Source organism: Pagrus major, chromosome 7 (assembly GCF_040436345.1).
Source record: "Pagrus major chromosome 7, Pma_NU_1.0".
NCBI lineage: Eukaryota > Metazoa > Chordata > Actinopteri > Spariformes > Sparidae > Pagrus > Pagrus major.
The window spans coordinates 6,398,638-6,542,816 of NC_133221.1; the positions used below are offsets into that span (position 1 = coordinate 6,398,638).

The 144,179-nt window shown below is 39.8% G+C and overlaps 5 protein-coding genes across 10 annotated transcripts; 3 read left to right on the plus strand and 2 right to left on the minus strand.

Moving 5' to 3' along the window:
• Positions 1–263: 263 nt before the first annotated feature.
• cbln4 (cerebellin 4 precursor) lies at positions 264–3,970 on the plus strand. The gene is made up of 3 exons (XM_073470844.1): positions 264–533; positions 1,771–1,887; positions 3,773–3,970. Exons 1-3 carry the CDS (start codon positions 267–269, stop codon positions 3,968–3,970), a joined length of 582 nt encoding a protein of 193 aa, XP_073326945.1. The 5' UTR covers positions 264–266.
• A 33,016-nt stretch (positions 3,971–36,986) lies between these two features.
• On the minus strand, positions 36,987–63,029 carry LOC141000340 (probable N-acetyltransferase camello). 2 transcript variants are annotated; one of them, XM_073471039.1, is made up of 3 exons: positions 62,672–63,029; positions 38,451–38,533; positions 36,987–37,923 (listed from the first exon to the last, which is right to left on the minus strand). In XM_073471039.1, exons 1-3 carry the CDS (start codon positions 62,716–62,718, stop codon positions 37,172–37,174), a joined length of 882 nt encoding a protein of 293 aa, XP_073327140.1. In that variant the 5' UTR covers positions 62,719–63,029; the 3' UTR covers positions 36,987–37,171. The 2 variants fall into 2 exon arrangements, with proteins under 2 accessions (XP_073327140.1, XP_073327141.1); XM_073471040.1 differs by lacking the exon at positions 38,451–38,533.
• A 3,129-nt stretch (positions 63,030–66,158) lies between these two features.
• Positions 66,159–69,834, minus strand: pfdn4 (prefoldin subunit 4). Its single transcript, XM_073470268.1, has 4 exons — positions 69,767–69,834; positions 69,189–69,296; positions 67,892–68,032; positions 66,159–66,548 (listed from the first exon to the last, which is right to left on the minus strand). Exons 1-4 carry the CDS (start codon positions 69,791–69,793, stop codon positions 66,417–66,419), a joined length of 408 nt encoding a protein of 135 aa, XP_073326369.1. The 5' UTR covers positions 69,794–69,834; the 3' UTR covers positions 66,159–66,416.
• A 3,817-nt stretch (positions 69,835–73,651) lies between these two features.
• bcas1 (brain enriched myelin associated protein 1) lies at positions 73,652–87,225 on the plus strand. The gene is made up of 11 exons (XM_073469675.1): positions 73,652–73,762; positions 81,341–81,520; positions 82,490–82,549; positions 82,956–82,991; positions 83,244–83,459; positions 84,416–84,460; positions 84,576–84,644; positions 84,795–84,851; positions 85,935–86,057; positions 86,583–86,795; positions 87,145–87,225. The coding sequence occupies exons 1-11, from the start codon at positions 73,652–73,654 to the stop codon at positions 87,223–87,225; spliced, it is 1,191 nt and encodes a 396-aa protein (XP_073325776.1).
• A 7,943-nt stretch (positions 87,226–95,168) lies between these two features.
• On the plus strand, positions 95,169–103,159 carry znf217 (zinc finger protein 217). Of its 5 annotated transcripts, none has more exons than XM_073469502.1 (6): positions 95,169–95,362; positions 98,295–99,656; positions 99,844–99,951; positions 100,038–101,426; positions 101,543–101,667; positions 101,805–103,159. In XM_073469502.1, exons 2-5 carry the CDS (start codon positions 98,333–98,335, stop codon positions 101,653–101,655), a joined length of 2,934 nt encoding a protein of 977 aa, XP_073325603.1. In that variant the 5' UTR covers positions 95,169–95,362; positions 98,295–98,332; the 3' UTR covers positions 101,656–101,667; positions 101,805–103,159. The 5 variants fall into 5 exon arrangements, with proteins under 5 accessions (XP_073325603.1, XP_073325604.1, XP_073325602.1 ...); XM_073469503.1 differs by lacking the exon at positions 95,169–95,362 and adding an exon at positions 95,558–95,888; XM_073469501.1 differs by lacking the exon at positions 95,169–95,362 and adding an exon at positions 95,575–95,641.
• Positions 103,160–144,179: the final 41,020 nt, after the last annotated feature.

Consider the following 144,179-nt stretch of genomic DNA (forward strand, 5'->3'; position numbering starts at 1 on the left):
GTTACATTTTGTTTAGAAGGTTTTGATTCTCTTTCTCTTTTTTTTTGGGTGTATGTCTCGCTCGGATATGGCACATTTCTGGACCCAGTAAGAGAATATCAGAGCGTCAGAGGGCGTCTGCGGCGGGGGAGACCAGTGGAAGGACTCGGAAACTTGGTGTGGTGCAGGAGACGGTCTCTCTTTTTTTTTTGCGAATCGGCGCTGCCACAGCTGTCACACAGAGGGACAGAGAGGGGAGAGAAGGAGAGAGAGAGGGGGAAAAAACCATGGTGAACTCCCTCATACTGATGCTCAGCTGGACTGTGATCTCTGAGGTGGCGAGAGCTCAGAATGACACGGAGCCCATCGTCCTGGAGGGGAAATGCCTCGTGGTGTGCGACTCGAACCCGACCACGGACTGGAAGGCTTCGTCCTCTCCGCTCGGCATCTCGGTGCGCGCCGCCAACTCCAAGGTGGCTTTCTCTGCAGTCCGGAGCAACAACCACGAGCCGTCGGAGATGAGCAACAAAACGAGAATAATCTACTTCGATCAGGTGAAGACGCTTTTTTATGAACTAATGAGGTCAAAAAGTGGGTAAATTCGCTCTTAATTGCACTTTTCTGGTTAATCTCCTCTTTCCCCCCCCAAACCTGTCAGTCTTTAAGTCAATCTTATCCTCTCTGTTTGTGTTAAACCTTCATCCCTGACGCTCAGTTGTGACTTGTTGTGGTGCAGAACATTAAAGTGCATCAGAGTTTTAGTCTGAGCCCTAGTTTGCAGTTGGCATGTGGAAGTCGGCACAAGCGCGCAATCTGGCACGTTTGGGGAAAGTGACTGGATCCTGCGGTGCCTGCACGCGCACTCATCTGTTTTCGCCTCGAGCCACCCCCTGCACGCGCGAGCACGGACACGCGCGCACCACCCTCACCTTCCACACACAAACAAATCAGAAAACAAGAAGAAGAAGAATGTGATTAGTCATACAGAGGTGGGCAGCGCAAGGTGTTCACAACAACACCACTCAGCTGATCCGCTGCCCTCTCATTTGAATTACATAACGTGATCTTTCGCAGTCATAACACAACTGCAACTGATCTGATTGGTGTGGGTCGTGTGCACGCTGTTGCTATATGAAAGCCAAATTTTGTCAAAGGTCCCGGCTCAGCTTCGGCTTTAACAGGTTGGGACTGAGGTGTTGGAGGCTCTGCAGGTGGTGAGAGGAGCCTCTGCTGCCTCCATCAATCAATCAGGACCCCCGAAGAAGAAGAAGTTCATGATCTGTGCTAATGTAAATACAGCATGTCTGACATCACAGGAGGGTGCTTAAAACCTTTTAGTGACACTCAGGAGACAGCGGTAAGTGCTGTGCTGGGCTCACATATTCAGGCTGGATGGAAAAGTAAGAAAAATGTATTTCATTTATTATTCTGACACTTTAATATTCATCAGGTGATTCTGTTAAAGAAGGCTCCTGGTTCTTTTATCAGTGGAGGTCTCACATGTGGAGAAAAAGTGAAGGTACTGTAGATTATAGCATCATGTTAGTCTCCTGTGATGGAGGAAGGTGTACTGCCGGGTTCAGGTCTGGTGTCGCACCCAGTTTGTGTGTGAGCAGGGACGAGTCTGGTCGACACAATGCTGACTCCTGTGTGTCTGTGGCTGATTTAAATATTTATATATTTAATCCCCATTGAAATGGAAGCCTTTGTTGAGGTGCCGGCTATATAAACACCTTTTCACAGTGTTTTTCTCTTCTTCTTCTTCTTCTTCCTTTTCCTCCTCTCTCGTAGATTCTTGTGAATATAGGAAACTACTTCACGTTTGAATCAGTTTTTTTGTCCCCGAGAAAAGGAGTCTACAGTTTTAACTTCCATGTCATTAAAGTGTACCAGAGCCAAACCATACAGGTAATCAGTTTGTTTGTTTGTTTGTTTGTTTGTTTGTTTGTTTCACAGCTGTGCAGTTGATTGAGTTGTGAACCTGTTTTAGTGGCAGATTGGAACAAAATGTCTCACTTAGGGACCGTATGGAAATTATTGGTGTGGGGAGGGGTGGGGATAAAAAAAACTAAAAAAAAGCTACACAGCATTATTTATATATCATTTAGACACTCCCATTAGAAAACAATCTGCAAAACCCTCCCCCCAGCAAAGTACTATTAAAGCATTGGTACAACTCAATTTCCTAAAAGAGGCTAAGGATAAACAATTTAAGATGTTGAACCACAGAGGTTCCCAAAGTGAGTGGGAGCGCCCCCTAGGGAAGGGAAAAACAAAAGACAAGGAAATACGATGAGGCATTTCTTGCCCTGAGCTTCAGCGTTCGTTACAACAGTCGTTATGAAGAGAGACTACAGTGAATCTACTGAAAGATGACTTGCGAGGGGCTGAGACAACCGACCTGGTGTTGGTGGCCCTGGTGACTTCCATTTTTACATTTACATTTAGGGCATTTAGCAGACGCTTTTGTCCAAAGCGACTTCAGTAATTCATACGGTGATTGCGGCTGCCATGCAAGGTGCTGATGAGCACATCGGGAGCAGTTTGGGGTTCAGTATCTTGCCCACCTTGCGACCTTCAAATAACAAGACGCTGACTCTACCCCTGAGCCACAGCCGCCCCTCGTTGAGTTTTTTAGTAAGACGTCACACAGACGTTCTGTATTAATTAGAGACAGTGTTTAAAAATAAATTCCATCAAGCAAAGAACGCGTTAGAAAGAATTATCTGCAAAAGAGGAGCCCTGCAGAGTTTGTGAACCACTGGTGTACTGTAACCTTCATGTTAATGTCAGTGGAATAACAGTTTTCATAATTTTTGTATTTGATCCCTCTTTATAATTAATAAGAAAGAGGAAATGAATTCTCAAAATCAATTTCTCAAAAAAGCCTTTTACAAATATAAGCACCAAGTTTTATTTTTCCAGCTTTGACTGTTCTATTTGTTCAGCTTACAGTTTTGATACTCTCGTTTTATTTTATTTCATTTTGTTCATCTCATTTTTTACATTTGTCTGTACTTTTACTTACCAACTTGTATTTAATAATAGTAATAAACTGATTTTGTTTTACATCAGTATATCTATTTGCACTAATAACAAGACACACAAAAACCCATAATGCATTAAAAGGACTAGATTTTAAAAAACAAAAAACAAAAGGGCATATAAAGACAAATCTCAGCGAAAAGAAAAATAAACCAAAGAGCTAAAACAGAAAAAATAAACAAAACTATAATTATATGTGTAAAAAATAAGATAAGATACATAAATGTCAGCTGTTAATAATGACAGACTGGGGAAAGACCGGCACACAAAGAAAATTTGACTACTTGGCTCACTAAGCACTTTGCCGAAATTTAAAGTTTGTAAAGGCTTAATGTAACGCTGTTTAGAAAAGTGCTGCCTGCATAAAGTTTATTTGTATTAATATTGATATAAAATATAAATCTGGGATGAGGAAAAAATCTAAATCCCCTCCCCCTGCTTTTCCAAAAAGTCAGCCAAGCCTCACTTAAGAACAAAAAAAAGAAATACACAAGTTCCCCCTCCCTAATAATTAGCGTACAGTCCCTTAATATGAACTCACTGACTGACGGATTTACTTGACGTCTTTTCTTCTGCTTGCTGAAAACGTTCATGAATGAGAATAAAAGCTTGATTGCTTGACTTTTGATTCATTCGTAGTTATTTTATCAAGGTCAAGTTACAAATAAGAGATAAACTCTGCTTCTATATCCTCAAAACGTATTATTTTTTCCTTTCCACGTTGCTAATTGTTATTTCTGTTGTCCAGGTGAACTTGATGTTGAATGGGAAACCCGTCATCTCTGCCTTTGCGGGTGACAAAGATGTAACTCGTGAGGCGGCCACCAACGGAGTTCTGCTCTATCTAGAAAAAGAGGACAAAGTCTACCTGAAGCTGGAGAAGGGAAACCTAGTTGGCGGATGGCAATATTCAACATTCTCTGGCTTTCTTGTGTTCCCTCTGTAAAAAAGAAAAGAAAAGAAAAAAAAGAAGATTGTAAGGCTCACTGACTTCTTCATAATGTGTTGTCACTGTATAATCAAAACATTGCTGCTGCGTCCGTTGGATCTTGCCAAGTGGTTGAAAAATGATAAATGGAAATGGATCAGAACGGAGAGAGGACATAAAGACTTCGCAAATCATTCTCATTCTCTGGAAGTGCCGAGTCCCCCGTCCGGATGAGAGAGACTTGAAAATGTTCCCTATCGCTACTGTATGTTCCTGTCACTCAAGCAGCCTCAGAGAGGAACACTAAAACATCCCAGAAGTACTTTTCAAACTTTGACTTGTCGGAATATATTTAGCATACTGATTTTTTTCATGGCAACTGTTGCATTCAAGTACATCTGCCTTCTGCGTGTAAACTGTATATGCTTGTGTTACTTGTGTGACTTGTCATCACCAAAGTATTCCCATTGTGAAGTATTGGGGAGGTAATGAGCTAATTGTACCAGGCCAAGTGTTGGTCGAATGAGAGGGATGATAGTGGCGAATTGTCTGTGGAAGTTACTTGATGGAAATTGATGGCAAATTACTTTGAACCTGATTTAAAAGGGCAATTACTGCAATTTGCAAAGTGTGTTAAGTGATCAGAGGCATGGATGTATTACTGAATAGGTCCTCTGGGTATATAGTTGCCCCCTGATCCCTTGGGCCTCTGGGCATATCCACTGATAGAGGTGCAAAACTAACCCCAAAAAGATGCAAAGTGACACCAAAACCATTATAAAGAGATTGAATGACTACAAAGAGATTAAAAATAACCTCAAAGTTGCTAAGCGAGCACCAAGAGCTGTCATACGTGGGCAGTTGCTCCAAGATGCGTCGCTAGAAATGCGTCGCCAGCAAAAACATTGTTTTCCCATCAGGCACGCCTGGTGTGCATCCCTCTCTTGCACCAAGGTTGCACTTTTTAGAAGTTGAAATATTCTCAACTCTTCAGCTCAAGGCCTGGAGACACACTGCTTTCTCCATTCTCCACTCATATCAAAAAGACTCAATAGGTAGATTGCCTGTGACATCCAGAATGAGATATTGTTCCCAAAATAACACGACCGCTGCAGTGCACCAGCAACAGCTGTACTGGACCTTCGTCATACGGTCGAACTTTGGTTAGGTTTCGGCACGTAAACTACATAATTTGGTTCGGGAAAACATCAGTTACAAACATACCTATGTTATGTAAGTAGCATTTCGTTATGTTTCTCGATGTTACTTCAATATATTAACGAGTTAAAATAACTAACTGTTAACTTCTGGTTTCACACTGGACATAAACAGCTGCCTCCTGGATGAAAGTCTTGTGCCTGTTTAACTCGACCATCTGTCCCTGACCTCCTCCCCCGTAAGGACTTTATATTACTTCTCCTCGCTTCCTCCTTTGCAGCTGTAACACTTACAACAGCCACTAGAGGTCGCTGCGTAACAAGAAACATAAATTCAGATCGTAATATCCTCCTTTCATACTCGACCTATCTGGTTGTTTTTTCTAATGAGGATGGGCTGTGTTTTGCCTGACGAGCTTTTCCTTGGTAGTGACGACAAATCCACCACAAACAGATGAAAATTGACATCAAGAGACGCAAATTGAACATGAAGAGACAAAGAATTGACCACAAAGGGACTCAAAGCGACTGATCGGTGTGATCTGATCTTTAAAGTCTTGCTCACATGTAGGAGGGATCTCACCTGTCTGTGCCCAGGGGCCCGTTGTGTCAAAACCCGTCCATGATGGTCGTATTTAATCTTCTTCATGCTGATATTTTGGCTTTTGTTGAATTATTGCAGAAAGTTTATTATACCTGTCAACCCTGTCTCCCAGAAATTACATTCATATCGCATCCATTTGTTTTGCCAAATATGTTTTGAGGGAAACTTGCCTGGATTGTTATTTTGCACTCTGGTACAAAACTGTGACTCCTGTGCCTCTGGAGACTGAAGTTAGCATCCTAAGTCCCGTGTCTGGTTGAGTTTAAGCAATAGAAGTGGCTAGAATCAATATTTCTATATTAATAATGAATCATTTGACTATTTGTATGTGACCGGTGTTGCTTGCAGTGATAGACACATACAGATTTATCTCCTGTCTCTGCAGTTCCCCGTCAGATCTATGGAGTGTGTTTTATTGTTACAGCCCACAACAGCTGTGTTTCGCTTCACTCTCACAGCTCTTATCACGTTGTTTTTAGCTGTAGCAGCAGCTGTTTTCAGCAAATGAGCTTGGATAAACCTATAGTACTGCTACCTTCCCAGCTACCAAGCGACAGACAGGCAATTTTAGGAAGTGGCAGGTGAGCATAATGGAGCAGTTAGCAGCTAAAGAGCCAGATATCTGCTTGAGGAATAAACAGGCTCATAGAAAACAAAATATTGAGTCACGTTCATCGGCTGGGCACAAAGATGCCTCCAAATAAATGCTAATGTTGCTTCTATCTGCTGGATGTGTAACGAGGCAACCGTTTCTTTCTAAATTAGCCATATTGAATTAAATCACAATAATATGTCAGAGTTTATAGCTTGTTTCTGCTAACACCAAGTGGCCAAAACAATCTGGTTTAAAGCTTTAAAGTTAGGGAAGTGTTATAGGTTTGGTTATTTGTGTTGCCTTTTTCAGTTTCAAACCAAAACCTTGATTTTTCCTGGACCTTCACTAAATGCTTTCTGGCTTAATCGTCACCACAAAAGTCTGCTACAGTTGGTATTTGGGTAAATTCATCACATTTTGTGACTTGTCAGATATGTTCATTAAAACCTTTGTGTCACAAAAAAAACAAAAAACTAAATCCAGGCAGTGTTTCTCCCAAAATGCATTCGCTGTTGAAAATTAGGAGTGTATAAATGTAATTTCTCCCTGTCTGTTTATTGACTTGCACGAGCCGACTTGTGGTTTATGGACCTTGATTAAGTTTAATGGACATCTGAGAACAATAATTGGTTAACATGCTGATAATAGACAGATTCCTGTCACAGTTGGTGAGCATAAACAGCTTCCACTGGGCAGCTGGGATAACTGATGAATTAATAAACTCCTTAATTGTTGCTCTCGAGCTCAGTGCGCTCTTACAGTATGTGATGGCTCTCCCCCTTCATGTCTTCAGCAGAGTTACTGTCCGCCTTACTGCAGTGTGTGCTGCTGGTGCAGTCTGCAGCTGCATTGTTAAAAATCAACCTAAAAGCTTACAGAGGCTTTTCTGCAGAGCTTATTTTAATCATTATTTCAGCCTGAAATAATAAATCTGCACACTCGTCAGGTTGAACCTCTCTGAAGTGTTGTGGGCGTTCACTTTCACTGATCAAATTTTTGGTGCTGTGTTGCTGTTTGTTGACATATTTTTGTCAGTGATTGATATGTTGCCCTTGGCACCGTTGGTATAATTTTTTGTAAACGGGAAATTGCTTGATGGAAGTGATTCTTTAGTTTTTCTGGTATTTGAAAAGAGGCAAATGTGGGAATGAAAGCACTGTGCAGCTTTAAAAGCCTCCTGAAGGTTTACAGCTACAGCTGTGTTTCAATTGAAACAGGGCTGAACATTTACTCACTTAGAATTAATACTGAAAACATTTTCATGGACAGAAAGCGGTACAGAAAATGGTGGCGTTTACTGAATCATCCTGCTATTTTTTTATGACACTATGCATATATTTTTTTGCTAAACTGAAACAATCGACATCTTTTGGGTTGACATTATTTTACATTTGGTTTTGCTTGGTTTGACACAATGATTGAGGAGGCTGGACTGTGTCACTGAAATGATTAAAGCCCCACTGGTTAACTACATCATTACATATTTTTTGTATTTAAATGATGCAATTGTTAATCAGAGGGTTAAGATGTTTTAATGCAACGAGATAGCCAGAATAAATGTTGGCAATGTCTGTTTATTCAAACCAGTAATATGGTAAAACTTGTCTAAAAATGTCTTTTTTATTATTTAGATTCAATTTTCAATTGTATCTCCTGACAACACTGTGCTTATGGTCTTGTGGGGTTTAGGCACAATACCCCACCTGGTTAGGTCTGGAAAAAGACCATGTTTTGGCTTAAAATACCTGGTTTTGTCGCCACAAACATGGCAACACATTTGTTTGTCCTTTCAAATGTTGAAACACAGTCTCAGACTGTGGTCACTGGCTTCCCAGCCTTCTCGGCTATCCTGTAACTCCACCTCCATCCCCTCCACCTTTGATATGACACGTTTTGTATGAATGTCAATATGGTTTGTAGCCTTTGACACAAACAAATGTGTACGTATCAGTGGTCTGCAGAAACGTTTTACCCTGGCAAGTGGGCTGTTTAATGTGATCATTAAATATTCTAATAAATTAATGTATTGAAGTCAGGCTATAAATGATGAATAAAATCGTGATATTTTAAAATGTATTCCCAAAGTAGGTTTTTTTTATATATGTCATCATAAGCTTGGGCAAATTTCTTTAGAGATACAAAACAAATATGTGCAAGTAAAGAAAAATTAATCCATACATCATTCATTAACTTCTTATGTGATTAATCTTTGCTTAACAATGCCTAGATAGTTATTTAATTGTGTAGTTTAATTGCAAATTGAATTAATAACTTCATAAATGGTTATTTAAATGTGTAAATTCATAAGTTGTGTAATCTTTCTAGCACACTCCAGCCTCCACATAGATGCCAGTATTTATTTAATATGTCAACATGATCTACAAGTCGCAGTTGTCTAATTCTGGGTCACTTATTTTACATCCTCATTTTCAATGCTCTTCAGTATGGTGTTTGTATATGCATAATTTATTTAGTCCATAACAGAAAGGGACTTCTGCAGTTTGAATTAGTGTCTGTGATGGTAGAACTCCAGATATTTTCCAGCATCATCAAAGAGTTGAAACAGAGCCAGTATCGTCAGTCTGTATTCGCTGCAAATGAGGCTTTTTTTGGTTGTTTTTTCTTCCTTTCTACCTCTTCTTCCTTGTGTGTTTAATATTTCATGTTTGGAATATGTTGTATGTTTGTCCTTCTTTTTTAAATGCTGCTACAGACCATAAGTGGACACAACGTTATGGTTTATCATGTATATTCTACATTGTTGTTTACCTTAAAGAGTTCATCTTTCCTTTCCACCTCTTTCAGTAGGTAAGGAAATATGTGCCAGTTGAGTGACAGGATGTCTTTTCTTTTACTGGAATTATCTAAAGAATCACCCAAACACTTTTTTACAATGTTTGCAGAAACAAATCAAGACAAAAAAGTAAAAGATGATTTTATGTACTCCAAATATTTTCAGTTTGGGATGTTGTGGAAGATAACTGAGAAGCCGTAATAACTAATCAGAATAGTTGAGGATTGAGAAGATTATTGACAATACTTTGCTGTAAGATACACAAAAATCGAGTAGTGACTAAGGAGAAGGTGAAGAATGAATTAGGAATGACTTGATAATTAATTACTAATGAGTAACTACTAACTGTGATTCAACGACTATACAGTAGATAATGATTAATGAGTTAGATCAGACTGGGAGATACTACAGTAATGAATCATTAGGTAATGATTAGTTCATAAATATCTGTGATTCGACATACTGACCTCGTTCTTTATCAGTTTTTTTGTGGTTCTTTATGTTCCTGATTAACTATGAACCAGCTGCTAAGTAGCACAAACTACTGACGACTCATTATATATTAATTACTTAATCATACGTTACTCTTTATATGCCCTCTTAGGTAAAGTGATACATAATACTGAGTAGTTACCACGTACACCCTTTAATTACTTATTAATGAATCATTAGTTACTTTTAGTGACGCCTCAAGTAAAGTGAGACATAATACCGAGTAGTTAATAAAAAGCCCCTCATTACTTCATGATTATGACAACTCGCTACATAAACAGTAACTAATGATTAAATAATTAGTAATTAATTGAGAAGTCAGTATCTGATGCCACTCATAGTTAATCAGGAACAGGTCATGAAGAAAAGGTCAGTTTGTCAATTCACAGATATTTATGAACTAATTATTACCTAATGATTCATTAATATAGGTCCCCCAGTCTGTTCTGTACTAACTCATCATTATCTACTTTATAGTTCTCGATATACAGTCATTCAGTCATCACTCATGAACGATTCGTTCCTGATTCATGCCTCACAATATTGTGTACCTTGTTATAAAGAGTTACCGGATTATCTCCAAAGTATCACTGTCATGAAACAAGATGTCTGATGCTAAAAACTTTCATTTAAACAAGTTGGTTTACGTTTGCATGAACTTTTTTTTAAATACATTTTAACACCATAACATTTCTTCTCTCATTATATGTTAAGAAGATCAAACTCAAGCCTTTTTGCATTCATACCAAACTATTACATTATCTTGTCTTGTTTTTGTGTTTTCAGTTTGGATATCAGCACTCTAACACAAGAAATCAAATTTCATTTATTTTCTTTTTTGCCTCTTTGATTTCTGTCTCCTTCCACATCAACCGAGGATGAGTAAGGGTGGGGCTCTGTGAAAAATTTCCTAAAATTGAATCAGACTTTACTGTGTGAGATCTCAGCCTTTGTGGAATTTAAAACAGTGCACTTATCTGATTTCATCATCGTACGAAAGGCCTTAAAACAGGAGCCTAAAGTTGTTTATGACTTTTTCTTTTGTGCAGTTTTCCTCATTGTCTCGGGAGATACATTTCATGTCATATTTGAAATGCACAGAATGGTGTAAATATAAAGTAAACATGAAATGTTTACTGTTGTATGTTGTGATTCCCAAATGATGTGGACATCAACTTATTGAAAGTACAATCATCTATTTTCAATGAAAATCATCTAAAACATATTTGGGGAATTGTAAGCAAATACACACACACAAAAAAAGCTTAAAACCATTAAAAGCCAGATGGCAAGTTCAGAGCAAACAGGCTGAACTGATGGTGTTTAACACAGCTGACTGCTGGTTATGCGTGAAATTGTATCACCACTTTAAATATTCCGCTTTTGGTTTGTAAAATGGTTCAGAAATGATAACTATATAGACAAATCTATCTATAATTATATCATAACACGGTCTTAACTCAATAACCAGTCATGTGGATTGGTGCAGGATATACTGTGGTGCTACATTTCCATGAATAACAAACATGTCGAACATTTTGAATAAAAAACACATGCAATACGTCTCATTAGTAACTGTTACATGGTATCATTAGTGGACGAACAGAGGTTTCCAATGGCCTTTTATCTAACATGTTGTATTCATTTGGAATTAAAAGTGGCGGTAACTGTGTTGAAGCCTGTTTTCTGATGTTTGTGTTACATCTTGAAAAAAAGCAGTAATACCCTCTGTTAATGAATCTGATCCTAAAATCATTTGCTGGGAGATTATCTGCCAGTGCAGCTTGATCTGTTCCCCGGGTGTGTTCATGCTGTCAGATTGACTGTTTACGAGATAAGAAAAGATCCAGCGAGAAAGTCATTTTAAGTAAACTGCATATCTCTCTACTTTACGTGAATTTCATTAGACAGCGAACAGAAGGTCATTCCGAGAACTTTTATGGTTTTATGGTCGTGTAGCTTTGGGAACAAACTCTGCTGCATAAAAGCTATATGGTGGCAGGTGTGCTGCGATGAATTTCAAACTTAATTCTGACCTTTCTACTGGCATTTCAGAGGAGAATATTGAGGTGTGATTGAATATATTTTCCTCTAAACAGTGTAGCACTTTACACGGACTGATTCCAGCGCTCGGTTTGAGATATGCAGAGCGCCGTTCACTTTGATTGCATCCGCTGGGACACATAACCCCTGAACTGAATTATAACTCAGCATTAATCCAAGTAAAACAAAACATGAGCCTTCTCTAAACAGAGAAAAACAACATTCATCCCAGGTGTGGTAAAAGGTGTCAACAATATCCACTTTCAACAAACACAAGCACAAGCATGTGTCGGATTACACTGTGGATTTTCACAGTTTGGTTTTTTAATTCTGTTGAAATGATACTACATGCTGTGTTGGTACTGTGCATTTCTGCTCTCATTGCTTTACAAAACATTGAAAATGTCATGTACATCTAAAAACATTCATGCAGGCAGCAAGAAAACCTTATTTCTTTAAAGAAAAGTTAAAGTAGAGACATTGTAAAGCCGTTTCTGTGCTTTACACTGGCACAGATGTTTGTCTTTATATCTAAATAAATAATGAGGGACAATTTCATAAACTCGGTCCCTAAAAGCATTTGTCCAATCGCGGCTCAGCAGCTGTAACTAGGCACGGCAGAGCTGTCACATACAGAAATGGTATGCACAAGGCTCTAACAAGAGCTACACACGTTATTTAAATGGCCAGTATGTAAAACATGGTCAGAATTTTAGTTTAAAACATTCAAAAAATGAATCAGCATTATCAACAGCATGTGAAGAAGCAACAGTGTTGACATTATGTCAAAGATGTTTATATACTGTGTTGCAGAGATGTCTGTACTGAAGTTAGCATGCTAACCAGCTAGCCCGAAATATGTCTTCTCGCGTAATACCGCTTTGTGCCACAAGAGTCGAGAGTCTGATAGCCCCTGTAGTTTCATCTGGTAGATGTATGCGAGTGGCAAGTTTGCTACGTTTTACAAGCTCTTTAGTTTTAAGTGTTATAAATCAACTCATAAAAGGTCAAGCTTAAATGCTTTGTTGAATCATTGTAAAACACACTTCATTTAAACATGACATAAATGAAATAAAACTCACCAAAACACACTTGGTTGCTTTCCACAATCACCTCTGGCTTGGTTGAAATTAAATCCTCCACTCACTGAGTAAGATGTGAAAATATTCAAGAACAATGCTGCTCCTAAACTTAAGGTTTTAGTCTTTGCATTAGCTTGCATTAGCCAGAGCTGATTAAATCTGGCAACACAATCTGCAGGTGTAGGCCAGAAATGAGGAGCCGGCTTCTGATCACTTATTTGTGAAACTTAAAACCCATTGTTTCAAGTGTTCGAGTGGAAAATGTGCCGGCATTGTCATTGTGCTGGAAAGCAAAGCTGACAGCCGTAGCAACAGTAAACGTGCAGGACAAGTCTGAGGAAATCATCAGTTAGCATTTTCATGGTCCACATGTAGTGACCCTCTCTCTGTCCTTCATCACTCTTCAACTTTGTTACGATAAAGCACGTTTTAATCTTTATACTGGGTGGGACGTTGGCCTTGAGATGTGTTCACTGATCACACGTTGGCATAGTGGCAGTTTCTTTCTGTCTAGATAACAACACAGCTAAGAACAACGACCGAATACAACAAGGACAATGCCGGCTGTGTTTTTTTTTAAAAGTCTTAATTCCTCATAATCTTCTCCTCTCTTGTATGACTGGAGGCATCAGTCAGTGCTTGAATAAGTAAACAACTTTTGCAGATAAGACAGCTACGTGCTTCAGGTAGCAAAAGATGAAGATGAGGGTTGCATGAGTCATGAACTGGATCCGAGTCTTTCCATCCACCCATTTTTGTAGGGAGATGGACACAATAGCAACATTTTCTATATGGGAAAATAGTGACAATACCTGTTCGGTTTAAGGCATAGAAATACGACAGCTCTGGAATAAACAACTGCTTTTGTGACACCAATTTTTGTTGAAACTGTGTGGGAAGTGTTGATTCAGTTCTATATTGATGCGTTTGAAGCGGTTTGTAATGGATTGCATTATATTTTGGAGGTGTTCCTGTCATTGTGTCAACCCTCTATACAGCCCGGTGTACTCAGAATTCACGCACCTATCTGTCTATCTCACTGCCCGTCTTAAAAGTAAAACTCGAAGCTTTTCGAGCACAACAGTCAGAAAATGGACCTGTTTTCAAATAAATAAGTGCCGAGTTTTTCTCTGTGATAAACATTCAGCCAGCCTTGCGGCATTCATTGTTAGAGAGGTTGCCAGGGACACCTGTGAGATTTGAAGCCTTTGATTTCCTCCTTAGTGGAGTAAGGACGTGCCGCCGCGCAGCTGCTGTTATGGCGTCAATTTGTAGGATACCTGACTGGAGTGAAGATGCTTCATTACACATGAGACAAACATAACATAAAAGGATGGGATGATAGAGGATAATCACTGTTTTAACCTCACTACCTGTTGACCTTTAATGCTAGCAGACTGTAAATTATTAGCCTCTTGTGACAAAGGAGATATAGTTCAATGCAACACAATTTTAGACGAAGAGTTTGTCCTCTTGATACTAGTAGGCCTATAGAAGATGGGTCAGCCAGATTTAAAGCAGCTATATTCAACATTTTTATGGACAATGGATCACATGACTACTTTTATATGAAAGGTGTCACTTGTACTGATGAGAGCACGGATGATTATAACCTGATTCTGCAACATATTATACACATTTTCAGGTTCATTCTGTTATTTTGAGTTACTACCGTAATATGTTTACACGCTCTAATGTCCAAAAATTGCATCACTTTTCTTATATTGTCCAGTACTGTCCAGTCTCTTTAAGGTCTCTCCTGAAAAGCCCAGTCTGCTCTGATTGGTCAGCTCACACAGGCCTGAGCCGGCAACACTTTTAGCTTGCACTTAGCAGGATTTCTACCATGAATATCACCATAGTGAACACCTCTAAACCAAAAGCTTCAACGCTGCACATTATAGAAAGAATATGAGGGAACTAAACGTGTCAGGGCATGTCTATCAAGTACATTTACACACACACACACACACACACACACACAAAACAACAAGCTTTGTTGTTTGTACCTCAGTACCTGAGCTAGCCCTGCAGTACAAACACAAAAAGCAACATATATCATGGCAAAACTTACAGTCTTCAAATTTGAAGTGAGATCATGGACAGCCAGAATCACTTTGTTCTTGAGCATGAACAGTTACTGGCCCTCGTTGATAATGTAGTCGGTAGGTAAAAATCCACTCATCCTTGAGCTTGTGAAGTTGCCGGAGCTGTCAGGGAGTAAAACACACACAATCAAACAGTTTACCAGTTAGGGTGAGGACAGTAAGACTTCTAGTGACTTCTAGGGAGTAAATGAAGACTTATGTGTTGATTCTTGCAGCCAACGACAGAGCAACTCTTGTGTTTAGCTCCTAGCTGGTCCTTATTTTGTTAAAATAGACTATTGTGCTGGTCGCTGCAGCTAGCAACAGAGCAGCTATGCTTAAATCTTGCGTTCAACACAATGCTAGTGCTACCGGAGGGTCTCTGCAAAGGTAGTTCTCAAGCCCTGGGCGGAGATACTCTGATTGGGTGGCAGTGTTATTCAAATGAGCCTCCACTTTATGTAAGAAGGGGCCTATTTGCTGGATATTGTTGGAGCTACAATGGATCCTCCAAGTAGATTAAAACATTCTGTGTATATCCTCGCTCATGTTTGATCGCTTTTCAAGCACATTTCTCTCGCACAAATTGCAAACAATATTATATATTTGCTCATGGCCGCGCTCTCTGGCATTTCTTCACGGCACCTATTACCTTAAAATGTGGCATTTTCAATCAAAGCCAGAAGTTAATGGTATATCATCTTTCAGACAGCTTTAATCATCTCTGCTAAACTTGGTCTTCAATGCCTGTGCATTATACATCAGCCAGATCAAAGCGTTGGCCATTAAATAATAACATGTTTTGCTTCACAAAAATCTGGGAAAAAAAATACGCATGACAGCATGTATTCAGCTAAAGCGAGTTCCAAACAATTTAATGAGCATCAAACAGGGCTGCTGTGAAATTTATACTTTCATGCCGTGCACATAGGCAGAATACGTAAGCACTGTATGCAAATAAGCTTGGAACAGAACTGCTGATTTGTTGGGCTCAAGGAGTGCAAAAAAAAAAAAAAAACACGTTTTGCATGCAGTGCGGTTCTTCAGAGCACCTCTGTGCCTGCAACATGCCTCATTCTCATTTCTGAATAGTAAATGAAAAGCTCATTTGGCGAGGCTCAGAGGCTGAGGCTAGGGTCAGAGGGGCTGCTCAGGGTAACTCAAAGTCGCTCCATATGATGAGATTTCAGTTGGTTCATTACTCACATTGCTACCTTTGTAATTCAGGCAGCTGTCGGTGTCTGGAGGGACCTGGTGCTGGGGAGAGGAAGCTGGGTATTTTTGGCAGGAAGAGAAAAACAAGAATAGAGGAACTAAACCACAATATGTCCATCATTTCCAGGTGGAATTTATAAAACGGCAGATCTTTGTGTCTGTAGGAGTGGAGCCTGTATGATAATAGTGTAATTTTACCTGGTCAGTGAGCGCAGCATATTGTAATATTGTATCATATACTGTTTTATTCTCCAGCGTTTTCTATATTTCAGTTTTACCCTGTTTCACAAAGGTACAGTACTAATACATTCCCGACGTGTGCTGCATTTATCTTAGTTGGATCCACTTTATCAAACATGCCCACTAAAACAGTGACAACTAAATGTTTAACACCTCCAAAAAATCCAATCTTTTAACTCTAACTACAAAGCAAGGAGTCTCTTCCTGTCCATCTGTATGTTATTCACTTATCTTGAGAATGGTTCATTGGATATACTTCGAACTTGGCAGGTGCTGAGGACCGAAGGAAGTGTAACCTTGAATTTGGTGCAAGACATACAATATAAATACATTTTGAATAATAAACTGCTGACCCTGCTCTGTGCAGAGGCGGGGGCATGGCTTCAGCGCTCTGGCTTTATTGGATCTGCAAAACTGAAGCTGGGCTCACACATGATCCCTCTCACGTGATCTAATGGGGAAGCAGACTTAAACAAAATGGAGAGTAGCGTGGTGGAACAAATTGCTGTAGTATCGCGTTGCAGTGAGAAAATTCAAAAGCAGAAGGTTAAACGAGTGTGGATGAGTGGGGAGGCACGGCCAATGCTGCTTTTCTATTCTTCAGCAAGAACTGGAAGTGAGGTTCAAAATTTCTGCCAATAGTTGTATGCTAGCTTATGTTAGCCTCAAGGGCTAAAATGTTTACTGTTGCTTGCTAGCACCGTCATCTCCTCTGGGACGCTTCTCTCTGATTATTGTGGTCCGACTCGGAAAGTATCAATGTAATCCTGCAGGTTTGTAATCGTAAATATTACATGTTCGACAATAAGCTTAAAGCCCCCCTCCAGTCAGTATTTCTTCCTGTCTAATGGATAACATTCCTTCTCAATCAGAGAATTGGTTAATAGTCATACGTAATGCATTACCATGGCAACCAGACTGCCGCATGGATAAACAATAGCTGTCACTCAAGCATAAGGTCTTCTTTGGTACTGAGGAGCTGAATAGTTTATTCATGGTTCAAACTTTAACCTGAACTGTACATTTAGAAAAAATACGAAAAATATCATCAAAATGACCAAATACACTGGAGGGGATCTTTAAAGATCGTTCTTTGACAAGAAATTCAAACTCAGAATTTTAATATTTACAATATTAATGAGGTAATAATACAAAACAAATATAATAAGGTCCCCCAGAACACAGTCTGAAGCTAGAAATGTGGCAGGGTCAGCCAAATATAAACAAAGTAAAACAGTATGAAATTGTGTTGTCCTTTAACGTCACTTTGTTTGTTATTCAGTCATGAAAACAAAAAGTTTTTTCAGTTTGTTTAGGCATAAAAAAAATTAGTCAATGAAGATCTTTCTCATCTGATTAAAATTTCTGACCCAAAACTGCACAGTGCACCTTGAAGAATGGATCTGTTCTGAACAGCGTGTCTTGGACGGGTACTGCACTGGTAAATATAAATTCCAGGTTTCTCATTTTGCGGGTGCACTGTAAGGCGTCTGAAATAGAGTGAAAGTGAAGCAGCCACAGAAGGCTTTCCGCAAAAAAATAAAATCAATATTCTATGTTGTATTATTACATTTTACACCTGAGAAATAAGCAGTGTATATACACTTCACCCCCGCATACAGCTTATTTCGAAATTATATTTCTAAATCTTTTTTTCGTTACATGATTTAGTAGCTATAGCTGTTAATTTGATATTAAACACACACGTGGAAAACCAGCTCTGCCATCTTCCACTCGACTCTTCCTCCTTGATGTCTTGATGATATTAACCACAAATGACGTGCCCGGCTCTCGGGATATTGTACTGCTCTTTTGAATGCACTCTTGAGTGAGTCGAGCTGCATTATGTAAGGAAAAGAGCTGCACGTTAATGGTAATGTGGACAGCGTGATGAAGATGAATTACCATTGTCTCGTCATCCGTCTCCTTTGAAACCCAGAAGCAAGGAAGGCAGTAGGAAGAGAGACTACTTACTGTTATGGCAGCTCAAGAATGACTCATATCAAAAGTGCATTAGTGGCCTTGATAGACAATCAGTATGTAAGTTGTGAGGGGGAGGGGGGGTGAATATATGTATAAAGCATCTCCCAGTTTGAAAAGACATACAGATGTATAGACAGTGACAATGGATATGTGAGCAATCAGAAATAACATCAACAAATCAAGCAATGACCTTTAAGACTTCCCTGAAGCTAAACAGGATGCGGCTGAGTAGAGTTTCATTTGTGTTCTTAAATAGCTCATTATATCGCTCTAAGCCCATATACGCAGGTGAAGGTCTAAATACTGATTCCTGCTGTTCTTCCTCCAAGTGAGGTGCAGTTCATCATCCATAAGTACCAAAGATGACTTGCACAAATGAGACATATTCACCCTTTGAAAACTAAATCTGCGTTTTTATTCTAAAGTGCGATTTCTTGGCCCGTAAGTGCGTTTTCAACATGGTGTCACAGACCTAATTGCAGTGTGTTGAATTGTGCCTGCAGGAGGTCCTTGACATGACGAGCTGAGAGTGTACAGACACATTCAGCTTGTCGACAAATACTTGTACGACTTCAGCTGATTGCAGTGATCAAATCTTAAGCAACTGTGTAATTTCATACATATCACATGATTCATTCTTCTGCTCTGATGGATTTCAGAGTGCGTCATTATGTTCAACTGAAATGGCCTCAAGAATTATAAGGAAAAAAAACGCTTGATCTTATTAGAGTCTTACATTATTAACTTTTGTGTAACCAGCCCAGTATCCAATGAATTACATTTTTGTCCAACACATGTTCAGTGCCAATGCAGAAAATAGTGAGTCCATGCAAGAAATCATAATATGTCTCTGAATACAGGCCTGCGTGAATACAGGTTGTGTTTTTTATTAACCATAATCGTTCCCTTATATTAACTGTAATGTAGTTGCCATGTGCAAGTACAGCCTGTTCTCACTCCCAACTGGTTAAATACTTCCACCTGGTCAGTGGCCCTATGCTTCTACATTTGACATTGTAGGTAACCCTCTAGCATCACTTCTTGGGGGTGGTCAGAGTAGTTGGATGGGTCGTACACTGGACATTTTGTCTGGAGACAGAGGTTTGTATCCCAATTGTGAAGTGTTGAGTGATTTGTTTTTGGCCTGAGTTCTGTCCCTTGCATAACTTACGTAAAGAAAGTTACAAGACTGAACGTAGTTATTTTAACCCATGGTATGATTTTCCTAAACCTAACCCAGCTGTGGGACGGGAGCTGATCATGTTTCCAAAGAGTCATAATAACTCATAATATGTGAAATGTTTGTCAGAGTGCTTAATTTTTGAAAGTCTCACCAGATGTTGTAGTTTGTGTATTATTGCTTTCTTGACTGCTGAGCCCTTCACGTGCAAAACTGGCATTAAAGGGGTCGGTAAAGCATGTAGTTTAAAGCTTAAGCTCATTGACCAAGCTGCCTTATTTGATGAACTGGGAGTGAGAAACGGTTGCAAATATTGTATAAAACGAGAATTTTATTAAAAACATTTTCTTTTATCAAAAATAGTCTGGGGTTTTACAGAATCATCCAATATTAACCTTCTTGACTATCGATGCAACCACAGGAGGCCACAGAGGACAAAGATGATCTCTGCAATGTTGTTTCCTCAAGGTCATGAGGCAGCCTTTCATGTGATCAAGATGTCAAGCTTATTCATCACATAAGAAAATGTTATATGGCAAACGCAACATAACACGTGTCAAAACAGTTTCATCGTGACCTTTTTCAGTCCTACCTGCTAGAATAAATGTAGACCCATTCTCTGTTCTGATTCCTAAATCAGTGGGGACATCAGTTGCTTTCAAAAACTGATGCTGCCATGTTCAAATAATGTAGAAAATGAGACTTTGACAAAGGAAAAACTACATAATTAAAAAATAACCTGTTTTCTGGTCTTGATTTTGTATTTAAATGTAAATAATAATTTAAAAAAATAAAAATACTAGTTTAAAAAATGTATGTTCTCCTAGTAATTTAGGATGGCCAGTGCACCTGTAGCAACATCACTTGACATCCTCCTTTGCCCCATGACAATTTCAAGAGCTAGAAGGCTTTGTCGCTTAAAAGTAAAGATGTCGTTTTGGGCCACTTGCTAAAAGCCTAATGTTGCGTTCTTCGTGCGTGGACAGTATCAGTCGTTTGTTTTGTTTTATATCATCATCACGATCACAAAGAACAACAAGATATGCTACATGTTGTCCTCTCTGACTGTAGAAAACACTGCATACCCCGTCTCATATCATATAAGACATGATATCACACTGACAGTGTAATGTTTGCCCTACAATATGAGCTCTTTAAATAAAGTATAGGTCTTTGTTAAATACTGGAAAAATCAACAGTGACTTGAAACATGAGACAAGTTCACATAGATAACACATAACTGAAGTCACAAGACATCCTGAGCCTTGGGCAAAGTGCTTTTGTATCTAACAGTGGACTCGGGATGTGAACTCTAGTGTTAAAGTCTCACCTCCAACTTCCATCTGGTAGAATAATGGAGCACTTTCCTGTAAAAATATAATAGGCAAAACATAAGTAGTGTTTTAAAACATAGTTGTTGAGTGGTAGCGTGTGTTTCTCAAAGTGAAACCATATTCACTGCAGTTTTGGCCGTGTAATGAAAATTTGTGAGTGAAATCTCACCTGCTGGATCTACAGATGAAGCGTAGCAGCTATTATGATGATATATTTGTTTGTTTGGTATAATTGCACTCTCTTTTTTAAATACAAACGTGGTGATGATTTTCAAAGGGAGGATTTCAAAGCCACAGTGGGGTTCTGGGAGTCCTACACAAAAATCGATCCAAAAAGGCGTTTCTTGCATTCTGGTTACATTTGAAAAATGAAAATAACAAGTCAAATGCAAAATGAATTTTGTATGCCAAATAACTTTAATTTTGCTTTTAATTCTCAGAGAACACCAGAGAATAATTTGCCCTCTAGTGTAAATCTGTGTTATAATATAACATTTATCAGTTTCATTCATCCATTCATTTCTGCCCCTGTCCTTTAGAGAGTCTGTGCCCCGTTTGTCAGCCTCTCAATGGGGATTAACTCGGTGTGATGCTTGTGACTGACAGAAAAAAAATGATGTGGCAGTTTTTGCAACCTCTTTCCTTTGAAACTAAACGTAAGAAACAGGAATTCTTCTCCCCTGGGCATCTGTTTGTTTAAATATTCTTTCTCCTCTCCATTTCTCTGTCTGTCTCTCACTCACTGAGGAGCACAAGGTGCGATAGTACAGCAGACTTCATGCTGTATGATAACTAAGAAGGGAAAAAAGTGTGAAAAATTGACAGAAATTGGGAGAAATACAAGAGAACTGTGACCCCAGGAGGATACCGGGAGAGGGGAATGAAAAACAGGAGTCTCCTGGGAAAATCAGTTTGGCAAGTATGGTCAGAAATCTTGAAAGTATCAGGTGTAGTGCAGTGATAGACTTAATTTCCTGGAGACTCTTCCTAATCCTAACCATCAACCACCAACAATTTGCCTAAATTTTTACCCTCACCTTGACCACTGACCCTAAAGTCAGCTATTTACCAATTGGTTACACAGCTTTGGTCCCCAGTTTGACAAGCCGTCCCCAGTTGACTGGTCTAAAGTCTGAAATGTGTCCTCAAAGTTTCCCAGAGTCAGAAATGAACACATAGTCGTGTTTTTCAATTTTGGGTACAGTACATAGACTTAGATTCATTTCCTGGAGCCTCATCCAAACCATACCCATAACCACTACTTGCCTAACCCTAACCCAAATCCAACTTTACCCCAAAACCGAGTATTTACCCTAAAATTCTATAATTTTCATTATGGGGACTTGCTTTTGTCCCCAAAACAGGAAGGTGGGTCCTCATGATGTGTAAACAGACTTATGTCCCCACAATGTGAGTATTACAAGACCACACTCACACACACACACACACACACACACACACACACACACACACACACACACACACACACACACACCCACACACACACACACACACCCACACACACACACACACACACACACACACACAAACAATCTCCTTTCAGGGTTATGCCTGGCAGAGATAATAAATGTCTTTGCCTTAATGAAAAGGGATTACTTAAAACTGAGTCCTTTGAGTGTACCTCTGCTGTACATGTACCTGCTGCAAAATGGGTTTGCCTTATTTTTCTGCCTCAAACGACAAAGCATCTTCAACCATCACTAAAATATGGTCTGGTCTACAGGAAAATACTCTTTGGATTTGAATAACAGATTGTCTCGTGTTTTTGCAATTACCCACACTTGAGTTTAAGAGCTCGAAGTGGCTCTTAATCCCTCTTAAAATCAATGGAAAAAAGTTCAAAAGCAGTCATACATGGTTTGTTATGATATATTTTTTTAAATCCAGCAATTAATCATTTTTTCCAGAGTTCAGTCAAGAACAATAAATGTGCTTTTGTTGTCAAACCTCTTTATGGGAATTCATACCTGTTTGATTTGTCAGTTTGTCAATCTCAATGACTCATTAACGAGATATTGTGCTCTGCCTCACAAGGCTTTGTTTAATCAGTGCAGTGTTCATGCTCTCACAGATATTCTCTTGCCTTATCAGTGTCTATTCTCTGACCTCAGCACACTGTAGCCAATTTTATATCGAAATCTAGTCAGTGACGTTGACAGGTTTTCAATATAATGAGTCCCTGGGACCCACGGCTGGTCATCTGAGTGGGTCCCCAACAAAAAGTGTGATTTCTGACATATGTACTGTTAAACTTGTGGTTGAAATTGTGGTTATGTGGTTGATGAAAATGTATCTGAACATTTAACAAATAAAAAACAAAACAATAATCCCAAGTTTGAAAATAAACATCTTTAATAAATGGTAAATTTAGAGTTAATTACACTGTAGTTAATAAAGTGTCAATAAACAATGAAATGCTTTCGAAACAATTTATCATGCAATTGTTTATTGTAAAGTTGCAACTGATGTTTATAATACTGTGTTAATGGTTAATAGATACTGTGTAGTTCATCTATAAGCATTATTTGAAAGTTACAGCTGATGTTTATAAACCATTGCAATTGCTCAATACATGTGTTATAAAATAATGTTTTATGTTTGGTAACAGTGACAGAAATACTAAAGCAACATTATGTAGAAACTGGCATTTTGTGTAATTCTAATCTAAAGTCTAATTAACTATAAATTTCCCATTTACCATTATTCAGTGTTACCAGTGTCATGTTTGTTTGAGAAAATGTCGCTGAGGATATGAATAATTATCTGGACCAACATAATCTTTTCTTAGCTGTCTCTGCAAACCTTTGCAGAGATGTTCGGCGGGCATGTCACAACGATTAATTCCCTTGACTGGGAGGGTTTATTCATCACGCCTACAGCAGTCCCACAAAAATACCTCCCTCCATTCATGACGGCATCTCGATCTAAAACACCTTTGGGATGACTATCTAAAGCCATCGCCGGGGTGACTTAAAATAGGCTAATATCCATTTGTAATTTGGTGAAGAGGTTTTGCCGTGTCTTTCCCTCACATGCTCAGGGGGGGAGAGCGTTTCTGTTGCTGCAGCACGCAAGTGTGAGTAAACAAATTCAGTTTTTTATCTCTCACAGTGCAGAAAAGGTTATGAAAACATTGTCCACCATCCTCTTTCTGTGTACCACATCAGAATCAGCAGGTTAGCATAGCCAGCATGGAGCTCTATCAAACTTGAGGATCTGCGTTCAGACTCCATTACATGCAATCATCTGCCCTGCTGAAGTGTCCTAAAGCAACACGCTGCATCCAAATACCACTTCCCTGTAGAATAGGCATTCAGTGAGGGAACCTCCCCACTGGGACCAGTAACAAATCATCAGGTCATTATTATTATGATCGACAACCCATATAATCTAATGTCAGTAAGACTTGGATTGTAAAGGTTAGTGGCTTCGCAGATAGAGCTGCAGCATAATGTTGTGACAAGAGTGCTGAATAGTTAATAAGAGAAGCTTTTCGGTCTGTATGTGTGTGTTTGCACTCGTCATTCTGTAACCACCATAATTGTGTTCTTGGTGAGATATCGTAACTTGCACAATAAAAGAACAATCTAAGAATATGACGGCTGGAAATTGACAATAGATGCACCTCAAGGTCTTGGCAAGCAGTGTGCACGCAGGTCTGCTTTCATACTTAACACTGTTATTTACTGTGCTGTTGAGAGTTCATTTCCCTGTGTCTCTCCACAGAGATATTTTATGACCCCAGATAAAAGTGTGTGTCGGTTTCACTCTGTGCCACAATGATTCTTCATGTATTTCCATTCTCGTTCTGTAACCCGACACGCTGATCAAGATCAATTCAAAACAGCTGAAAGGCTTTGAGTCAGTTCTTTCATCCATGAATGGGTTTGTAATGGTGTGTCTCTTACAGTTTTTACTCTCACATGGATATTTGAGGCTTTTTCCACAGTGTTTGCGACACAATGGTTTAATGACACGATGAACCTTGAGATATAGTATATATAATATACGTCTCACAAAATATTTGAAGGCTTTATTTTTTTAGATATATGAAATTTTGTACATGGTCCCCAGAGGATGAATCCAATTCACTTTGTTGATCACCTGACTTTTCATGTAAAGGTTTTATTTTTCACATAGAGAGTCATTAAGAGGCTGGTGTGTAAGTGACTCAGGAGAGAGGAGAAAGAAGAAAGAGTGGGCCACTTGTCTACACGATCACTCATTGGCTGTTTTAGGCTGTAGGTCGGGCGTAGCCGCTCCTATCTACTGCAATGACCTGCCATTTGTCACCATCTCATGATCTAGCAGGTGAAGAGGGATAATGGCGTCTGATGTGAAATGTATGAAAAGGCATCCGTGATCGCAGTTTTTCTTTTGCCATTTTGTCACCATTTAATACAACGTGTCCATAATATCTCGATTTTGCATCCCGATGATTTTTCCCACGAAGAGCTACAGCAGAAAAGCAAACATCTGTACTCCTACTTCATAAATTGGCACAAAATTTAAGGCAGGCATTCGTGGTCCCTGGGTGGTGTATTCTATTACTTGTGATCCCCTGATTGGTGCAGACATTCATGTTCCCAACAGGATAAAATGTAATTACATGGATTATCCCCTGGGTTTTCAATCTAGTGCCATCCTCAAGTCAAAACTTTAATTAGTTGAATACTTTTGCTCACGACTAAATGCCTGAAAATTAATGAGATCTCCATCATCCTCAGCTGTACATTATGTTCAGTGCATTGGCTGTGTAAAATTTGGAAAAGTGAAGCCAATGTGCCTTAAACCTGCATTCTCTTTAACGGCCTGCATTCTCTTTTTAGCTTATACAGTTTCCTAATGAGTTTATGGTCTCCTGACACAGCATGATGTTAATTTTGTAAATTATGATCCTGTAACTGAAGCTCGCGTCATATTAATATAATTCGGAGACTTTTAAACCTTAAAGGTAGAATCAGTAGGATTTGTCCGAGCTATTCGTAAACGCACAAGAAAGATAGTTGATTAGTTGACAGTTGAGTCGCATTCCCAGGATGCAAATACCAGCATTTTGGGTTGGTAAAGTGTCCGCAGCACAGCAAAAATTGAGAAAATAAGAAAATCCAGGCAGAGGGCTGCAGAGTCTCTGCAGATAGGAGATACTAACACATCTTTTCTACCCATTCCAGTCTGCCTCTCTGTCTGTTTCCATCTTCTTGCGCCTTGTTACGTCGTTGGATTTACACTTCAGTGCTAATTTTTAAAATGGTGAACAAAAATGTTAGCATTTTGGCATTAGCATTTTAGCTTAAAGCACTGCAGCTCCTATTTATTCTAATCTTTTTCACAGGAATGATTTAGTGACACCATGAACCTTTGAGATTATATTTGAAATATTTTTGTCTGATGTTGTTCTGACTAAGTCATTAAAAGCTTTAATTTTCAACTTCTTTCATCTAAAATTAATACTGAGGGTATTTTTCAACCTAGAAAAACAGTCTGATTATTTTCAAATCTTCAATAATACCCTGAAGAACAGCGACTTATGAAAAATAAAACATTTCATTAGACAGATCAGCAAAGTTTTGCCAGTGTACAAACTGTATAAAACATCAGTGAGATGGAAAAATGCAGAAAATCAGAGCGAGAAAATAAGATGCAAGCGTAGTTAGGACATTATGGTCTGTTTGTTTGACCCAGAGGAAGAAATGTGACTGATGATGCCCCTTAGATAGTGGCTAATTTGGTCTCATCAGCCTTTTCCATAGTCATGAATCTGATGATGACATGAGAATAACAGCACAGGGACCCTGCTGTGTGGGGTGGTTACAAAAAGATGCCGGAGAGAGAAACTTTCTGGCAACTTGGCAGGAATCACAAACAATGTCCAACAACAATTAAGCCTCCGGAGAAGGGAGCAGGAGGATGTGCTTATTCAGAGGGTCTCTGCTAGGACTGTGCTGCCAAACCCAGAGATGCTGCATGCCACGAGATACAAAGCAGACTGCTCAGTCAGTATGCAGCACACAGAATTAGTAAATATCCATCTGTCTATCCTATGTAGCTAGTATCCAAGCTGCTGGGATACAGCGTGTTTGCCTTTGGGTAATAATCATGTGTTTTCGCCTCAAAGCACCGGCTGAAGCAGCCTTGAAGTGCAGCTCCGTCAAATTTAGTGATATTGGTGTGGTGGCTCAGCTGTACAGTGAGACGCAGACGGGCACAGTGGCAGCAAATGAAGGATGAAGGTTTGTCTAGAAGTCTGTGTATGTGTGTGTGTGTGAGACAGTGGTGACAGTGAGTCTGTGTGTGGGTGGACGGATGGGTGGGCCTTCACCCAGTTGGTGAGGAAGACTTATTCCTGTGATTTGAAGACAATGTCTCCAGCATCCAGGATTGCTTCACTTGCATACTCCAGTGTTACATTTCTAACACTCATTGTATTTATTTTACTGTATCATGTATGCATATTGGTGTGTTGTGTGTGTAAACAGCCAAGTTACCACATAAATATTTATTTTTCTGATTTTCATTCAACAGAGTACAGCAGGAAACATCGAGCTGAGCGCTTCAAAATGCAAAAATATTTGAACTATAGAGGGTTATCAATGAGATGTGAATGGATGCGATTCTTATGCTATCAAGAATAATAATTACCTCGGTGTGATTGTGTCATTTAATTGTCTTACAAGTGTTTTTATTTGCTCATAGCCCTCTAAGTGGGGGCGGTAATCTCTGACGGGGCGAATAGAGAACAATCTGTCTCCTCATAAGCTTATTCAAATCTCCCAAGATCCATCACTGTCTATTGTTATTATTAGTTTTGGCATCAAAAACTAATTTAGAAATCAGAGTCGGATAATTAAAAATCCAAACTAAATCCATTCCCACAGGAGAGAGAGCATCGGATGGCTGAGACCGCTGCCAGCCGAGCCAGCAGAGAGATGCGAGTCTGCAGGCGGGATGCATTTCATTTTCTTTGACGGTAACCTTGTAAAAGCTTGGTTGATCTCTGTCTGTCTCTGGCAAGGTCTCAGACCACACTATCTTTCTCTATCTCTATAGAAATCACATAATAATTGAATAGAGATCACGTGTATAGAGAGATTTCAATCTGTGGTGAAATACAACAAAGAAAATTACTCAAGTACTGTGCTTAAAGATGCAGTGTGTAGGATTTAATCGTATCTAGCAGTGTGGTTACAGGCTGCAAACCAAATAAATACCCCTCGTCTCACCCTCCCTCTCTGGAGCCAGTGTTTGTTTGTCCTTTCTGGGCTACTGTACAAACGTACTTTGTGGAAGAGGACCCGCTCCCGCTATAGATGTAAAAGGCTCATTCTAATGAAGCTAAAACACAACAATCATTATTTTCAGGTGATTATACACTAATGAAAACATAATTATGAATATTATAATCAATTTCTGTGAATAGATCCACCGAAATCCAACAAAGTGGACCTTTAAAATCACATCTGATGTACCAGTGGTATACGTTTAACGCTACTTCATTTCAAGCTTCTCTAATGTGAGGATTTATTGCTTTAAATTATGTTATTTAACAACCCGAAAGTCTGCATTCCAATTTTCTATTGACCACTGATAGAAAAAGAGATTGTGACGCCGTATTCTGACAAGCAGCCAGCGTTTGGTTTGGACTGACCACCAACAGTTAGCTTCACGTTAGCCCCAGGGACCGCTCAAAGCAGCACTTTACAAGTCAAAGCTGTAAAATATGTTGAGCATTTTTCTATTAAATGCAGTAGCAACATTTTGCAACATGGCAAACACTTCAAATCAATGTTTTCTATTTATGCCTATATGCAAGTCAGGGTGGCAGAACACTTGCTGTTGCAAATTAGCGCTGAATAAATGTAATGTCTAGGTGAGAGTCTTGCCACTCGACCGGTCTATCCACTCAATGCAGGGAGACCAAACTGATATAAACCCTCCATCAAATTCTCAGCGAGACAGCAAACAAACCTGTCCCTGTTACACTGAAAACCAAAGCATCAGCGGTACTTCACTTCCCACTAATCGAGGCTGTCGAGCACAAGCAGTGTCAGCGGAGGGCGCGCAGCCTCGTCAGGGACACCTCTCACCCTGGCTCCAGACTGTGCGCCCTCCTCCTCTCTGGGAGTAATCTTTGTTCCAGGACCAGCAGGCTCAGGAACAGCTTCTTGGCCTCGGCTGTCACTTTGCTGAACTCTGCACCACAGAGATACCACTGCCTATACTGTATGTATCTATAGTATATACAGCGTATTCACATCAGACCTCCAGCTTATTCATCTGACATATTATTAGGATTTCTTATACTCACCCCTGCCCTATATATTAGATTTTAAGTTATACCTGCCCAGTGCAACTCCTCTACTCTTACTCCTTCACATATGTGCATTACTCTGCGGTTCATTGCTTTTTGCACTTGTACTTGGATGCATTTTCTTGTCTCAGTACTTTGACAAAGTTGAATCTAATCTAGTCAAAGCTAATTTATTCTCCTGGTGTATTAATTGCATCCTGTCTGAATTATACCGACCCTGCGATCTGCCTTTGAGTGCTCTTTATGATAAACTGTTAATGATGTTCAGGGAGAATTGATCTATATGAGTTGCACTGTTAAGGAGCAGTACTGTAGAGCCTATTTCCTCCAAGCAGAGCAGGTAAGTCTGTGTTTCATTTTGAGAGAAATCCATTTCGGCCCACCGCTGCAGAAGTAACAATCCAACCCAAAATGACCCGCAGAGACACTCGAGTTGTAGCGACCACAACACATTGTTTATAAAAATTCATGTAGGTTTGTCAGCTTGTCCAAACATGAATAAATACCCCTGAGAACCAATCCACATGAAAAATGTAAGTTGTTCTCTCTGCCTGGGCCTATTAAATCTCATATTAAGCTTCCAAAAAGCAGTCAATACCCAGAATCTGAACCATTTGATTCGCTTCTGGGATCAAATCTCACCTTGCACATTTCTTCAGTCACGGTGCATTTGGTCTCGTTGCTCGGTGTAGACAACAGACAGCTTTGAAGATTTATAAACATCCCACCGTGCTCTCGTCTAGCCCATAATTTACATAATGTCAACATCCCAGACAATAATAACTTTAATTTGACACTTTAATAGTCTTTTTGAAATATGCAGCAGGTGCAAGAACTGTTCACACATGTAAATTGACTAAAATGAGAACAAGAGGTTCAGTTGCGCCCTCGCAGACATAAAAATGTTGGAGCGATCTGGTGTTATAGTGCCTAATAACAAACAGCAGCGGCTAAAGAATACATAATCCATCTTGATGTGACATCTGGCGTGTCTGGAGTTATACAACAGATGGAGACAAGCGCTCTATAACTGTGAGACGGTCGTGTATCACCACAGTCGGAGAAATCGAAGTCCACACCAGGTCTATTTCTGTCGTCACCCCGGCCTGATGCTTTATCCTTTCCTCACCTCGATACTGTGACACGTGCCAGTTAATCCATGACTCATTGAATGCACGTGATAAAGCGGCGTCTCCCAACTTCATCGTCAAAAAAACTTCAGTATGACTTAAGTTAATAAATGGATCAATCAAAGCTGGATTTTAATGGTTTTCTGCCTGCCATTTGAGATAGGGATTATTTCCTTCACTTCCTTCAATACCTCTGGAAACTCGGAGATATGATGAAATTAGGCTGTATGTCATTAGATATTAATGAATTCCAAAATATACTGGATCATGACTTATGCTTGTCAAATCTTGTTAGTTAGGGAGTGTGTGAGAATTATTAGGGGTGCATGTGGGGGTGCAGATTTTTATTTTATTTCACATTTGCCTTGCGAGGTTAACTGCAAAAACAATAAGTCTTTTGTGTGCAGTGCTATGGGTGATAAACATGTGTTTCATTGTGTCCAATCTCTGTATCAGCGCTTTATTTTCACATCAAAATCAACCCTTAGAGCCACTACGTCAGTTTATAGTCACAATAAATGAACTTTACTGGTGGAACACATAACTTTTCACGATTGCCGACAGTGGCCTCCACCGTTATTATGTGCATCATAACAGAGAGAGGACCGACAGCGGTGGATCGTAACAAAGCACATTTACTCAAGTACTGTACATTAAAACCATGCATCACCAGATGATTTTGAATGTTTGTGAAAAACTTTTTAAATTTCCCTCCTGTTGTATTACTGTTGGCGTAAAGTTATCAACATGTCTGCCGCTAGCAGCCTGGCTACAGTTCAAAGCAAAAAAACAACCGTAAGAATCCCAATTTGACCCAAGAAACTTGATCTCAGAGCTCTGAAAAGAAGGAGTAAAATACCCGGTAACTTACTGATCTACTCGAAAGAATGAACCAGCTCGAGTCCCAGTGGGAAGGAGAAACACATACCAACCAGGGAACAGACTTTGACACTAGTGTGCTCTCCACTGAGGGAGGGTTTGTCTGTTTGCTCTTGTTTCACCTTGGTTTCTACAGCTCTTCTTCTTCTTCTTCGACTTCATTACCAGCTACCTGGGGAGCTTCCTGTTCTGTAGTTCATCCTTAATTTTTCCAGGGAAACAAACACGGACGGTGTCATTTCTCTACAGCCAATTACACTGTGCACTCAGTATTTACTTAATTAAAAAAAGGTTTCAACTGCCAGTTTAAGTAAGGTTTTGAATGCAGGATGTTCACATGTAGTGGTGTTCTTCTTTTACAGTTCTTAAGATCATAATTAATGTGTTTTAATATTTAAAGCTGCACTTTTTGGCTCGGCTGTCTCTAGAAAATGTCTCCAACTTGCCTGGCCATGTGACTCTGCATCATGTGATTGTTTTGATTATGACTCAAACATTTCAGACTACATCATCAACTAATTTCATTGATATTTATTTGAACTAATTGGAATCTGTAGGGGGAGAAATATTGCGACACTTGAGCCAATCAGCAGCCACGGAGCTGGCGCCCCTGTCCGGTTCACTCTTTGAGCGTAACAACTGTTTATTTAACATTAGAGTCGCTGTATTTTCACCAACTCTTGTTATGTTTGCCATAAATATGTGCTCTTGCTTGGAGATAATGGCGGTAGGTATTACAGATTTCAAGGGAAGAGTCCAAGAAAGATATTATTAACTCTGGGAAAAGTTTAGCTTTTAATAAAACAGAAGATTCAGTCCTCCTCCCTTCTCCAATAACTTTCATACAGAAAAAAAACTAATGACTACAGCCGTTTCAAATAGAATATATTGTATATAAAGGGATAATATACAGTATATTCTATTTGAAACGGCTATAGTCATTAGTTTTTTAAAAAACTCGTACTATAATTGAGATCAGAGTCTTTTGGTTCATTATCCAGAGATATTGCCTAATCATTTTAAACACAGTGTACCATTAGAGGATCACACTGTAATTAGCACACTTTACTATCCTTTACATTGGTACGCGGTTACTGTGGGTGACGAAGCATCGAGCCTGAAACATGAAAAAAATTGATTGCCCCCATATTTCTCCTAATTACAACAGCTGTGATCAATTTTTTGTTTGTTGTTGTGTCCAATTACTTCCTTGACCAAATCCCCACAGTCCCCTTGCACTGCGAGCTTGAGCTCAGCAAACGAGATGCTGCCTAATATTGTCCGGGACATTTGTCTTCAACATAGAGGTTCACTGTGGTGTAAATACATTTGACACCAACTCATTAGCAACATCTAATCTCACATTTATTCCCATGATTTGGCCTCCGATCTTGAATGATAAGGAGACACTAATTGTGCTTTCATGTATGATCCAGTGTTAATAGAAAGAATCCAGTGTTTCTCATACTTTACCTCTGAGTGGTACACTGTGGTCTAATATTCTGCTCTTATACAAAAACATATTTATCATCCAAAACCATGCAGCAAATAATAGACCAATTATTCAGTAAAAGAAAGTGCAGATTCTGCATAATGTCAGCTTCCTAAAATGCAGCGAGTTGACGGTGCAGGATAAACTATCTATTTTGTGTAAGTGCGTGACATGCCTTCGTTACTTGTGATTTAACATCTAAAGTAATTGCCCAGGTGTTGTTTTCTGCAGTTAAGTTCAGCGGCACGGCCAAAAAGTTACTTCCTGTGGTGCAGCAAAGAAGATAAAAAAAAGTGATTATGCGAGGCAGTGGTGAATAGCGTATGATGATGTATGATCCAAACAAATCTTCCTCTGGCTCTCAGACAACAGCACATAGGCGACTGGTATCCTGATGCAATTAATCTCCATAATCTTTGCCAGTTCAATAAGAGTGCTGGTATGGAAAAAGAGACAGACCTGTTTACACACAGGTGCAGTTTGTAATGTTAATTACCTTTTTTGTTATTACTTTGAAAGTGTCAAAGTTTGCTTTAAGATATATTAACTCTTTTCCCACAGTAAGCCAGATGACTTCGATCATGAGTCAGGTTATTAACACACCACGAGAAATACCTTATTGTGAGAGTGCACGAAGGCAGCCATGCTCAAAATAATCCCTGTGAGGTGTTTTCCAATTTCATGAGCTCATCCTTCAACGACAGTCTTGCCTATTTCATTGATCTCATATGTTATCTCAAATTAGGAAGACCTCTCGTCCAATAATGACTGACGGTTGAAGGGTCCTACCTTTAGATTCCCTCCTCAACAAAGAAACATAAACGAACAAACAAGAAAGGAAGGAAGAAAGAAAGACAAAAAGCAAACGTACAAAAAAGACAGAAAGAAGGAAACACGAACAAAACAGACAAGAAAGGAGGAAAAACACAAACAAACAAAGTAGGAAGGAAGGAAGGAAGTTGGAAGGAAGAAAGGAAGGAAAAGAAAGAAAGAAAACATTTTTTGTTAAATCAGACCACAAATCTATTAAGTTTCTCTGGAGTCAGTGCTGATGCTCATTAAGTCCGTCATTATGCTAATAAATCCAATTATCTGTCAGCTGTTGCATGCATGCGGCCATGAAAACAGAATTTCACACTCAGGTTTTAAAGTTTTACAACATTGTAATAAAAAAATACCGATCATTAAAAAACACTTTAATGGCAAAGTGAAAAAAGATCCAAATAAATTACAAAGGCAAAAGACAGGTTTTTCCCCTTCATTAGACACACCTGAATCATCACTGATGCAGCCATTTGGTTTTTCAGAACTCGCATAATGAAATAAATGGAGATCAGCTGTGAGTAATGGAAGGGTTTCAATCGATTGTGGTATAAATAAATCTGGGAAGTCCAATCTTTAAAGCCAAAGCGTTGCAGTAACAGCAATGGTTTATAAACAACTATGTTAATGTTCTGGAGGGACTGAGTCAGACCTGAGTCACATCTCAATCCAGTCGATAGTTTGTGGCTGGACTTGAGAAGTGCTGTTCACTTAAGATCCCCTATGCAACCTGACAGCTTGAGCAGTTTTTGAAGATGAGGAAAAACTGCAGCGCCATGATGTGCTGTATTTGCTGCCAAGGTACACTGAACTGACTTGGAGGGGCTGAATACTTATGCAAACATGTACTTTATATTTCAAATTCTGTTGGGGAGTGTCAGGGCTCAGCATCATCAGAGTAACTCACAACTGCTGCTCTTTGCAAGCTATCCTTGGCTGTAGCTAACTACCGTTGGCTAATTAGCTCATGGCTCAGTTAGATCTAGCGCCAGTGGCCCTGCAGTTTGCCTGGATCGATACCTCGGATCACCACGGGTGACAGGACCGAGCTCAACTGGATCTGGCAGCCTGATAGTGAACACGTCTGGACACTGAAATTGTGAACAGTCTCCAAGACTGCCAGATGTCAGTTTGAGGACAGGGGATACAGTATGGAGGTGATTTACTGTGGATCTGACCAGGACTATGACTTCAGGGACAAGAAGACACAGCAGACGGGGACAGAAGAAGCATTAGAGATGAGAGGGTTGGAGCGTAGAGCCGGAATACTTTCACATCTTACTCTTTGAATTAAGGATTTATTACGACCAAACCTGAGGTGACTGTGGAACGACAGACAAAGACTGTGTGCGAGAAACTAAGAAACGAATATTCAGAAGTTGTACGGTTGTATTTTTCTGTTTAGTAAGAAAAAAAGTAAGTAGTGTTTCATTTCTTGACATTATGTGAGTTTATTCAGTTCAGTAGTTACACTAAAAGCTGGCATTTATCTCCCAGCTGAAACCATGGGGTAATCGTCCATCGCCTCTTGCAGGGACAAAGTCAAATTAGAAGACAGGACGGGCTAACCTTGATAGGACATAGCAATAGCATGTCTTGCAGAGTGCTCCTTAAATCGAGTCATTTTTGAAAACATTTCTCACGGTATAAATTGCTTCAGTATACAGTACGTCATTCCTACAGGTAATACGTATTTCACATAGTCAAAATTAGCCAAGAGTGCTTCAGAGTAAATTGCACAAAAAGTCACCAGAAGATTACTTTGGAAGTTACCTTGGAAACTGGATGCTGTAGGCAAACTGCGTGCTTCTAGAGGGAACATAAGTGCCCATTTATGGAACTGTACTGTACTTTGACAAAGATTGTGAGAGAACGAGTACACAGTGATACTAGGAGACAGGACGGGCTGGGTTTAGCTGGTTAGCATGCTAACGTCAGTAGATATCTGTGCAACTGTAGATGTATTTGACATAACGTCAAAACTTTTGTTTCTTCAGACATGTTGATAATGTTCATTTTTTTACTCGTTACATCTTAAAAATGTTATGTGTTGTAAACATGTATGCAACGCTGTGATCCTACCCTCTTGCTGAGGTTATATAGTGCAGAAACAAGTGACGTGGGGCAGAGTGGCTGAGACAGAGACGCCATTAACACTATTACGAGACAGTAAAGCATGAAAACTTCCAACAAGGGTGAGTACTTTTTAAGCATCTGTAGCTACAGCAATGCTGACTTTTATGGAAGTAATTGTAAAGCTTTCTCATCCAACATGCCCCCAAAATGGCAACTGACTCATCTGTGGAGTATGTGTATGAGAGGAATTACAATCAAGCTGTCATTACCTTGTGGCCAATTGTACTGGTAATTGTGCGAGGATGACAACAGGTTGGCCAGCATTAAGGCTCATCTCCCTTTGGCTAGTTCAGCACCTGCCTGCTGGCCACCAGCCTAATTTTTTTCTGACAGCCTCAGCAGGAATGATTGATGCCCGAAGGCCTCTGATGGTGAGCGTGTCTGGGTGCCAAGCTGCTCTATCCATACAGTGCTTCCTCTTGAATTAACTAATTCAGGCCACACCTGTCATTGCACGCAGTGAAGTCCCTCATAGGCTCGCCGTGGACACAGTCTCTGGAGATAAGCAGGAACTGTGCAGTGCTGATAATAGTTTGGAAATTGTAATCACCTTCGGGGTACTTCTGAAGCAATGTAGGTTGAGAAATGTGTAGATCTGCATTGTTTAGCTGATGCTACACAATGCTTGTGGCTAACAAAAGGTTTATTAAGAAAGTATTCTGCTGGCATCCGGTAGTATAATGAATAGGAAGCTTCTTGTTTACCTTGATTCAGAAAAAGTGGCCACTATATATTTATTTTCTTTGCTGTGAAAGATTAAATTCCCATGGCCCTTTAACCTCCATTCTGTCCAGACCCTCCTCACACATATCATAAGACCACAAATATGGAAACACTTGAGCTTTTTCTCTATTGTTTGGCATCGATAATCTTCCTCTTTGCTTTGTGTACGATCACCTGAATGTATTGCGGTATACTGAACTCTTTATCCTCTTTTTATGCCACAGGCATACACACACACAGGGCTCTTTTAGCTCCAAAGAATTTTAAACCTCCCAATGTCCTGATACTATTGCATTTTTCATTGGTATTTTAAGCAAAGAGTTGTGAGGTCTTAGAAGTCAGCTGGCATTAATTCCTCTGAGGCAGAGGGATTCAACTTCTCCCTGGAAAGAGGCTTAAAAGAAAGTTCTCTTGCTTCCAAATGACTAAATTTCTCCTTTCTCACATTTATTTCATATTCCTTGGTGGACAGGGGAACAACAGGTAATTGAATGCAAATGTAGTTTACTCTGTTTAATCCCCAAAATTTGAATACAATAAAAGATCTTACTGAGATTTACCATTTGTCTGTATGTTAATTACAAATCAATTTGGCTAACCAGAGAAGTTGACCAAGTGCCGCATTGTTTTCCATGGTTGGGGGCTGTCAGGGGTGCAGGTGTATACATAATACATCAAGGCAAGACGAAAATACAGGGAAACTGAGATCATTAATGCTGCTTTGTGGAAAAAACATGAAATTTAATGTGTTTTGTTTTTCAAACTACAATGATAGTGAGCTGGAATATCACACTACATGAGAGATTTTATTGCATTAAGTGAGACGAGAAGCATAAAATAACTGAAATATTTTTCAATATGCTATACAGTTGAGGTTGTATCGGGTGCAGGCGTCTAAACTAAACGAACTTCTCCATTCGCGTCACATTTATTCTGGCCAGTTTGGAGAACCAGCGATTAGCATGTGTGCTACTGTGGGACGCAGTTTGAACAAAACCAAATTTCTGGCACAGGGAGACGGCTGCCGTCTGCGGCGAGCTGACGTCCAGAGCGAGGTGGGCGTAGCCTCGCTCTTTGCAGAAATCGAGGGCCTTCCTCGTCAGCTGTGAACCCAGGTTTTTGCGGCGCCACGGAAACACCACAGCCATGTGGGATATCTCGCCGTAACTCCCGTCTCCAGCTGCCTGTGCAAACTCTGAGCCTCCTGCCATCACGCCTCCGTTGCAGTCATCAAACCTTTCACCTTCCTCCCCTCCCCTTCTCCCCGTCACTGCCACCATCCCCACCACCTTGGACTGGCCGTTGACGTCCGCCTCCGCAACCCACAAACCGTTATCTGGGTTTTCCAGGTAGTTGGCTTGAATGTCAGCCATGTCTGTGCTCAGCCTCCTCGTCATGTAGCCTTCGTAGATCTCGTGACAGCAGTAATAAATGAGGCCAGCCCATGCACTGCCAAAGAGTAAAGCTTGGAAGTATGAGCTGCCTCCCAGCACATAACCAGCCATGGAAATGCTCAGAGCAATGCCAACGTGGTCCGGGTGGCTCATGGCCTTGAAGAAAGCCGGGTATACGTGTTCGAGTATCCCATCACGAAAGAGTGATTTGACCACGTGTTCATCTGAGGGGCTGTATTCCCTGATGGAGAACTGAACTGCATGAAAGAGAGAGGGGGGGAGAGAATGAGAGCTCAGTGAGGCTAATCTGCCTGTTGTTGCAATAAGAAATTCCTGCAGGGTTTCACAATGGGCTCAACACGCTCACGTAACTTGTTGTTACAATCGATGCACTTCTTTCAGAATCTCACACTTTTCATTTCTAATTTAACTTTATTCCACATGAAAATAAAACCATGCATTTGAGTATGACAACCTGAGGTGAAAGCCACAATTAATATGATTATAGCCTTGTCTCTCTGTAAGACTTCAAGAGCGAGAGTCACACTGAGATGCAATACAATTAGGTCTCAATAGTGGCAATGATGAAAATAAAAGCAAGGTGAGGCTTCCAGAGGCAACAAATAAAAAAGGTACTTAGTTTTGGTGAAATGTGTTACGTGTCATTTAGGTATGTTAGTACTGCCATTCATTTCCAACTGAGCTGTCTTATTAGTGCTCTTGTTCATAATCACTTGAAAAAAAAAGGTATAAAAGATTAAACATAATCAGAACATCAACTTACAGTTATTTTTCTGGGCCATGCCGACTCCTTCCCCTCGTCTTTCGCTCCACTCTGAAGGACTTAGCGCTGCTGCTCCCACTGAACTAAAGCGGCAGATTGTGATAATCAGCCATTCACAAAAGGGATTGAAATTAGTCTGAGCATGCTCACCTATGAGCACACACCACCCACCCACACACTCACACACACACACACACTGAAAAACTTGTGGACCTTAAATGACTTTGACGCACAACTGCTACTGATTATATAAAATATTGATTATACAAGAAGTTTTACAGTTGGACTGAGATGATGGCGATTTTGAGGAAGATCGCCTTAAGTTTAATTGAAACTAATCACAGTTTTGCTTTGATTTTGAAAAGTGGAGGATTTAAAAAAAAAAAAAAAAAAACTTAATTAGCTTAGTCAACAGAGTAAAGAACTCCATCATTGGATTTCTCAAGGAGGATGAGCACAGACCCTGAATATATTAAGTCAGAAAACAGCAGAATGAGAATTCAGCGCTTGTTCGAGCGCCTCATAGATATTTTTCCAAGAATAAAATGTTCTTATTAACCTCGTTTAGGGTGCTTCAGTTTGTTGGTGGTGTTCTCTCTGGAAGCTGCTGTGGATCTCCACACCGCTTCTTCCCCGGAATATAAGGTGAAAGTAAAATTAATATTGTCTCACCCCTTGACACTCGAGTGTCCTATGGTGTCAGTGACAGTGTCTTGAGCAATAACCTGGTGGCCCTCTGACATGATTAAATTTCCTCAGCAGGAGAAGGGCCTTTACACCTGTTTAAATCAATAGCGCTGCCTCATGAATCCGTGAGTGCCAGAAGGTCAAGCAACTCTGGAACTTTCTCAAACCATTTCACAACCAGCATGTGAATTCTGAAATTGTGCAGCCTGCAAGCGAAATCCCTTTCAAAACCACTGTATTCACATCTGGTTCTTTCTCTTGTTTATAATTAGACGGCTGTATGATAAGGAATCTTAAGTCCTCTTTCAAACGTGCACCTGGCTACGTAAATGGATGATGGAACATATTGGTCTCATATTTCAATAGGGAGTCCCTTTCACTTTAAAGTCACAATGGCAGCCTCACAAGGTCAGACCATGACTGTAAGTCGTTGAATGGCGTCAGATTAACATAAAAGCTTTCGCAGAACGAGGTTAAATACACAGTGAAATATAAAATATTGGACTGATTAAAATCAATGAAATACATTTCTCATGCAAGTAATCTCTAATGCAATCAGTTTAATAAACTCTAAGACACTGTGAATGAGCTTATTTTTCATAAAGACTTAGCCTTTAACATTGGAATTATTAATCAGTGCAACAAACGATAAATGTCTGGAAACACTGAGGTAATACAGTCGGGTCAAAGGCATTTTGTCATATCACGTCAGTTTATAAATATAGTCTAGACAGGCAACAAAAACTGGCAGTCAATAAAAACAGAACAAGCAGGCTGGGGAAAATCCAAAAAACTAAAGAAAAAAAAAAAACTGTATTTGATAACGTAACCCTTTAAAGTACCAAGTTTGGTACCCAACCCTACTTTTGGTCATCGTGACAGATGGTAAAAGTTTAACTATTGTATTTGATATTGTCTGGTACAATAGTTAAACTTTTACCATCTGTCACGATGACCAAAAGTAGGGTTGGGTACCAAACTCGGTACTTTAAAGGGTTACGTTGGCACTACTGAGTACCGATTAACGATAAAATCAATCCAAACATTGGTACCTGAGAGTGCATCTTTAGAGTAACGAGAGAAAGAGACGTTGCGTGCCAGGACAGGGTAGCACATATACAGTCTATGTTTTCTACCGTATTTAATGTCATAGCATACCTTGATGAGCAGGAACAACTAACAGTTTACTTAAAAAAGTGTTTTATTTGCCACTTTTATATGCAGTATAACAATAATGCAGTTTTCCCATGGTTAGAACTGAATTACATCGTTGTTATAATGGAGAGAACCATTTGAACCAGTATTGGTTCAAATGTGAACGGGAACCAACCCTAACTAAAAGTCATGACCAGTACTTGTAAATTAAATTGAGTCATTTTTGAAAACATCATTAATGTATGTTTCACGGTATAAATCTCTTCAGTACAGTTCATTTCAGGCACTTCATCACCACAGGCAATAACAATTTCACATGATTAGCCTTGAGTACTTCAGAGTTGATTGCACAAAAGTTACCGGAAGAAAAGTTAAAAGTTTCCCTGGAAACTAAACACCAACTACATGCTACATTTCTTAAGGGAACATGAATGCCCAATGAGTTGCATTTTTATTCATGGACATGGACTTGGGCAAGGATTGTAAGAGAACAAGCCTCTTTGGTATGCTTGTCATAGAGCCACCACATTAAGGGATTAAACCATAACATCATTGAGTTTTCCCCCTCAAATCCAGTGGCTAGTCATCATTCGAACACACCTCATACAACTTTATTTCAAACCCACTGCTTCTCCAGAAACTCTGAATTAAATCTGACTTTCCTTGTGGCTTCTTGTGCTGTAAAAGTGCCTTTATAGAGAGCTAAAAACACTCCTCAGAGATTTCCATTTAGTTCCAGTCATCTTTCATTATTATAGTAATGCGTTTGCTCTTCTATAGACTATATGTTCGGAAATGCTTCAGTTTTTATGATGTGGTAATGTCGAAAAGTGCCCCTGCCAAAGTAAAACATGGTTATTGAGTTGGACCTGTGATTTTCTCCAATGCAGTACATGAAAGTGGAAGCTTATTCAGTCCTGTGCATCAGTAATGGCACTTTCTCCCTGTGCATGGGCATACAGTATACCTGGCAAACACAAAAGAAACACAACTCTTGATGGAGATTCACTTAGGTTCTGTGTTTGGAGAGACAGCATTCACTTTTACATGATTAATGTCTCACTCTGACTGTACAAAAACATCAAATGAGAGCTGTCCAGATTAATGTGTCTCCAGTAAAAGGTGAAAACTACATAAAACTGAATGTACAAAACATGAATAATCTCAGTAAGACTTACATATTCTATCATCTATGGGAGGAAGATGTCTGTGTAGATTATTGTGTCTATCTTAACATCCTTTCTTAGGAATTCAAATCAAATTTATTATATTTATAAAGCCTTAAATCATAATCACACTGCCTCAGTGGGCTTTACAATCTGTTCAGTGAACGACATCCTGTCCTTCGACCCTCGATTGAGAAAGGCTAGCATGGCTCCCAATGATACCAGCAGCAGCACAAATCCCATGTAAAACTTTACACTTTGGTTATTTTTATTTGGATTAAACAAACACAAAGCTTTAGAGGTGCTCTTGGCTGAATTCGTTGTTTCCAGTCTTAATGCAAATTTAAGAAGCTGACTTTGTTTTTACAGAACAATCAGAGAAAATCTGCACAACAAAAAAATAAGATGGCACTGAGAAGTTTACACCTGCCTCAATTGCAAATTCTCACAGTTTGTGTTTTGCCCTTTTAGTCACAGATTGTAAAGTAATTGCACTGAGAATCCAAGGAGCACAGCATGCTTTGGTTATCTTGTAACACTGTTTTAGATTACGAGAGATAAGAAATCATAATGAAAGTCTGAATTCACAACAAACCCAGGAGCAGTGCCAGGTTGTCTTCTTTCAAAGCTTATTTTATGATAATCTTACTTTATCCCAACCCAAGTCACGCCTCCTTCTCTGGAACCGCTCAGACACTTCACCCACTGTAAGCAGACAAAAGTGATTGTCTCACCTGAAAGTGAGAATCCAAGGTAGCTCTCATATTGGAAATAACCGGATTTCAGAGAGGCAACACTCCCGTAAGATGCTGCGGTTCACTGTATTTTGATTTCGACGGAATAACAACACCAACGGTCTTGACACATATTGTATGGGAGAGAGATAATCGGGTCAGCTGCAAACAATGTGCGAATGAGGGATGCTAAGTACTCGACGTTACTGAGCTTCACTCTAAAGCTCAAGACATTTCAAGGCTTTATATGCAACATATGAGGATTTTATACTATAACAAAAGCTTTATAATAATCACAATAGCCCGCTGAGACTGTCTTTATATACATACACAAGACAGTTGGATGAATAAACAAGTGGTAAATCTTTCTCAGCCATCTCTGAGGCAATAATATTAAAGTTTGGCCTTGGAGTGGTGCCAGAGAAAAGTCTGTGCTGTTACCTTGATAAAAACGATTTATCCTCTGGTGAATATGAAAGTATTTAGAGATTCTGATGGCATCTAGGGTGTTTTGACAAGAAAGGTTATTGTGGCAGATCAGGGATCACTCTTGGTTTTTCTATGTTTTTTCTGATATCATGAGGTGGTGAGTTCACTGCGTTTCACAAGCACTCTTAAATGTTTTAGTCTAATAAATAAATAATAAGCAACTGTTAGCGGTGCACATTTCTGCAAACCACCAATACGTTGAAACTACATTTCTCTAGGTTCAATTTTCAATTTTATCTTGTGACACCACTTGACAGCTCAGCTCAGCATCCGGCGAGTTCGCCAAACAATACAAACAAAGCTAAGCAAATAGGCTAACGTCTCAGTTTAAGTGTGTGTTCATGCAATACATCATTAGAAAGCTTGGATTCTTGTGATTCTATTCATGCAAACAATTTCAAGATAAAACTACATGAGCAAGGTACTATCAAAAAACAAACAAGCTAACAAATTAGCATGTACAACGTTTCGCCAAATCACCAATTAAGTGTCTGAGTGTTTCAGCAGTGCATCAAACTCTGACAAAAACGGTCCTCTCTTTTTTACAAATGTCCACTAGATCCACTTAAGTAACATATTTAGTCCAAAATACATTAATCCGTGATTAAATGGTGACAAAATATTAAAAAAAAGATTCCTCTCATTTCACAGCAGACGCCATGATCCATCTTCACCAGAGATCCTGAGATGGCAGCCATTTGATTGGCAGCTAATTTGATTAGATAAGAGCTTCTATGCCCGCCCTAGAGCCTAACACAGCCAATGAGTGATTGTGTAGACAAGCGACCCACTCTCTCCTCTTTCTCCTCTCTCCTGAGTCACTTACACGCCAGCCTCTGGATGATTGATGCATCATGTAACCAATGACATTTCAAATCCAGCAATATATTGTTTATAATAGTTTTTAAGTTTAGGCACAAAAACCACTTGGTCAGGAAAATATAATGTTTTGACTTAAAAAATAAGTAACAAACACGGCTGGAGACGTTACAATGTATTGTTAGAAATTTCAGTTTTTGGTCACCACAAACACAGTTTAGAAATTGTCCTAATGTCTCCTTAAAAATATCCTATGGTGTCACACAAATGTTGAAACGCTGTCTCAAACTGTGTGGTCACTACCTCCATCACCATCCCCTCCATCTCCTGATATGAAAGGTCATAAACATGTAATGTGAACGTGACATGACACATTTCTTACAAATATCTATACGGGATGAACATTTACAAATGTGAAGGTATCAGTGGTTTGCATAAGTGTTAACTGCCAACATTTTATCCTGATGACTGGGCTGTAATTTTGAAGTCCTGTCTGTGACAGCACTAAAGTATTTTCTGGTCTAGACTGTCTGGTTTCTAGTTCTAGTTCTGGGTGCATTTCAAACCTGTATTTTTTTACCTGGTCTGAAAGATTTACAATACAAGCCACATGATGGTTTATTGGTCTGATCTTGGGAGTGTTCAGTGGGAGCCAGCACCAAAATACCCTTATCCTTGAAATTACTTTGCTTCGGTATCACTTGAAATTGCATGAGCAACACAGAAAGGGTTTATATTTAAAGGCATCTTTCTGAGATAAACTATTGATGTTGAATTTCTGCCCCGTTGTAAAATTCTTGTTAATTAAGTCTAAATAAACTCCACAAAGCCAACAAATTAAAAAAGAACCACCAGTAAAGGTGGTCCGTTTGCTCTCTCCTCCTGAATACAGAGTGAACGACAACAAAAGGCTTTTCAGCAGAACTATATTGTGGCTCAGGCTCATCCCAGGCTCTCTGGGGAGAGCTGGGTCAGACAAGGAAGCTGCAGCAGCAGCAGCAGCCTGAAACTAAACTTCATCTATCACACTTAAAAAGCTGCCCACCTGCACCTCGCCACCAATATGCCAGGAGATGTTGGTGGATTATAGAAGGATTTTGCAGGAAGATGAAGCTGTAAATAAAACATTGGCTTGTTTTTCATTAGGGGAAGCTGGTTCTGTTTAAGGTTAATTATTGACTTGGGGACATGGCTCAGAAGAATTTAAGTCCCTGCATGCCTGTGGGCTTTATTAAACAACTGATTTGTTTCAGACAAGGCACATCTGGAGGAGCAGCATCTTAAGGAAATCCTGATTAAACAAAAGATGCAGTATAACAAACAAAACATGACAATAAGGAGGTAATTAAGATAAATACTCTGTATTTTATTCACTGAATTGCAGTCACTGTGATGTGGTAGAACGAGCACAGAAACGGGCACAACTACTACTACACTTTTACGATATGACCTTGATAATGCTAAGATTATAAATACATTAATTGCTTGACAACACTGAAAACTGGCAAAGGTAGAAGCGAGAGGAATTAAACGCTTTGCAACATCTTTTCATCTTTTCTCTTTTGGTAACAGCTTCTAAGAAATCAACACAGATACGCTTCTGCGTGAATAAATTATAATTGGGGGACACATTCTGAATAAAAATAAGATACGCATTACAGGTATTTTTGACATATTTTGACTGTAGTGGATTAATATGACAACCATTTCAAAAAGGGACAGTTCACCACATATTTTTCCTCTTCCTGTGCTATTTATTCATCTAGATCAGGGCCTCACGATAAGATTTGTTCTGGCCCGGCAGTTTGTGTTTCTAGCAATTAAAAAAAACAAATAATGACAATAATCATCACAAATAATTTGTAATAAAAATAAATTGTAAAAGGAAAACAACTTTACACATTAAAGAATGTTCACAGGTCTTGGGGAATACTACTGCATATGTGAAAAAGTAGTATAAAGCCCTTTGTGGCTCCAGAGGGAGCTGCATGTAATCTGATATATTGCCTCCAGTGATGTCACTCTGTGGCTAAGTTGCATTGTAGGCAATGTATGCTCAAGGTTCTGAAAAGGAAGAAGAATCTGTGGACTAAGAAAAGGCCCACATTAATGCAGGAACTCTTTTCTATGACCGTGCAAATTGCCTTAAAGTAGGGACTCTTTTTCTTTATATAAAAATGCATTAGGAAGCATCCATCTATCCATGGATGAGAGGCTAGTTAAGCTAAGCTAACGATGCCACTCATTTTAGCAGGACGCCATTAATGTTTGCATCCCACTGTCGGGAGCACGAGCCTCTCGTCCATGAGTAGAGGCACACTTTCTTCTGCGTTCGGTGGAAAGAAAATACATCTGACATGAAACAGCTCACAACAAAGTCTGTGGATTATCTTGACTTACCAGGTCAGGAAACAGACACTCAAATGTATTTTTTTGGATCTTTGAGCACCACAAGCTGAGTGCAATCTAGTACCATCGTGTTCAGGAAAAGGCAGACACCTCTACGGCTGTTATCTCTAAAACTCAGTAACTCACACTAAATCGATCTAAATGGATAAATGGCACTGCAGGTGAGAGGAAAAACATGTATTTTTTAATTTTGGGGTGAACTGTCCCTTCAGACTTACTGACTGCAGCTCTACTCTCAGCTCTCTACTCATCGCATGCCTCTCCTCTGAAACTCTGTTTGTGAGAGTTTCAACCATTCACCCATTTAATCTCATTATTATTCATGTGTTCTTTCTACCCATAAAGTTAAATATTGTCATTTTTATTTCTGATGTTAATGCACGACAATCTGATGGAATGTCCTGTTTAATGTAGTTCTTAATTTTACACAGCCGTGCCAGCAGAGAAGTGGAGCCTATTATTGGCACTTTCAGCTATTTATTTTTCCATGACCTGGTAGTGCTCCGAGTTCATTTAAAAGTAAACAGCCTCCTATTCGACTGAGAGGATTTTTTAATGGAATCTGCCAAACTGTATCCCAAAATTGGATTAGATGAAGTTAGGATTGAGGCATAAAATGTTTCTATGCATCAACACATTTGCTTTGATATAACATATTACAAATGCAGATCCCATAATGCACTGTGCATAAAAGCACGGCTCTTTTGTCTTTTGACAAGGTGAAAGCACCGTTCAAGAATGCAAATTAAACTCTGCGATTGAAATGATGAATAAAAAAAAAAAAAAGCTATTTACTCCATCAATTTGCTGCATATTTGAGAATATTATTAACCATAGATGTTTGGGTGAGGCTCCGGTATAAGGCAGATATTCTAAACAGTAAACAAAACTAAAGCATCCTGCTACTCATCACGGCTGTACAGTAAAGATTGACCTCTGCCCCATCCAATTTCAACACTTTACCTCCACCTCTGAGTGGTATTATAATTAGTTACACAGATGCAACAGCCACTGCCACATCTTATTGTCGGATGGTTTGGATCATTGGGGTCATGTGGTCATAGTTACCTTTATACTGAGAAATTCAATTAAGTAGTTATTTTAAATCAAACCACTTTGTTTTCCTCAGCCTACCCAAGTAGTCTGCTTGCTGAAACCCAGCCAAAGTGTGAGCATATGGTTCACCTGATGCTGGTATGCTGCAATGGTCATGTTGCTTTGTGAGTCACTGGCAATTGACCTATTCAGTCATTTAGGTATGAGGATAATAATACATATGAATTAACTTCTTTTACCGTGTCTATGCAGCATTTTGATGTTGTAGTTAGTCAGTAAGGAGATGATTTTAATACAGTATATACTGTAAGTTCAATCTGACGTTATATTTGGACACAGCATGAATGTAATCAGGGGGAAATGGCTAACGTGGCTCCCTCCAAAGCACTTCGTGAGCTCTAAACCTCTAATCATATTACCCAAGTTCAAGTTCAGTAAAGGTTCAAGGTGATTTATTTCTCATTCAACAATGCAGGCTTGCGTAACGAGATGAAAGTTTGTAAACTCTCTCATGCAACGCCAACACAGAACACATATATGGTTATATGAAGTTATATGCTGAATATGCATTGGGGTTAATGTAAACAGCAGCAACAAGATGGTGATTATATCTACATCTTCATATTAAAAGTCCGACATCTGGTAAACACAGTCCATCAACTTCTTCTCATCCTGCTGTAGTTCTGCTCTCTGTTGGCTCAGAACACGGTCCTCCTGTCAAGTGTCATAGCTTGAAGTCCAACATTCATAGGTGATATGGCAATCTTTCAAATGAACTTCTGAGGAGAGCAGATCCAGGTGATGTTTGTCATCATTCTAACAAACATGTACCAACTGCAGTTTGGTTAGATTTATGCAACTAAACTTCTTGTTTAGGCTTAGGAAAAGATGACACTACGTATGTCAGTTTTAAGTGTACACACTTCATCTGTTAACTTGATGACTGAAGTTAAAACAAGTCAAAGGTGTCTTTTGGTTTCACATGGCACACCAGCACCGGTCTCCTGGTTGAAAGTTCTGTTTGGCCATCCATCAACCTCAACCTAAACCCTATTTGGACTTTCTTGGTCTTTACTCAGTCACTTGAAATTGTTCATGTGTGGTATTTGCACACTTCTGCTCTCCACAGATGTTAATGAAAAGGATTGGTGTGTCACCTGCATGCAAAATTAGATTTTGGTATATGTACTGCATGGAATTTCAAAGTCTCAAATCGTGCTATTTTCACACAGATTGAAGTGACTGGACTGCTTAAATCAGGGTAGCTTTCTCTGTAATGTTGGCAACGTATAAATCTGTCTTTTCAGAAAGTGCGAGTAAAAAAAAAATCTAGGTTGTCTTTCTTCAAAGACTTTGAAAGCATCACACTTACTAATACACAGACAGAGGCAGGCGCAGTGAAAGCAAAGGAGGTTAACCGCCACTCCCCACCTCAACAGTGAGAACTAATTAGGAAATGCATTGTTTTGACAAACATGTATGTGACAGTATCAGATGCACATTAATGTTGTTTTTAGGTAAGTCACAGCTTTCTTGTGATGGAATTTGATTACAAAACTAAACTATTTGATCCATACACTGTGAACAAACACTTGTGACTTAACACTGATCTCATGCAGTTTCTTCCGATCCATGATCTTAAATCCAAGAATATTTGTTTCATTTTTCTCCAAGCATGTAAACACTTATTAAAATATGAATTGACAACAATTCTTTTCATCTAACATCCAATCTGCCCCACAGGGATCTAGTTGTACTGCCAGTTCAAAGAGATTCAAAGTTAGATCACACAATGCGGTTTACAAACGCAATGACTGAAAGATGAAGATATGTGTCATGATGAAGGAGGTTGGAATTCCCAGGATGCAATGGTTTCTCATCCTTTTGTACTGGCCTCTGTAGGCAGGAAACGCTCTAACCCATATCCTCAAATGAGGCCAGTCTGTTAAATTTTCTCCACCATTGGCAACGCCCATTTCTAAACCCAGAGTTCACTTTTTCAAAACTTTTCACACAATCAGCACAGCAGAAGGTAATGTGGACTAAACTGTAGATCATTTTTCATGGCTTTGACGCAAAATTATTAAATGACCACATCTTACTCAAACACAATCACCAGTAAAATTCTAATTACATCCATTTTGCAAATTATTACACTATTGGAAAAACTGTTAAATGTTCAGAACCTAACATAGCATAACATTTCTGTAAATTAGACTGCAAGTTGCCAGTGGTGGAATGTAACAAAGTACATTCAGTTTACAAGTACTGTACTTAAAGTGGAAATGGACAACTTTAAACTTTCCCCCTTCCTCGTGTTTCCCTCTAGAATTATTAACAGCGTAAGCAACATGGCTACTGCTAGCAGCCTGGTTACTGTACAAAGCGAAAAATGAGTGGAGGAGTCCCGATATGACCTAGAAACCTCGATCTCAGTCCAATGAAAACAATCAGTTGTATTAACATATAGCCAGGTTCTTACTGATCTAGTAGAAAAAAGGCGAAGGAACAGGCATTGACGCATCACCTGAGTGCTCTCCAACGACTGAATGCCTGTCCGTTCACTCTTGTTTTACCTCGGTTTCTATCACTGTCCCTCTTCCACAGTTATTCCAGTTGTTCCATCGTTACCCCAGGATAACGACCAGGGAAGACAAGGCCTCTTTCTGTTTTGGTTGCTCAAACTTAAACCTCTACAGCCATAAAATACCACAAACACGTCAATATAACATTCACCTAAAAATGTCATATACTATTAAAACACTGACTTGTAAAACTTTGACTGAAACAAAGGATCTGACTACTCCTTCAACTACTGCATGTTGCTCTAATTTCATCTAAAAAGAAATAAAAGTTGAGTAGACCAACCACGGCTGAATTTTATTTCAGTGGAGCACCTATCTAGTTGGTGCGAGTATGCTTTTCAATTTCACCCCATTTAGTACTGTAAAAAAGTACAAATCTATGGAATGAGTCATTCTCAGTAAACATGGAAAAAGCTGACTCCACAGAGTGCACTCAATCCCACAGAGGAATTGTTTTCCTTATGGAGGTGGAAAGTTTACGACCCACTGTCCACATGATCAGATATCTATCTTGGGTGTAATGAATGCTGGATGGGTGCAGAAGATTGTGAATGATCATGCATGCTAAAAGATTCTTGCCTTGGTTTATTGCAGTAGAGAAAATGAGATGAGATGTGAATGAGGACATGTGGCCAAATGCAGACAATAGGATTGCTATACTGTATATCTATATCTGTAGCTGCCCTATATACAGGGAATCTATACATCGGTGTGCGTATAATGAGTTTTGTTTGGCAATACTGGAATTACCTTAGATTCAGAAAATTAAGCTGACGTATATTGCATTAGCATTTCTGATTCATATCTGTAACAAATACTTGCCTAATAGACAGGTGAGATTCTTTCTGTTGAAACAGAATTTCTGTTGCAAAAACATTAAGTCATTTTAGCTACTTCAAAGACAATGCTGGTACAATGCATGCTTCCTGTTGTTAGTGTTTTTAGGTCATCGTGTAATGAGTGACAAAGTTTTACTGTTGGGAGACAAGTGTTGTCAGTGTGCTACAAGAGTTGCTTCTGAGATGTTTCGGAAGTGTTTTGGTTGCATAACAGCATTTTGGATGTGAGGATAACTGTTGTGCTGAGCTTCCTGTTGGTAATGAGAACTGTCTGAGGAGCTTTAAATAAAAGGAGCTGACAGTGTGATATTGCATGAAGAATGTCTTTAGATCTGTGAGTAATTACACAGAGTTCCTGATCAGTTGAAATAACGATATTTTTTGTTGCAAATCATAATGTACTCATAATGCAACTTCTGATGACGCTTACTTAGGTCTTCCTTCAATTACTTGAATTCAATGTAGTTACTTTATACACCGATCAGCCACAACATTTAAACCACTGACAGGTGATGTAAATAACATTGATCTTGTTACAATTCAATGTTCTGCTGGGAAACCTTGGGCCCTGGTCTTCATGTGGGTGGCAATTGACGTACACACCTTCATGGCAACGGCACTCCCCGATGGCACTGCCCCCCCAGCAGGACAATGCGCCCTCACACACTAAAAAAATTGCCCAAGTGGTAACCTGGCCTCCAAATTCCCCAGATCCCAATCCGATCGAGCATGTGGGATGTGCTAGAACAAATCCGATCCATGGAGGCCGCACCCCCCAACATACAGGACCTGAGGATCCCGGTGCCAGACACCACAGGATACCGCCAGAGGTCTTATGACCATACCTCGACAGGTCAGAGCTGTTTTGGCTGCACAGGGGGAATCTGGACAATATAACGTAGGTTGTTTTAATGCTGTGGGTGATCACTGTCATGTTTAAAGTACAGTTTAAAACATACGAAAGCAGCCATCGAGTAAACCTAAAAACACACATCAAAAAGAGTCCTGCACCGGAGCTGTAATGCAATAGTTTACTGCAACAGTTGCAACTTTTGGTCAGATTAACCAGTGCATCAATTATGCTGTTCTCTACCTTATCCAATCTACACATACATTTATACATAAGGTTCCTTATCAGTGTCTTACCTGTGGGTGCATTTTTGTGGATAAATGACTTTCATTATACATCTTGTCATACAGAAAAACATCCTCACAGCGTCATTGTAAGCAGCTGTAAACATCTCTGCACACTGTTCCTTTTATACCAAAGATGAGGGGCTACAGAAATGTCAGAACCATTGAGCACATTTTGAATTTACGTGTGTAAAAAAATAAGTGTGTTGTTAAGTGCATGATTTTTGAATTTCCATGAATCGTCTATAAATGGTGACCGACATGATTGACCTCACTGCACCACTTTTCCAGGAAATACAAAATTTCTACAATTTTTGCATCTAATTGCCCATTCACTAAACCTCTCACCAGAACAGCCATACTTCAATCAAGTGATTATTCAGAAGGCTGAGAGCTCAGCATCCATAACCAGGCACACCAGGTCTGTCGAGCCATTTTCTCTACAAGCTAAAGTGAGCTCCGTATGGGCTCTCATAACATCGATATATGTGCTAAATCCAAGTATGTTTCCCTATAGGACACATCCAAACAGGGTTGTTTTACAGTGAATAACATTTCAATTTGCATTTATGTAATCCTGTAAACACAAGGCCTAACAGACTCTACCCTGCTATATGTGAACAAATCTGCTGCTTATTCATGTGTCGTCTGCATGGATCATCAGACGATGCTGACTTTCTGCCTGAACATGCAACTTTAGCCTCAGTCTTGTAGCATGATGTTATGTACTGTATGTTCCCATGAAACAGCTAGTGGAGTGCTATTTGCTTTGGCACAGTTTCCTGTGAAAACAGGCAGCTAGGGAGGAACTTGTTCAGGATATTGATTGGCGTTATAGCCAATAGCGCTGAATGTGCGTTGCGCCGCCCACCATGCAGTTAGCAGTCTACAGACACTGCCTGGACTGGCAGCTTCCAGTGAACTTGGTCGAACTGGGACGGCACAACACAGCCCTCTTCTTATCAGGTTTGGCTCTTGGCACCTAGCTTAGCCGTACTGCTAGCCAAGCGAACCACCTAATGGCAGCTACATTTGGCAGCAGGCAGATATTACTTTGGCAATAAAGCTACCAATATCTGTCCATCAGAAAACTCCATAAATCATTATCTCCTTCGTTCCTGTCTTCTGTGGTCAGAGGAGTTCATTGGTAGGCTGCTGGTCAGCGGTAGTTAGCAGCTACTTCAAGCCACAAATAGGCTTAACATATCCATCCAAAGTTGAGGGTAAATTAGAAAGTATTTTCTCAATAAAATATGGTCCAACTTCAGACAAATAAGTGAATAAAGTCAAAAAGTTTTTTGTTTTTCGGAGAGGAGATAAGGTTATGTTTTTGGCCAATAATCTGTGAGGCCCAGTACCCAGAAACACTCCGCTTTGGCAGCATCACTGAAATTAAGAAAGTGCTAATTAGACCAAAAATTAGCGTATGTGCCGAGTGCCCGATGTGTCATTAATATTTTTGTTGATTTTGTTGAAGACCCCTTTAACTGGGTTCTCACCTTAAATCAAGTCCCACATTATAAAAGAGTTACCATTAGCTAATTAGCTAAGGCTAGCCAGCTACATTTGATTAGGTCTGCTAGCAACAGTCCTCAATTTAGCCATTTGTTAGTTTGAATTTGAAGTCTGCTTTTACTTACTTTTGTGTCTTCTTGCGTACCAAAAACCTTGACACTAACCTAATTACTAACAAACTTCTAGTAATAAATTGGCAACCACCATCTGTTACTAACGAAGGCAACGCTTGGCAAAGAGTCAATAATCATTACTTTACTATTCTGGGCATCAGATCTGAACCATTTGGGAGTGTAAACAGCTGCTGAAGACCAGCACTGAAAATTTAAACAAAGCTGCATACATGCAATAATTAATTTTGAACTGACCTAGAAGAACATTTGTGTAGTTTCACTAGAAGGTAGATACAATCGTGTCTAATACCATGACAGAAATAAAAGGGCACAGCAGGAGAGAGGCGGGTAGACCTAGAGAGTAAAACAAGCTGACATTTAAAAAAAGCATAATTTGGATTAGATAAAGTGATCAGTTCCACATTCCTTTATAATATAATTTCCATGAAGCTTAAAGCTACATGACAGTTACAGCTTTAGATACTTCATTAGTGTCACTATCACGCCATCAGTGAAATTCAACACCATCAGTGCTGTTACTTCATAATTCTGACCCCTTTCCAAAATTCTCAGGAAGTTTCACTTTGCACCACTTTTCTGGCAGTCAAATCAGCTCTCGCAGTACTCTCATTTCATTTAATGAAGCTAGGATCATATTTAAATCTTGCACTGGCTCATTCTTTAAGCCCACAAAAGAGCTTTAGCTTAACTTTCCCAGTCTCAACCCAGAAAGTCCTCTTGTGTTGATCATTCAAGCCAGGATTTGCTTTTATATTTATAGAAAGATTCACCTGCCAGACAGTTCACAGAAGTGTCACAGAAATAGCCCTTTAGGCCAATGTTATGCATTTTACAACCAAAGTATCTGCTAATAGAATGTGCATGTATTGTATAAAAGCCTGCCAGATCGTTATATTTATTTATTTAAGGGTCAAACATGACCAAACAAATTTCTGCCATGGTTTTTCACGTTCTCACAGGTGTTACCAGGTTGGTGGGGATTATTTGGAAGAAGGTGATGTCATGAACCTCCATGCACCAATCAATGGCAAAAGAAGTACTCAGATCTTTCATTTAAGGAGCACTGCTAATAAAGTATTATCATAAAAATTATGCAGAATCGCCCATTTCAGAATTATGCAATTAGATTATTCAAGATTCAAGAAACACCCCTGGTTTATAATTATTGATGCATTAGAGTGTACTTGACTTTAATGTTGCAGATGGTAAATAAATCAAAAATATAAATTATATAAGATGTTATTTACACCCTCGATGCACTGTCGAGCTTGTGCAACCACTTTGGACGGGCTGCACGCAAACACTTTAAGCTTAGCAGCTACAGTGAGTATTTCAGCTATAAAAAGTGTGTAAATAGCATCTTTTCAAATCAATTTGGGATCTTGGGACTTCATTTTTGGGTGAACTTATCCTTTAAGTAAAGAGATTTGTTTATACATGATGTTGCTGAGGGAATGTGATTGAGATTTTGGGCTATATAAATAAAATTGATTTGATTTGATTTGCTTTGCTTTGCTGACTTTGTTGATTACACAAGATTTCACAACTCTCCTTCAGCCATCTTCAGCCACAAGAGCCGGATACATGCAGGACACTTTTGTGTGCTTAAATGACAATCAGGGTTTGCTTTTGTTTTCCTGAGCTTCATCTAATCAAACCACTTACGATCCGGCTAGACTTAATTGTGCTGCAATATTGTGTTTTCCTCCCCATCGCTTTTTGATGCTATTCTCCTCTGAGCTGGTCGAATGGCCTAATTGAAAGTATTCAATAGACAATTTGTTGGCAGGATGACACCTGCCTACTGGCTCACGTCAAAGTTACATTTGCCAGTTGGAGCCGCGTGATGCGTTGAAACCAAAACCAAAGTGAAAACAGCTCGGCACTCACTGAGGTGTTAATAGAAGAGATTGAGCAGCAGGATCAAGGTGAACAACACCCACAGACATCACAGTGTCAGGTTTTATAATGGGATTCATAAACCACATGAATGAGGATTTAAATGGAATTCAGTAACACAGATGAATGTGTTCGCTATGATTTGATGAACCTTTCACTGCTCATCCACAGTGCAGATGCTCATTGTGTTTGTGCTCAGGTTTGGACGGCTGTTGACCAGATAGATTTAATTAGGTGGAAAACAGACAAGTCATAATTCATTCTTGTTTTCCTCCTTCCTATTTCCCACCATTAATTAAGCTAAGAGTATGTTTTAAAGAAGGGGGGAGAACATGAATGCCAAGGTGATTCAAGAAATCGCTGAACAGCCTGGTATTGCACTGAAACACAGAAAAATGTCACCCTAAATGACGACTCTAGGAAACCATCTTTCGTGCTGTTATTTGCTGTTGTTAGACCATAAATTGAAGCTAATTGGGTGACAGTGGCGCTGAGTCGGTGCAACACTAATATGGCTGAAGGATCATTGGTTTAAACATCTACTTGGGGAAAATCCTGCCGCAGTTAATGTGAAGCATTCATCCTTCTTCAGTAAATGCCATCAGAGTAACTTCGTTGTGCAATACACAAAACTTTAGATTGGTCTGCTGAAGCTGCCCAGCGGTCATCGGCTCAGCAAATGTAGTGGGACTGGACCATGGAGGCTGCGGTGCCCTGTGGTGTGTGTGCTTACAAACAAGACTCCCTTACTGAGGTAAATTGAAATTTGACTCTAACACCTTATTAGCAACAAGACGAAGAGTCTACTAGCAGCTCTGTGAGGCTGTACTGAGGCACAAAGGTGATGTTAGGTTTTATTCTTCAGAATGCTTTTTAGCAGGTATAATGTTTGCCAGTGTCCACATGTTACTGTAGGTTTGCGTGCCAATGTTTGTTATTTAGCAACATGTACGGCTGATGGTAGTGTCATTAATTTGGAAGGTTCTGACAAATTTAAATGTTATAATTACCGCTGCCAAGCAAGTAATGTTATTGGTTCAGTGTAATTTGTCGATGAAGTCCTCTTGATGTAACGTTAGCTCGCGAGTTAAGTAGCGTTTTGCTAACATTAGCTAACCTAAGATGTGACTATACAATTTGAAATGTCTGTGAAGGTTCACCCATCCAATCCATGTTGACTGCAGCTAAGCACAGCCATATTTTGAAATAACTCGGCCTTGGAAATATATCATTTATAGTGGTTGTGCTCGGGGATTTTCATTGAAGAGTGGACTACTGGCCTCGGTGGAGGTCTGGGTCCTTCTAAGTGTCCTTCTAGTTGTAAAATTGTTACATTTATTTGTGTGTCCACCTGCCCAGGGACTGCAGATGGAAATTAGCTACTAGATAAATCAAGGACAAAGGATATCTATTCCTTGAGATTAAAAAACATTTTTGTACATGGTCTCTGACGAATTAGTGTAATAACCTAAACTGTTGACTGAAATCACTGGATAACCAAAGAAATTACAGTTATCCTGAGGGGGGCATGAATGTCTGGATAAAACGTCATGGCACTTGATCGAACAGTTGTCCAGACATTTAATTCAAGGACAAAAAATTTCCCCTCCATGGAGGAAAAGTCAAGGGATCACCAAAGTGACTGCGACTCACTGTTGGGATCATGAACGTCTGCACCTAATGTCTCGGCAATCCATCCAAGAGTTGTTGAAACATTTCAGTAAAAACTAAAAATGTCATTAGAGGTTGCATTAGAGGAAAAGTCAGAGGATCACTAACATCATTGGGCTTAATCCTCCTGGGAACATGAATGTCTGTACAAAATCACATGACAACTTATTCTTTAGCTCTTTTGGACCGTCATTACCCAGGGCCCGGGACAATTGACCTGCTGTTTCTCCTCTGTTGGCGGTCCTGTCAAGCGTTTAGATTGCAGAATGCAACCACATGAACACCCCTTTACTCACCCTCCCCTTCCAAGTGTGCAGAATAAGGGCGCCCTAGCCTTGCACAGCTCTGGCTGCACCAATTCTCTTACTGGTATAGGGGGAAATGCTCAGGCTTGTTCGGATGTCTTTAAACCAATCACAACCGTCTTGGGCAGCACTAAACTTGTTTTCCATGTGGGGAGGCAAGTCCTGGCATTAACTTTACTTTAGAGTAACTTGTCTTGCTAGCGACGATGATGATTTTGAAACAGTAATCGCAGGAAGTGGAAGGAAAGGGGAAACAGGCGCCCAATGATGGGCTTCATACCAACAGTCTACATCTGGTAAGCAAGACTAGGGGTGCCCAAACTTTTTCCCTAGAAGACCAAAACTAAAACTTAAAACGTGGTGGGACACAGGCCAAAAGAAAACACCCATTGTATTTTATTGTTAAGATACAAAAAGGTCCTAGGCTCTCTTAATTGATGCAATTCCTGCACAAAGTGTCACTCTGCCCACCATGCTCAGACTAGAAAAAAAAACTAAAAACATCTGTTGAGCCAAATCGAACACTATGACAGGCCAACTTTGGCCCGCACTTCCCACTTTGGGCAGCTCTGGTGAAGCAGAACCTAGGGTGGCTGCTAAAAATGCCCTCCCAAGAGCCATTGTTTGGTTTGTCTGTTCTGGGCTACTGTAGAAACATGGCAGGGCAACATAGCAGCAACATGTAGCTATAAAAGGCTGATTCTAAGGTAAGAAAAACACAACGATTCTTAGTTTCATGCGATTATACACAAATGAAAATGTATGAATATTAGATTCCATTAGATCCCTCTGAAAAATCCTACACACAGGACCTTTTGACCGCACATCTATTGTGTCTAATATGGTTTAGAAAAATTTCACCGAAGTTTGAAGTGTAAAGGTCGCATAAGATCCATATAAGAGCACTAATCAGAGACAAATATTTGGTGAGCTTTAGCTGTCCATCACTTCTCAAGAGCAATTGATTCAAACTGTCTCCCAGCAGTGTGGATGTGTCAGTTTCTTCAAGGTCTTTGCGATGTAACCCACATAAATTTAGGCTTTGGTAATGATATTCATTGAAATATTTGGACGCATTCTGCCATCTTTCATATGGTAAGTTATGTGGTCTATTGTTCCAAGGTGGATATGGAAATGCATTTCTGAAGTAATATTCTCTGCATATTAGAGGCCACTGATTAAAGCAGATAAGTGATGGAAACTTACAAGCCGAGACTCCCCCGCATTTTTGGGGAATTTAAGACGCAGACTTGATGATACATGAGTGAAGGTTTTAATTTCCAATTCAGCAAATCATAAATGAAAGATAAACAAATCTTTAAATAAACCACCGGATGTTGGCTCTGGGACACCAATTTGTTTTGAAAGCACTTAGAAGTCCTGATTGCTGCAGTGATGCTGCACACACACACACACACACACACATACATACACACGCACACAGATGCTCGCTGAGGGATTGGTCCACACAAAGATGTGTCTTCATCATTCAGATGATTCATACGCTGCCGCAGTGGAATACTGCCTTTATTGTCTTGGCTGATCAACTTGACAGACAGTAATGAAATGAATGACAGACGATATCCCTTCATACTGCTCAGCCTCCACAGATTCAGAGTCCCTGTCCACAAGAAGTGAGGGAGTGAAATTCATTACCAACAAATTCATTAGTCTTGAGAGATCAGTTTTTGGCACGTCTGCAGTTTTTGAGCCCTTTCGTAGCTTCTCTAAATGATCCACATTTGTACAGGTGCACCGCTGCGTTGTGCCACTCACAGCCCCTGACACATGCTCTTTTCACTGCACTCAATCTTGCTTTGTGCTTTTTAGGCGTCTCTTCTTACCCCCTCATGATACAGCTACTTGACATTCTCCTATAATGTGTTTCACAACATCTGTCAGGGCTAAAGATCCTCATATCCTGTCGCATCACTCAGATAGTCAGTAAGATTTTCAAGTGCAGTTGACAAGGGCTTACAGGCAGTCCTCTGGTCACAGACTACACAAACAACTAATATCACCATTGATCTATCTGCTGATAAACTGTTCATTAATCCATTTGTTTTTGTTTTTTTAAAATACTCATAAATACCACGACAACTTCATGTCAATAAATGTTTAGTCTTGCCAACGGTGCAAAACCAAAAGATATTAATTTTTTCAATTTCAAGAGAGATAATCTGCAATTTATTATCAGAATAGGTGCTGTTTATACGTCTCTGCTGATTAATTAGTTGCTAAATAGTTTAATCTCTATCGAAAGACACACACCACATAAATCGCTGTTCAAATCCTTTAAGTCTTTACTCCGAGCTGTTCAATGAAGATAGAAATATGGGAACACTGTATAATAGCCATCATTAATGAATGGTAAATTTGTAGGGAATTAAACTTAACTTAATAGTTATTTCACTGCTAACAAACAATGAAATGCTTATTTATTAACCAATTAATGTTTATAATGCTTGTGTAAATGTGTAAACATTATTCTGATTGGCGATCATTAAGTTGCAAATGATGTTTATAAATCTTTACAATTGCTTAATAAATGGTTTGCAAAGTAGTTTATTGTTTTTAACATAGAAATAGTTTTCACATAGCTTTATACTGCTTTTTCACATATTTAGTAATACTCCACAAGACCTGTAAACACTCTTTAATGTGTAAAATTGGTGGAGCTCCCCTTTAATGATGGTTATTATTAAGTGGCCTATGACAGGTGACGTGTTGCATTGTGCTTTTGTTGAGCAGTGAGATCCCTCCTCACTTGTAACGTCTGAAAGCTGGCTGCAGACAGAACAGCTGTAAGTGATGAAGAATGGCTGTAGCTACTATGGATTTTTCAAACCGTCTGGGTTGACTCTCCTGACATTTAAGCTAACGTGCAGAGACAGTGAGCAAACACAATTTTTCACTGTAGCCCCAGTGCTGAAAAATGATGAAGTGTGCACAAACTCTTTGGTGGAGACGTCGAATACCAGCGGATCCTGTCTACTACACTTGTACTTTATTGAGAAAGTGAAGGCGGACGTGATCAGAAGTTGGTCTTGGCATATCACACTTTAAACCCAGAGCCCAAATCATTATCTCTAAGTTAAGTGTGACACTTTGTTTAACAGCATCCTCCAGTCATGCATCTGCATATTTCTGTAATTTCCCCTATATCTCATTCATAATTCTTCTTCCGGAGCCTTGATTCCAACATGTTTGACGTATTTCTCGTATATTTACAATGTGCAGCTATATCCAATCAACTATAAGAGCTCATCTTGATGCTGGTTAAAGCTGTTTGATTTCACTGTGAAATTACTGGGGAGACAGAGACACCCTCTGGTGCGTTTCTGCTGCTACTGGCTTACAACAATCAAGAACATCACATACAAATGTACATCATTTTCTGACAAATTCAGATTGTGTTCCCGTCATTTTTTTAGCCTAATTTGGACAGTTTATCAGCCGTTATTGAAGTCAAACACTAATCAATAAATCATCAGACTCTGGCAGACTGCATCCCGCTGTTACAATTTGGCAACACTGGCTGCTTCAGTGTAAATCGTGCCAATTTCAAAAGAGTTAATAATGTTCAATACAACTGCACCGTTGATAAATATCAACATCTGTGTCATCAGAGAAGAAGCAGGGGAGTGAGAGGACAGATAGGAACGAACAGATAAAGAGACAGAGAAAGAGAGAGAGGGGGCAGAGAGTAAACAAGGCCATCTGGGAAATAAGGCCAGTCATTTCCATGTGCGCTCCTCTGAGCTGAGGTTTAACAAGCTGTGCATAAAGACAAGCCTGTGTGGGTGGAGTCCCTCTTAATCATAGCTATGAATGTTCAGCAGGAAACCAACCGGGAGGAGGAACTTGTTAATTGAGATCTTGATCCTCCAGAGGTGTCTGCTATAACTTCAAGCTCTCCATTTCTTTTTCTTTTTTTCCCCGATATTTTATTAGCTCATGCAGGCCACACTCGAGGGCACAGTTTAATGAGGTTTGTGCATTGTTGATATTTGTGAGAGCCACCAACCAGCCAGCATATATAGAGAATTATCAGGAAAATGGGAAGCAAAGATATTCACAGAACAAAATCTAGATCTTTTTACCTGAATTCATTAATCGTGTGCTTTAAGGGCACAGTTTTTGATTCATGGATTCATTTGCTGAATCGCTGCAACAGTATGTATGCTAATAAAATACACATATTTTAATCTATCTGGCACCGACATTGTTTATCTACACACTCAGTATTCCACACATGTAACACCAGAGGTGGAAATGATTTGCAGATTTTGACTCTGTCATTTGTATCAGATACAAAGATCCTGTTAATGATATAGGCACCATCATAGTGCAACAGCCTGCTACTAGCTCAAACTTTAAAGGGTAACTCCGCCAACTTTACACAATCAAGAGTGTTTGCAGGTCTTGCGGAGTACTACTGCATGTGTGAAAAAATTAGTTTAACGCATTTGTGGCTCCAGAAGAAGATGCATGTAATGTGATAAATTGCCTCCAGTGATTTCACCACTGATTGTATAAAATAGTGGACAGAGCCACCATGACACCACCAATAGGTTTCTGAAGAGCCAGAATAGAGAGCCGAAGTCATGCCCCGTCCGGTGGAACAGCATGGGACTTTATTTCAGAAATAATAAGTAGGGTAGTGAATGAAGAGACAAATCATTTTCTGCATTTTTTTTTTATGCAATAATCCAAAATCCAATGTTTGTTTCACAAAACGTGCAGTGATAGACCTTTATCAGAGCTGACGTTTTCAATGTCAAAGCAGGAAAAGCACAGGTGTGATCAATAATGTTAACGATGGCTCCATTCCTTTAAGTGTCCCAGTAAGTGAGCATGCACGATACTGGATACAATAGAAACAAGCTCAACTAAATGGAATAAAGCCATCATTAATGTAAGCAATTGCACCTGTGCTTTTCCTGTTTTGACAAGTCAAAATGTCCGCTGTGAAAAGAGTTTATTACGACTCTGTAGTTGTCACTTTCACTTTAAGTCAGTTGATCTTGGCTCACTAGAAATCCTTGCGAGTGTGTGTTAGGAGCCAACTCCTCCTGTCTTGTTTTAAGTGCCCTCAACTGTTAAATCAGCTGTTGTATTTGCTTTGTGAAGTAGAAAAATACCCAGATCTTCCTTTTCCTGAGGCCCATAGAGCATGCGCACCACTAGCTTCCGGTGTAGCGCCCGGCTAACTTGGTTAAAATAATTTAATCATGCAGCTCTTCTAGACTTCTAGCTCAAAAAAAATTATCCACCATTTTATAGAGGCTTCTTTCACAATGTAAGCTTATGGGAAAAAGTGTTACCTGGTGGTGTAATTACACAGTTTGGCCACTACAAAAACTGGCTTCAAAGCCTGGCGCTCCTTCTGGGGGCTTGATGCTAACTAACTCCAGGCTAATCGAAACCGGGTGAGGAGGTGGAGCACAGGTGGAGCTGAAGCAAGCCTAGTTACTTTTACAAGTTTACTGAGTGTGTTCACACATAAAGAGGAGCAAATTTCACCTCATGAGTTTGACTGCGGGTTAATTTGCCCCAAACAGCCACAATACTTAACCTTAACTGAACATTAGCTTCAAGCTAGCAGCAAAGTTAGCACTCACCACATACTCTGTTTCTCTCTGCTGTCCTGCAGTGTCTTCTTCTCCATCTCTCCTCTGTCCAGTCATTACGTATAATACATTTCCCCTCCATTCCGCAGTCACTTTCAGCACTTTTTAATCCCAAAAGTTTAAAAAACAAACTCTATGTCCGCTCTTCGCCTCCTGGTGTTTTCCTCCAGAAGCTCCGCGCTCTGCCCGCGACTGTCTGCCGGTTAAAGCTCGTTAACAAGAGTCGCTGGTTGATCCACAACACCTGTCTGTCTCTCCTCCGGTGTGTTAGTCCAGTTAATCACACACTCAGCCGTATTATTTGTCCGATATTTGCATTAAAAATTCTCCAAACGGCATCAACACCACAAATAAGTCCGAGGGATCAAGTTCAGTGGCTGTAATGAGAAGCGAGCAGACACCTGTCACTCAAAGCAGCCACGCCCCTAATCATGCATAACTTTAAACCTTTATTTATATATATATACACACACATATATATATATATATATATATATATATATATATATATACACACACACATATATATATATATATATATATATATATATATATATATATATATACACACACACATATATATATATATATATATATATATATATATATATATATATATATATATATATATATATATATATATATATATATATATATATATATACATACATATATATATACACATACCAAAACTGTATGTAAACATGTTTATTTTTGTTGTAAAGATGGGGCATTTTAACATTGACTCACTTTTGGAGCCTGTCTCAAGTGGCCATCCAAGGACCTGCAGAGCTAAGTTGCATTGTGGGTAATGTAGGCACCAGATTTGAAAAGGAAGAATAATGCGTGAAATAAAAGGTGATACCTCTGGTTCTGCTGTATTGATTTTAATCATTTGTTTTTAAACTCTCCATAAATGCTGCGTCCAAATGTCCTCACTTTACCACATTCGCAGACTTGCAGACTTTGCGGGCGCGTCCGCGGGAAGTCAGCTAGTCTTGAGGGCCGTCCAAATTCACATTTCATCCAGTCCACAAAGGCCCTTAAGAGGACTTTCTGCAGACTTCCACATCACGATACAGAAATATGTAGAAGTAAAGGTCATAGAGCTAAGCAAACTGAATTAATTTTTGTAGTCTTACAGACTGTCAATCAGCGGCCTATGTTTGCCGCACGCACTCGCAGACTTGATGTGATGAGCGTGAACGCGTCACAGTAAGTACGACTGTATGTTGGACCAGTGGACGCCTACATTACCCAAACACAGCCAGTGAGTGATATCACTGGAGGCAATTTATCAGATTACCTGCAGCTTCCTCTGGAGCCACAAAAGGCTTTACGCTACGTTTTCACATGTGCAGTAGTACTCCTCAAGACCTGTAAACACACTTTAATGTGTGAAATTGGTGGCGTTACCCTTTAAGTTTAGGCCTACAACTACTTCTCTCTGCTTGTGTCTATGTCTATCTATTCTAGCATATACATTGTATTCCTGTAAACAGTATTTGCACATAAACGTGAAAAACACTCTGTATATTTACTTTTTTTGAGTACTTATTGGTCTACTGTTGTTCTCCATATTTAAAATCTCAGCAGCGCAACTGTTTTTATCCATTAATCAGTTGCTTTATCTTTTGTTATGCTTGTGCAAATTAATCATGTACTACACGTTTTAACATTTTGTAAAGAATCACAAGTCCTGAGTCTAATTTGTGCACAGGAAGTCGTTTTCCTCCCTTTGCTCACGAGCTTTTGATCTGCCAACTCCTCTACTCATCAGTTTATCTGAGCCATGTGAGGTTTTGTTAGCTTGCTGAATAATCAGTTACAAAAATAACTGTGTGGGAAGTGAACTAATTTGTTTAGTTAAAAAAAAGCAAACATTTGGGAGGGCTAAAAGGCATTTGTTACAAACAGTACAATCAGATACATGTCAGAAAGATTTTAACTTGACTTAAGTATAATTGTGAGGTTCTTCACTTTAGTTCAGAGGTTATTATTGACATGTTTTTGACAGCTGCAGTTACAATCTACGTTTCAGTTTCATAGTTTAAACACACATGATAGGGTTATAAAATACAATGCATCCGACTTCTGTGACCCCTTAAAAACAGGTTGTGTCTAGTTTGGGCCCCTTATCATGTTTAAAATGATAGCAGTTCCAGCAAAGATACAGCTACATAGATGATTTCAACTGTCCAAGACACAAAGAGGTAAAATTAAAACAATATGTCTCGGCCTGACTCCAAGGTTGAGATCCACTGAGCTAAACCACCTGAGGGTGTGTTAAGTAACTTAAACAAGCTCTACTTTACGTTGATAAATAAGTATTGACAACTTATTAATGTATCTAATATTCCAGTCAATGCTCATTGTTCTATAGAACAAATACCTTTTGCTATGACTTGCACTTTTGTAGTGTAGCCTTTTAAATGCAGCACTTTCATTTTCATTATTGGTAGAAAGGATTTCAATACTTCTTCCACCACTGGTAAAATCAGTGTAGTAATATATTGGTTGAAATCTTAATTGAAAGTGTCCTGTCTGTATTCTAAAAGGAATAAAAACAAATTTTCAGTTTGAATTAAAATCTTCGGTCCAAACAAAAGCCCAGACTTGTTTGTCTCAGTCTGTCATAGTTTTTGTTTCTTTTTAGCTTTCCTAATTATAATACCTTTAGTCTGAGGCATGGCTGAAACAATATTTCCACAGATTAAGAAGACGACACGTAAACACTCTGAAAATCTTAGACACATGTAGCTCAGTCACTCCGTCTCTAATCAAAGATTCATTTTCTCTCTTTTTCATTTTGTTTGTTTGTTTGCAGTTTGTAAACATATTGATCAGTAACAGACGGTACAAATTTTACCAACATGGTTTGATGGGGTTAAGTTGGTAGAAATAATGAAGATATGGATGTATTGTACATATATTGACTTATCGATATATGGACATGACCTCGACCATTTTCACTGACCTTGATATTGCCTGTTGTGTTAACATGCAACTTTTGTTAACGGGAGTCGAGAGTGCATTTTATCCATTGTTTAGGTTGTGTGGTTGTCATGTTATATTTTGTTAGCACATTATGTTTGTTTCTTGTCTTTCATGTCTGAATACATTGAATAATTAAAAGCTCACTGCTCTTTGAAGTACTATGCCATTATATTATTATATCAGTGGCAGAAAATGGTCTTAAAATGATAAAAAATATTGTTACAGTCCTTGAAAGGGCAACCACAAAAGTCTGAATTAAGGTCACTGAATACTTGGAAAGACTTCATGCAAAGACAGCACAGTACACTGATGTGCCAAAGAGAGACATTTACTACATTTCATCCTACCTGAATGGTAGTCAGAGTGATTTCAGAGATGAGACAAGTTCTTGTAAAATACTACAGTTGTTTTGTTCCTCATTGTTTTTACTTCAGTTTGATCAACAGAGGGAGAAAAACATTAAATAACAGACCAATTGAAATATGTTGGGATTATGTGCATTTATTTAATCTCCACATCTTTACCTTTGTCGTCCTTGTGAATTTGTTTGTTTGCCGAGTCTAAACTGAAGACAGATACATCACGTGAGTGTAAAAAGAAGCCAAAAGCTGCAAATCTAAGCCATTCATGCCGTTCGTCCTACTTGATGTTTTGTTTGGCAAACGCTCTGTGGATCCGACACGAGAGCAGAAAGAAAAAAAGTCCACGTCGGGGCAGCTGTCAATGTCCATTTCACTGCTCAGCTTTCGTCTGCCTCCAGGTTTATGTTGTTACCAAACTTGGCGTAGAGCTGGACCTTCAGATCACCCAGCACTTGCTGTATCGCTGTCACTCGGTCCTCAAGGCCTTTGACCTCCTGCTCCAGTGCTTCCTGATCACAGAACATGGAAACTCAAATTACATATCAACCACTACAATATCTACACATGTAGCAGGACATTTCCTTCAACAGGTTTTAATACACTGCTCCTACTAGGCGACTCAGAAACTCACACTTTAATGGCAAGTTAAATCAGTATGCATATCAGTCTGCACTTAATTATAATCAGCAGTTATTTATGGGTTGAAAAGTGAGCCGTTCTCCACATATTTGTCATTCAGTGTGTGTAGCAGACTGCTCCACATCAATCAGTACCGGCCTGCGCAGGGTGCTTTGTTGGGTGATGAAACAGCAGCAAACACAAGGACAAATAGGAAGATCCTGAAGTGACAGACGGGAGGGACGAGATCTAATCTGAAGTCCCTCGTGGTCAGTGTCTGCCCTCGCTATGTTTTAGCGGCTATAAAGCCCTGATTCTACCTGGCTCGTTTCCCAAGGTGCACCAAGGAGGATCTCACCCGCCCCTTTTGTGTCACCTGCCATCTGGCCAAACAATGCCATCAGACTCAGAGGCCTGAGCTTGAACCAGCCTGGGGGGAGGAGTGGTGCTGTTGCCTTTCTGTACAATCCCGATGCACTGCTTTGGAAAGTTTCTCACTTCTACAGAGCTCTGGAACAACTATCATTGCACATTAACTTAAAGTCATAGTTCTCCATTTGCTGAGAGTTTGAGGAGAAGATCGATAGAACGCTCAGAGTCTTGTTGTTGTCACCCTGAGGTTGGCAGGCAACCAGTGGAGACTCCATGAAATCACTACGTCTGATCGAGTATAGTCCAACATCTAACACTGTGTAAAACCACAACTTCATTCGTCATTTTTACACTTGTTTTTTGTACAAATTAAACAAGATAAAACATGTTAAGGAGCTCTAAGCGCACTGGTAGGCTGATTTAGTTACCTTTAGACAACGCCAGGCTAGCTGTAGCGAGGCTAACAGGCTGTAGCTTTATAAGTACTGTACAGACATAAGAGAGGTATCAACCTTCTCATCTAACTCTTAGCAAGAAAGCAAATTTCCCAAAATGTTGGACAATTTCTTAAAACTATTTAAGAACACATTCTGCAGCATCAGTAAATATGGTCTGATAATCAGAATGAAAATATTTTTGATACATCTAAACTTTGTGATTCCTGCTGAACAAACACTTGGAAAGCTGCTGAACTTTCTCTTACAAATTTATATCTGTACGTCGATTGGAACAAATTTGGGCTTTGCGTTGATCATTATATGTTAAATTCTCCTCAACAGTCTTTTAACTCAGTGGGGTTCTCTCACTGATGATTACAAGTACAAATACTGAAGAGTATTTTAAGGTATTTCAGAAAACCTACCTTTGCAGCCTCCAGCATCTCTTGTGTTTCTTCCTGCGAGTGGCTGACGAAGACGTTGCCGATTTGATAGGGGATCAATAGAGCGTCGTCGTCTAACATCATAAGGTCATCGCTGGCATCCTGTAAGTTCTGCAGCGATTTCTGTATGGAGACATAGGCAGACCATTGAAAAGTCTCAATCAGGCCTGTTAACGAAATAGTTTTGATAATTTGGCAGCTGCACTGGTCTTTAGACAACATTCAACTACGACTCGTCTGAACAAATTAGGTTTCAGTGGAATCGGTCAGTGTCGATTCAACTTTGCCGCACAATTTTCAAAAGGTAGTAAATTGTGGCTCTGATGATTTATCACCATTTCCACTGCATTTAATCTTTACAACATTACAGAGTTTCCTTGATCCACTTTAAGTTATTTGTCCATTGTTTAACTCCCTTTCCAGTGGGAATTAGGAAAGGTGGTTGCAGAAAGACCGAATGTCTTTGTCAGTATTGCTTTTCCTAGAATTTTCATCTTTTAAGTCATTCATTTACAACAACACATGAACAACAGAACTGGGGAGCCTACTTCTTATGATCGTCCAGATGTAAATAGATGGAGAGGGCAGGTGGTCACAAATTACAAACAGGATCAAATAAAATCCGATCTCAGTGGTTTTAGATTCTCAGTCCATTTAGTCCAGATCCGATAAAACTTTTCTTTTTGCACTCTGAGGGAAAATGATAACTTTTCCATAATGTAGATCTCATGTACAATATCAAACCATTCCTCGGTGGTGGGTGGATCTACTTTTAACCATTTTCTTTTTTTTACGTGCTGTCAATAGCATACCGAGTCATTTTTTGTCATTAATATTCCAATTTTCAAACAATTTATTGCCCATGTACATAGTTTCACATCTGAAAGGAATGTTTACTCTTAATATATTATTTGTATGTTTATGGATCTCTTCCCAGTAAGCTCTAATAACCTGGCAACTCCAGAAAATATGAAAGTGACTGACTAGGAGTGCCAGCTGAACTCTTGCCATATGTTCGACCCCGGTGAGATCCACTGTGGATCCTCCAGCACTTCTTTGAAATCATTCAACAGAAGATCATTTGAATCCTCATGACAGTCAGACTGTTGTGACAGACTGCTAGCAACATTATCTTATGTAAGTCAGTTAGTAATCACAGTATCACAGCTGGAGTGAACACAGTTATTGCTCCCATCCACCATGATTGTCCACAACAGTTCTTGACCACACAGTGAACCTTGAGAGTGTGAGTGTGTGTGTGATGTGACTGCTTACTTACTTTCTTTGCCTCTATTTCATTCTTCAGCTCTGTCACCCGATTCGTGTTCCTGGCGAATTTATTGATCTTCTGCTGGTCCTCAAACGTCACATTCACATCTTCAACTGCCTGCAAACGGGAGGAAATCGATCAAAATGACATGTAGCTAACATCAGTTGAACCGAACATAGCAACAACAAAAAAAAGCCTGCTGATTAGCTAACATGAGCTAGGAAGCTATGGTCAGTTTGAGCAGCGTCTGTCAAACAGCACAGGCCCTCGTATTGCTAGTTATGATCCCCATCATCTGCTGCAGTCTCGGGTGTCTCTGTCATCTGGTGTCCGGATAAATCTGGCTAGCTAGCGCGTTAGCTAGCTAGCTAGCTAGCATGTAGCGGTAGCTTGCTGCCATCACTAACATGAGCTGCACGAGGGTGTGACCACGACTTTAAGCGTTAAATCTCACTAACACGAGAAGCAACTGTGAGTAATTTTCCCCCCCACGCATTTATCTCAGCCGGTTTTCACTGCAGCCCCACATGAAACAGCAACGAGGTGGCTCGAAGACGAAATATCATTTCTTGTGATTTTTAACTTACTACAGGTCCCTTCATGGTGGCGGCCATCTTGGCTTCCTCGACTGCACAAAGGCAGAGGGACTCAACGCGACGATATGACCACACTGCCACCTAGCGGGCAGGAAAGCCTCGAGTTTTTCCTTAAATACAGGTATTAAACCTAATTTAGTCAGTTTTTTTCCATTTAATAGTTCAATTTGAGTTTTGATCGATCCAACACATGCTTTAAAACCAAATCAGGTAATGTATCATGGCCTCAGATACGACCCTGAACGTGACTCTGCTTCATACACTCAGCTAACATGTTTTTATCCTTTTTCTCTCCATAAGTGAGAATTCAACCCTGTATAATTATTCATCTCAAGAAAAAAATGTGCAGCACTGCTCACAATATGTCAAACTAGTTGTTATATTAAACCGGAACTGCTGCTCTGTAAATATTTCTCCAGCAAACAGTGCTGCACCCAAGATCAAATATTTGCATAAATTCATCTGCAAAGCTGGAGTTACGTTTAATCTGATTCAGAGCGGCTGCAGAAGCTATAAATGGATCTAATGCCACAACACAGACAGGGGTATAACCTTGAGAGATCATTCTGACCTCAGTTTAACCGTCTGATCTGTTATTCCCTCCAACTCGTGGCCTTTTCGTGTTTTTGTCACTAATAAAACTAGTGGGCTGCCACGCGTTGGTACATCATAAAGAGTTTGCTTGAGGTCTCTCAGCTGCAGGCCCTTTGCATGAAGTCAGAAGTGCACAGTCCCAACCAGGGGGAATCCAACTCCCACCTCAATGTGCAGGCTATAGGCTACAATCGGGACATTGTGCCCGTGGATTCCAAGCCCTGTCATAATGCATTCGATAAGCGCTGCACATTTATAAACACAATTTTTATCTGCAGTCGTTTACGGTGAAACGCAATCAGATCAGTTTGTGCTTCGATTTGCACGAAGAAGCTTAGATTCTTAGAGGCTCCGAAGAATAAAACTAAATGAGTGTTGAGGAGCTTTTTGTCGGCTCACAAAAGGAACAAATTATCAATAAAGATGTGAGAAACAAAAGAGGGAAGAGATCAGCTGATGAACTAAAGTTAGCTTGCCTTTGATCCCTGAACGTCTCAAAGACAGCGTGGAAGTGTTTAAAGACAGCCAAATTGACACGACTCAGTGGGAGCCTTTAAAGACAGATGATTCAATTACAGAGCTCTTTGTTTGTCCTGATTAACTGTGATAATGGAGCAGATACTCATTCTTTGCAACACAAAAAACGCTTCTTCAATGAGATAATATCAAAGCAAAACAGCTGATATTACAAGTCATTATTATCAATAAACTCTGAATCTGAATCTTTAAAGGGACACTATGTTGTTATGGTGAAATTCAATCTGAGAATTTTAATATTTATAATATCAAGGAGGTAATAATACAAATAAGAAATATTTATTTTTTCCATAACTGAATAAACAAGCTGTTCTCAGAGGGAAATAAGGTCCCCAGAACACTGTTTGAGGCTGGAAAGGTGGCAGGGTCCGCCACATATAAACAAAGTAGAACAGCATGAAATTGTGTTGTTCTTTAAGGTCAGTTTGTTTATTCAGTTTATTCAGTCATGAAAACAGAGAGAGTTTGTTTATATAGTTTGTTTAGGCATAAAAAAAACTACATAGTGCTCCTTTAAAAAAATCCTTGATCAACATTGATATAAAAGCATCACCTAAATTAAAGTATTGCTGAAAGTTTTCCCTTCAAAACCAAAATAACCAGGTTACTAAGTGCTGACATATTTATTTTTGTTTTGACAGTGTGGAGGTGTGCCAGGCCAATATCCTTAATGCACATCCTGCTACATCCCAGCTACATCTGTCAACAAACACTGCACTGCACCGCCTTATCATAGTGTGACTGAGTGGAGTGTAACTTCATTCTGATGTCGTCGGGGCATTTTCAGACAAGAGAGATTACCATGAGCTAATCATGTGCCTTTGCTAAAGGGCACTAACACTGTGTTGGGCGGACGGCGGGCTGTGCACTGGAGGAAATCCAATTGATTACCTGAAAACAGTCCCACCCATTTTTAAAGCACACATAAAGTAGCCTGTTAACAATAGGCTATATACACAGTTGGGCAGGAGCAGCAAATCCATCTCACTGACAGAGTGACATTTTTTTTCTTAAGGAGGATATCACTCTCTTGACCTGCGGAGAAGTGTGACAAGGTAAGATATTTGAATGATATGTGAAGTTAAGACAGTTTTGTAATCACATAAAGCAGTTTGTGGTTATTTTCTGCTTTTAAAACACAGCTAAACAAAAGTATGTTTCTGTTTGATTTCTTTCAGTTGAACCGGAGCTGAACGCCTGTGTCTGTAGGGCTCAACTGGGAAAAATGGGAAATGAGAATTCCAAGAACAAAGAGGCTACCCAGGTAACATGACAGGAGTTACACAATACACCTGTAATGCCATACACGTAGCTTCTGAAGCAGGAGCAAGATGCATGTCGAAAAGTCTGTCTTGGACTAAAGGTTTGGATTGTTCAGGGCTATCTCTATTCAAATGTAGCCAACATGGAGCATTATTATCATTAGTGTTGTCATGATACTGACATTTCTAACCTTTACACAATACCTTGAAAAATATAAATATTCAATACCATTTTTGACACCACAGGAGAAGATTGACACGACTTTGGGGGGAAAACATAATAAGGCTTGTTTAAAGTGTGTTAAGAGCAACAGCATCTTAGTTAATTTACTTTCTGACAAGGTGAGACTAAGGAGAGCGTAAACTAAAGTATTGATACTCCAAAAAAGTGAAAAAATATTGATATGTATTGATATTTCAATACTTTTGACAACACTAATTGTTAAACTATGTTTTATAGAATGGGACGATTCCTGAGAAGCATGAAAATGGATCCGTGAACGTCCTCTCTGCAAACGTCACATCAAATGGATTAGAGATTGATGGTGAGTCAGTGCTTTTTTTATGTATTCTTGTTGTGAAGTCAAACATGATCATGTTAACTGTAAAATCATTTGGTGGTAATGTGTGATATATAAATCCAAACAGTGTCACTGTCAAATTCTTTCATTCTGAACCCGAACCTAACGATAAGTGCAGATCCGACTTATTTTAATTGTTCTTTTATGTTGTTGTATCTTGTCTAATGGGAATATATCGCATGTCAGATCTTTATATGTCCATGTTGGCTCAGTCCTTTGGACTCTTATAATACTCTGTAAACACAGTGACTCCCAGCTGGATAATGTCTGGAGTCTTCCAATGTAAACTATAGGCGTAGTCTAAGACATTGATAGAAGCAACTGTTTATCCTGTCACGGTGTGCCTTTGCAGCGACAAGGATTCCCGCTGCCACTCGAGTTTGTCTAACAGCTAATGTTGACGCTGGAGATAAAGATAATGTCACTTTCTCACGTCGACTGGCCCATATTTACTGGATGATGCATTGCACAACCATGCATGGGTTTAATGTTGCATGCATAGTGACAACTGTGAACTTCTTTGGACTTCAGTTTGTCAGTAACATTTGGTGATATCAAGAACATTCACACAGTGTAATCTGACCTATAAATGAAAACTAGCAATTCAGGTTTTGTGATAACAGATTTAAATCTCCTATTTTGAGAATAAGTGCAACTATTCTGTTCACATTTCAAGAAGGGGCTCTTCTTTTTTCGCAGTTAAAGGTGAGACAGTAATCCAGCAGAATGGCGGGACCCCCTCCTTAAACCATTCCACTGAATCAACCGAGCCTGATTATGTTGTAGTCGAAACACAGTGTCAACATGTCGAGGCTGCGGTCATTTCCGAAATCCCTGAACCCACCATCCAGAAGGAGGAGGTCAAGAAAAGTAAAGAGGAAAAAGGTCGTCTTTTCGGCAAGATGTTCAAAAAGAAAGCAGAACCTCCGGCTGATGTCAAGAGTGCTCAAGAAAAAGAGAAGTCAGGTGAAGATCAGACGGATGCAAGCCCTCCTGCCGCTGATCCACAGCCGGTGAGCGCACTCTTTACTGTATGCTGATTTTTTAATCACACATTAATTTGAACTATACTCTAATTTTTTTTTCAAGCAAACAACAGTTAATCAATTCTAACAGATGCTGCCTGCAAAATCCTGATAGAGATCACCTCTGTGCCACAGAGCTTCATTGTTCTTGTTCTGTCCTGTTGCCAGAAAATCCATTAGATAAGACACTCAGGTCACACTCCCTTCACATTTCCAGAAATTTCATGGTCAGCAGGAGGACATTACCAAGTAACATATTTGAAATTTCTGTGAAATTAAATCGACTCAAATTGTATTGGAAATTACACCAGTATTATTTATTAATAATATTCAGCTATTTTCCAATAAGCAGTTAATAAATAACTTGTAATTTCTTGAATACATTTCCAGGAAACTTCCAACTGGTCTGACATTTTAATTTCCAACTTATTTCTGTCCAACATCTGCAGGTCAGTAAACTGAAGTGCATCTTTTAAACATTTGTATTTATATAATTTGCACCAATTCTTTTGCTCCAAAAATGGCATGATCAGCAGAAGTTAAGAAGAAATTATTAGCTATTTATTAAGTGCTTATTGGAAAATAGCTGAATGTTATAATCAAACAATACTAGGATAATTTCCAGTACAATTTGAGGTAATTATTGTGGTAATTTGATGTTATTTCAAAGAAATTTCAAGTATGTTGCTTGGTAGTTAGTCTGTAAATGTCCAGACCTGTAAACTGAAGTGTTACCGAGGTTTGAATGTGTGTTAATATGTGAGTAGAAATAGTCTCCAACACGTGCAGCTGTTTTTTTTAAAGAAAGATTTAGCCTTTTAAAAAAACAAAAAATAAAAAAAACAATATTTTTGAGCCATTTAAAAAAATGTATATCTTCAGGCTAAGTGCTAAAGACAGGAGGGAAGGGAAGTCAGAAATCCTTGTTGGTTTTTGTCTTTTTATGGGATTTGTTGACATAGAAAAATACCAGTTTTATCCTTTATGTTTTTACTAATAGTGTATAATATAATAATAATAATAATAATAATAATAATAATAATAATCTCTTAAACAATCTGCCTGCCACTTTTCTGAAGTCACTTGAATTCAGATTAGATTTTCATAGCTGTACATAAACCCTTCCATAAACATATAGCAAAAAAGAGAAATAAAAACTTTCTGTAAACATGAAACGATGACATAACTGAGAAACAAACCCCCCTCCAAACATCCTCACATCCCATAATGCACTGCAACACACCAGCCATGCAAAACACACTACCTGACTTAAAAATATTTAGTCGTTGTTAGCTCAACGACTTCAGATGTGAGTTAAACTGGTTTTGAAGCGTCAGATTTTAATATTAGTTTCAGCTTCTTTGTGTTTAGTATTGGTCAGGATGATTGAAAAGTGTTACTGTAAATATATGGAGCAGAAAATACATTAAAAAATAAAGCAATCCAATACAACAACACAACCAGTTACAGAGTTATATAATTAAAACCTCTGTGACACAACTTAAAAACTGTTTTAAATTAAGTACTTACTGTAGGCATTACAATGTAGAGGGTTTTTTTTTGTTTGTTTGTTTGTTTGTTTTATTATCTGACTCAGTCACAGTGTGATCAAGCACATGGTTGTCATATGAATCCCGAATTACTGTGCAACTATATTTGATCTAAACATGAATGTTTTTTTACGATAAAGGAGTCGGGCTCAAGTAGAGACGAAGCTGCCGCCATGATCGTCGCTGAGCACAGGGAGGACTGTGAATGTCCATGTCACAAAGCGGAAATGTCAACGCAAACGGACAGAAAGACCGAAGCAGATATTTCAACGCAAACTGGTGAAGACGGTGATGATGATACAACCACTAATACCGAGGGCCCAGTGGAAGAGGTTGTCGCAGCACTTGAAGAAGATCAACTAAATGAATCTGTTGTCATCGCTGAAGAAGCTGTTGAAGAGACTGCTGATGAGGAACCCCGAAGGGCCCAGACAGCTGGGATCATCATTGAAGAGGTCGTCATGGAGAACAATATATATGAGAATATAGTGTTCAGAGCGGAGCGGGTGGAAGTTACCGACAATTTTGAAATCACTCACATCCATAGCTACAATCCTGAGGAAGAGAGAGTTCAAGAAACCGAGCCAGAAGTTGCTGCAGAGCCAGAATCCATTAAAGAGGGTGAAACTGTTGACATTTTTGAGGAAACTGTGACATTGGAGATCTCCAGCCTTCCGAAAGTGGTGGCAGATTGTGTTGAGGTGGTTTTCGCTGCTTTTTCTGAATCCACTGACTTTGCTGCTGTAAACATGTCGGAGCCAAGTGTGAATGAAGTAATTACCGAAGGCAATAGTGAAGGAGCCAGAGACATATCAGCTGATGTAGTGCTGATTGAAACCACTGAACCAAAAACTAATTCTGTCACTCCTGAGGCCGAGAAAGCAAATGGTGTTCCCTCCCTGGACGAAGTGACTACGGTGATGGAAATAACCTCAGAGGTTGTTTGCGAGGAGCCAAATCCTCCAGCTGCACACAAAGAGATGCCTGAAAGAGAACTTTCTGTCCCTCTTGTGCCTAAAATTATAATTATCGAGAAATCTTGCCATAAAGGGGTCACCGCTGATGAGGCTGTTGCGGTCGAGGATGTATCAGGAATGAGTGAAGGAGTAATCATTGTGGAGGCTCCTTCCAATGAGCTTATCACCACTGAGGAACTTCCCCAAGATGTTTTAAATACTCCTGTTGATGAAGTCAAGTCTGAGTCCATTCCGGAGGTTGTTACTTCAGATGAGAAAACTGAGGTTTGCAAAGGTGTGACAGCTGATGAGGGACCAGAAACAGTTGAAGAAGCAGAACCATGGCCTGTCATTGTCAAAGACGATGCTGAGATGATACCAGAAGCAGCAATTGATGCCCTCTCTCAAGAGCTCGACCTTTGTGCCATCACTCATCAGGAGCCTGCGGTGGATAATGGCTCCCTGTTGGAAGAAGAGGTCATCGCTGCAACAACTTTTGGGCCCCTTTCTGGAGAACCACAAGCAAATGTTTCCATTCCAGAGGAGCCAATTGAGACAGCGGCTAAGGAGATGAATGAAGAAGCTGTAATCTCAGAGGAACCTGCAAAAGAGAATCCAAGCCCATGTGAAGAAGAAGCAACCACTGAGGTGTTGGTGAACATACTAGAATCGGTTGTTGAAGCGATTTCAGAGAGGCTTGTGGTCACTGAAAACATCAATGAGGCATCTGCAGATGTGCCACAGATAGACGCTACTGGAGAGTCTGAGCCTTGCGTTTCACTCCAAGAAGAACTTGTCGAGGAGAATGTTGCCCCATCTTTGGCTCCTGTTGAAGAACCAACTGATTCCAGTCATGTTATTTCTGAAGAGCCTTTGGAGGAGAGTGTGCGCCCTCTTGAGCCACAAGTGCGAGTGGTAATCCTGAAGACAATTGAAGATGAAGTTACAGTGGAGCTAATCCATGAGTCAGATGATTCTGGTGATGTTGTAGCAGCCATTGATGAGAACTCTGAAGAATCTCATATTGCCACTTCAGATGAGACGGTAGCAGAGTGTGTTGAGGCTGTTCTTGAGACCGTCATAGAGGAAATCATTACAGAAGATGCCATCACTCCTCAGAAGCCTGCAGTAGATAATGGCATTACCCTGGAAGAGGAGGTCATTGCTGCAAGACCTTTCGTGCCCCTCTCTGGAGAACGAGAAGCAAACCCTATCATTCCAGAGGAGTCAAGAGAGACGACTGCGGAGGAGATGAAGGGAGAAGCAACAGAGCCAGAAAGTGTTGAGAAGGACACAAATGTTCAAGCATCATCCAGTGAAGAAGAAGTTACCCAGATTGCTAGTTCTACTGAACATGTTGTATCTGGAGTATCTGAATATGTTTTGGCACAAGTTGAAACACCCCTAGAAATTCCTATAATCTCAGAGGAACCTGCGGAAGAGAATCCAAGCCCCTGTGAAGAAGATGTAACCACTGAGGTGATGGAGAACATACTAGAATCAGTTGGTGAAGTGAATTCAGGGAAGCTTGTAGTCACTGAAAACAAGGTTGAGAAACCTGCAGATGTGCCACAGATGGATGCCACAGGAGAGTCTAAACCTTGCTTTCCAGGCCAAGGAGAACTTCTAGAGGAGAAAGTTACCCCAGGTCTTGTTGTTCTCAAAGAACCAACTGATTCCAGTCCTGTCATTTCTAGGGAGCCTGTTTTGGAGAATGTGAGCCTTCTTCAGCACCAAGTGCTGGTCGTAATCCAGAAACATGGAGGTAAAGTTTGTGAATCAGATAACTCCTGTGACGTTTTAGCTGTCGCTGATGAGAACACTGAAGATTCCCATATTGCCATCTCAGATAAGGCGGTAGCTGAGTGTGTTGAAGCTGTTCTTGAGACCATTGTAGAAGAAATCATTACAGAGGGTGCCATCACTCCTCAGGAGCCTGCACTGGATAATGCAATTTGCCTGAAAGAAGAGGTCCTTGCTGCAACACCCTTCATGCCCCTTTCTGGAGAACAAGAATCAAACATTACTATTCCAGAGGAGCCACGTGAGACAATTGCTGAGAAGATGGATGAAGAAGCTACCAAAGTTTTATCAAATGAAATTACAACAGGGTCAGAAAGTGTTGAGGAAGATACAACTTTTCAAGAATCATCTACTGAAGGAGGAGTCATCAGGGATGTCAGGTCTGATGAACCAGTTGAAGAAAAAACTGAAGTATCTGAAGATGGTTTGACACAAGCTGAAACACCCAAACAAATCCCTGCAATCTCAGAGGAACCTGTAGAAGACAATCCAAGCCCCTGTGGAGAAGATGCAACCACCGAGGTGTTCGAAAACATACTAGAATCAGTTGTTGAAGTGTTTTCAGAGAACATAGTTGAGGAACCTGCAGATGTGCCACAAGCAGACGCCATCAGAGAATCTGAGCCTCGTGTTTCATTTCAAGAAGTCTTGGAGGAGAACGTCACCCCATCTTTGGTTGCTGTAGAAGAACCAGCTGCTATCAGTCATGTATTTTCTGAGGAGCCTGTGGAAGAGAGTGTGAGCCTTCTTGAGCCACAACGGCTAGTGGTAATCATCGAGACAACTTATGAAGAACTAACAGAGGAGACAATCCAAGAATCATTTAATTATCGTGACATTTTAGCTGCCGTTGACAAGAACGCTGAAGATTGTCAAAATGCCACTTCAGATGAGTCTGTAGCGGAGTGTTTTGATGCTGTTCTTGAGACCATCGTAGAGGAAATCATTACAGAAGATGTTGCGGCTCAGTTTGTGATTTCAGGTGAGGTAGCACCAAAGATCATCACAGAAGGACACACTGAAGAGAAGGTGGACAATATTTCAGGTGTGAGCTCGACAGGTTCAACACGAAGGGTACAGATGACTGACGATACACCCATCACAAGTACAGACATGGAAACTTTACTTGCTAGGTTGCAGTCAGCGTGTACGTCCATTGTTGAAGAATCACCGTATAGGCTTGATGGTTTAAACATGTCTTTCCTGGGATGCAGTATTACTGTTACCATTCAGGTGGCCCCAAAGGAAGAACAGCAGTAAAATGTTGAAGGTACTGTCTGACATAGTTTGTGTTTAGAAAAATATTGGTCTACCTCTTCAGGATATCATGTGTTTAATTGATATGGATTGTGAAATGATTTTTGTTTTATAAAACTGCAGAGTGGATCTTTTTATATAAATATCATCAACACAAAAACCTCAATGTAAAGTATTTAAACATTTTCCAATAAAATGACAAACGAAAACACTGAAAAATGTTGCGTTCGTGCACGATTTTGTACATGATTTATTCACATTCTTTGGGTCAGTTTTTAGTAGGAAATAGTAGTGACTTTAAAAAGAAATATGAAATTTTAGTCAGGCCACACTTGAAAACTGGGTAACAATTTATGTTAGGGAACAATATTAAAGGGTAGCTCCACCAATTTCAAAAATTAAAGTGTGTTTTCAGGTCTTAGAGGGTACTTTTGTATATGTAGTAAAATAAAAAAAATTAAAAAAGTAGTATAAAGCTTTTTGTGGCTCCAGAGGAAGCTGCATGTAATCTGATAAATACCGTCCAGTGATGTCAGTCAAAAAGTTGCATTGTGGGTAATGTAGGCAGAAATGCACTCCTCTAACACTGTTGGACATTGTTGGACAGTTTAAAAACAAATCAAGTGATATCGTCTTTGTTATTCAACACATTCTTCTTACTTTTCAAACCTTCTAGCCTACATTACCCACAATGCAATTTGGCTACTGAGTGACATCACTGGAAGCAATTTATCAGATTACATGCAGCTTCCTCTGGCGCCACAAAGGGCTTTATACTACGTTTTTAACATATGCAATAATACTCCACAAGACCTGTTAACACACTTCAATGTATATAATTGGTAGAGTTACCCTTTAACCATTTACAAGTTGCTTATAAGGCTGTATATAAATCACATATAAGCTCTGTATTAGGCATTATAAAGTGCTTAGTCATGCCTTATTCTGCATAAACAAATGCTCAAACTACTAAGTTAGATAGTAATGTGGGAGGTTGTTGCACATGAACCATAACCCAAAATGGGGAACATATTGAGATAGACAGACTTTATTTAGAGTTATATAGACACTGTTAACCTCGGTAGTTTTGTGTTTCATTGTGTAACAATGGACAATATTTATTAGGTGCTATTAAAGGGGAACTATGTCGTTTTGGAGAAGAGGTTAAAACCCATAATTTTAATATTTACAATATTGATGAGGTAATAATACAAACTCTGAAATATTAGTTATTTCCATGAGCTGTTCTCAGAGGAAAATTAGCTCCCCGGAGCAGGTATGAAGTATGACACTGTGTTGTCCTTTAAGGTCAGTTTGTTTGTTCAGTTTATTCAGTCATGAAAACAAAGAGTTTGCTTGTTTAGTTTGTGTGGGCATAAAAATTTGTCAATGAAGATCTTTTCTCTAATGATTCCCCAAAACTACATAGTGCTCCTTAAAAGGAGAATAACTATTCTTGTGGTACTGCCGCCTTATAAGGCCCATACAAAGTCTAACAACTTCCTTCCTTATTTAAGAAAAAGTCCTCCTTAAAGTCCTAGGAGTTGTAGAATAAGGCATTAATAAGTGCTTTATAATGACTAATAATGAGTCAATATACTACTACTATGCATGCTAGTAATCCAATAGTAAATGGTTAATATGTGTCCCACAATCTAAAGTGTTCTTCTGAAAACTGCAGTAAACAGATTCAGTAAAAATGATCTTAAAGTCAGGTTTGCTCATTTTAAAGATATTCACCATCAGGACACAGCAAGGTATTTGAGTTTCCTGACATTTCTCAGGGCATAACTCTCACACATTGTTGAATATCAATGAGTGAGGGGTGGGACACACACATTAATAAAAGGGTGATTGTTGACAATGCCCCGAGTAGGCAGAGGCATGGTTGGAATTGTGCTCCCATCTCAATGCTGCGATTAAGACACTCACTGCTTGCGTATCAGCGCCGCTGCTCTAACATAATTCTCAAAGGCTGATTCTTTGTGATGGTGTTATAGGAGACAGATAACCTAAAGCAAGAAGCAGAGTCATTACCGGAGCCGGAAAGTGTGACTCCAGGCCAGGGTCCAGAGGAAGAGAAAGCTCCTGAAACTGAAGACGGAAACAGTGATCCTGCGGACAACCAAGAGGACAGTGACCCAGAAGAGAATCCAGTTATGAACTTCTTCAAAACACTAGTAAGTGACACGATTTTTAGAAATTAAGTGCGCTTCGTGTGGACTTGATATTTCTAATTGCTTCTCTTGTAAAATCAGATTGCTTGAGTAAACTTAATTGGGAAATTGCTGTGATTAACAAGTGCAAGAACAAATCAACTCTTGTTATCTTCAACTATAACTGAAGGAAAACAACTGATTAAACAACAAAAATTAAGTTAATTTGTGTTCTAATTTTTACTGTAAGCTTCACTGAAGAAAAATGGTAATTTGCCTGATAAAGTTGAGATCACTGATGATAAATTCAGTGACGACGCTGTGTCTAAATTTGATTTTGTGTGATTCCTCTTATTCTGCGTTGAGGAATGTGAGTTTAATGGAAGCATCCATAACTAAATCTGCCATTATGACAGAGCCTGATGGAAAACCTACGACAAGCAGCTATTGTATTCCCTCATCATCGTGCTGTCTTTTGGACTCATGCTGTTTTAAAGAGTTACCATTGCCCTAGCCCCATGCTAATCAAGTCTTTGAACATGCGGGAATGTGGTGGCCTATTGTTCAACCCATAGTGTGAGCTCACAAGGGAGGCCTGTGCAGTTGGAAGTTGAGATTTGTGAAGATAGAGCGAGGGCAGGCCTACGCCATCTCCGGAGCACAATGGCTGTCACAATGACAGCGCATGTACTGTATGTGCTCTGTCAGGGACCTCAGTGTGCACTCTGTGCCTCGGTTAGCTTATCATAAAGGCCTATGTCTGCATTCATGAAAGGCTTCTGTTTTATCTAAATAATTTAGTTTCTGTTCCTGTTGCATCAGCTATATATGCTGATGATTCTCCAGGTTTTACACTGCCAGCCATACAACTTAACATAATACATACAGATTTAACATTTGGAGGATAAGCTTGGTTGTTTTTAATCTTGTTTTCTGTGCTGCATGAATGAAAGTTGATTGAGAACGGTCATTTTTCCTTCCCTTGTTGCACAGGTGACTCCCACTAAAACAACCAAAAAGGAAACAGCTACTCCAGATGCCACAAAAGACCAGGTGAACATATGATCATGAAGCATTACATGACATATAAAACATGATTAATTAATCCTTGTGGGTTTATTTCAAATGGTTTTCATGTTCTTGTTTGATTTTCCTTCAATACCCAGTTTACTATCATGCATATTTTGGTTTACAAAGCTTTATGAGAGATGTCGGTAATGTTACAGGTTGATTTTTTAACTAGCTGATAATATATTTATTATATAGTCATAATTTTATATTCCCATTTCTTTTGGGATTTTTAGTTTTTGCAGGTTGCAAGCTGGCATCCATTCCTGTTCATTTCTGTTTCTGCTTGAACTGAGGCTCCATTTCGTTTTTTAAGATTGCTTTTTGTAGATATTTGTTTGCTTCAGTTTAACTTAATCTCTAACTGCTTCCTCTTTCTGTTGCCAAATAGTCCCAGAAGGAGGCCCAACCAGCGGCAACTACTACTGTGAGCACATTAAGTGTTTAAATTTGTGTAACAGTAGCGATATTTGTTTGCTAATGTTGCATTTTACATATTAATTCAGTTTAAATAATTTATAAAGACGAAAACATGATCACTGCTTTGCATTTATAGTATCATACCTCACCTCAAATTTCCTTTGTGTATCTTAATGTGTATTTGCTGTTAGAGGAGTCTGTGTGGACAGTTGGTTTTTCCACAGCAAAGCGTTATTTTAACACATGTTCTCTTGAAAAGGTTGCACAAGTGTCGGAGCCGCCTGCAGCACCCAAAGGAATGTCAATCCCACCACCACCTCCTCCGGAGCCGCCGAAAATGGAAATCAAAGGAGAGCCAGCTGCCAAACCTGTAAAACCCACAGCGAAAGAAGAACCAAAGGCCGCTGCGAAGGAACCCGAGTCCTCAAAAGGAAAATCAACCAAAGATGCTCTGAGCAAATTCTTCCGTCCAAAGGTAAATAAACTGCAAACATGGGTGGGATGGTTATTTATGTAGCCTCTCAGTGAGTGCATCTTCCACAGTCTTTAAGATATACGTACGAACGTGCTATAGAGTGAAACATACTGTATGTGAATTCGAGGTACTGCTAGGCTTCACGGCATCCAAAGGCAAGGGCGCTTCAGCAAGCGGAGCCCAGACTGCAGCAGCGGTACAGTAGATTATCGTATCCTCAAACTAACCACGGCTCATCCTGCTACTAACCAAACAAGAGCTGATTAGTCTGGAGGTGGAAGAAACTGAACAAAATGCTGTTTAAAAATTGGAACTGCAATTGTGTAGAGTCGTATTTAAACTGGAAAAAAGTCTCATATTACCGCCAATGTTTCTACCACTGTCCATTTCTCCATGATACATTATATTACCAACATTTAAATTTCATTAGTGATTCATTTAATCACAATACTTTAACTTTCGGGGAAAAACACTGCCTGCTTGCTTACTTGCCTGGAGTCAGATGAGAAGATCCATACCACTCTTGTGTCTGTGAGCAAAGTTTGGAGCAAAAGTCCGGAGGCGATTAGCTTAGCTTAGCATAAAGACTAGAAAAGAGGCAGCGCCTACAACTTATCAGTTTGTTTAATCTATGCTGTCAGTTAATTCTTCTCGATGTTAACAACAATTATTCATGAGTTAAGCTCATAGTTTCCTCCTGCTTTCAGTCTTTATGCTAAGCTAAGCTAAGCTAATCACTTCCTGACTTTGGCTCCATACAGACGAGAGTGGTATTGATCTTCTCGTCTAACTCTCAACAAGATGTCTAACTATTCCTTTAACCAGTTATATATATTAGTCAGCATTCTTTACCATGCTAACATGTTAAACTCTTCATAATTAAAGCTTTTCCTCTGCTTGTTCTTTCTGTCTTGCTGGCTTCAACTAACAACAAAAACCCCTTCACTGTCCTGCAGACAATCAAGGAAACACCAAAGCCTGCAGTCGAAGTAGAAGTACAGGTAAACCAGAGAGTACGCTCATTCATCTCAGGAAATGTTGTATAAATGTATTCTAATGTCTTTTAAGGATGTTCACTACAGCTTTTTCAAATGTCCATCCTAATTTGCATCTCAGAATAAAAAAAGTAGTTTTGCTCTGCAGGAGACACCAGTGGAGGTGCCAGAACCAGTTGTAGAAGTCCAGGTAAATCAAAGGAGAGGTCTCACTCTTGGGTGTTTTTCTTTTTCAGGGAGTGGAATAATCATTTGATCTTTATTACAGTGAATCACACCTCCAAGTTCTAAGCTACATAGGTTTATTTTTACATGTTCTGATTCATTTGCATCTGCTCAGAGTGAAAAAAGTGTTGAAGCTCATGAGACAGCCGAGGAGGTGGTGAAGCAAGAGCAGGTAAATGAGCAGGAAGCGCTCGAGGATATTAATTCTTCACGTTCTTCACTCTACAGGCGTCTCTGACATGATGTTAGAACAGATGTACCAATTATTATGCTGCACCAAATATGACCTTTCATTCATTTCAATTAACACACATGAAATTTGGCATTTGCTGTTTTAAAAAAAAGATTTATTTTTTCATGTTTTGATTCATTTTACATTCTATCAGCTATTTCTGTTTGTTTGAGTCAGCCGATGATTTATCGCATTTGAATCAATGGGAAAACAAGTATGTTTCCTCTCCTGCAGATGGTGGAAGAGGCACCACAGCCAGTAGTAGAAGATGAGGTAAATTAAAAGGACACGTTGGGAAATCTACCGAGAATTACACTAGATTAGAAAATCTAAATCACCCTCATATCTTGCCTGTTAAGTATGAGGCCGGTTAGCCTAGTTTAGCATAAAGACTGGAATCAAGGGGAAACAGCTAGCCTGGGTAACAAAATCCACCTACCAGCACCTCTAAAGCTCAGCAATAAACATGTTACATTCCATTAAACCACAGCTTTTTTCCCCTTAACTTTCCATTATGACTTTGTATTGATTGAAATAACAAAATATAATATGAATTTAATTACTTTTGGACAGAGCCAAGCTAGCTTTCCACCCCCCCGTTTCCACTCTTTATGCTAAACTAGGCTAACCATCTCCTGCATCATATTTAACAGGTATCAATCTTCTCAGATCTTCTCAGATAAGCATATTTCCCAACGTGTCAAACTATTCCTCTTCAGGAGAAGAGTCTCACCTTCAATGGAGATACATTTCCTTCCCTATTATCTTTCCTTCTTTTCTTTTTACAGACAATCACTTTCTTTACTTTCTGTGCATGATGGTGTGGGCTTCTTTATTCTTACAGGGACCGCTTCTTATCAGACTTGTCTGCCTCCTTTTCTGCTCTGACGCTGGATATTTCCCTTTTACTTCACAGCAGCTCCTTCCTACACCCTGTCAGCTTCAATGATGGTCATGCATTTAATGCATAAATAGCTCATGATATGTATTCTCTGCTCTGCTTTCTTTTTTTTTTGATTAAAGAAGGCGGATCCCTCAAAAGCAGGCACCTTGGAGGCTGCTGCAAAGCCAGAGCCGCCACCCGCTGTTCAGGAAGAAAAGAAACCAGCCTCAAAATCATCCTTCCTGACTCTCTTCAAGCCTAAAGTAAGGACCTCTTCACCTACGCTTATATGGGTCTTTAGAATATCATACATTAGCGTGAATTGTGGTGAAAGTAGCGAACAGAAAGTAACAGATTCGTGTGAATTTGAGGAACTGTTAGACCACATGACTACAAAAGTCCAGGCGGCCTCCACAAGTGGAGTTCGGCTCCTCAGGAGGACAGCTGGAGTGGTAAATACAGAAAAATGACCTCTTGAGATGAGACATCATTAACCAGAGTAATTTCATCAATTACATCTGGAATTAAAACCTGCTCTAAGTATTTTTTTTTTTTTTTGTCCATTTGTTAGAATCATAACAAAATACATCAGTGCTTCTGTGGTCATTTCACATAATGTTGCCTTCACTAAGACACGCTGGATCCTAACAACCAGTCACTTTAATGTCACTTTGACATCTGATGTCATCTCAAAGTCCATCTGAGCACATGAGATATTACAGAAAACAGTGGAGCTGCCGTAGGACTGAAATAATTCAGTTTTTCATTATGCGTCACAACACTTCCAGGCTGCTGATCCCAAAAAGGCGACCCCCGCCCCAGCTGCAGCAGCAGAGGCAGCTCAGACAGCCAAAGCCAAGGAGGAACCAAAAGCAGCGGCCAAGTCATCAGAGGCGGCCGCGGATAACAAACCAGCTGCCCCCCAAGCTGGAGATGATGCAGCCAGTGTGCCCAAGAAACTGGAGAAGAGGAACTCCATTCACTTGTTCTTTAAAAGTCTGGTAAGGAGATAATCTTTCCCTGCTTCTCATTTTGAACAGCCCTGCCTGGTAAATATGGTTGCAGCTTCACCTCCACTAGATGGCAGCAGATACTCAGTGAGTAACTAAAGGTGTGGGGCCCTAATTCACAGTGCAGTGCACATCATGTTACACATCCTGACAATTGTTTTGCACAGTTAAACTTACAGTTAGGTGGTACTTTTAAGTTAGAAACTGTTCCACACAACTAGCATTGTAAAAACGAGGCTTCCATGAGATTACGTGGCTTTTTTAAAGAAAAGACTAATGCAGCAGATACTTTAATGAACAAACGTTTATGATTTTTTTTTTAATTCCCTTTAAATTTCAGGGTCAGAGACGTAACTCTTCAGAGGCCGGGGTCCAGACGGAGCCCGTCACCGTCACTCCAGCAGCTGAGAAGGCCAAATGAAACCAAAAGCAACACTCACATTTCCCTGTACAGACTCCCCCTCTCTCTCTTCCGTGCTCTTACTCAATCTTTATCTGTCTCTCTCTTTTCTCATCTCCATTTCAACTCCCGATGAATAACTGCATTTCTCGTTTTTGTTACGGCTTAAATACCAAGGAAAAGTGACTCAGAGGATAACAGCAAGTGCTACAGAATGAATAGTGGGCAGGAAGTTGACTAAGTGGTGACTTGAGATGGTTAAACATGAGGTTATTGAGACATATATATATATATATTTTTGGTCATTTAAATGTCTTGACAAGTATAGCAATGTAAGTGTGAAAACTTTTCTACAGACATTTAATGTGACTTCTCTCCGTTCTTGCAACCTAACACACTGGGCTTCTGCAACAGACAGTACGACGCTTCGCTTTTAGCAATTAATTTGTCAAAAACAGTTAAAACACGTCGTCATATAGATTCTATTTTTTACAGTTCATACCAGAGGAATCATGCAGTTGTAGCAATGCAAAGGTTAATATGAAAATGATAATACTTAAATTTATTTTACATTCAAAATAACGGCTCCTCAAAGCGGTGATAAAAGGAGCACGCCCATATAACTAATGGCACTTATAGATTTTTTTAACTTTATGTAAGCTCTATGTAGACTAAAGCACATATACTAAGAGTCATGTATTGGGGCCATAAGGGGAAAATCACAATCTTTACTGTTCTGTGGGGAGCTGATTGTAAAAAATGTTCGTGTTAACAAAACGCATCCGAGGTGACAGAATGGTGTCGTTGTGCAAATGTGTCCTTGTGGTACGTTTTGCCTTGGTCATAAATCACAGTCGATGAGCTTTTAATTTGATTTCAGCACTTTGTGTTCTGTCACTTAATGGACGTCTTATGGTGTTAGTCGTTTGGCATATGTGCAATTAATACCGTGCTTCTTGTTCGCCTATATGTATGTATGCGTGTAACTTCGGCTATCTTGAAGACAATAAATATTTCAACATTTGTTTGTTCTTCATCAGCGTGGACTACAAGGATGTTGGGAAATGTAATCAAGAGCAACTGCAAGAATATGTGACTCAGCAAGAAAAAGTAAATATGACTAGATTAGATTAGATTAGATTCAGTTGTTATTGTGCAGAGTACTGAGAAAAGAAAATACATTTAGCCTCTAATCAGAGGTGCAAAAACCAGTTAAGTGCAGAGTGATGTGCATGTATATAGACTAAACCAGGGCTGCACAAACTGGGGCCCCCACAGGCCAACGCTGGCCCACCATAAGGCATGTAACCAGATTATGTAATCAGGATACAAACAAAAGGTAACTGTATTCTGGTAAAGTTACAGGAAAGATGTAATTAGATTACAGATATGTTCAGTAGAAAAGGGGATTACTCACAGGAATATAATTTTAAAATAAAGAATGATACACTAGTCTGTTGCTTCACGAGTCTCACACGACATCACTCTGTCTTCAGTGAAACCAAATACACAATAAACAAAAGTCATGTTACTGATATTTGTTTTCTCCTGTCTTTATTTGCACGTTTAGGTTTAAAGTAATCTAAAAGATCCCTCTAATTAATTGTTTTTCATGATCTGAGCATGACAGGCTGAATCACACTCAGCCAATTAAAGAAACAGTACACATATAAATGAAAATTCAGAAATATCTACTCAACCCTGTGCTGATGGAAAGTTGGGGGAGTTTCCGAGTCCACAAAAAAATCCTGACAGCAAAACAGCGTTGCTCCTAAACAACTGAAGTAGATGGGTACTTGATTTAAAGTTTAAACCCCCCCCAAAAAACACACTCACACACTCTGTAGAGCATGTCCAACGTAATCAAGCTTGTGTACCGACTTCAAACAGGGCGCTCGCTAATGCTTTTAGCGTAGAAGCTACAGTGAAGATAGCCGCTCAAAAACGGGTGCATCCATAGACTTATTTATGCCAGACGAGCTGTATGGGGCCATTTTATTTATTTTGTTTTTAAATTTTTAATTCTTGGGGTTGGTTTTATTACACTTTGAAACAAGTCCCCATCTACTTTACTTGAGTTGTTGAGGAGAGTGCTGCCAATTGAATGAATTTTCATTTTTGTATGAACTTTTCCTTTAAGGGAACCTGGGATCCTGGTACCATTTTGCATTTTAACGATGGGTGCTAGCTATTGCCCTTGGCACGCCATAAAGTTTCAGTTTTGGCACTTTAACTAAACAATATGAATACCTGGAGATGTGTTCAGTATGAACAAACTTATACACTGCAGGTGTAAGTACAAATAATGACAGTAGTTTGGCAATATATACAGAATAAACACCCAGAGGCAGAGAGTCATCATGAAATATTTCCACCATTGACATCCAAATCATGTTAATACACACAAGTTAAAGCACCAACCCTGTGAGCTAGTAAGTGCAATGTAGGTGTGACCCATGAGTCATAACTTGCAATGTTGGGTGTAGAAGCAAATACGCCTCTGTGCCTCATGACTCTCACTCCTCTCTGTATTTACTTGTATGGCTGACAGACAAGTGACAGACAGTTATCTGACAGACCTGGTTGCGGTGCAGGCCATCATTCGTAGCTGACAGACACAGATGACTGCTGGACATCACCAATGAATACTAATTTAGACATTTTTTAGATTCGAGACACCTTAGAGATAAAAGATGTAAGACAAGATCTAAGGAATTGTATATTTCAGGTAGAGGAAGCCCTCAAATCTTCTTTTACCTTTTTATGATGTAATTTCTATGATGGATAGCAGACTGTGAAGTCTTTGGAAGGATGTGTTTTAGATAGTAATGTCTGAGACCCACCATTCACCCACCATTAAGTGATGAGTCGCGGCCCCCAGAGGCATAACTCAAACTGCTCCTTTGTTATCAATGAGACACACTCCTCTTGCATTACCCTCCATAATAGGTGTGATCATTTTAAATTGTGCATCAAAGTAATTGCCGTGGCACTGAAGGAGAAAAAGTGAGGTAGTTCTTGCACCGTATGAGACACGAGGTCCATTGTCTGTCGCTTCCCCCCGAGGGTTGTTTCAAATTAAGATGCAGTGTGAGGTTTTTTGCCAAGTGTATTGCTGGTATGTGCGAAGAGCTTCGTGTTCATTACCAAACATTAAATCATGAGAAACACTTAACATTATTTTAAAATGAAAACTTTATATTACCCTCACTGAACCTCCCCACCACCAGTTCCTGATGCTGTTATGAAGAAATTCACTCAGGCTTTTATGCATCTGGGCGCGAAAAAGAGACGGTGCAGGCAGCGATAACAGCTGCATGTCCCTACATGCAGGGTGACAGAATTGGAGGCGATTAAAGAAAGGCTTTTTGTGTGTAATTATGAAAGCAATCAAATTTCTGGGACTGGTCAACACCTCCTGCAGAATAACAGACCAAAATGAGGTGGCTTATTAAAATAAAAACAGAATTTAACAGTGCAAAACGACTGTACACTGCACATGATCTGCTTGACCACCACGTTGCAGCAGTTCATCCCAGGACAATGAATGTGACTGTGTGAATGCTCTGAGCTCAGAGGGGGTGGAACAAGGGAACAGTGGGTAGGGAGGCCTGACAGGAGGCCTGCTGTCAGCACTAATGTGCATCACGGCACTGCTCGCCAGTAACAGGTCCGTTCTGTGGGGAAACATCAGGGTGAAACAGCTCCAGGGACCAGTGAGAGGACAGTTAGCACCGATTCCGATCTGATAGCAAAAACATTGGTGGCAAGCTTGCCTCTGCAGGACAGTTTCATTCACGTTAACAGAGGGTGAATCAGCAGGTCCTGCAGGCGCCACATGTGTGTGAGGGAGGCATTCTGATGCAGATGCACTCGAGTGATATTTAAGGTTGGTTTGTTTGGGGAGTGTTACATCCTGCTGGAGGGACAAAAGGCATTAGCAGTCAGATACCAGACATTCTACAAATGACTCGGGCTATTCTGACACTATTCAAAACACTGAAACGTTATTGTCATGTGATAAAATATCTGCTTGATGCTCAAATCAAAGATGCGATCACGTTTGACCTCAGTTATAGGAAAACAAGTTATTAAATGAAGTTATTATTGTTAGTAAATTAAGATGTTTAAAGGGCAACTCCAGATATTTTACACACTACAGTGTGTTTATAGGTTTTGTGAATTATTACTGCATATGTGAAAAAAGTAACATAAAGCCTTTTGTGGCTCCAGAGGAAGCTGCATGTAATCTGATAAATTGCCACCACGTGACGTCACTTAGCGGTTATGTTGCTTTGTGGTTAATGTAGGCGTCAAGTTTTGAAAAGCAGTCAACTGATCTAACATTAAACTCCTAAAACACTGTTGGACTCATTATGGACAGTTTTTGGCAGCAAAATCAGAGATGCCACCTTTTTTTCATTCTGCCTACATTACCCACAATGCAATGTAGCCCCTGGGTGACACTACTGGGGGCAATTTATCAGATTACATTCAGCTTCCTCAAGTAGTAGCAGTAGTCCTCCCCATGTAAACGCACTGTAATGTGTACAACTGGTTGAGGCAACTGTTCAGTTTAATGCTTCCATTTCCTTTTCTGTAGTTGGGTTGCTTCCTGAAAAGTTTGTTTACAAGTTACAGAACAGAGGTTAGAGTTAGACATGCCCAGAAAAAGATAACATGCACTGTGCTGCAACAGAAACAGAACAGCAATGGTAAAGGTGAGTCACAAAGTATTTGTTTAAAAAATGTTCTTGTAGAGCATGGGTTAGTCATGAATCCAGAATACATACACTATTAGGCAAACCTCAGACTCACTGATACTTATCTTAAGGACTGGCATGATGAAGTCCATGATCACCCTCTGTAAGACTAGTTAGACTTATTTTGTGTCTGTATACAGAGCAAATCTGTCTAAACTGAGGTGTGGTAATCCTAATCTGCCAATTTCAAACATTACATATTTATGTGATTATGTTCTTAGACGGTGTAGTTTATGTCTGACAGAGGATTAAGGTCAGGAGAGTCATTATAGGGAAATGAATTTTTCCTGGTTTTGATGATCAGAGAAGAAAGAGTTAACCAATCTCAAAAAAGTAACAATTGAATTTAACTATAGCAATTTTATTTTCTCATGTTTTTTACTTATATATCTTTTTTTTATTATTATTATTTTCCCATAACTGCTGAGCAAATGCTAAATAAACACACTCTCTTTGTTTTCATGACTGAATAAACTGAATAAACAAACTTACCTTAAAGAACAACACAATTTCATACTGCTTTACTTTGTTTATATGTGCCCCTTTAAGTATTCAACTCAAACAGGGGCCATACAGACACCGCTGCACCAGCAGCAGAACAAAGAGACTCCCCATCTTTTCTATTTGTCCTCACCGGGGAACCACAAATATGTCAAACATGTGCAGAACTCAGAAAAGGGAATTCTTTTGCCGACCGATAAAAATTTCTCTGACGATCAACAACACAACAGCTGGTTGCGCTGAATAAACATGACTGGCTTGGGGGGTGAGAGAGGAGATTATATATTATCAGTGTCTTTCAGGAGCGACACCGGGATTATGAAAGAAGCCGGTCTGTGAATCTGGAGGAGAACAATGCAGTCAGCTGCTCCTGACACGTCAAGACAAAAAGAAGCCACCACAGCCTTCTCCTATTCGCTGATCCAGTTCCTATCAGGCTTGTCTGTCTGCTGAATACATAATCATTCATTCACGCGTTCGGGTTTTTTTTTCTTCAAAGTATGCTACTTTATCTTTAATTAGATTTTATTGGATGGATACATTTATTCTTCTTCTCGCAAGATCTGGGACGACGAGTTTGCAGGATTTTTGGAAGAGAAATCACATTAGCATGAAGTCAAACAATGGGACCAAGTTAATTAAATCAGTCAGAAGTAAACAATGTTTGCCCACTTGTTGCTGTCATTACCACAACAGAGCAGGAATACCAATGAAATAACTGCAATATAATGTATGATTAAGACAAATATTTGTCTTGTTAAACATAAGCTGCTGGTAGAAAGTAACTAAGTACATTTACTCAAGTACGCTTCTTATAATTTTGAAGTACTTCCCATCTAACAGCTGGATGTACCTTATAGAAAATCATATAGTAGTATAAGTAGTATAAGTATTCCAATGATAGACTGTAATAATACAACTCACAGAAAGAGACCATCCCGCCCAAATACTTTAATACTTTATGTGCATTTTGTTGTACTTTTACTTGTAACAGAGTATAGAGATTAAAGATACAAGTACTCCCACTGCACAGAGTGTGCTTTTTATGATCTCTCTGCAGTTTCATCATCTCGAGGCATCATACTGCTCCTCCAGATTGATCGCCTTTCACAGAGCCTTTGTGGTCACAGAACAATAGGAAATGAGCGGGAGGCCTCAATGTGTCACATGTGGTGCCTTTGATTAACATACTAGACTTGTTTGTGTAACAGGATCTCGGGGTGAGGCGAGAATACCAAAAACTGAATCAGAGTGTTTGCAGGGGGTATAAAAAATGTTTTAATTTCACTGGCAGCACGCGCGAAGTGATTGAGCCTCGCTAATGCAAAACACACACGGGATGTCTTCATTTGCGCCCAGAGGACACTTTGTTTAACGCGCAGTAGGACAAGATGTGAACCGACGAAATAAACATTTCAAGATAGAAAATGACAGACATGTGATCTCGTTATATGTATCACGCTTGTAAACACATTCTTTACTGGTGAAGTCTGCCTGCCAAACCTGCACTTCTGCTTGTGCATTGTGCTGACCTGTTCGGTGGCAGTAATAATCTCAAAACAACTATTAATATAACAGCAGAGGGCCAAACTGTCTAATAGCCTGTGCAACAGGCAGGATGAGGCGACAACCCAGCCTGATGTTAGAGATTTGGGTTTTGGCAATGGGTGTCTTCCTTCAGTCTTTGTTCACTGTTCTTTCGCTGGGAGTGGTTTCTGATAAAAGTTTGTTTTTCTTCTTTCTATGAGGCATTGCTGCCATTCAGGAGAAAGGGTGTGTGTGTGTGTGTGCGTGTGACTCAATCATTGTACGCTGAAATCTACTGAATATCTTCATTGACTGTGGATGTATAGCTTTAAACTACAACCCGCTGCCTGTTGTCTCCTTTCAGAAGGGTGGAGGAGGGGCTGTTATTTGACTTCACAGCCTGTGGGTGCTACTGTAGGTGATGGTCTCTATCTAAAGGAAACATCAGCAGTACCCTATATTGTTACAGGGTTTCTGAGCGTATAGTGAATTCACAGTCATTGTCACGATTTAGTATTATTATTATATAGCCTGACATACGTTGTAATAGGCAGAAGAAAGCGTCCCCTTCTATTTAAAGGGGCATTATGTAGTTTTGGAGAAGACATTCAAACTCTTATTCATTTATATTGACAATAGTAACGAGGTGATTACAAGTACGAACTCTGAAATATTTACATTTCATAATTGAATAAACAAGCTGTTCTCAGAGAAGAAAGCTGGAAAAGGTGGCAGGGTCCGCCAAATATAAACAAAGTAAGTAAAACAATTAAATGAAATGAAAACAAAGAGAGTTTGTTTATTCAGTTTGTTTAGTCAATGAAGACATGTTATCTTCTTCCCCAAAACTACCTAGTGCACCTTTAAGTATATGTTTTAATCAAATGTGAGTTTAGATGACAGTTAATCGAATAATGGGACATAAAAATGTGTCCATGCTTTCAACGTCGTGAAATAGGAAGAAGGCTGAAATCTCTCATGACTCAACCAACCTGCTTCTGCAAACACCCTCATGCTACTGTGAAAAAAAAAAAAAAAAAAAAAAAAGTTTGAGGCACCCCTCCCCCATCTCCACATGGTGGCTGATGCGTGACGTGAGAACGTGGAATAAAAGGGCTACACCTCAAGTAGTGAATCAAAACTGATGTTGCAGTGTGGGGCATGTGGCACCAATCAGAACCGGAGCTGAGCCCATTTCATTTGATATAGATATGCATTATTTTAGACAGGTAAAGTCGAAGTAAGTTAAAAAAAAAAAAGGGAAAAAAGAAGAAGTTAATATTAGATTTCACTGTGTGGGAGACACACCAGGAGCAAAGCCAACATGACAGTGACTGAAGAGCGTCAGAACATACCTGTCCACGCAGGTGAGTATCCGGGATGCCTTTAAAAAATACACGATAACTAACTAACTAACTAAATAACTAGCATATGTGTTTTTTTTAGAGGTATACTCATAGTTATGTGCTCAATCCTTGTCGGGTTATTCGCGACCACGTGACCGCCCTGTGGGTTTTTTTTTTTTGAGGGGTGCCGTGCACGCGCTCCATCTTCCCTTTGAGAAGCGTTGGGAGAGCGCGCGCCTCGGAGCTCAACAGCTGCACAGTGAGGACGAGTATGGTTCAACATTCAAACAAATTGAATAGGTGAGCTGACCAGCACCACCAGCACCAGCACCAGCAGAACCAGCAGCACCAGAACCGGCACCACCTCCACCAACAACGCGTTCGCTGTCGTGAATTTTAAAAAAAGACAAAAGAAGAAGAAGCGACTCCCAGAACAGAAACACTTGAGGTCCAGGTCGCTTTTGTAGTATCCCCCCCCTCCTCCTCCCTTCCCCTTCACCACCACCACCACCCCGTGTGTCATTATTAATCCGGAAACTCTCAGTTGGTAGGTATTGTTCGGGTGAGTTCCTAAGAAAAGAAAAAAAGTCGAGACAACAAGACGGTTTGTAGTGTTTTTTTGTTTTGTTTTTTCCGTTAACGTCGTCGTCGGGGAGTCCACGGGCTCAGCAGCAGCAGAACTTCAGCGACGTTAGTGAAGAAGTGAAGTTTGCTCATCCTCGTTAAAGCTCCGAACAAAACCCCCCCCAAAAAACCAAAATCAATAAGCGAGCAACGTGAGTACACAAGATTTACGCCGAGAAAAGTAACGTTAACTACCCCCCCACAGACACACACACACCCCTCCATCGAGAAGTGACCGTTGTGGGGTCGATGTTAGCTAGCTGAGTTGTTGTCAGCTAACTATCGTGTTGGTTTGTTGTTGTCGGCGCAGAGAAGAGAAAGCAAAGCCCTCCTCGTGTTCTGCTCGTTATGCACGTATAGAAATGTAATAAGCCTCTTGAGTTAATTAGCTGCGAGCTTTTAAATGTGCCTCTGAAAGCATGTGTGTGTGTGTGTGTGTGTGTGTGTTTGCCTGCCTACACCCCAAAACAAGCTAAACAGCACATTGGTAATATTGCAGCATGTGAACTTAAAAGTTGTATTAATGAGGAGAGTTGGGGTGATTTACTGGGAAATGAGTCGCTTTAACAGTTGGGATTTCCCCTTTTTTTTTTTTTTTTTTTTAATCAACCACATCCACCAGTTGTGCCATTATGTTGATGATGTAATGTGGATTGATTAGATTACACCACTCAAAGTTAGTCAGGCATGTTGGGATGCTTGAGTTTTTTCCACTGTTGCTTCTGTGACACATCAGCTTTCATTTTGTGTTTTTGTGAATATTTTTAGCCCCCGAAAATAATGCGACACACGTCATTTTGCTTTTATTGCATATGTGCAGCCACATCCCAGTACCCCTAACTGAATTTGAGTGGTGTAAACTTTAAAAAAAAACTTCAAAAAAAACTTATAATATAAATACCGAGATGCTACATCAGGCTGCTGTGTGTTTTCACTGTTGGCACAGAGCCTTTTAAAACTTGCAGATCCAGTCACTCCACTCTTGTCTCAGTCGAGTTGAGTGTCATTTGAATGTCTTTCCAAGAAGTTCATGATACACGCTGAAAGAGCGACTGTGACAAAAGGAGAAGGAGGTAATTCCAGTGGTCACAAAACAAAAGCAAAACAAAACTCACACCTGGAGCCAGCCACTGTAAAGGTGCGATGTGTGAGTCAACGAGGCAGCCGAAGGATTGTCGGCTACTGTAACTTGCAACTTAACGTTTCCCTTGGTCGCACTGGTGCGATTTAACAGTTTGTTTTTTTCAACAATTGCGGTTATTGCCATTTTTAGACAGAGAAACGTGGGAAACGTGCTCGCACCCTTATTCCTGTTCAGAGTCATTCAAATAACGTGATAAGAAATTAAATTAAAATGTATTATTAGGTGCACCTAAATGAAAAAAATGGGTGCAACCAGTGTAAGAAGTTATTCAGGAGCCCACGAGGTGTCTGGCTGTTGTTTATTGTTTTTAGTGCATATGACATTTCTCAAGTTTCATTTTTGTGTTCACAAGCGAAGATAGTTGTAACATGAGAAGTTAAAGATGACCAGAAAAATGCTTAATATTACTTTTAATGGTTTAATGTAGTAATATTTGAATATATTTATATTCAACTTCAGTTTCTTGTTTTATAATTAATAGTGTCTGATCATTTAGGGCTGCACGGTATGGAAAAAAAATCAAATTGCGATTATTTTTGACAGATAATGGGATTTCGATATGATTCAGAATTAGTGGAAATGCATTTTTGCATCGTAATTTAAATTTTCACTGAAAAAAAACCCCTGCAATTATATGACAAACACATCTGGAGGACAAGATTTGTAGTCCAGGGGATCTCTGCAGCACTACAGTGTTTCATTATAATGCTGTTTTGACTTTTTATCACATAATTGTAGCTTCTTGTGATTTGGATATTGCACTTAGCTTTATTGCTATTTTGATAATAGTACAATTAATTGTGCAGCCCTTTAATTTATTGTCATTTTGAAGCAATGTAGTTTACAAACTTATTGTTGTTTTTATCAAAAATGTGAGCTGGAATGACAGTATGAACCTATACATTAAGTTACTATATATGAAGTCTGCCAAATGTAGCTGATTTCTCACGGACTGAACTTAACATATATATACTAAGGTATAAATATGTTTTATCAGTGGCCAGAGGAAATGAGATGTCTCTGCAGTTGATTGCTAAAAAGATACATTTCCTGTTTCAGTGTAAGGGAAGGCAACTCTCTCTATGTGGTTTATTTTAAACTGATTTTATCTCTGGTAAGGTTGTAGCTACCTGACTCTGTTTTGTATTCAGCAATGCCTAAAGACACTTTTCCCATTGTTCACAGGTTGGTAGTCATCTGAACCGTGTGAGCAGCAGAGGACAATGCCGACTCACTCGTTGCTGCCGTGTGTGGAGAGCCCAGATGGACTTGCCCAAGATATTCTTATTAGTAACAATGCTAGCATCCCCGGGCCTGTCTCCAGCATGACACCACACACCACCTACTCAGAAAAGGCTGTGTTGCAACCCGGAGGAAGTGTACCATTATCTTGTATGTTCTGTGATCAGACCTTCACGCATCAGGATGAGCTGGGACCCCACGTATTAACACAGCACCCCACCACTTTCTTTGAACCGGCTGTGCTTCGAGTTGAAGCAGAATTCAGGATCCCGGGAGAGAGACCCCGGCCCAAATCAAGCAGCCTCCCCGTGGAAAAAGAGGAGGTTCACAGCTGTATTGTGTGCGGTCAGGTTTCACAAGATGCCAGTGAGCTGGAGACCCACATGAGGAAACACAAGGACTACTTTACCTACTGCTGCAACGTGTGTGGACGGCGGTTCAGAGAGCCCTGGTTCCTTAAGAATCACATGAAGATGCACGTTAAACCAGGACCAAAAAGCAAGGCCCAGCAAGACCTGGAGACCCCAGCCACAGTCAACGGCGTCGTCCAAGACACTAATCCAGAACCTGTTGTCACACTTTACAAAATGTGCATGGTTTGTGGGTTTTTCTTTCCAGACCATGACAGTTTGGTCGAACATAGCAAAGTACATAATCGAGAGGTGGAGCCTGGCAAAGATAAAGACAAGGAGAACATTGATGGCACTACTGAATCCCTTACCAATCAGGAAACATTTCTTCACGGTCTAAAACTTCAGCCTCGCTCTGCAGGAAATAGTTTGCAACATGAGAGATCATCAAAATGGATTCCCCAGCTAGATCCCTTTAACACATATCAGGCCTGGCAACTTGCTACAAAGGGCAAGATAGCAGTCGGTCCAAATACTACTAAAGATATCGGTCAGGAAGCCAGCACAGACAATGAGGAATGTGGCTCTGATAAGGAGGAGTTGAGTAATATTTGGTCCGAAGGACAAGGAGACAAAGCTACAAAAGAGGTCCTTGGGAGAGAGCTCCGGTCTCAGCAGCAGACTGTTAATGAAAACCCAGCACCACAGCGGAGGTCTCTAATGCAGAAAGATAAGGACAAAGAAAGGCCGACCACTTGTGAAGAATGTCAGAGAACCTTCAGGACCTACCACCAGTTAGTTCTCCACTCCCGGGTCCATAAACGGGAGAGAGGTGGAGGAGAGAGTCCAACCTCTGTTGATGGGAAGCTGTCAAGAGCAGGCTCATTTGAGCATGCAGAAGAAGGGTTGGAGGAGGGCTTCGACGAAGCAGCATTGGCAGAAAACCTGGGTGCAGGTAAATTTAAGAGCCAATTAAACTCATACAGTCGTAATTGTGATTAAGGAATTGTTTTGTACAATAATCTATGTTAACAAGTGCTCCCTCTGCTGATTGGAGGGATAATTACACCATGTTTTTGTGATTTTTATTTTGTCTTTTTTCCTTTCTGTGTATTTATGTATGCATTTGTCTGTTTTCAAAGGTGAAGATGGTTTTGATCGATCAAAAGTCAGATCAAAAGAATGCAGTTACTGTGGCAAATCATTCCGATCAAGCTATTACCTCACAGTTCATCTGAGGACCCACACAGGTATATTAAACACAATCGGCTTGAATGATAATGTATATGCGGCTCATGCAGCAGGTCTAATTTCTGTTTGCCTTTGACTGTTTCAGGTGAAAAACCGTTTAAGTGTGCCTACTGTGACTACGCTGCAGCTCAGAAGACTTCACTGAAATATCACCTGGATCGGCGTCACAAGGACAAACCTTATGTAGACATTCCCAGCCGACCCGTGCCTTTAATGCCCTCTCCTAGTGATGGAAAACATGGACATGACAGTGAAAATCCTGCTCCAAATAGACCCACACTTTGGGCTTCTGGAGCAAGATCGTGCACCAGTGGAACACCAGAGGACGGATTTGATGGCATAGGGAGCAAGCTGAGCAAACCAATCGTCCAGGTGAATGCTGAGTGTGAGAAATTAATTGCCAAGTCTGCTTACTCCCCGATTGATGATGTCGTAAAGTGCCCCGTACCTGTTAATCTGAAGATTGAAAAGGAGGAGATAAAAAGCGAGAACTGTGAGGCCCCATTAAATCTGTCCCTAAAAGTGTCTATCTCCATCCCTGCCAGTGCAGAACCCAGACATGCTTTAATTCCAATTGCCTGTTCATTTTGTGCATATAAAACCATGTACCCAGAGGTTCTGATGATGCACAAAAAGCTGACCCATAAAGACAAGTCAGACAGTACAAAAAAGAATGGACTTGGAAGCCTTTTGAAACAGAAACGTTTCACAGGTTGTCCCCCTGCGCTTGATGGGAAAGATGTCGCCCCACTTCCGATGTTTGACCGTCGCCACCCTCGCCGGACCAAGTCCCCGCCTCGTCAACAGGCAAAACCACAAGAAAAGACTCCTGTTAACCCACCTCCTGCTCCTAAACGGTCCCCTATCCATGCACCCCAACACGATGTTGTCCAGGAGACCCAGCGTCAGAGACCTAATGTTGATCCACTTCCCAGTCAGGAATTCTCCAGGTATACGGAGCTCCTGAGGAAATCCAACACGGGAAGCAAGTACGTCTTGGACCGACCAGGCCCCCAAGACAGAGTGGGCATTGGTGAGAGGAGTTACCCAGCCAGAAGTGGTGTCATTTGGCACTCGGACGCTGCCAGGTTGTGCCTGTCGAGCCGATTTGGGAGCCTCCCCCAGATGGATTTTGGTGAACCTTCCAGCAAGAGATTAAAGTATTCGGTACCTCCAGGCAGGGAAACTGACACCGGTGAGAAGCCTGGCTTTAGAGGACCAGCAGGGGATGGATCCAGCAGGCTGCTTATCTCAGGTAGAAGTGTTAAAACCACATCACAAGGGTCGGGTCCATCCACAGTGTCTGAGAACTTAGGACCTTTGAAGACTACATCTACAGCTATTGGAGGAAGTTTGGACACTGAGTGGGGCATGATGAACCTCCTGCGCTCCTACAAGCCCAGTGACCTGGCTTCTCTGTATCACAGCACACCAACCAATCCCTGTCATGGAGGACTGGCCAACCCAAGAGCAGGTACGTATTAGGTTAGGAGAGGTTTAAATAGTAGAACAGTTTTTATTCAAACTAGGCTATTATATATCTGCATAATCTAGCAGTTTGTAAAGTTAACAATAAAGATGTTTTCTCAGGGGGCAGAACTGTGCTGTACCAACACTTACCCAGTCTGCCCAACCTGCAGAGGAGAGACCCCTCAGGCCTTTTCCCTAACCAACGCTATGGGACCACTGACAAAAGTACCTAATGTGGCACCAAGGTAAAAGGCTGCAAACTATTTTGAAGTACATAAAAACAGAGCTTCCTTTTTTTTTTTTTTGACTTTCAAACCCCGACAGGGATCTTTTGAAAAGTTGTACCATGTACATAAAAAGTATTTCTTTTCCTTCTCTCTAGATTTGAACTGTGCTGCTACCTTATTTTGGACAACGTCTTGAAAAAGTTTGTTTAATTGTACAGATGGTTCGTGCTCAAAAGATCCCCCTAATTTAATAGCATTTCATTAGACGAACATTTATTTGCAATTCAGAGACCTTTGGTGTACATTTGTTTTCTTGTTTGAATGGAAAAGTGCAGATCACCTCTTTCTGAAGATATTCCACTGGTGTGCACTCTGATATTTTTTCCACTTGAAACTGTTGCTCAATCCATATTTGACCCACACTAACCTTCAGATATCTGTAAGTGTCTATGACATAACAGTAAAATGTGTATGTGGGGATTACAAAAATATATATCTGTAAGCTTTCAGTACATAAAAATTGTATTAAGCATAAACGTAAGAAATCTAATTTGTGTGAGAAATTGCTGCTCTGGTCAATTAACTGCTGGTGTCCAGGCCGCAATTAAGCACTATTCTTGTTTTTTTTTCCTTTTCCAAGGCACTGAAGGGTGTGGGTGTTTTGTCTGTGAATATCTTGATGGCTTCGGCCCAGTGGTTTACAAACAGGCCACAGTTACAAGTCCTGTGTATTTTTGAATTGGTCTACCTCATTTTGTGCTCTAGACTGTTACGTTTGTTTAAAGCTGCTGCAGCTATCATGTCAGCTGACTCTCTACACCCAGCCGTCTATCAACGACACAGATGCGTTGAGTTAGAGTATAACTAGATGGACATGTGTTGGTCAGGCACCACATGAAGCTCATCTGGTGACAACTGCTGAGGCCATATCGACCCTACGGCGCATGATTGACTGTAACACAATATGGGTTGTGGATTTCTTTGATACACTTTGTATTTACAAGCCGAGTTTTAAACACAGAACAGATTTTGTGGTTATTTTTTTTGTCCTTGAGTCTATCATCTGCTTTAGTGGTGCCTCCACAAGCTGGAAAATGTACCAAATTTCAGAGTTGTATTTGTGTATTAAAAGGTTATGCTGGATTATTTGGAGTACGCATTTTGATCACTATTCAGGAGTTTGTTTTTATTATGCAGAGTCTTGAAAGTGTCCCAGCTAGTCATCAAGCAACTATTTAGATGTGGTATGACTGTGGTTAGAAAAAAGTACAAAAGCAGCTATGTTAATAATGGCTCGATTAATTAATTACACACTGTGAACAAGAAGTCTCAGGTTAACTCATCTGTTGTGTAATTGAGTATTTTTGCCACATTGAAAGGCTTGGGTTAAGTTATTTCTTTTGTTGTTGTTGTTTGATATTCACATTAACGTTTACTTGTGTAAAAATGAAAATATTGTTTGAGATCTGTATGACACATTTCAATAATAAAGTGAGAGGCGAAAAAGCTCTTTGGCATTTTTTGTTACTCCATTGTGTTGGCAGCTGACCACCAACAGTCTACCGAGCACAGAATGAAGATTTAGCTGCAGTTCAAAGCAACAAAATGTAACTTCCTGGGGAAACATAGGTGATTGTTTAGTGTCGTCCTCATGACATGACAAGCATCATGACAGAGGGAGATATGAAGTTCTTCTGGCAACAATAGGCCACTATCAGGACTACAACTCAGAATTTTAATACTTACAATATTAATGAGGTAATAATACATTTCAGAAATATTTATTTTCTCCATGACTAAATAAACAAGCTGTTCTCAGAGGAAAACAAGGTTCCCAGAACACGGTTTGAAGCTAGAAAGGTGGCAGGGTCCGCCACATATAAACAAAGTAAAACTGTATGAAATTGTGTTGTTCTTTAAGGTCAGTTTCTTTATTCAGTCATGAAAACAAAGAGTTTGTTTATTTAGTTTGGGCATAAAAAACAATCTGATTACAATTTCTTCCCCAAAAATACATAGTGCTCCTTTAACATGTACTATATATATATATCGATTATCAGATCCAATAATAAGCATTTTTCTGATAATCAGAACCTTTTTCTTTTTTTATCTGATTGCTGAAAAAATGTATTTTAAAATGTCACTTTGGCTCTTGAGCGGCATGTAATCTTCAAAGTAACTAGTAGAGAGGAGTAAAAAGTACAATACTCAATAAAAGTAAAAGTTCCCTTCAAATAGTACAGTACAGTACTTAAGTAAATGTACTGTGCATTCCATTACTGCATGCATTCAAATGGGACAAACCTGTCTATCATTTAAACATCTGCCAGGTATAGATCTCATCAGTGTAGCTGAAAAACTTCTTGGATTGTCCAACAAACCACCTACAAATGTAGTACACATAACACAGACTGCATTCTACAAATCTCTTTGTTTATTATTGATGAGGATTCTCATTAGCTTCTGCTGAAGTGGTTATTAGTCTTCACGGTGTCTGTTAGCACACAAATATACACGGGGCATGATCTATACATTAACAATTATAAAAAGTAACTATGAGAGAAATATGAAAACACAGGAACAAAACTAGAATGGCACACAGTTAAGTGCATACCTCCGCCAAGGCCCGACAGTCCCCTTTAATTCGATCAGACCTAATCCAATATAAAGTGAGAAGAAATTCCTGGATCCGTCCATTAATCAGTGTCTGCACTTAAAATTTAATGGCGTCTATGCTGGGTGGAGGTTTTGTTTTAATCCGTTCTATAGTTTTTGTGTAATCCTGCCGACAAACCAACCAGCTACCAACAAACTGACACGGCTGAAAACGTAACCTTCTCGTCCCTGGAGCAGGTAATAATTCACCTTTTCCATTTCAGTTATATCATTACTGGACTGTTCATATGTATGCTATCGCAGTCCCGTGATTATAGTAATAGTAGTAATTTCAGACTAATGCTCCCACCAGCATCCTCAGTCCCTAACAAGAAACAATTGAGGCTACATGAGCCTCACCTTCATTACAACGAGAATGATTTTTTTTTGCTAAAAGAAATACGGGTCAACATTTTTTGGCATGAAAATGTACCATATGTAAAAAATATGTAAGTAGATTTAGATTTGGACTACTGACAAACATGTGGTGTATAGTCCCTTTCCTCGTCAATGACTCAGATTGGCCACTAGATGGCAGTATTTACAAAGTCTAAATTAAAGCCTTGTCGGATTATGGTTTCAAAGCCATGCATGTTCAATCTGAATAGCAGACCTATGTAGTTCAGTTAGTTATGATGCATCTATATATGGTGGACAGGTTGTGAATGAAATTACAGACCTACAGTGGAAAATACAGGAGTGTTTATTAGCCTTGATACAATTAGAAACTGTATTTGAAAAAAGCTTGTACTGCTCTCTTTGTTTTTAACACTCACACTAATGATTATGCTATGCCTGTGGTCACACCCTAATTGGTCATGTCACACAGGTGTTGCCTATCAGCTGTCAAAGGCAACACACCTGGTATGACATCAGCGGTGCGGTTGAAAGTTTCAAACAGAGCCGTGCTGCTTTGTGATTCCTTGAGCATTTTACGCCTTGAAAAAGCTTCCTGAGAGAAGTTTGGTAATAGCTTCTACATCTGCAAGACATGAGCGCACCATTGTTGAATTTCTCCATATCCACACACACACGGAGCAGACTGACAAAACCCATCACAACGGTGCATTCTGTAAACAACAAATTGCAGGGGACAATCTTCAGCACATTGAACACTTTAAACTTTGATTCTCTCCCCCCCCTCCCCCTTCCTCCTCCCTTTTTGAGTAGACCACATCTGTTTGCTGTCTGTTCCCCTGGGCCAGCACTGTGTAATCTATTGCATTAGCTCACATTAGTGCATATCGCCCATGGGCCTTGGTAATCACAAACGCAAAATGAGCATTTCACTTAGCATCACCCTCATATTCCCCCACACTGTGGCAAACTTAGTGCAAGCGCGTGGCAGAGAGCGCCAAGTCGACAACAGCTTATGACATGCATCCCGTTACTCTCAATCCCCGTGTCCAGGATGCTGCGAGGGTTTTCGTGTCAAACGGCCCCGTGATAGGCAAAGATACACTTTGTATTTTCTTCTCTGTTTATTTCCCCGTTCTGTATGTTTCTCCTCTGTAATTTGAAGGCCTCGAGAAGTGCTAAGTTTTGTGCATTTCTGCCAGAAATGTGTCCTGACACTTACCTATGTCTTTATTCCTTGATGAATGGCACTGCAGGCCTCCCTTTCATTAAACTGCATCATTGCAGGGCACACAGACGCCTAAAATAATGTGTGATTTGATACAGTTACATGGTGGAAGAAAAGATGCATCTCTCAAGAATTTTCCCTTTTTTAATTATAATTCGAACTTCATTTATTTGACCACATCTTGCATACCATGCTTCATCGTCAGTCATGCACAGAGATTTAAAAAAGGACAACCCAAGAAATTGTTCATGTCTCATGCATATTCACATGGGATTTCTTATTTTTGTCAAAATGCTTTGGCATGAAACACCTGAGGTCGTCACGGCTCCTTATCGAGTTTCTTTCATCTCATTAGGTTTCGTGTGATAAGGATTCGCGCAGCAGCCATTTTAGCGCACAATTCAGTACACAAATGGCATTTTATGCTTGCATTGCCATCCATTCATCTGCTCAGAGTGTTTGGCTTTAGAAGAGGTTATGTTTAGCTGAAACATTTATCTGTGACTGAAGATGTGCTTAGCAATTCCACCCCTTCCTCTTTCTCTCCAGTAGTATGACGATCAAATCTCCTACCTCCCTCCCTCCTCGTAAAGTAAACTTCATGTTTTTCTCCATCCCCTTAAGTGCTCTCTCCTCTTATTTTCAGTCCTTTCATCACTCATAATTGTTGCCTCCAGATTGTCAACTTGCATGAATTAGCAATTGGGCCAACAAAGCGGATACGGTCAATTGTTGAATATCCTGTCAGAATTTGAGGCAGAAAGTCTGCTCTGGCTGTGATTGCTCATCATCGTCACCCCATTCCTCTGAGGAAGAGGAGCAATGTAATGGTTCCCACAAAAACAGCCCCTGGCCTTAGGAAAGGGATTTGGGTGTCTGGAGACAACAGGGGCCATATGGAGCGGGCTGAGATAGCAAGGCACATGTACAGAATAATGGATGACGTGTCATGTTTCATGTTGCTGAGAAGCCATCAAGAGACTTGGTTTGGGGAAATCAAAAGGCTCACATACAGCAAAAGCGACTGTTGGACCATTTAGCATTTTTTGTTTATTTTTGTGTCGGGTGAGTGCTGAACATCGATATAGCCTTGAAGAATGTGTTGTTCTATTTTCAGTGCCTTTGGTCTGCGGAGGTTATTTGGAAGTAAACAGATGATGATTCTGGTTGGCTGTTAAAGGCTAAAACATGAGATCATAGCAGACAGATTTAACAGCATAACAACGTGTTTCTGAAAAGAAGCATTTCAGCCGGTCTTCACCAGAAAAATCCTTCATGCAAGGAGCTTATTAAGACACATATTGACGATTAGGCGGCGATCACTAATAATCATCATGGGAGCAAAGGCAGCAGAGTTGCTGCAATAAAATGTTTGCACTTAACATTTCTGCAATCCACTGATACTTCCACATTGTCCGTGTCATACATACTGAATTGACATTTATACAATATGTGTAATATCACGTTCAAATTACATGTTTATGACCTGACTTTCATATTGGGAGGTGGAGGGTGGTGGAATTAAGCGAGAAGACTGCAAAGCCAGTGACTGCTGTTCGAGACTCGTTTCAACATTTGTAAGCGTGACACCACTGGATATTTTTAAGGAGACCAATTCTTTTTCCAGCTTCCAGACAATTTCCAGCTGTGTTTGTGGCAACTAAAAAAACTGATATTTTTGACAGGAAGTCGGGGCATCTCCAGCTCTGTTTGTGGCAACGAACACAGGTGTTTTTAATGGAAATCCAGACATCTCCAGCTGTGTTTGTGGTGATCAAATGAAGTATTTTAATCCAAAACATGATCCTTTTGTAATCCTAGCCATGTGTTTTTTGGGCCTAAACCTAATCAGAGCAACAGCCACAAGATAAAATTCAAAATTGAACATGAAGAAACGTAAAGTTGCTACATATTGGTGATATTTATAAACATACATTGCCGACATTCATTCTGGCAATGGGGTTGCCACTTTGGCCCAGACTCAGACATCTCAATAACCATTGAATAGACTGCCATGAATTTTTCATTCACAGTCCCCAGAGGATGAATCCTAATAACTCTGGTGATCCCCTGACTTTTCCTCCAGTGTCACCAGCAGGTTAAGGTTATGGTTTGTGCTTTTAAATCAAATAACAACTATTGCATGGATTAAATTTGGTAAACATTCATGTTCCCTCCAGGATGAATCTTAATAACTCACACCCACATCAGCCTCAGCCGTAATTTGAGTTCAGTGCCAATTAGCAAACATTAGCATGCTAACACGTTTAAATAAGATGGCGAACACATCTGCTAAACATCACGGTATGATAGCGTTGTCATTGTGAGCATATTAGCATGCTGATGTTAGCATGACAGCACTGTGAGGCCATCATACATTCATGATCCCCAGAGGATGAATCCTAACAACTTTGGTGATCCTAATAACGAATAACAACTATTGCATGGATTGCCATTAGATTAGCATTTAGCTGAAAGCGCTGCTAGGCCTTAGTACACCCTCACAAAGCTATTAGCCTGGCTGTAGACTTACATAAATGTAAAAATCATACAGTGAGATAAATAAACCCAAAACATCAATATCAGGTATCCAGGACTCAGTGCATGTTACAGAATGTGAAATCCACTGCTGCTGTTGACATAAAAACTCATCTGTCCGGAGCGCTCCAGTCAGGGGGGCACTGTATACTTAGTCCCTCCCCCCTCCTATCTGCTCTACCTGCATGTGGAATAAGCCGAGCACCTCACCTCTGTTTTTCTCCCAGTGTCAGAACTACACTTAAGTGCTGTTTCCGATACCCATGAGTAAGCCCCATAAAAGCTGCCCCATCGCCGCAGCGTTATTGTTTCTTGCGGATGATTGATTGATGGATGAGGGCTGACACTTCAATGAAGCCATTTTCACTGGCATCTCTATCCGATGATGTGCAGCGTATATTTTCCATCCACGCCTCATTGCTCGCCTGTGTCATTCCTGGAACTTCATTTACACCATGTTCCCTGAAGGACCTTTTTTAGCCCCATCTCCCTTTTTCTCTCCCTGGCTCCTCTTTTTATCTCCTCTTTTTTTCCATGCCATAAAATAATGCTATTTCTTGTCGACTCTGGAGGGGCCTGGAATCATTTGCAGAGAACGATAAAACCAAAGGCATGGAGGGGTTATTTACAGGAAGTGTAACACTGACAGGGTCCCACTGTTCTGCTTTTTTCACTGTCAGATGCCAAGTCCACGCTGAGACGGGGCAGGGCTGTGATATACATTTCAAACGCGCTCGACGTACACCGCGCGCACACACAATCATTTACTCTTATCTACAAGAGCCAAATAGGGACTTCCAGCATTGCAGATCCTACCGAGATGTGGTCCAAACATACCAGAAAAACATGTTAAAGTATATTAGTTCAATGACAGTGTGATTGAGGTGCCTTCTCCGAGACAATTGCCTGTTTTTGCTCATATGGGGAGCAGATGGTAAGCAGGCATCAGTGCGGCAGGCTTTCTGGGATGACAGCCATGAGATTCCCCCTCAGGTGCCATTGGAGCCCCTTTAGAAGGGGAGAGTGATTGGTAGGACATGGCACCTCCTAAGCAACTGTTTTTTCCTGACTTTCCCCGTCTTACAGTTCTCATCAACAAGATACAGTGCAGCACGTTACGTTCAGTGTCACCTAATTATCTACTTCCTTTTTTTGCAGCTTAGATCAGATGTGGAAAACAGTTTATTTATTACTTATGATAAGATGCTTTTCAGGACATATTCCCAGACAGTAGGTTGGCTTTAGTTACACTAATGGTTAATTCACTGTTAATTAAACGTTAGTTCATAGAAACGAATGACGAAATGCTCCATAAAGCATTTATAAAACAATTGTTTATCATAAAGTTGCAGCTGATTATTACAATACTTTGTAAATGGTTAATAAATAACGTGTAGTTCATCTATAAACATTATCTGGATGGACATTATAGAGCTGCAACTGATGTTTATAAACCTTTACAAATTGCTTAATAAATGGTTTATAAAACATAAAATTCTTTGTTCTCTTTAGTTTGATTAATTACAAATAAACCATTTATTAAGCTTTTGTAAAGATTTATAAAGATCAGTTGAAACTTCACAACAAACAATCGCTTAATAAATGGTTTATAAAGCATTTCATTGTTTGTTAACGGTTAAATAACTATTAAGTAAAGTTAAACTAACCATACATTTACCATTTAGTCACAGTGGTTATTCTAAAGTGTTACCTTTGCTTTAAAAAATATAAACATATATATTGTCTTTGCTGCATTCTGTTTCATCTATAAGAAGTATATAAACAATGAAAAACACAAAATCAGTTGTTAATAGCTATGAGGACGTCTTTATAAATGTGTTTGTTGTAATCATATACAGTCATAAAACATATAGTCATATATCTTTATGTACATTTATAAACAGTTTATGAGCAGATATAATTATTAATAACATATATTATAATCCAGATTCATGAATTTATGAAAACTTTAAACCGATAGTCAGAAATTATAAACAATTATAGTTAAAGAAATGTTTAATAATTACTATGAACTTGTTGTAAGCTATTTTAAGTACATCTTTATTTTGAAAATCAATATTTATGAACAATTAAAACCCTTATTAACACGTGTACCCATCTATCCGTCTTTATTTAGAAAAGCTTGCTGTAACTATGAATTACGTTTGAAGCTGTTGGATGTTGATTATTTAAACAACAAAGTCAGCATCTAATTTATGTTGATCATATCTGTGTGCTTATCTGAGCCTGGACCAAGAAGCAGGTTGACTTCTGAATAACTTTGCTGAGTGAAACCTGGAAACTCTCGACAAAACTACAACATGGACTCGTCTAAAAGGGCCCGTTCTGTGCAGGACTTAATCAAATCATCCACATAATCCAGAAAATGTGTAAAGTAATGTTGTGTTGAAGAGGTTGTCAACCATTTACTCCCTAAAGTTAAGTGTTCACTGTTGAGCACTTGTGTGAAATTGTTAACTTGACAGCATAGCAGTTCTTCTTGCATGAATGTTAGATTTTACACAGAACTTGATGGTTTACGATGGAAACATTTCTATTTTATCATGTAAGAACATTATCAGTCAATACTTTTTAATATTATGTAAACATACTCATTAAGTATTTATTACTATGATAATGGGGCTTGAATTAAACCATATTTCTAAAAGAAATCCATGAATAACACATTTTTTAAGATATGTGTATTGATTCATAATTATTTTATATTGTGTCGTAAAAGCTTCATGTGCAAATCACTTAAAGGCAACTTTTAAAGTGGCTTAAACATACATTTAGATATGATAACAAGTATATTGTGTTATCAAACATAATTAACTGTAATCAACCAGTGATAAATGTATATTGAGCTGCAGCAAAGAGCAAATACATTAATAAACACATACACACCAAAATGTCCTTATATTTGTTTTACAACTGCATTACAGTGTGCTACAAACCATTAATTGTGTGCATACAGCCAATAAATTCTAAATAGAGGGAGTTAATTTACTCTCCAGACCATAGATGTGATTACAAAGACAAACAGTCTGGTTCCAGGTTTAAGCAGAACTGCCTGTGGGCTATATTAAGTGATGTTAATGTGTTATTTTGAGCCTCCACTTTTGTGTGAAAGCATCTGCCTTTCAGCACCTTGAGATCGAAACGTACCCAGTTGTGGACTAAAGGGGGGAAATGAGAGGACATAATGCACAGTTGAACACATGATGCATTTACTGTGTCGGTGTGTCTACTTGTGTGTGTGTGTGTGTGTGGGCTCGGTGTACTTGACCTTGGCTGCTGTAGGACATTTTGGTTCATCAGGAAAGATGATTGTTTCCTTTAAAAGATATTAGGAGGTCTGTGTCTAAAGGAAACTGACATGGCTCCCTGCATCCCTGATGGTTTCCACTCCGTTTCTTTTATAGTCACTCAATAGGTATGGGAATAGTGTCCCACCTCAGTATTTATACATTAAGCAAGGTCTCCCTCTCTAGAAACAAGAGAGGAGCCATCATTGGCCCTAGAGTATAATTTGTCCCTTGTCCACGTTGTCATCCTTTATCAATAATCACCTTGGAGGGGGTGCTGCTCTTGTTCGAAGGAGATTGACCTCTGCGGTGATGAGGGTGTGTTCACGGTGGTCAGCCGTTACCACAACCCATACTCGACCCTATAATATCCCCCGATGAGGAGTCTCAGAGGAATCCCCTTATAGCCTCTACTGGGGCAGCAGGCAGGTCCCCTCCTGGACTGTCACCACTCCAGTAAAGCCATCTCAGATCTGTCACTTCCACCACATGCCTGGTCAGAAGGAAGACAAAAGCCCAATCCCAATCCACGTGTGTCCTGGGGAGGTCACCTGGGAAACGATTACGGTCGATGCCTTTGGTGCTCGGCACTTAGCTAACTGAAGTGTTAGCCAAGCACGCTAAGCAATAATAACAGTGTTAGTAGAATTCACTTGATAAAGTTGCTAACCTAGATCTTCATGAATGATACACTGTTGTTGTGTTTTGGGTTTTTTGTTAGTCATTTCCTGTTTTATTTTGCAGATTCACGCTCATGTGTCTTGTCATGACTTTCCACTTCCTGTCTTTGTCCATTTCCTGCCCTTTTTCTGTGTATTTTGTCATTTTCCCTCTCTTTTTGTCAGTTATTGTTTCCCCACGTCAATCCTGCATCTTTCCCTGTTCTCAGTCCCGCTTTGCTCCATTTGTTCCCTCTGAGTTCCTGCTTGTATTTCCAGTTCTTCATGGGTTTGTAATTTATTTAGATTTCCATTAGTTCTCAGATTTGCCCCTGCATACTTCTTCATTTTTTGCAGTCTGTTAGTTCTGTTCTTTGGATTACAGCTTCTGTAACAAAGCTCGCCTTTTGTTTTTCAACCTGCCTGCATCTGTTGTGTCTGCATTTCTTCACCTCTGTTTGCCAAACCTTAACAGCCGTATCAGTCGTTTTTAGAAAAAGGATTACCGTCCAGTTACCATGGAAAACGCTGGTTCTTAAGTGACAGATTTCGCCCCAGGTATCATGGCAGGCTAGCTAATGTTACATTGTTGATTCTGATTTGTGCATGGCAGTCCTGCATTTATATGTGTTACGAAGTCCAGCAGTGAAGTTGCTGCACTTGGTAACACTTCTTTTGCAGCGTGGACAGGCACAGCTGAAGCATTGGTTGCTATAGTAGCCTATGACGCTAAACGCCTAAACTGTGAGCCTCTATGCTTTTCTGTCTCTTTTCAAATAGCATTGTGATAATAACACAAGAAAAATCACCACACCTGAAGACGGCATATTAGAAAATGTCTAGTTGCATCTATTTACAAAAATACCACTGATGACATATGAGGGTCTTGAAGGGTTGTCTCATTTCATTGGGGGAGATTTTAACCACTATCCCTCGTAACTCTGTTCTGAGGGTAAAGGGAGCACTCGAAAACGAGGGGTAGGGGTACAAATTGGAATCGGATTGAGCCATAGAGCATCCACTTTATAAAGAAAAATGAAGGAAGTAAGATGTGGGAATGCTCAGGCCTGTATTTCCCCTTTAAATGCATCCCTTAAAGCCATTATCTGATTGCAGTACATTTACATTTGAGCACTTTGTTATTCTATGTTGTGGTGTAATGCAAAAAAAACCCCCAACATGCGCATGAATGAGCGGCTGGGAAAGGAGGAACAAGGAAGTTACGCATCCATTCCACAAAGCAATAGGCCTCCTCTTCTAATGCAATGTGACACTGAATACTACACACAGAGAAACAAGTAACCTCAAATTGGGTTATTCTTCCTACCTGCCAGTAATCCAGTTGATAAGCACTATACATGTAGATTTCTGGGGAGCAGAGAAATCAGATTACCCTGAGCTGAACTGGGATTTTCAGGCTAAATTGGCTGTTGTTCCTCGGGTCTCTTATTCTATCAGGATGAATGAGGGGAAATAAATGATTTGACTTTGCACCAGATAAATTGTCTGCACGGGAGCACACATAAAGAAAACACTGCTAGGGTTGTTGTGCTTACAGAGACGCACCACATATATACATTTAATGCAAAAATAGAAATTTAAAAATAAAACTACAACATGAAATAGGATGTTTCTGATGTTCTGTGCTCTGATATTTAGAGAGATAAACTAATCTAGAGGCCACCATTCTGCAGAGTTTCTTCTCTTATCATCCAAACACGGGTGAGACTGGTAACTTTTTGGGTTTTGCAAAAGGGGAGCAGCATCAACTACAAAATAATAAACTGTAACTGATTGGGCCTTTATTAAAAAACAAAGACTAACATGAAGTTTCATAAAGGAGACTCAGAAAAGCGAGGGTTGAGAAAAGTCTGTCATAAATTAATCAAACAGAACAGAACCAGGGTTTATCGGTTCCATGAAGCCAATCCAGAACCCAGAGCTGACGACAAGAATTCAAGTTCCCATTAGCAGCACTATGAGGCTGTAGTTAGACACACTGCAGCTTCAGCTAAATGCTAACATTCACATTGCACCATGCTCCTGCTGACAATGCTGACATGCTGATGTTTAGCAAGTCTAATATCACCATTTTAGTTTAGGGTGTGAGCATGCATACATTAGCTAGTTAGCGCTAAAGACAGTACAGTTGAACCTGATGGGAATGTCTTTAGTCTTTAGCTAACAGAGTCGGCGACTAGCTGATGAACATAAGGGAACATTTACTGTCTAAAGAGACGGATGTTTCCTTGAGTTGATAGAGACCAAAGCTCAAAGAGAGACCATGACTAGAAAAATGACTCCAAATAAATGCTAATGTTGCTCTGGGTGCCTGGATGCATAAATCAGCAGCCATTTGCTTACAAATTAACCATAGCAACTGAAAATGTAATGTGTGTGTGTTGTCCTCAAGTGACCAAAAATCAACTTCTAAGTATAAAAGACAAAGCCAGGCAGATAATCTAATTCATAGCAACAGAAATAATCCCTTTCTGGAAAATTAAGTTTCTTTCCAATTGGATTTTTCTACTGGGTTAGTACAAGTGAACAAGCCTCCATAAGGCAACAATCTTGTCTAAAACATGACAGATGATAGATTTTTCTGTGTTTTTCTTTAAGGAAAGAACAAATATTAAAACTGTTCCATACTAGTTGGTGTTTATTAGCTTTATTTTAACTGCAGCGCATTTAAAAGCACAAAATATGTGTTAAACGCACAATATGTCATTTGTGACGCTAGGGGTCACTCTATCCAAACAAAAAAAAGAAGTTTGATGAATGTTGTGGGCCGGCCAGGGACATAGCCAGCTCTGGGGGACAGTCAGTGCAGAGCCAGACCTTCTGGAGGAATAAACACCCGCATTGACATCGGATTCTGCTCTGAGGAGCTCAGAGATTTTGGGATTAAAATGTGCATTAATCTTCACTCCTGTTTATCAACCTGACCGCAGCAGCCGTCAACAGAGGTGACCTCAATTGTTGGGTGTAACGCAGCATCAAACAGTCACCACTGCTGATGTCTGAAATCTAGTTGATTTATCAGACGTGATTCAGGTACAAGTGTACACAGTTGAGGTAATTTTTTAGTGTAAGTGTATTTATCACGTTACGTTTTTGTCGCATTTGTGAACTTCCTTCCTCATTCTGTCCTGACGTTCGAGCAACAGGCAACCAAATGAAAATGACTGTTACTTTGAGTAAACTTTCGTTTTTTGACATTGTTGCAAACATTTGAAATAATGCAAGTATACAACTCAACAAAATATCTAATATCTAGTCGTTTTTAGACATTTTAATGCAGAATTCTTACGTCAGCCTACACGATAAGTATAGCCCGTGTCAGAATGTGATATATTAGACCTGTACTGCAAATTGGCTCATGTTCACAATGCAACAGTTGAACACTTGGCAAGGAAACAAGTCCAATTATTCCAATTTCCAGTAAATAAAAATCACAACATCACCTAAAAAATGCACGGTTCAATAAATAGAAACTAAATTCTAAGCTGCACCTCTTTTTTCTATGTAAGTCATGTTGCATTTAATGCTCCGAGAACGCCGTTTAGCCAGAAAACATTAGAATTCAAGCATTTATGCGGCTCTTGCATCCCTCCATGTGTGACTTGCATGTAACATTTTCAGCGTGATTCATATCCTAAACAGCTTTTTCGTGCATTGCAAATAGCCAGAGTCTCAGCCTCTCCTCTGCTGTTTTTGTATTTTCTAACATGACACATGAATCCCGGGTGGCCCTGGAAATCAGACAACCCAGGTGCAACACTAATATCCTCCCAGTATCCAAACATTTCCTTTAAAAGTAACTGGCACATTGGGGCCCATAAATTAGAGCTGAACGCTGCTCAAGATGTCTGGCTTCCAATAAGACCGTACCCAGAGCAATAAACTTTGACATTGCTGCTTGAAAAATGCCTGCCCTTTTTCATTGTCAAGTGTTACAAATTGATGAAATGAGTTCATCGATGTTCCCTGGTCATTATCTCTCCAGTGGCACTTTGTTTTACAGACAGTGGGAAAAGGGACAGTGCAGATTAGAGGCCCAGGCACAGTTTATCAAACAAAATCTAATATCATCCATAAGAGAGGAATCTGGAAATCAATACTTCATTACTAAATTGTTAGTGGGGATGAAGAGTAATTGTGTGAGTTCAGAGATGTGTCTCGGCGGCCGGGGCATAGGAAGTTCAATGTCACCCGGGAAGTGATAAGTAAAGGCACTGATGGGAAGAAACATTTCTGTAATGGGGGGTGCTGGAGGAGGGCAGTGGCCTGAGCACAGAACAGACAATAGACACTGGTTTGCCATTGATTGGCTCAGCTATAAAGATGGAATGGTTTAAAGAGGCGGAGAGGGAAAGAGGGGGAGACAGAATGAGAGGGAGAAAAAAGAGCAGCACCTTCTGAATTTACCCTTGTCTTGTCACCAGTTTTTGTGCATTGCGTAAAGTCGTCTTCTGTGGTCACTCCGATCAATCGTCCGCTACATTTGCATCCTGACAGAGATAAGTGCAACGATGAAACAGATCCTCTGCAAAAATGGAAGACCGCTTGATGACACGGCCATTACCGTTGGCTGAAGGTTTGTCTTTGAAATGGCTTGGTGTTAATGAACGCTAATAAATAACTTTAATGATTAATCTTAGTCGTCACCGCGCGTTCTGTAATGTTTACAGTACTGTACGTCCAGCTAGCTGTTCGTGGTGTGATCTTAGCAGAGCCCTCGAGCTCCTCTTTTGTTCACGCTGTGTGTGAGGTCACATCAGTGCAATGAGCACATCACCTCGGTGCAGCTTGGCACAGCCTCATCCCTCTAAAAGCTTGTGTCTGGAGTCCCTCTGACCTGTTCCCCTGCCTCACCATGTTCAGCCATGCAAATCAGAGTGCCTTCAATTTTGAACATTCATAAGCCGAACCTGCAGCTTGTGTTTGGAGCCGGTGGGAGCTCAGAGGGGGCACAGTGCAGCCTGGTGAAGAATCGGTGACTTTTACATTTTGGTGAAAGGACAAAAAGTGATGCCCAGGTGGGTGGAGGGTTGTACTGCGCCAAACCAAATGTGAAATGTTAGCAATTTTATGTTTAAATATATTTTTTTTATGTTTGAATTGTGTGGATGTTAAGCAGAACCAGTTAGGGCTGGAACAAATTCATATTCTGTTCAATTAATCTGTCATTTTTTTTTAAATTAACTGATTATTTGTCTATCAAATGTCAAAAAATAGAAAAATTATCCATCACAACCTGCAATATTTTCCTTGTTTTATCCAAAATTCAAGCATGTTTCATTTACAATCATATAAAACTGGAAAAAAGCAGCAAATATTCACATTGTAGAAGCTGGAAACAGCAAACGTTTGTTATTTTTGCATCATAAATAACTGAAACTTTAATTGTTAACACAACTATTTGTTTATCTGTCATGGAGAATACTAATGAGCTTATGAAAACAGCCAAGTGTTGTCTATGTGCCTGAGAAATTAACCCTGATGATGTCATTTAACAGGCCGATAAATTCTAATGAAAAGAAGCACTTGAGTTGCATTATGGGAAATGATCCAGCATAGCTTCACTCACACTCGCCCAACTTCTTGAAAGGGCAACACTAAATTGCTTTTCTAGATGGAAGAGATGTTTTTGCTCTTTTCAGGACTGACTTCTGCAAGAGGCCGATTTACCAACTGGCTCCTCTGGTGGTATCGCTCTCTTACTGTTGATCTGATTGGTTAAGTTAGCCTGTGGTCGACGGTCATAGACACAAGGTTCACCCAATCACTTTCAAGTATTTTTTGAAAGTGCCTGCCCTTTTCCAAACAGTTTCTAACATCTCCTTTCAAGATGTAACCTTGGTGTCTGGTCAGTGTTTGTGTTCAGTATTCACTCTCTTTTAGCTCAGTTTTTGGTCTCCACCATCTCCTGAGGGAAATATCGGCCTTTGCAGCTCCTAAATGCATGATTATTTTCACCAGCTAGTTGCTGGCTGTGTCTTTTTCTTTTTTTTTTGCATCTGAAAATGACGCTGATGAGACCGATGGGAGTAAATCTACGGGCTGGAAAACCAAAACAATGAGCTGGGAGATGAAGATGAAACTCTGTAAAGCTGAAGGGAAGTGCAGGAGTAGTGATAACTGTTTTCATGTGTGTCTCTACAAGCGAGCTCTCTCATATAAACCCGGCCATTTGATCCACTGATAATATAAAAAATATTGATTACAGCAGCTTTAAATCTTCAGACCACGAAAACATGGATTCTCAGGGAGTGCGAGGCTGAGAAGCTCAATATTGTGAAGATCGTCTTACAGTATGTTTCTTACACCTTTCATCTGAGGTATGTGTAAATATCCGCCGCTGCAAATTCTACAGATGGAGTGTTTTTTCTAATTAACAAAAACACCACCTCGCTTACACATCAAGAAGTAGCGGCGGGAGTGATATAACAAGCTGCTTCGGATCCAGATCCTCTCATTTCATAGCATGTTTGAATGTTCAGCAAGTATACTGTTCCATTTAAAAGGAGCCTCTCGCTGTTGTTGACAGAGATAAACATTTTTTTATCGCGGTGCTTTGACGTCGGTGAAGTGGAGCTGACAGTCCGGTAACAGGGGCCGTTTGCTAATGATTTTTGAGCAGCCCCCAACTGAGTCCTAAATGTCTGCAATATCCATAAACAACTCTATACTGTCCAATTAGGCAGACAGAGATGTACTGGGCTGTCAGACAGATTTGCATGGCTAAGCACCTGAGATCCAGAGGATGATGAGGGGGATGGTTCACCGGCCAGGGAGAGAATGTGCACAATGGATGACTTTCATTACAGCATTACCGCTTTACATACACACTCATCCAATTACTGCCTGGATTAATTGATCATCGTACCTTTTCTTTTCCCAGCACCAGAGCTCTGGAGCTGGTGCGTTTTTCCTCCCTTCTGTACCAACTACACGACCCGCTGCTTTCATTCCTTCTGCTCTATAGCTCCTGTCCCACGTTTACAGCCAGAGCTCTTCATAAAAAAAGTCTGAGGGGACATTTTCAGAAGGGGGGGGGGTTTGTTAGAGGAAACCGTCGACGGCCACCACTGTGAGGACGCCATTTGCAGGATCGCATACATTGGGAATAATTAGAATTTATGTGTGCTCGTCAATCCCGCCTCATCCTCTTCTCGGCTGTAGACCCATCAGTGGTCAGAAGGGTTCACCGGAGCATGACTCATCCCTGAGTGCGTTTGATCAGAATGAATTATGCCCTTTAGATTCATTATGGCACTTTATTTCTCCTCTCTGTCCTCCTCCCTTGTCCGTTCAGCACCGGGAATGAAATGTACAAGACAGGGTACATATTTTATTGTATGCATGCTGTCATGCACGCACAGTTAGGGATAAGAGGTAGACAGTGGTGGGTTTTAGCCTAGCTGCCGAAGATAAGACACTTTTTTTTCTAAGAGGCGGCGCGAAGTGTTTCAGTCGCAAAATAGAGATATCCCACCGCACAGGCCCACGAAACCTCATTGGGAGATTTATTGGAGCCATCTTGCAGATAATTTCTAAAAAAAAAAAAGCACAACTGGAAGACTTCAAATGTGGCATCGTGAAACCACTTTAATATGACAAAAATCTAATTGAACCCACGCTGTTTAGTGTACAGGGCTATGACAAGTGCTAATGGGATCATTTAAGATCATTTAAAATACAAACGAGTCTTCGCTTTCTGTTCATTAATTACTGCTAATTATACGAACAGCTAGCCTTGTCGGGGCAGTGCATTCGGGCTGTCTGTGAGTCGTGAACATCAGGTCTGATTTCCCCCCCGGATGATAATGTGTCGCAATGGTAAGATGAATAAACATCACACGTCTTAACTAATCTAACTTAACCTGATGATGGTTTTACGTTTTGTCCTTTTATTTTGTATTTTTTTTGTTCTTTTACCCGTTTTTGTAAACCACTTTTTGCTAACTTTTAAAGCATGTTTATTATTATTCATTCACGAAAAAGTAAGATATTTGGATATGTGACTGAACCGAGCATTTCGAGCCGCTTCAAATCTTTTATTTTGAAAATATAAGATGCCTTTCTTGATGTCTTTCAGGTATCTGCATCTCACAACTGTCCATTTTTTCTAAATACAGTCCGTACAGTGAGATTTCACGAGATTAAGTCCGCAGCATCATTTAGACCGAGCAGATTGCATCAACTAATTTCTGCATTTTTAATTGTTTTTTTTCTCTCCTCTTCTTCCTCCATGGCCTCATTCCCCTCCAGGGAAAGAGCCCAGTCTAACAGAAAGGTTAGTAATCTCTGATGCAAGCAAGCTGCTAGATTTCAAATCATGTCAAGTCTTTCTGTGTTAGCGTTTTCAGCCTGGTTAATAATGTAGTTACCTATCCCGGTTCATTTATGCGTGCTAACATTACCTATCCAGATTTGGAAAGAAAAGAAGTGATATGTGAAATAATTACCACTTCCAAGTGGTCAATCTTTCTTTTTTTTAACTGTTGTTTTCAGCCTCTGTTCAGAGCTTCATCAGTAATCAAGGGTTAATTTCACACCTCACTGGATTGCCTGCCTTAATCTCTATTCAGTGTAATTAAATCTGTCCAATAAAGTGAGCTCTTTTCCTCTTTGTTCTCTCCCATCTCCTACTCTTTTTTTTTTTTATTGTTTTACACCCATCACATCTCATCGTCTGAACTACAGGCCATCCAGCCCCGCTTGACAGGCAGAATCTATCCCTAAAATTAAAACATTCCTGACCGAGATTGTAAGAGGGAATGAGAGGGAGGGAAGGAGGGAGAGAGAAAGGAGGGAGAGAGAGGGGGGGAGTCTGCTGAAGCTCCAGCTTGCTGGGGAGAGGAAAAAGGAAAAAGGGAAGGGAAGCTGACACATCCAGTGTCTATTTTACTTTCTCTTTTTTCTCATTTCAGCCGAACGGAATGTGAAGATTTGACCCTGTCAATCAGGCCTCTTGACAAGTTTAATCACGGTGTGCCCTCTGCAAAATCATGGCTAAATAGGAATGCAAATAATAGAGCGCTGGGGCCTCTTATAAATGGTAATCAAGAGGACTAATCAACTGACAGGTCCACAGATCTGGCTTGCTCAAGGAGTCACTCAAACTTCTTTTCTTTTCTTATTCATTTTAGGCACTTTAACAGTTTTTTTTTAGGAACATTAATATGAAAAAAAAGGCAAGGTCTTTATGTCAAATTCTTCTAATTAGATGCACGTATGTAAGGATTCATTTATGACTATTTTTTTTAATGTTCCTGAGTGTTTTTCCCTCAGTGGAATAGGAGACAAAAGGTCATATTTAAGCCTTGTAAAGGGTATCTCTCTTTTTCAAGTGAGACCAGCCAGCCATTTCTGAACAATGTAAATGAGTCTTGCCAATCCACTCCTCTGTGATCTGCCACAAAAGTCAAGGGCTCCGTGAAGACTTTGAAATGTTGATTCAGTTGAGTATGGTGACTTCCCTTTTCGCACCTTTAAAAAATACAGCTGATCTGAAGTTTTATGTGCGCTTGAAAGTTGTGAAGGTTGCCTCTCTCTCCCCCCCCAATTGTCAGAGATGTCAAAGCTAAATATGAAATTCCGTCTTGCCCTGACTGCATCAAAAGTCGGGGCATTTTTTCTTTTTTCAAGTCCATAAGATCTGAGAGACGGTTAAAAAAAAAACTCTCTCACCGCAAGTCTATTGGGCTGAATCTCTCCCATCTAAAGTCATCCAAACAAAATCACATTATCACTTAAAATCTGTCACAAGTTAAATTGGGAACCACAACCAGAGATGTTTCTTTGTGAAATACTGCCGTTGCTTTATGTTTCTAAATCTATAATTTCATTTATTTAGAAAACCTTACATACAGACGGGGTAAATTGGATTTGCCTCGCCATAATTATACATGATTTTAGATGGTTTGGTTTGTCACTGGGAATAAAAGGGGTTATATGGCACGTCAGCTGGATCTAACATTTTAAAGACTTACACTTCTCCGCTCGCTAATGATGGTTTACAGGCCAATTCTCTGGGGGCAGTCTGAGTGCTTCCAAGATATCACGTCTTCACAGGCAATCCACATAACTTAGTCTGGCAATGCCAAAGGGAGGTTTAAAAGACGAGCCAAAAGCGTGAGTAAGAGACGTGTCTGAAAACAGCAGCATATATAAATCTGTGCAAACAAAACATTACAAAAACCAAATCCTCTTTCACCTTCTCCCTCCTGCTCTGCCTCATTTCTCTTAATCGCACAATTTAAAACACTGATGGGAATTTCCGAAGCTTCACCGGTGATTTCTTTCTCGCGTTATAAAACGCATCCGCTGGAGCACATGGGCACGTCATATAACATGAATTAAAACAAAAAAAAAAAAATCTCATCACTGATATTCTTACTGGATTATAGTTCAGTAACATTCAGCCGCTTGCCTCACCTTGCAGAGGAAGATCAACATCCAAACAATGGGAGCAGCCAAGACCAGACATCATTAGGCTTCTTAACACCTCACAAGACACAGACAGACTGACATCCAGCCAATTTGGCCATGAGCTGAGGTAGCTACTAGTAGTCTGCAACCTCACTATGGACTAATGATGGTCTAAGCCTGTCTTGGCCCCTCACAGGCCTGTTTGATCAGGTACAGTAGAAATCCAGTGTGACATGAAGTTCACTATACATTCAGCAGTATTTACCTGCTTGAATCACATCGTGGGGTTTGGCAGGTGATCAACATAAGTGCTATTTAAACTGATTGTGCATCAGCTTGTCATGGGCTGGAATATGCGTTATGAGATGGTCAGAAAGAGCGCTGAATGCGTCTGGAAACAAAGATGCATGCTCATGTGTGATAATGCTGAATTTTACGTAGAAGACGACTCAAAAACAATACAAGTGTGTGATAATTTGGCTGTTTTCGTGGCTATTTGGTGCATTTTGATTAAAAAAACAAAAAAAAGCAGGAATCATTTGGCAGCGACAGACCATCTTCCGCAGGACTGCAGGCAGCTGGATGGATGGCATGAAGGCAAATATAAGCAGGAATGATGCACAGTATTTATAGCATCCAGATAACACTAGGTTTGGAAATTGACAGGCCCACCTAATGATGCTCCTCAAAGTGGCATGGATGCAGACGAGTGGACCTCTTCAAATGGGAGGCCAATCCCTGCTGACACAGGGGATAATAGCCCAGCATAGAGCCCATTGTCTGGGCACCCCACACCATGGCATTTGGAACTGAGCTGCCCCTGTTCCTGCGGACAAATGATCCGCACTCTGCCAGGGAATGTCAGCCATCACGTCTCTCAGTCAGTCTGCTCGCATGAGGGATGACGGCAGAGGCCACTTTCTCGTAACCCTATTGGTTTATGAATAATTAGCCCTGCAGGAACAAATAGTGTCACAATCCTTAATGGGATCATATCGTATCCACATCCATCCATCCAGCCATCTATGAATCTGTATTCAGATACATAAGCTCGAAATGACCTAGGTTGCTTCATTTGTTTGTGTAAAAACACATTTGTACATACAGTTTAGCCAGCGCAGTCGCCAGGATGAAATGTTAGCAGTTAATGTTTCTGCAAATCGAAGATATGTCAATATATACGTGTCATAGACCATGTACTATTTGTATAAAACGTGTCATATGACGCTAACATACATGTTTATTACCTGACTTTCATGTTGGAAGGGTGATGGGATGGTGGAGGCCACCAAACCGGCAACCGCAGTTCGAGACGGCATTTCACAATTCATAATTGAGAACCTCGGTGTGACACAAATGGATAGTTTTAAGGACACCTCGGGACAATTTCTAGCCGTGTTTGTGGCAACAAAAAACTCATATTTTTGACAGGAGACAGGGTCATGTCCAGCCGTGTTTGTGCCGATCAGAACAGGTATTTTCAGCCAAACAATAATGTTTTCCGAACTCTAAGCAAGTGTTTTTTGTGCCTAAACCTGACCAGAGCATGAGCACAGCATTGGAAAACTGAACCTAAGGAAACGTAGAGTTACATCACAAAGAAACTAGAATTAGTGTAAAGAATAAGTGGAGGCCCAGATGCAACCCTGTCTCCTGCATGTTACCTTTAACAACAAATAGGAAATGTAATGACGCCCATATTACATTTTGTTATCAATATAATGTGGAAATGTTATGTGTTATTTTACAGACAATTTCATTCATTTTTCCAAAGTTTCAGATCTCTTTCTGTTTTCGGGGTTAAGGTTAGAAAAAGATCATAGTTAACGATCACTTTAAGAATAACACATGATATGTTTACGTCATTAACATTTAACTGTAATCAATATCTCTCTGTTATGTTAACCAAAGTGCTGTTGGTGCCTAAACCTAACAAGACACAAGAAGTCTCACATTTTGTGCACCTGTCTGCACAACAACAATGTTGCTCTTCCTTTAACAAAAAAACTGCCAGTAAATAAAACAATAGGGTATAATAGTTAATCTGAAAAGCCTGTGACAAAAGCAAAACTCCCTTTGGGCATGTTGCGTTTTGGAGACGGTCCCTAACTTCAACTTTTTATTTTTTACTGTCGAGTCACCAAAGTAGCAGCTTCAGTCTGAGATCATGAGGTAAAAATAACAGCTGTGCAACATCTGTCACGCTTCATACCGCACTGCAGAACAGATCTGGTGACAAAACTGATGACAAATCTGTAAGTAAAATTACTCAAGTACTGTACTTGAGGTACTTGTACTTCTATTCCACTACATCTCAGGGACACTACATTTGTTTTTACTTATATTTTCATATTTGTATCTGACCAGTTGAAATCATGTGTCTCCAAATTTGGCGACTGAATTACAATTATTATTTTTTAAGCTGAATTAACTATTTAAAATCCTCTGAGATTAGCTGCTGGCAGTTTTCAGTTGTCTGAGCTCGTGGCAACGCGACTTTTTAGAGATACGTCATTCTCAGAAGACAGCGAGGCTACAAACGTAAGATGATCTCAGAGAATATTGTGTACTGCTGTAGATTAAATTACCTAACAGTATATAAACATAAATTTAAACATCTGCAGCAGTAAAATGAGACGTACACATTGATACAGCAGTGATATTAATCCAAAACATCAGATATAATAGTAAAACACTGACACTGAACATTTTACTGCACAAGTACATTTTGCTTATCTATCTATCTATCTATCTATCTATCTATCTATCTATCTATCTATCTGTCTATCTATCTGTCTATCTCTCTATCTCTCTATCTATCTATCTATCTATCTATCTATCTATCTATCTATCTATCTATCTCACACAGGGTCTGTGTTATAATTGCGAGTAAACAAAAGAAACTCTCTACAGTCATTATAAACCCACCCACAGCTGCCACTGGGACCTCCATTAAGCCCAGTGTTCCTGAGATGCTCTGGTCTTATCTGATTCATCAACAAGACGTTGGCTGGCATGATTTATCTATGCCACTTACTTGTTTTCATTTTGCCCGGGGGCTGCTGCCAGCATCAGGGGCTTCTTTTTTACAATGTGACAGCTCCATCTCAAGAGAAAAGACTCCCCATGCAAAAACAGTGCATCAAAACAAATAAGGCCCGAGCCACTTAAGAGAAGTGGCTGCGTTCAGGACCCATTTTCGCTACATGTCAACCAAATGATGCAACGGCACGCACAAATCTGCATTACTTCTGTGCTTATGCCTTTTTGTCTGGATGCTCCATGTATGAGGCTAAAAATAGGGGGGTTGAATACAAATATGCTCCATTATGCATTTGTTGTTGCTTTTATAAACTTGACCCCAAAATTATGCATAATGATTTTTTTATTGATTATCTGTATTTTTTTTTGCGCTCTCTGCGGGCCACCGTTTACCCATCTTCTTTGTGCAAGAAATCCTCCACCTCCTAGTTTACATCTCCCTTCCTCCGTCTCCCCGCTCCCCCAAATCTACAGGCAACGGGACGCTCTTGTACATTAAATAAGAACTGTCACCCTGGGCAACTTGCAGCAATGAAGCATTTATTCTGCCTCACATTTCCTGGCACTTAGAATTATTTCCTTCATGCCTGATAACCAAATTACAATATGGCAGGTCTCCCCGGAGCCACAGGATTGTTAGTGCCAGCTCACAACATACTTTCAACTGATGTGGCATTTCATGTACAGCTGCCAATCAAAGCCAGCAGAAGGGAGAGATGTAAATGAGGGCGGGCCCGACGGTGTTCAATTACCGCTCTGAGCTCTGCATAATCCCCCTTCCCACTGACTGACTGACTGACAGCTCCACATTCCTCCTCATCCCCAGCTTTCTCCCCCTAATTTCACTACCTTGGTTTCGCCTCATACTGGGACATAGAATCAGACATTGGAGGGAATTTTCTGTCATTTCCATTTCCATTTAGACAAGTGCAAAAAAACCACATTATCTGGCATCTGAAGGACTGCAAAAGGAAAAGTCATGTGTATTCAGAGAGTAAATTATTGCTTACAACAAATTTCTTTACAATTTGTGACCCAGAGCTCAAAGCAAAACAAAGTCTCCTATATAGGCTGTGTCAGTGTCTTTGCCTCCCGTTGAAAATATCATTTTCTCCTTCCCATTATAAAAGAATGGGAATTTCAACAGCTGAGTGGGCCGAGAGATACTCTTAGCTGCCTACTCAGCATCAACCTTTGGTAAATACTCAGATTAAGAAGATCCATGAATAGTGCTGGTATCTTTTGCTCTTTCTGTCATAAAAGACGCCTTTAGATTCCTCTTAATCCCCGTGTTAAAGGTGCGCCAGGCGAATGGCTTAAGCAATGTTCTGCTTGTGACTGAGAAATGATGCCATTAGACCCGCAGGATTCGAGATGCTGTGTTTTTGTGCAGGAGTGTTTTAATACCACAATGTATCATCGGACGTAATTCTATATAGCTCGCCTGGCTTCATTTAATTTTAAAATATCAAATTGTTTTCCTCCACAGTCACCTGATTTTCGCCTGCCACCGTCTGCGTCATTTTCCCCTCTCGTCTGTCTAAAACTGGCACTTTTGTTGCATTCCAAGAGGTTGATAAATCAATCCATCAAAAAATTCTTTGCGGTGAAACTCAATCAAGAAAGGTCATGTCGGCGGGAAAAGAACAGATTAAATTAGCATTGAATTAGACATGGAAAGTGAGCTCTGTCAAAACCATCACTGTGCTCAGCACAATTAGAATATGTTAATTATGCATTTCATTAAGGGGCCTCAGCGCTCTTTGAATGTGAGATGAAATGTCACTGGTGTAGGCAGCCGAAAAATGGAAGATTGCCAGGCACAACTTTCTTTGTGCAATGTGTGACACCTTCATTAACATCAGGGATTGCTAGTCTGATTAGACTTTTTTGTATTAGTTTAAGCCTTTAGGCTTTCAAATGCTATGCCTTTTTTCTCCGTTTTGATGTGGCAGCTCAGACCCCTTCTCCATTTCCAAGCAGATATTGTCTATGGTTCAATTCTTTGTTTAAATTCTCCGACATAATGCCACGACATTGGACGTAACATCTCATTGTCTTTGTGTAGATGACGGCATTTACTGTGTCTTTGTTTCACATAATCTTTGGGTCACTTTGAGCCATGCGAGACTTGAGGAGGCAGATTCCCACACTGCGCGCTCACATCGGGATATTCAGGGTGGCCTTTTTCACATCGTGTTGACAGAAAACTGTGGATGGTTATAATTTTTCAGTTGTAGCTTTAGATTGTTAGTGTTGTTATTTTGATAGAAGTGTGAGATAGACAGATAGATAGATAATCAGCAGTAGTGGCGTCAATGTTTTACAACTGGCCAGATATGTAAATTAATAACATCCACATTATATTGGTGATAAAATATTATATAGGCAGCATTAATGTGCTATTTGTTGTTATAAACTGTATAAATGTAACATATAGGAGACAGGGTCATGTTTGGGCCTCCACTTATTCTATACCCTGCCTACAGTTTTGTTTTTGTGAATGATTTTTAGGTCATATTAATGTAATTTGTAACCACAACAGACCGTACACAAAAGGGGAAATTGTGGTTTCTGGTTGGCATTTTAACCCCTTAACTACAGGAGCACCCTCTATTGCTGAAACTTCCTGTTTTAATGTGAAACTACAGTAACACAGCCTTTATTTTAACTCAGTTTAGACCTCCTGTTTTCCTCCTGTTTTAGTGTCCTTGTCCTTGTTTTTTAGTACAAATCATGTTTTATTTAAAACATGTAGGTCAATGAGTAAAATGTGATGTTATTTTGTAAACTGGGCAGCTAAACTTAGATACAATTATGTATTAACACAGAAAATAAAGCAATCTAGATCATTTATAACAACTTCTGGTATGAATCTGAATAGATGTTACAAATGTAACTAGTAACTAAAGCTGTCAGACAAATGTAATGGAGTAAAAAAGTACAATATTTTGGAGTACATAGATAGATAGATAGATAGATAGATAGATAGATAGATAGATAGATAGATAGATAGATAGATAGATAGATAGATAGTTTCTTTTGTTTGCTCGCAATTATAACACAGACCCTGTGTGAGATAGATAGATAGATAGATAGATAGATAGATAGATAGATAGATAGATAGATAGATAGATAGATAGATAGATAGATAGATAGATAGATAGATAGATACTCACAGTTCCATATGTGTACGGCTCTTCATCACAGTAGAGAAACTGCAGGACGGACTTATTTCTCTGCACTAGTGATTAACTTCTGAGTGAACTCGGGAACATCCCCCACACGGTGTAACGGTTGACAGGTCATCATATTGTATTCTGTGGCAATCACACGGAGAACAGATGATAGGTAAGTGAAAGTTGGAGTGCAGCGGCGGCTTACATTGCAGATCAGCCAACTTTTAAAACTTCATTAAAACAAAATGAAAGCACTTCTCCGGCACACTTAAATTAAATCGAAATGCTTTGGGAAGAGATGATGAAAGCTAGGAGTGGGAGCTGTCTGACAATTTCAGCGCTCACATACTTTCATGACACAAGATGATTCTTGTGTGCTGAAAGTGAATCGTAGGAATGATTGTCTCTGGAAGACCCCATCTCACAGATGTAATATAGATGTCTTGAATGAGTGACTACCTGCTGGTGTGTCTTTGTACCCATAACTTAGAATATACAGTACCTGTAGAATAGAGCTACACCACCAGATTGCCTTCTTATGCCGGCCACAAGAGGGTTAAGGAGGTGAGACTGAAGCTGGGGATCAATTTCTTTATGTCTTTATGGTTTGCTGTATAACCGTCATTAATGTAAAATCAATCACTGCTTGGATATTACATTTTTAATAACAAGATTTCCTCTTTTTTTTTTTTTTTATCAAGGACTTTAACACATACAGCATCTTCTGCAGAGCCCCTTTATCTTGGCCTGAAAGGATGTATTACAGAGTGTGACAGTTCATATTTTCTGTGGCTACTTTTCACTTTATCCACCTCGCACGGTCAGCATTACGTTCCACATGAGAGATGGTTCAGAAACATCCACAAGGATGAGGGTCCTGTAAACGATGAAGCCGGATCATTCACTGTCTCCGCTCCGTTTGGGGTTTTTGGTTTATGGGTTTGGGGATCTGAAGCCTCGTGACATGTGCAGGACTGACTGCTCAGATGGGAGAAATCCAGCACCTTCACAACTTTCGCCACAGGTGTGTCATTTGCCTTTCTTGTTTCTCTGTCAAGCGTTTGTCACATTAATACCTCAGCAGCCGTGACAGTCGCACTCCTAAGAGAAGTGGAGTAATTAAAATGTATCAATCACTTGTTTTAGGCCCATGAAGCTATTTTTCCTGCGTTTGATCTGATATGGACAGCAATAACAAAACGAACAATGAAGGTGTCATGTTGGAAAATAATCTACTTACAGGTCCAGCACTGCAGGGAAGCACTCGATCAAAAGTGAAAAATGGAAGTCTCTGTCCAAGGCCTAAATGTATTCCATGGCCGGAGAATGAACTTGCTGCCCATGTGACATATGATTTACACAGGAAAAGGCCTGTGACTCTCTACAATGATAGATCTATGGCTAAGTCTGCCTGGGCTCACTCTATGACATATAATCCTTCTCTTTTAAGTTGTAAGATAGAGATAGATAACAAAATGCTGTATTGATTTCCCTGTCTGCACAGTGGCTGGGTTTTTAAGACTGCACATGTCCACGTCTGCATCTTGACCACGGTGACAACTGTCTCTGCAGCTCATACACCATCGCTGTTGCTCACATTTGCATCATTAAATCAATGTAGCTTCTCTCATAGCGATACACGTCCTGCATATAAACAAAATAAAGAAAACACTGCAGTGTTCTGTGGGACATCTGATGCCCTTTTTTATATAGGATTATTTATCTGCAGACACCTGAGATATTTTCTATATGTCACGGCACGCTCTGTGCACAAGACGTACTGTACATCTACTTTCACCAGTGTAATTTTGTTTACACCGAAGCTGTTATTCACGCTTGGAGAGGTAGCCTTTTCATAAATCCAGGAACTGTTATGACTTTGTGGCATTAGTTCACACATGAGGCTGGGCAGGAGGCATATTTCAAACATGCAGAGGATTGATAATGTTCTCAAAATGGGTCATTTGTTTGAGTTTAGTTAAAAGATAAAGTAAGACTTGTGGTTTGCTTGATGTACATTTACATGTGTAATCCATATGCTTGAAAGTGGCCTTTACAGGGAAAAGGTACATTCACACCTTGCATCCCTTTTACATTTTGGACAACAATAACCTAGATCTCATATTTTTATGTAAAATTCTAATTTGTTGAGATTACTGTAGTGATGTAAAAAACTATTATATATATATTTATATATTTTTTTATTTAGCAGAAGAATAAAGAAAAACTGCTGTTTTGGTCATCAGTGCAAACAGCTTATTACGACCCATATTTACATTTATCGCTAGGAGCTGACCTCTAGTGGTCGTAGTAATTATGACAAGAAAAAAGGAGGAAGTCAGGTGATGTAGTATAAGGCTTCATCCTCAGAGGCCCTGGCCTCACCGCACTTGCAGACTGGAAGACATTGTGGAGTCCACGATTCATTCAAGTCCACAAGGGGCCTCACGTGACTTTCTGCACACTTCACTAATTTAATTCCAATTTCCAATTGCCGACTACATAAAGAAAAGAAAAAGACCTTATTATGACTGTGCAAAACAGTTACCAATCGAATCATGACGCTAGAAATAATATTCAGCCACGTTATGATACAGAAATATGTCGACGTATAGGCTGTAGAGGTAATCAAGATGCATTTTGTTACTGCAGTGTTAAGGCCTGTCTATCAGCGGCTTATAATAGCTGTGCAGTCCTTGTGTTCTTGCAGACAAGTTAAAAAGAAGTTTTGGTGCCTAAATGTGACCAAACTGTAACTGTTTCACAAATTTAACCATATGACGACAAAGGTCCAGTACGCCTTTCGCTGGTTCGTGGTCATTTGTGTAATTTTGAGAGTCATTGACACTCAACCTGTTCAATTGTGTAGGTTTGAGGACGCGTTCCTCAAAATTGTACTTAAGTAAAACACTTGATTTAACATAATGAATTACAATCCATACCATATGTGTACAAAATATTTACAGCATATTTTTCAGGCTGCTACTAAAAGTGTTGCGAACACAAGAGAACTTGTGTTTTTTTTGTCCACTAGTGGCGCTGTAGAGCAGCGTTAACGATGCAGGATTTTATGTATTTTAAAAATCTGCTTTGTAAATGTTTTTGTGAGGAGAGAAAAACATTCAACACATTGGACGTGACATGATTTGACACGATGTTTTGGTAAGAAATACTGAAAGTAAACATTAATTTTGCTTGTTTACAAGGAAACCTCCCAGGGAACATTTAATTTCATGATATCTGCAAGCAAATGAAAATAAAATTAAACAGTTTTTGGCTTTAAATTACCAATCAAGTGATAAAGAATGACAGCAGGTCCTGGTGGAGCAGCACCGCCGACTACAGACTCTGAGCTAACTTCCTCTCGCTCTGGTCTGGTGTTTTTGCCTCCATTTCTTGGAACTTCTCAGACTGGTGGGAACTCACTGTATCTTGAGGATACATACTTCAGGAACAGGAATTTCATTTTCTGATGGACCTCCTGGTAATTCAGCCTTAAATCATCAAAACACTGTGTGTCAAATTGACTGGAGATTTACTGCCAGAGCCCTGTGTTTTCTCAGTCTGAAACTGTGTCCTCATGTGGGGCTGGAAAAGTGAGTTGCAGCAGAATGTCATGTCACATTAACACAACCTGATTACTATTCCACATTTAATTGGAGTTATATCACACAAAAAACAAAACATGTCTAAGCATATTCAAGCTCTTATGGGTCATTAGACAACATCCAGTAGTTTTGGGAGGGTTTTTTTTGTTGTTTTGTTTTGCTAGAGGCCCGTGGACCCAGGCTGTGTTTACAGACTGAGTGAAATAGCTTAAATCTGCTGGCGTCAATGCTGATTCATGTCAAACTGAGTGACAGGTGACCCGAGAGCCGGCAGCCAGACAGTGAGACGGATTACAAGTGAGCAAAACGCCAACAACCTCTGGCCTGCTGTGGGGCAACAGATGACAGCAGAGGAGGGCAAGAGGTGGAGAGCTCTGTACTCAACCCCCCTCCATCCCTCCATCCATCCATCAACCCCATCCCCCTCCTGGCCACCATCCACTCAGGCTGACTGATAGACAGGGGAAAATGAGAACATTCAGTTGTTAAAATAATACAGCTCTGTCAGAATAGTGTCACATGCTACAGACTCAGTGTTTTACTTCTTTTTAAGCCTTACTGCTACTGTAACTATGCGGCATGTGGTTTGGATTAGGCTACAAATTAAGGTCAAGTGATAGTTGTTCAACACTTCTCACTCCCGGCTCGTCAAATACAGCAGCACGGTCAGTCGCTTTAGGCTCCATTCATACAGAATCAGGCATCGCGGCGATCGGCTCAGACGTCTGGTTGTGTTTCTCCAAAAGTTGATTCTGTTTGTCGTCTTTTTCTGTTTCTTTCTGTTCCTGTCTTGTTCGCTGCCCTCAGTCAAATGAAAAAGGAGGACCGGCGTTTTCGCCACAATGCCTGATTTTGTGCGAGTGGGCCCTAAAGCTTCAAACTCAACCTATCCTCATACCTGAACGACTGAATAGGTCGATTGTCAATGTCTCCCAAAACAACATGACCACATGTCTGTCACAGCGTAAAAGCAAAACACGTACCAGACCGTCCTTGTATGCTCATTATTTGGTTAGGTTTAGGCAAGATAACTACTTTGTTTGGGTACTTCTGTAACTTCCATTACTAACTTCTGTATGTTACATATGTTACATAAATGTTTACTTCTTGTTTCACACTGGATACGAACAGCAGTCTCCTGAATGAAAGTTTATTTATCCGTCCACTGTTTAATCCGTAATAACTACTACAGCCGGTTGTGGGCGGCGCCAAACAACACACGTAAATATGGGTCACAATAAAGAGCCGAAGTCACGCCCTCTTCCAGTTTGCACTATGGGACCTTATTTTGGAAAAAATATCTATGGTAGTGAATGGAGAGACAAATAATGTTTTAATCCTGCCTGAATTGTGCCACGAACTACACATGTGATGTTTATTAATTTAAAAGATAATTTTCCAAAGTCGCAGTTTATTTTAAAACTAATGAAATATAAGACTGTGAAAATATGTAAATATAAAGCACAGCCAACGTTGCGTTAGTGACATCGTCGAGTTGAACAGTCACCAAAACACGTAACTTAAACCTTGTAGAGCCGGTCCTGTGCTTTTGTAGCTCGCAGAACTGAAGAACTACCCTTTCACATAACTGCCGTTGTCAATATGGACAGATTTATTGTGATTTTCATCATTTTTAATATCGTTTCTGTGCCAAGGCGGCAGCCATGTTGATGATGATGACTGTGTTGAGAGAGACAATGTAGTTTAACACAAAACTAGATGGTATTTAACTTTATTTATGACAAACTGCGACTTTATTGACTTGGAAAATTATCTTCTATATAACATCAAATGTGTGATTATTCCTCTCTCCATTCACTACCATGCAAAGTTTTTCCGAAATAAGGTCCCATGAGGGAAACTGGAAGTGGTATGACTTCTGCACTCTGTGACCTTCTTCTATTTTCAACCTGTATGGCCGCTTTCCTGAGGAGGACAGGCTCTGCAAACTATGATGCTCTACCTTCCCCTCCAGCATCAAGTTTGTATGTGAAGGTTTAACGTCACTTGGTAAGGTTTAGGAAAACATCCTGCCTTCTTCCGTCAGGTCACTTACATCATGCAGCTTTCGTAAGCTGACTTACTCACGCAACATAACTTACAACAAGTCATTGTTGACACTGGGACACTTCTCCTGCTCTTTATTCTGCTGCGCTACAGGGGAGCTTCCAGTAGCGATGCTAGAGGGGTCACGACGGTGTCAAACTTAGCTGCTGTATTTGATGCATCGGGAGTGAGAACAGGCTGTATCTGTTTTGTGTGCAAAGTAGTAGATTGTAAAAAAAAAAAACTTGCCAATCAAAAAGGTCATTCTTTTGTTACGTGGTTGTATCAGCTGTAATTACTTTCTGGCCCTATAAAAGTGAGGGATAAGTGTTTCTGGCTTTAGGGTCGACGCGGCTGCAAGTCAGGAAGTGATCTAATAATAGGAAGGTGTGAACAGTATAGAGAGGGCAGGAAAATGCTTCAGCTAGCCTACAAATTTATAGTGGCAAAAAAAGAAAGCATTCATGTGCCCTTGTTGACTGCTGGCTACAACAGAGCCAACAAACCCTGAATTCTCCTGACAGTATCTGAGGGGTCCAAATCCAATCCAATCCAATTCCGGTTGTTAGTTTACAGCGAGGACGACCTTGCACAGAGCTGACAGTCAAATTCTTTCCAGAGCTCTTTCCGTGGGTTTTTTATATTTCTTATATCTCACTGTGCTGGGAAGTTAACAAAGAGTATAAAAACACTTGCAGCTGAATGTCCGTGAAACCAAATGATTTAAAATTTCAATATTCTATAATCTCTAATGTCTGAAATTCACACTGTCAGACAAAGTTGTCCCCAAAATGTCCCCATCTGGGCCAATCAGCAACAAATGTGTCACTTAATTTTGAAATGTAATTTCCCCTCGGACCAATCAGTGCAGTTCTAAATGCCAGACAGCAGTGGTGAGATGCATCATTTTCCAAGTTTCGTCAAAGTGAGATCAGTCATGTCTGATGTTTTGTGTTTGACACATAAATGAGCAAACAGATGTTGCACAGCTCCTCTTCGGGGCTCATCTGTGTAAGTCTGTAAAATCTAAAAACACAGCTGTGAGTTTCACCAGAATATTCAACAAGTCAGTAAATACTGTCACTCCTTTAATAGACCAGAAACTCAATATTTCAAAGTCACTGCATTATTTGCTTGAACAAATGCTCCACAACTTTTTTTTAAATGACTATTTCATTAATCTCGAATAAAACCTCTATTTATTAAAGCTGCTGTAATCAATATTTCTTTATGAACAATGGACAAAGTGACTGTGCATAATGTTGACAGGATCACTGAGAGTTTTTTAAGCTCATTGATTTGGTTTCATGGCCTGCAAATTAGCCAGCAACTGAAAGATATTTTCAGTGAAAGAAGCTCTGATAGACAAACTGCACGCCACCTACAACCTGCAGACAAACAAAGTTTCGGAAACCAAGCATTGTTGTTGGTGGAGACCAAAACAGAGTGAAAAGGAAAGTGAATATTGGACTTAAACTCATTAGGTGACCAGAAACACGTCTTAAAAGTAATCCTCATGTTTGTCTGGGTCTGCAACCTAATCAACAGAATAATGTATTTGTGTATGTGCAAATGAATATGTTGAATGAATATGTTATTTTTATGTTGTGAGAACATTGTGCTTATGATCTGGTTAGGTTTAGGCACACAGACAACTTGGTTAAGGTACGGAAAAGATCTTGATTTGGCTAAAAAATATCTGTTTTGGTCACCAGATGGCTGGAAATGTACCAAAAATATTAACTTTTCAGGAGAGGCAAGGTCTCCTAATCAATGTTGAAACACAGTCTTGAACTGAGGTCGCTGGCTTGGCAGACTCCCCTCCATCTTCTTATATATAAATCAGGTCATAAACATGTAATGTGAACCTGATATGTAAAATATTGCAGAAATGTGAATATGGCACATGTGACACGTACAAATGTGAACGTTTCAGTGATTTGCAGAAACGTAAACTACCAAATTGTATTCTCACAACTGGGCCGGGGTCTACAAATGTGTAAACAACTTCATTTCCACTGTGGCCAATGTCAAGCTAGTCTCTTACATCCAGTGCTGGAGTAAGGTCTGGCTGCACCCATTTTCTCTCTGCTATAGGAGAAAAAAATGTAATGGGAGGACTTGTTTTGATGGAACACATGGGGAGGCGAGCCCTGGCATTAACATGTCTAAATCCCTGCAAATAAAAGCTAAAAGCTGCTAGCTTGTTAACTTTTGCACCATTGGCGAACAATTTAGGTTTAGCGTTACATACCATTTTGAACCTGTAGGTTGCTTGAAGGCTCGGATAGCAAACGAGGAGGAGAATGCCAATTGAAGTATTCGGCCAATAGCAGGCTTATACCCTCAGACTACATCTGGTGAGTCAGACTAATGTCAAGCTGGAAATTACACCAACAATACATCCATTGGGCGCCTGATCCTACAGTAAGCTGCAGTCAATTGCTATCTTGTTTCTTTTGGCACTGGCTGTTGAGTTCAGTTTATCTTTGAAGAACATTTAAAGCCCCCTTGTCACACACACTGGCACTCGCTGGTATCAGAGCCACATGAAAAATGGGTTTCTGTTGGCTAGAATCTGACAAAAAGTGACTGGGTTTCTGTTTGCTCCCAGCAGTAACTCTTTCTGGTTCCTGCTAGGATACGTTTTGTCCTTGAGAGCTGTGCGTCTCTGTTGTCCAGACATCCTACAGAAGAGGAAGTAGACATTTCTGGACCATCTGAATCATAGTCGTATCTACATAATCACTTACGGCATCTGAATGATTTTAAAGAAGTTCTCCACCACCAGTCTAGCATCACACTCAGATAAGATTGTTGGACTTGGATGATGGACGGATAAAAGAAAAGGGATCAAATTCGATTCAACAGAACCAGAGATTGTGTTTCACAGAGTCTTCTTCTTCTTGTCAAAACCTGAAGCCTACATTAACCACCAACCCATTTCTGCAAACTGCGAATATGTTGAAACTATCTTCAAATTGCATTTTTCGTCTTTTTAGGTTTAATTTCCAATTTTATGTTGCAACAATGCTTATGTTATTGTTAGGTTTAGGCATAAAAACCACTTGGTTAGGGTACAGAAAAGATCACGTTTTGGAGATGTCCTGATCTGGTTTTGTTGCCACTGGAGATGTCCCAACTTCCCTTCAAACATTATCCGTACCCACAGTGCAACTTGACTACTGACAGCTTGGTCAGAGATTTAGGTGTATTATGCTAGTAGCTGCTAATGTAGCCTCTATCTGCAGAGGTCTAGAGAGCTCACCTCTTTCTTACTCCACCCCCTCAGATTTTTTTCAATTTCAAACTTTTAGTCTCCAGATCACTGAATCACTGACTCAGGTGACATCACTTCAGGCGAATTATCATATTTAACGCAGCTCCCTTTGAAGCCCAAAAATACTTTCAACAACTTTTATGACATGTGCAGTGGTAGCAAGTGTAAATCCAATGTGACGTCACCCACTGGTTTGTGGACTTGTGTTCTGAAGCCCAGAGTTTGGCATTATGGCCGTCGCCATCTTGGTTTTTTGGCACTGGCTGGTTTTGGCACTGGCTGCTTAATCGTCTGTTTCATGGGACCATAATTCACTAAATGAGCTGTATTGAGGAAGACTTGAAACTAGCAACTGAGAGCATAAACTCATCAGGAAACTGAGGCAAATATTTATAAATCAAGTGTGAAGTAGGGTCATTTTCTCATAAGCTTACATACAATCTGACTTAGTTTTGCAACCAGTGGAGTTGCCCCCTGCTGGCCAAGGTACTTCCATATCAGGTTTTATTACTTTCAGTTGGACCTTTACTTGGACAAAGAATAGAATAAAACTGTTTTAGAAATATTAAACTCAAATTCTTTTTTGCCAGAATATTTTACTTTTTCTTCTCCAGTTCTGTCCTTGCAGTGCTTTCATAAGATTCCAGACACAATACATGCAACTTCCTGCTACAAGGTCAAATGCAAAATATTAAAGATATAAAATGTGAATGAACAACTCAAACATCTGAATAAGCCTGCGAGTCAAATAAACATCTGCTTTTTATCTCTCAGAGGCCCATTGTGTTTCAGCCTGTTCCCAGATATAATCTCTATTCTCAGCTCATTCATGGATTACTCAAAGCAACAGTCTTGTTACATGAGTTGCATATGTTCGTACCACCGTATTAAAGTCTCCTAATAAGCGTAGGTGTCACCCCTGTCTCTTGTGTCTGGCCGTTTTGCGTCTGCCCCCGTGAGTCCAGAGATGCTCGGGAGGCACAAGCAGCCAGTCGGCAAGAATTAGAGCAGCGTCCGTGATTGTGCTGACGTCTGCAAGGGGCTAGGCTGGAGATTAAGCCCAATAAAAATGTGTGATTTGTTGCTTTCATATTTGGAAGATGTCAGCTTCAATTTGAGCTAGCACGCTGCCTTGAGGCAGGCTGTGTGACAAATATGAAGGATGCACTGATGAACTGCTGGCAATCAAGTGTTAGTTCTCTCATCCACTATATGATGGCAATGAAAACCTCCACACATTGTTTCACAGGGGTTTGGCCACAGCTAATGGTATCCATTTTTATATATCATAAATCAGTTTTAAAAAGAAGGCAATCTGATTTATTTAAGCATCTTTTGTTCACTTGTTAGGCATCAATTATTCATTCATGTTTCAGCTCAATTTTTCTACTGATACTGAAAAAATATGATGCTTCCCCCCAAAAATGCACCACACAAAAAGGGTTCTTCTGGTTTTTAATTTAATTTTAACTGGCACCATAACTGTCTTTTCAGGAGCCATTGATTTGTATGAATGAAAAGTAAATAAAAATTAAATTATTCACATGTTACTTGGGAAAGCAGCCATCAAAATCCCATATTACACACTAAAAATCACTGGGTGGAAATTGTAGTTTGGGTTAATATAGCGCAGACGCACTACTGGATTCATTTAACCCTTCAAATTGGTTGTTTTAGCCCAAATTTAGTGTGATTGTTATTTATTTTATATTACTGTTTGGTAATTTGCCAAAACTTAATGTGGTTGTTATGAACCCAGTGCTCATGCAACAAGCTCAGCAGATTATAAGAGTTTGCAATATACTATATTTTATTATCATATCATGCTCACATTACATTTTATTACCTGATTTTAATGTCTTGAGATGGGGGGGGGGATGTTACAGGGAGAAGCCTGCCAAGCCAGTGACCGCAGTTCAAGACTGTGTTTCAACGTTTTTAAGTCTAAAACCACTGTTGACGAGGGACCAGTGTGTTTCAATATTTGTAGGCGTCACACCTCTGGATATTTTTGAAGAAGACCTCAGGAAAATTTCCAACTGAGTTTGTGGTGACAAAAAAGATTTTTGACAGGAAGTCAGGACATCTCCTTCACGTCTGTGGCGAAACTTGATCTTTTCCTGATCCCAACCAGCGTATAATCACAGCATTGTGACAAAATATCGCCAACATTTATTCTATGCTCGTCCTCACCAGAAAAACGACCATATAGGTCGACTTTAAAAGCGGTTTATTACGACCCATATTTACAGTTTTTTTGTCAGGCAGCGACCTCTAATGGCTGTTATTAATGCAGCAGTTAAGAAGTAAGTCACACATGTTTTTCTAAACCTTAACGATTTGTTTTCTTGCCTAAACCTAACCAAACTATTTGCAAAAGGTTATTATTGATTAATTTGACAGCTTTTGAGGTTTTTCCAGTGAACCAGGCCAGGCTATAGAGGAAGAAATGTAAATACAAGACACATCAGGGTGATGCTTTTCTTTACGGGTCAATAATTTCTGAATATTTCCCTGATAATTTCCTCAGAGGGTTACTGGAAATAACTTTGTAATTTGGTTTTAATTATAGGGAAAACACTTTATAATGACCATCATTAATAAATATCACATTTATAGTTAATTGAACACAAGTTAATATTATTTCAAGCAAACCGTTTATTAAGCAACTGTTTATTGTAAAGTTGCAACTAATGTTTAGTAAACGGTTCTTAAAGAAAAACGACCGTATGAGAGGAGGCGGCCTCTAGTGGCCGTCATTAATACAGCAGTAAAGGAGTAAGTAAGCCAGGGGAGGTAGTATAAACAGCAGGTCCACATAGGGTTGAGGTCGAGGTTGGATGGTTGGGTCAAACAAGCACTGGACTTTCGACCCGGTTGAACGCTGTTTGTGTCCACGGTGACGTACACGGTGAGTTCTTTTAGTTACATACAGCTATTTTCACTTAAACCACAATGTTTTCCTAAACCTTACCGTTGCATCGGTCCAGTTGTTTCAGTACAAGGTGATAAATGTTGTTTTGGGAGTGACTTGCAGTCGACCTTTTCAGTCGTTTAGGTATGACGATGTGTTGTTCATTCTAACCCATTATTTAATTGGTGATTTGAGTTATTTATAGTGTATACAACTCAAAAGTTGTAAAATGAATCAACAATTACCTTTTGCAAATTGAGGTAGTCCTGAATATTTGTAATTATAAGCAGTCATTACAAGTGAATATCTAAAAGACGGAGAGAAGGAGGAGAAACTATTAAAAATCCAAAACGTGGAGAGGGTCGAGATCATGTGGATGTTATAGGCAGCGGGTTAGGATTGACTGACTGTTTAAGATTCTGGAAGTTTGAAAATACCTCATGCATTATAACTGAAGCACTACCCCGAGTTCTCTGAGTTTAATCCTTTTTGCAAGTGCTTCATCAACCTTCAGCTTTTTTGACAAGACAGAAGTTTCAGCATGTATGATTAATAAGATACAAATGTGCAACTGATATTTGATAAATGACTTTGGTTTCATATTCATGATGTACAATGAATATGCAGCACCAGGGGCTTAGGCCTACTTGATTGATCAAATGTATTCCATTCATCACTTATTTTTTGCTTAATTAGCATATTTGAAGCAACACCATTAACAGCGGAGGACTATGGGCTATTTGGAAGATATGATGTATGTTGGAGAGCAGACATACATGCATTCTTCTTTGTCTTGTAGCGCTCATGTTCTCAGGAGACAGAATTCATTATGAAGCATATTTTACAGATTATTATTTACAAAAAAAAAGAAGAAGAAGAAGAGGCGCAGCATTTAGGTAGATCATTTCTCACTGCCTTTATGTTCCGAGTATTTGCTCCTCCACATTTTTAAAATATAATACCGTGTCAGTATATCTGCAGTAGCACAAAGCAGGTAAAAGGACAAATGTTCTGATATCTCTGTGAAAAGGAATGGAGGGACGTAATGCTCTTTCTAGGATATTTCTCAGAGGGACGTAATAACCTGAGGACTTTGGGGAGAATAAATGGGAGAAAAGGGAGTTAGGATGTGGGTCATTATAGCTATAAGTTCTAAAGCCCTTCATTAAACACATGAGCTAGTCATTACCCTGCTGCTGTGTGATGAACATTTTGAACCCTACTTCCCCCCTCCTCCTCCTCTGGTTTACAGGCCAGATGATGCAGAGAATCCATGCTTGTCTGGCACACAGGGCAAAGCAAAGTCAGGCACAGTGTAAATGTTTTGTGTGTACCCAAGCAGGCAAATTCTGATGCACATTTGCCCTATTACAGCACATCAGCATCAGGGAGACGCACGCTAGTGCAAGCAAGGAGCGTACACTTATCATTATTTGATAGCATGTTTAATGACAGATTGACAAAGGATTTGCAAATGCGGGCTGGCGTCAATTTCGCTAAGGTCGGGTTTCACTGCGTCTGCAACGCAAGTGTACTTATGTGCATAATTTGATTTTTCATCTAGGCTATTAGAAGTGTTTCAGAAAGTAACTCCAAGCTGGGAGAAATGTGAGCGCTTGTGATGTTTTGAGTCCGGCAGAGAGACGTCTCCAAAAGCTTGAAGACGTTAACATTTGGTAAAATCAAGGATAATAATAGAGAAAATTTTAAATTGGTCATGTGTTAGCTGAAGGTTTTGACTGGCTTCTCTGTATTCAGAGTGATTTCTTTGAGAGAAAAGGTCTGAGATGTGTCTGGATTTATTATAGATTCCTTTATTCCACTGAACTTCTTGGCATCTTTTTATTTTATTCTTATTTTACTTAAAACTCATCTCTTTTTGTCTACGTGTTACTTTATATTTAAGTATGTGTGCTAAAGGCTTATTGCCCCTGATGGCTGAAGGCTCATAATTTTATTTTGGGTTACTACAAAACAGGTTTTTTTTTATTATTTTTAGCTCCTGTCTCTTTAAGGTCCTTCCTCCTGAATACCCAGTCTCCTCTGATTGGTCAGCTCACACACGCCCTAGCCAGCACAGCGAACAACAGCAGAGCAGCTGAGCTAAATCAATCCTTACATACCGAACTAGCCGGGAGGCATTAATTATGCACATCTGTGACTCAGTGACGTAGCGTGATGTCACAAAGTCACTGAATTAAAGGCGGGACTAATGACGAGGCGTTTCAGGAGCAGTGTTTTCTGTGGGAGAGAGGAGCTTCTGTGGGTACTGACTTTGACCGTTTTGACTTTCAAGATTTTCAATAGACTTTCAATTTTCTCTTATAATTATTTTATTTTTTAATGAGAGGAACCATAACAAAGGCATAATACTGCCCAGCTTTATCACTGTCATCTGCCCACTGCTCTGGCTAATGCAACAAAAAATAAATATGTGTTTACTTTCTCGGTATAAACTGTGTGTGTCCATGTATGAAAACGTTACTGTGCTTAATATCTATCATAATCAATCAGTTTAAAAACCAAGACCGTGTGTGTGTGTGTGTGTGTGTGTGTGTGTGTGTGTAATTGCAGAAAGCTGACTGTGTTCTGTAATTAACCACGACATGTTAGATATACAGTGTGATTAACTGTGTTAATATGCAAACATCCAAAATGAATTAATATAAAGCATCAAAAGAATTATGGGTTTATTTTACTTAATTACCTGTGATGTGCCACCTGAAGTATATCAGTATTTAATAAGTCAGGTGTTCCCGTTAGAGAGCGTTGTGTTTATTTGAGAAACAGAAGCAGCTGATGCGTCGTTTGATTTTCCTCCCATTACAGTTCGTGCACCTTCGAATGATTGCATGTTAACCCTGGTGAAGTTTAAATTGAGTTTACAGCCTTAATGTATAGCAATTTTTTTGTAGTAACAATAAATCCCATGTTGACTTTGACTTATTGGAACAAATTATGGTCAAAGACGACTAATTTCCTTCTGTGATTGCACTGATTTTCTTTGATTAGCCTTTGGAGTGAATCTCGACTAGGTTGTGCTGAATCCTCAAAATGTACTTGTAGCCTATAAATGCACTGAATAATGATTTTGTATCCACTTGTAGGGAACATGAAGTCAAAACAAAATCCATTTTCAATAAAAATTAAAAGAATTATGCGTTGCCCTTTTGTTCGTACAGCACAAAGAGTCCCACTTTCATTTAATAAACACAACCGGTAATATTCCTTTTCCCCCTGCTGCATCTTAAGGACAATGCTTGCTTCAATTTAGAATAA

Coding starts and splice junctions, on each gene's coding strand:
- cbln4 (XM_073470844.1), top strand. CDS start 267: ATGGTGAACTCCCTCATACTGATGCTCAGCTGGACTGTGATCTCTGAG. Junction 534..1,770: donor GAATAATCTACTTCGATCAG/GTGAAGACGCTT, acceptor CCTCTCTCGTAG/ATTCTTGTGAATATAGGAAA. Junction 1,888..3,772: donor ACCAGAGCCAAACCATACAG/GTAATCAGTTTG, acceptor TCTGTTGTCCAG/GTGAACTTGATGTTGAATGG.
- LOC141000340 (XM_073471039.1), bottom strand. CDS start 62,718: ATGGAGAAGAAGACACTGCAGGACAGCAGAGAGAAACAGAGTATGTG. Junction 38,534..62,671: donor AGAGAGAAACAGAGTATGTG/GTGAGTGCTAAC, acceptor CTGCCGCTTTAG/TTCAGTGGGAGCAGCAGCGC. Junction 37,924..38,450: donor CATGGCCCAGAAAAATAACT/GTAAGTTGATGT, acceptor TCTTTCATGCAG/TTCAGTTCTCCATCAGGGAA.
- pfdn4 (XM_073470268.1), bottom strand. CDS start 69,793: ATGGCCGCCACCATGAAGGGACCTGTA. Junction 68,033..69,188: donor ATGAAATAGAGGCAAAGAAA/GTAAGTAAGCAG, acceptor GTCTCCATACAG/AAATCGCTGCAGAACTTACA. Junction 66,549..67,891: donor AGATGCTGGAGGCTGCAAAG/GTAGGTTTTCTG, acceptor TTCTGTGATCAG/GAAGCACTGGAGCAGGAGGT.
- bcas1 (XM_073469675.1), top strand. CDS start 73,652: ATGTTCAAAAAGAAAGCAGAACCTCCGGCTGATGTCAAGAGTGCTCAA. Junction 82,992..83,243: donor AACCAGCGGCAACTACTACT/GTGAGCACATTA, acceptor TCTCTTGAAAAG/GTTGCACAAGTGTCGGAGCC. Junction 86,796..87,144: donor ACTTGTTCTTTAAAAGTCTG/GTAAGGAGATAA, acceptor TTTAAATTTCAG/GGTCAGAGACGTAACTCTTC.
- znf217 (XM_073469502.1), top strand. CDS start 98,333: ATGCCGACTCACTCGTTGCTGCCGTGTGTGGAGAGCCCAGATGGACTT. Junction 99,657..99,843: donor GGCAGAAAACCTGGGTGCAG/GTAAATTTAAGA, acceptor CTGTTTTCAAAG/GTGAAGATGGTTTTGATCGA. Junction 99,952..100,037: donor TCATCTGAGGACCCACACAG/GTATATTAAACA, acceptor TGACTGTTTCAG/GTGAAAAACCGTTTAAGTGT.